The sequence below is a fragment of the Hyaena hyaena genome, unplaced genomic scaffold (assembly GCF_003009895.1).
Source record: "Hyaena hyaena isolate Hyena2069 unplaced genomic scaffold, ASM300989v1 scaffold_954, whole genome shotgun sequence".
NCBI lineage: Eukaryota > Metazoa > Chordata > Mammalia > Carnivora > Hyaenidae > Hyaena > Hyaena hyaena.
Genome location: NW_024081592.1, coordinates 306,010 through 424,981, shown reverse-complemented (window position 1 = coordinate 424,981; position 118,972 = coordinate 306,010). Strand labels below are relative to the sequence as shown.

Here is a 118,972-nt window from a genome sequence, read left to right as displayed (position 1 = left end):
GACTAGAGCCGCTATTTTCTGAGAGAATTGATACAACAAGACTGTCTACAACCAGGAGAGGGTGAGCTGCAAACATGAAGGCGGCGGCAGAGAGCAGCCAAGGCTTTCCCGGCTCAGACCTGTCTGGTCACCACCGGCGGCTGCCCTTCTGTCTCTTCCGCATACGTGAGGTTGCATCCACCTGGCAACTTGATTCTTACTACAGCTCTTCATTTAAAAAATTTTTTTTAATGTTTTATTTATATTTGAGACAGAGAGAAACAGAGCATGAGCAGGGGAGGGGCAGAGTGAGAGGGAGATGCAGAATCTGAAACAGGCTCCAGGCTCCGAGGTCAGCACAGAGCCCAACGTGGGGCTAGAACCCACAAGCAGTGAGATCATGACCGGAGCTGAAGTCAGACGCTGAACCAACTGAGCCACCCAGGCGCCCCTAAAGCTCTTCATTTTTAACTAAAGCAAAATATTAAATAAACTTAACTTAGTAAATGTAATCGCTATTATAAATATGTACTTATGCGGAAGTAATCTGATTTTGATTCATTGCTTACATACGAACTGCAAAGGGAACTTTTACATTACAAAAAAACTACTTTGTTAAATTTACTACATATACCGGCATGAATAAGACAAATCAGTTCCATTTTCAGACAGAAAGAAGAGAAATAAATGTTAATTGCTGGTGAAGTGAATTATTCTAAAAGAGGAGTGCAGAAGCTTTAAGGGGTGTACCGTGTGTGTGTGTCCTACACGTGTGTGTGCCCTACACGTGTGTGTGCATTCAGGTAAACTCCAAGGATAGACCCACTCTAAGCAGTCAGAGTCAACACAAGTATAAGGAACGTTCGTATGTTAGCTATTCAATGTCAAAGAAAAAAATGAAGCAAGTGTATACGGCAAAAAGAGAATGATTAACAGTTTATTAAGAGTTTTAAATATCTACAAAAATATAGCCATACAGTGAACTTCAACAAATCGTAAACTTTCAGTCTCCAAACTGGCTTGAACACCACACAGACACCCGTTACCCACAGGACCTCCTACGGTCTCCTGGAAGGGACAAATAAAGCAAAGATCCACTGCTTGGGAACGATTATTCATCTAGGATGTATAGAAGTCTACTCTGATTTAAAAACAACAACGGCAAGAAAACAAAAACCCGCAAAACCCACATCAGTTTACAAACAGACCAAGAGAAAGGTGTGATAAACATTAATCCAAATGGTTTTTCCTTTACATGCAATACATGCCCTTTGAAATCACAGAGAAACATGAAATTCTGTAGAGCAAAGTTCGTTTTGCATTGAGTGCAAATGAATATATCTCTCCTTTACTTATACTATTAAATTATATATATATCTTTTCATACAAAAGCACACAGTGTTAATCTATAAAATGACATCCAAGTGGATGATGATTGTTTCTGCATGTCCCCCTGCTCAGATGTCTTTAAATGCACAAAAATTAATACCCTTCTTTAAAAATACAGAAAATAGGGAAATAAAAAACATGAAACGTGGCCTCTTACGTGGTGACACATTTTACCTGATCAGAAGGCAAAGTTCCAGTGACAGCCGCAGTACGTCATTCATACTGTGCGGGCTGCACTGTTAGCTGCAGATGCACACTTACTACAACGCCGGGGAGGCCCAAGTAGCTTCTACGGGGTCTAGACAACAAGGGTCTTTTGCGAGATGCTTCAAAACGCTTTACTTTGGTTTATTAAAAACAATGGGGGCAGGCTTGATCTTTTGCCACTTCCGTACATTTTTCTGTTCCTCGCAAAGGTGCCCGACAATCATAAACACAAACTTCTAACGTGCCATTCTCAACCGTAGTTTTTAAAAAAAGAAAAAAGCAAAAGATAAAAACTGAATTATTTTTTAAGCTACAATGTTTGCTAAGTATACTGTTCTCTGTAAAAAGAAACTAAATCCAAAAAGGCAATGTAATTATAAACAGGTTACTATATAAAAATGACCTAACAGAAATTTATGAGAGTTGCAAAGAGAGTTGCTCATTTTCACTATGTGATGGAATTCACTGAAATGCACACAATTTTAAGGAAACGCTGTGGGGCTGGGAGCACGTTACGCATGTGCCCTCGATGGCCTCCATCAACAGAAGCTTACGCCGACGATCCCAGCACGCTTGCTCGCTAAAGCCATCGGCACTCTTTTCAAATGTAAGAGAACAAATCCTAAGCAGATGCATACAAGTTATAGTTCAAATCATACAAATTAAAAGTCCGTTTGGAGAATCTTTTGACCACGAAGATTTAAAACAACGCACAATATAAAAATGTAAATAATGTGCTTTTGAAAGAAATCAAAATATACACACTCTTCACAGGTGAACTAGTAGCTGTTTTAAATGTCTTTTTTTTTTTTTTTTACACTAAATACAGATCTCATTTAATTAATGGGAGCCACAGCAAAATACTACTATAATTTCAAAGTATATTCTGTAAACTAATACATCTTACGATGTAAAAAAATATTGCACAGTTCGGTACGCCAAGAGGAAGCTCTCAGCTTCTCTCAAGTGGAATGGTCAAACTCTTGGCAGGAAACACAGTATTACGAGAACTAGACACTTTTAAGTATGGCGATTTTAGGGTTGGTCATATTCTAGGAATATCATTCAAGGGGTGTCTTATTACCATAAACAAGTCGAGGAAGGCCGATCACATGTCACTACAGATCACATCTAAAACGTGGGGACACAAGCCACAGACAGTTTCGCAGCCCCAAGATTAGCAACATGTTTGTACGTATTTGCTTTTGCAGATAACCAAACACAAAAGCAATTCTATTTCTAAGCAGCTGTGTAGATGTTTAAGAAATACAGTAGACACTTCGTACATCTTCAGCCCTCTGAAGGCATAGTATCTTTTAAAATTACATGTTTGTGGAAAGTTGAAAATAGACTGTTGAACCACGGAATGGTGGGAGCCCAATACACGTCCAACTCTGAAAGCGAGAGGAACCTCAAAAGACACTAGCGAGGCAGAAACCCATCCCCCACGCACTCTCCACCATACACAGCTCCGCCGTTTCTACCGCGGTGCACGCCACGCATCTGGTTGAAGAGAAGCCTCACCGTTGTTCTTGGGAAGGATGGTAACACACAGTAAGTACACCCTGGAAACTCAGCGGGGCCTCAATTTACAGGCTTTAGATCCTGTGCTGAGGTCTTCATGAGCCCCTCAGTACACACACAGATCTGGAAACTTCATCTCATAGACTGGGACAGACTGGTACTGGGCATGCCCAGAAGTAATGGTCAGCGTTCCTGATGGGCTGGGAGGAGGGCTGTGAACAGAAGAACAAGTCACCGTCAGCAGGTACGCGGAAAAGCTGTTTGTTTCACCGAGCGTCCTGACAGCTACCCGCAAAGCGCAGGGTGAGAGTCGTCCCGCAGCACGGCCGGTCGGCTACCAGGCTAGACGGAGAAAGGCTGTGGTGCTTTCAAGGTGTTTTCAAGCCTAAAGCCAACATTTCCTCTTGAATATATGTAGGTATCATTTCTGAGAACAGGATGACACTAAGCCCATTCTGGTCCAAGCCTGCTTTGTTTCACTGGCAGAAAAATCTTTCTCGTGTACACGTGCCGTCTTTTCATCATGTGGATATACTGTAATTGATCTAGTCTAGTGGATAAATGCAAGCTCATTTCCATTTTCCATGATTATAAATAATGTTCACAGGTCTTATGCACACACAATTTTATCCTGTCTCCAGGTTTACAGATTTACAAAGAGAATTTCTTAATCAAAGTATACTCACAATTTTGACTTTGGTACGTGTGACCAGAATACCAGCCATTTATACTTTCACCTGGAGTGTTCTCTTTCCTTTTGTTGTTCTTTGTTTTAAACCTTTGCCAATCTGGCGGGCAAAGGGGAATTCATTCTTATTTTTAACTTTTGGGTTACTACCAAGTGCTAAATATCTTCGTAGAGTTAGTATCCATTTTCTGTTTCCTTTAAATAAACTTTCCATGTGAGTCCATAGCCTATACTTGTACTCAGATGTTTTTCTCTCTTTAATACAGGAAACTAATTTTATTTTTGTAGGACACAAATGCTTTTCCACAATTTATTATTTGAGTCTCAACCTTGCATTGTGGGTTCTGTTTTGCCAAAAGCTTAAAAATCTTAAGCTAGCTAGGTGACAGTCTTTATTTAGTAGGTGCCCACACAAGATTGAAAATTTTGCTCTCTTCCTGAAAATCTAAAATCTCATCTTCACCACAGGTATGTGTATTTCCAAACCCTCCTCTGTTCCAGCCACCCACACCCAAGAACACTCTGCCATCAGTACCAAAGATCTAGATCATGTTTTCCTACCCAGCAAGGCTCCCTGGTTTTTTTCCCCCACAGCATGCTCCTCACTGCTTTATACTGGATCTTTCCACACCGTCTTTAGCATCATTTGTTCAAGTATAAAAAAAGAATTCTGTGAAGATTTCTGACTAAAACTACAGGTTCATCTGCAGAGAACAAATGTCAAGATGCTAACTTTCTATTCAAAACAAGGTATGAGTTTCCATTTATAGTTCCATTCCATAGTTCAGAGATTCGTAGTTAATTCACATAAGTCATATATACTTCTATTGAGATTGTCAGTGTTACGAACATACAGAAATAAATTTTCCATTACCATTCATGTGGTAATGAATTTAATGTATGCACAGATATTAACTTCCTATAACCGTCTAACTGTAAACTGTTCTCAAGTTGTTCAGTTGGTTTTATTTTCTTGATATTTTATTTCTGGGAACTAACAATTTGCAATCACCATTCCAAAATTTGTAACATCCCTTTATTTTTTTTTTACTGAGGGTTAATTTTCAGAATGAAATGCAGATTTTGAGGCATACTGTTTGACAAGAATTGATAAATGTATACACTGATGCAATCACACCCCAATAAAGATACTGAACACCTCGGTCATTCAATAGAAAGTTCCTCAGTGTCCTAACCAGTCAGCCCTTCCCTGCTCCCACATACGCACATCCAGCAGCTATGCTCTCATCTCTGCCACTGCAGATTAGTGTTGCTGGTACCTGAACTGCAGACAGCCTATAAAAATGGTCCACACAAGCTCTACTCTTTTGTATGGTTCCTTTTGCTCATTTTTGTTTGTTGGTTTGTTTAAAACTGAATAGGAGCACATGGGTGGCTCAGTCAGTTAAGCGTTCGACTTCGACTCAGGTCATGATCTCACAGCTCGTGGGTTCGAGCCCCGCATCGGGCTCTGTGCTGACAGCTCAGAGCCTGGAGCCTGCTTCGAATTCTGTGTCTCCCTCTCTGTCTGCCCCTCCCCCACTCATGCTGTCTCTATGTCTCATAAATAAATTAACTTAAAAAAAAAAAAAACAAAAAAAAAAAAACCCCGGGGCACCTGGGTGGCTTAGTCGGTTAAGCGTCCGACTTTCGCTTAGGTCATGATCTTGCGGTTTGTGGGTTCGAGCCCCACGTCGGGCTCTGTGCTGACTGCCAGCTCAGAGCCTGGAGCCTGTTTCAGAGTCTGTGCCTCCCTCTCTCTCTGACCCTCCCCTGCTCACGCTGTCTCTCTCTCTACTAGAAATAAATAAAACATTTAAAAAAAAAAAAAAAACCAAAGAAAATGCGCTCCTTTTCATCGCTGACTAGTGTGTATACAGCATGTAGCTGCTGCTCCCGCTCACAGGACACTGGAGCCGAAGCAAAGCAGACTTAGATAATCAAACCAAACATATAAATGATGCAGCTGATGTATAAACAAACTCCAAAAGCACAGCTCTGAGCTCTGGCTCCAACGCCGTGCCACCTGTGACACAGGCCCGCCTCCACACCGAGGTCGGCAGAAGGACGTGTGCGGGCACCTGTGTCTACTCAGATGGACCTGCCGCTGCCTCTCCCTGTCTTGTGCTCCGCTGCTTATTAACCAACACAAGCAGGTAACCCGGGGACCAAGCGTCAGCTACCACGTGTTTAGGACATGAAGTAACTTACAACAGGGCTAACATGTGCAGGACTTAGGGAAACCCGAGGCAACTTTAATCAGTGCAGTGAGCCATCCGCACAGGTGCCGTCGGTCTTGCCCCGGAAAGAACTGTGAGGTTGGACAATATGAAACTGCAGTTTTTTGCAGATCAAAATGGTTAGAGATGAGAAACTACCTGGTTAAACATAGCATTAGAACGTGAGTCTCCCAAATTACCCAGATCTCCTTTTGGGACCTCGGTGAAGGAAGGAAGGATCTAAAAAGGGAAGCTGGGAGAGCTAGAAGACACTGGAAACAATGTTATCAGTCTGTCCAGGGAGCAGAACAACCACCAAGATGGAGACACCTGTCGGATCTCCTGTTTGCCCTGAGTGAAAAGCACAATGACTTAAACATAATCAGCCGGCGACTCTACAAGGGTTTAACAGTTTCTATTTTGTTGTTACTTTATTGCTCTTGTAGTAATAAAATCCTTACCGTATAGTGAGTTCCAGTATTTGAGCAAGTCTATCATGAAGCAAATTTGCCTACAAGGGAGAAAAAAAATGTTAAGAAAGGATTGTTTTATTTCCCAAATACCCACCTGTAATAATAAAAATGCAATTTAAAGGACAAAATGTATGGGACGCCTGGATGGCTCAGTTAGTGAAGCAACCAACTCTTGATCTCAGCTCAGGTCATGATCTCATGATCTGTGGGATCGAGCCCCGCATCGAGCTCTGCACTGACAGTGCGAAGCCTGGCTGGGATTTTCTCTCTCTCCCCCACTCTCTCTGACCCTCCCCCACATGTGCACACACTGTCTCTCAAAATAAACCTTTTTTTTAAAAAAAGGAGAAAGCATAAGTACAACCATGAGGCTGATGGTACAGAAGGCTTTCATATTTTGGTTTTATCTCATATGCTGGAATTTAATATAAACTTTCTCTTTCATCCATTACCTAGTTGCACTGGTAAAAACAAACCAACAGCCACCTAAGACAAAAGAGCCACAGCAATATCCCTGAGCGCCACTGCACAGCAAGCATCACAGCCACAGACCACCCACATGTAGTTCGGGATGTGCTATTTCCATCGGCTTGTGTTACACAAACACATCACCTGGGCTTCATGGCCAGGCAACCTGCTCTCAGTCCCTGTCTGACACAGCACCTTGTGTTCCGCTGATCTGCATAAAGCTCAGAACCCACTCACCAATCACCAAGAAAATGTCACGAAAGTCAAACCCCACCCCACGCCTTTTGCCAACTGTTCACTTACCTTGGATTCACACTGTGCTGCTATTTCTTCAAAAGGTGCTTTCTGAAATTTCTCTATCACGAGACGCCTCTTTTCCTTTTCCTGCTCTTCCATTCCACTGGTATCTACATAAATGTCCACAAAGACCCATGAAAGGGAATACAGATTTTCAAAGAAACTTGTCAATAACCAGAAAAGCAAATCATCTATAAATCAAAAATAAAGGTAATGTACGGGACTAATTTTAAAAGGAAATAAGCCAAAGACCTAACATCCAAGAAATGTCTGTAAGGTGAGAAAGCTTATACATAAAAAAAAAAATTTTTTTTAATCTAAGGGTTAAAGCTACCTAGTAAAAGACCCTTTGTCAAAGACTCCCTTTGTTTCTCTTACCAAAATAAGGAGTGTGTCCCTACATGTCAGACAACTTCAAGGTCCTTCCTGAAAGATGACCCCCTCGTGAATCTTCATGCCCTCCTACACGGGAGATACCAAACAGTCCGCTGTCCTTGATACTGAAGGGCACAACTGGTATACAGTCATTTGGAACCACACTCTTGTAGCCTTTTCCATTTATTTACAATTTGGAAAGACATTTTCTCTTAAAATGCTGTGTGGTCTGACCAAGGTTTGTGAGACAGTAAAATTAATAAATGCCTGTCTTGATACTGATAGTGTATATTTGCTGAAGAATATGAAAATAGGGCTAATTTATGGCTTATTTATTAGTGGTCTACTGTAGCCACCTCCCCACCCCTGCCTTAGTAATTCTTCAGGCTGTTTTCTTTTTGTTTCCCTGGTGGAGAATTTCACAGAATGAAATGCACTGTCTTCAACATTCTTCAAGCCAGTCTGCTTTTCAGGTAGACAAACTGTGAATAATAATTAGCTAGTTTTAAAAAGTGGAAACAGGGGCACCTGGGTGGCTCAGTTGGTTAAGCATCTGATATCAGCTGAGGTCATGATCTCACAGCTCGTGAATTCAAGCCCTGCAATGGGCTCTATGCTGACAGCTCAGAGCCTGGAGCCTGCTTCAGATTCTGTGTCTCCCTCTCTCTGTACCCCTCCCCTGCTCATGCTCTATCTCTGTCTCTTAAAAATAAACATTAAATATTTTTTTTAAATAAAAAGCGGAAACCATGTAAATAGCAAGTTGAAAGTAAACAGGCACTGCATATTTTCCCTTTGAAACTGTGGTGGATTAACCAAGGTGAAGAATGCATATACTTCTGAATGACTATTAAAAGAGTATTATGATCATCTCTCTCTCTGTTGTTTACTACACTGGGGTAAGCAGTTCAAATGTGCCAGAGGCCAGGCAGGAAACATAAATGTTTAAATTAGATCAGATAAAAGCAGCAGAAAATAAGGGGACTTGGGCAAGATGGGGCATATACACCCTGGTATTACATACTCAATTTCTGCAAATATTTCCACCTAAATTTGGCCTGCAGACAGCAAGTCTATTTTCCATGCATTAGGGAGTTCGCAAGCTTCTGGGCTTCAAGAGTCCTTTTTACATCTTTGAAAGTTATGAGAAAATCAAATAATTTTCTAAAAATGGGTTATATCCATTGATATTTTCCATATTATAATATAAAACTGAGAAGCTTTAAAAATTTTGATTCATTTAAAAAGAAACCATTTAAAAATAATGAAACCATTTTATGTTAACAAAAACATTTGCTTAATGAAAAAAATGACTATCCTTCCCAAAATGAAAAATTCAGTGAAGAACGTGGCATTGATAGTTTTGCAAATCTCTTTAATGTTTTGGCTTAACAGAAGGCAGGTGGATTCTATCTGCAAATGCATCCAACCCGATGCAATGTGTTGCTTTGATTGAAATGTATAAAGAAAATCCAGCCTCACAAGGATGTGTGTTGGGAAAGAATATTTTAACAGCCTTTCACAGAATTGTGAGAATTTCTTCTTGGACACTACAACAGCCCTTGAGAAGTGGTAGTTTTTTTAAAAGTTAGTTGCAATCTGGGGCATCTGGGTGGCTTAGTCAGTTAAGTGTCTGACTCTTGATTTCGGCTCAGGTCATGCTCTCACAGTTCATAGGTTCGAGCCCTTCGTCTGTGCTGACAGCAGGCAGCCCCTGCTTGGGATTCTCTCTCTCCCTCTCTCTCTGCCCCCCCCCCCCGTTTGGTCACTCACTCTCTCTAAATAAATAAGCAAATATGAAAAAAAAAAAGTTGCAACATAAAATCTGAAATCTTACTAATAAATTTTTGTAACTGGTCATAGTAAAATCTATTGATCTATTTTGCACTCTGAATAATCCTTATTTATGCAGGACTTTGTAATGTCATGCAATGCTCATTTGGAATACTGACCCAGTGATTTATGCATGTCTAAATACAGACGTGTCTCCTTATAAAAATTTTAAAATCACGTGTCTAAGTTATTACCGCTGATCTCATTAGAATGGTCTTTAAATATTGGGAAGCTGTCACTCTCCAGCAGCAGACAAAAGTTTCAAAATTTTAATTTTGTTCAAAGTGCTTATTTTATCATTAGGAGCAAACACAGTAAGGGCAGTTTTCTGTTTTCTCTTGAAGTCACAGCTTTGCCTATTTTCCAGAAAATGTCTACCAAATACCACAGGTTTTCTTTATTTTTTTAAAGTAAAAATGGTGTTCCATAAAAAATGAAGTAGCGTGAGCTTGTGATTCAAGGCAATCCAAGTGCTGTCTGTGTACTTCCAACGATTCGTACCCACGGGTTGAGATTTAATAAAATAATTTATAATTAAGAGCATTCCTAAATAAAATCTCGTTTTGAAATGACCGTATGTGTGAAGAATATGACACCGCTAGCCCAGTGTGGTGCCACTGCCGCTCTTCAGGCTGACAATGCAGCATAAAGGCTAGGGCTGCCTTAAAGTTAGGTTGAGGGCACTTTCTTACTTGAAGGATCCCCTGAAAGAGCCACCACAGGCTCCCCGGGGTCCACAGACACCACGAGAACCACTGCCCTGGACTGTTCATTTCTAACGGGGTTCAAAGTTGCTTACTGAGTTCAATTTTATTTTGGCAAATCTGACATTGTATTACAATCATAAAAAAATCCTCCAATGGATTAAGCCAGAAAAGGTCCAATTTTATTTCATGTATGATGGGTGCTAGAGCACTCCACCTTTCCTGGACACTGATTTTCTTAACCTGACATCTCCGGGAGCCAATTTCCACCCTATATTGCTTTACCAATTAGAAACGAATTGAGAAGAAGGCATCACTAGCCTAGGGCTAATTTATATTAATACTTAATTAAGGAGCGCCTGGGTGGCTCAGTCGGTTAAGTGTCTGACTTCAGCTCAGGTCATGATCTCACAGTTTGTGGGTTTAAGCCCCACGTCAGGCTCGGTGCTGACAACTCAGAGCCTGGAACCTGCTTCGGATTCTCTGTCTCCCTCTCTCTGTCTGTCCCTCCCCAGCTCGTGCTCTCTCAAAATCAAATAAACACCAGTGAGATGTGGGTGTGAAAGCTGGCATCAGTCAGCATTTACTAGCTATGTGATCTCAGGAGTTTGCTGATTTCTCTGCCCCGAAGTTCTCACCTATAAAGCTGCATGAGCTAACATGGTACTATCACGCCCGCTAACAAGCTAAGGCAGCTCCTTTTTCTTACCCTGTATGAAACATGCTTCTCTGTACACTACATGCCCGTTACAAGTTACTCTAATTTTCTTGGGTTTTTTCAGAATTTTCATCCCTCTCTCCTACAAAAAGAAATACGCTGTTTTTGTAAGTTCCCATGGCCTGCAAGTTGGTCACCAAATACGGGTGGCCTTGAAATACACTGATGTGCTTTCAGAATTCTATGAAAGTCACTCTGCAAAGGAAAAGCATAATCTATGACAAGAAAGGACAAGTTAAAAAGACTAAAAAAAATGCAGCTGAATAAGGCCATTACACATCAACACAGGACTGCCACGCGCGTGTTTACACCGGCCCCTAATCAAGTTCTGAGACAGGGTAAGCAGCCGGCACCACGTCAGGAGAATGAATGAAAATCTCACCAATTGCTTTCTTCAGTGCTTCAAAGGTGATCTCTTCCGTGTTACTGACCTGGGGAAAAGTGATTTTAGGTAAAATCGAGAGTTAAGACGGGTCAGTATAAATCATACCTTCACCTAGTTACAAATCAACTAAGAATTTTTACAGTTTTTTCTCTTCTTTGTGTTTGCTGTATTTGGGATTATACTCCGCTCTGTGCCTGGGTGACAAGGGCCTGCTGCAGTGACAGCACGGAACCCTCCAGGCAGCCGACGCACCACTGAACCACAGAACTCAATCCCCAAGCACGGCGTGGGCAGCGCCTGAGTCCCGCAGGCCGAGCCAGCCGCCAGGCTCTGCAGGCGAACGGCGCTTTGAGGTATTCAAGGCAGAGAGTGTGTGCAAATGCGGTTCAGTGAGGTAACATGTGAAAACTAAGGACTCTACACCGCCTGCATTACTGGTGCCACATACAGTTTACTAATCAAACATAAACGGAAAACTTTTGAATGGTTTAAAAGCAAGAATCACTACTTTGGCAAGTGTTCAACGGGTATAGTTAATCAACACCTTAAAATAATCACATTCTGGATCTTCTTAGGTCAACCACCAAGGCGTATTCTTCAAAAATACTCTTTATAAAGGGCATGAAATTAATTGCCTTCTGATAAAAAGTCAGTAATACTTTTTATGGCACAAGGAGATTTTCAGGAGGAGGAACATACCCAGTTTCTATAGTATCTCTGAATGTAAGAGAAGAAATGGTACCTGAGTACTTGCCTGGGCCTCTGGTCATCCCTAATTTTAGCTCATGAGCTTCCTTTGCTAAGGCTAAAGCGGCAAGACTAATGAAAGCAAGACTTCGTGCTGTGCACCTGCGCTTCTCTTAACACAAAGGCTTTAGCCGGAAATCAAGCAGCAAGGGCTCCACTATCTCCGTTTTCCTACCGAGGCCTCATCTTTCTAGTTGAAGTCAGATTAAACTCGGGAATCTTCAGTTGCTTTGTTCTAGATATTTGGAGTAGATACACAGGATTAGGCTCTGGCCTGTTCATTATTTGTACCTAGAAGCAACCTAGTATCTCAATGAAAGAAAAAAAACAAAAACAAAACCCACTGTCATTCTTACAACTGGTTAGGAGTTTTGGGCTTTTGAGAAACAGCTACAGTTCAGGGGCGGGAACACTGGAGCAGCTACCAGACCAGCATTCTGTGACACCGAATTGTTCATGATCACTTGTTTGGTCCCAGGTACATGAGAAGCTAAAGTACTTTATTCCAAGAACTCTTCTTCTCTATGGGTTCCTGTTTTCCGTGATGCGCATGATCATGATGTCCCTCTCCTTTCTTTTATCTTCCTTTCGCAGACTCCCTTTAAGTCACCTTGTGGCCCTGCCCACTCTGCTCTAGAATAGACTACCCCAGGTCCTCCTTACCCAAGTGGAGACTATTTAAAGGATGCACTAATTGGCCTCTCTGCCTCCAGTCTCTTCTTTCCAATTTAGCCTGGTCACGCTTCTGAGATTTCTTTCATGAAAGCACAGCTCCAATGACGACCCTGATCGAATTTCAGTGTTTCCCTACTTCTTCCAAATTACATACAAAGCCTCAGGCGGGTGATAAAACCTTCTATAATTTGGCTTCAATCTTGTTTCCCACCCTTCTCTTCTATGAGCCCTATTTAAAAGGGAAAGAAGACCAAGTGCTTTAAACCGGTGTTTAATGCTTCATTATTTTTCATACAATTAGTTCTAGCCTAGAAGATAATGCTATTTTGTCTTCTGGTATTTGAATAATCATTGCTAATATACAAAATCAGATTCCATAATGGAAAATGAGTGTGAAACTCGAATGTGCTCAAGGAGCTGCTAAATAGAAGCCGCCCCCGTCACTGGTGCCCAACCCCCACCATGTTCGCCTCTTCTGACATGGCTCACAGGAGTTCTGCAGAAAGGGCACAAAGGCACCAGCCTCGGGCACCTTTTACTCCTGATGATCTGAACCTTATTCATGATCTACAACTCTACCCCAGACCGTACAACGCCCTTGGGCCTGCGTGAAATCTGCTGTTTGTCTTGTCTTTTTCCAATCAGACTAGTTGCTCTGTTCCTGCCACGGACACCCTGGTACTGCTATGGCAGCAAGGAGAGCAGCTTCTGACCGATAGGAGACTAGACTTGCTTGGTCAGCACAGGTGCAAGCTCCTTTACTTGCATTTGGGAAAAGGCAAGGGTACAAATATGTAAAATAAGGGTCTGTTATTGGTCCTAGAATACACAATTCTTTGTAGCCCGCCAGTGACTTAATTTTGTACAAAGAAAAATTCAATACACACTCAAAATGTAATGTGTAAAGTCTCCCATCTATTCCTCCATATAATCAAGCACTGACTGCTACCTTTCAGAGAGAAGAACCAAGTGGTGATTTCAGGTTCTCTCATGTCCATCATGCATATCAGTCATGCCCATAATGCTCAGAGGGCACCAGAGATCAAAGAATCAGGTCATTGGTGCTTTATGCTATTAGTCACGCTGATAATTTTATCTCAGGAGACAGAGATGCTTCTCTTCCATTTTAGCCATTTATCTTCTTGAATATCTTAATTTATATCTATCTATCTGGCAATTTTTAGATAAAATTCACTAAGTGATTCACAGTGGGCAAAGGTTTGAATTGCAAACGTCAGTACTGACAAACCTCAAGTAGATCAGGTATTTCAACAGACTACAGCTAGCAATTTCAGTTCTTATCTAGGGAAACACAAGTTTGCTAGGATCTCAGCTAAACAATTTGACTTTCTGAAAAACACTACAAGCTCTAAAAGCAGACACTGGATATATCTGAGGACAAACTGGGATTATATACATAAAATTTCAAACAGTTTTTATCAAATACAAGAATGAGGTTTTTTTAAACAGTCATATAATGACTGATATGCGTGATTTTAAATGAGTGGTTTTCTTATTTGCCTGTTAGCAAATCTACTTAACCCTAGTTTGATACATTGTTACAGCAACAACTGGTGAGCACCTAACTGATGTGAATCTCTCCTGTCCATACTATGAGATTCATTAGTTCTAGCCTACAAGAGAATGCTATTTTGTCTTCAGGAATTTGAACAGTCATCCCTAGTATGCAAAATCAGATTCCGTGATGGCAAATGAGTCTGAAACTCCAATGTGCTCAGGAAAATCTTCTAATAACCTGTAACTTCTCAGCTCAGTGTGCAGCATATTTGACATGGGATGTATAGCAAAGAGAAAACAGGATCTTTAACAAGTTAACAAATGTATTAATGGACTTTTAACTGCAAAATTTATGCTTAAGAATCTTCCTGCTATAGTAACTCTTCGTACTAATGATTCTTGAGTTCATTTTATCAAAATAGATGGACTCTTTTAGAACAATCTGAAGTGCTATACACACCACACACATACACACACACACACAAAATAAAAATGGTTAAAAAGAATAGAGTATCAGTCAATAAAATTTATTGCACTCTTGATAAAATATATAAACTAAGGCTTTGGATTAATTTCTTCCCTAACAAATCCATAATCATTAAAATACAGAGCTAGCACAACTCCTTCCTGACTAGTAAAAAGTATACAAATTAGAATGGCTTTGAAGAGGTGAATTAACAAAAGGTGATTTTTCTTGAGCCTTAAGCTGGCAAGAAATTACAACCACCACATTTCAAAATGAATTCTAACTGCCTCTTTAGTCACTACTGACTTTCTGCTGATAATTTCTTAATGAAGCCGATTAATTCTACGTAATTCTACATCTAACATAAAAGACGTAAGCTAGTCAGCTGTAGCCTGGCCACTAAAAAATTTTAATTCCTGAAGACTGACAGGGATTGGAAGGGGGAGGGGAAAGAAGGCTGTGAACGCATGAATTCAGGAACTATTCCTTCCCCCTTTCTTCGATGGATGGATAATCCCTTCTTTACACTGCACCATGAGAAATCATAAACACCTAGGAAGGCAAGCAACAGACAAACCCCAGGAGAAGGCTTACTCGACAGGCTGGTATTTGGGCATTTTTATTAGACTATCAAAAAATTCTCTGGCAACTTGTGTGGAGTAAGTCCTAGGCAATCCTGGCTGCTTTTTCTTCCTAAAGGACAGGAGGGTACACTTTTGAGCTCTATTGAACAGGAGGGGGGCATCAAATCTGACATTTCAAATAAGCCACGGTCCCTAAAAAAGTACATACGGTACTGACACAGTATAGCCTACATAAAGTTCATTACAGTTACTATCAAATGATAGCAAATTTTCCCTTATAGATGAGGGTTTGAAACCTTCTAGGTACATTTGCCTTCACATGAGATTGTACAATTCCATTTATTCTCATAATTTATGTTTCATAAACCTTTAAAAATAAATAGGATCTGAAGAGTGTCCTAATTTAGTACAGGCCTTACATAACATTTCTTACTGATAAAAAAAATACCCAGTTCTGTTTCACAGCTCCTTTGATTACACTAAATTACAATGTAAAACCTAATGACATCATAACATACACTGGTAAATTTATGTATCTTTACTGACAGCTGAGTTTAATAAAATAAATAAAAAATAAGCTCAAGGCTAAATCAGATTAATGTCTACTAATAGTTCTGTTGACTTGGGGGATAATTTAGAGTTCTATTTGCTCCTGTTCGAAAGTGCGGAGGGGCACAAAACTCTTTTCAATTGGCGTCTATCTCGAGAAAGTACAATGTCACAAACTTTCAGCAACTTACCACATCATCAGAAGGGATGCTGTTGGGCAAAATATCCACCTGAATGGATACGGTGTCCACAATACTTTTTCTTCTAGAAAGTCGATCTTCATCTAAAATAAAAATTTTTCCCCCATTATTTGCTAGTGAGAAACGGTATGTCCTTTATAAACTCTATTTCAGATTTTAAAATATTTTAGAAAACTAAAGACAGTTTGTCTTTTCTTTTGCTCTTTCTAAATAAAAACACTGTTCTCAGACTTCTAAATTTCATCAAGCAGATTAAAAAAATAAAATTGATGGCAAGAACTGAAATAAGGTTAATAGTTTTATTTTTCAGTAAGGGGCATTCAGAATAGCAACAGTACTGTTACCTAATAATGTAAATAAAAACAAGTCAACACTAAAAGGAGGAATTACATAATCTAAATCGAGTATGTTCGTTTTTACTGAAAACTCCCAATACTGTCTTATAGCTAGCTCTCAAGTTTTCCTCAAAACAGTGAAAGCTGTGCACTTACTGGCTTCGGGGGCGGGGGGAGGGGGGCACTTAGGCCCACATCTGCGAGTATGTACCCCGCGCCACACCTATTGTCTGAGGGGCCTGCCGCTTCGGGTAGGAGCCCCCTGCCCACCCTTCCCAGATGCTCCGCTCCACTGGCTCCTGACCTGCTCTTGGCCGCAGGGCTCCAGCTTAGCCACCTGCCCCCCTCCCTTCTGCACATGTGCTTCCTTGCTTGGTCTGAACAACAGCTCTCATCTGCCACTACCTAGTCTTCTTAGACTGCAGTTAACATCCTGCCTCAACCACTCTTCTCAGAGGGCTTTTTTTTCCATAAAAATCCTGTGTCTTCCTAACCAGTCGATTCAACAGCTATTCCTTGGTCCCCTGCCTGTTTAATTACTTTATGGAAATTTCAGGGTTTTTTTTTAATTCTAATCTCCTTCCACACATTTTTTTTCTCTTCAATTTTCTCTTTCCACATTCAGCAAATCTATGAAGTGAGTAGGCACCTTGTCTGCTGTGAGGGGCAGGCTACTGAATGTGCTCCACACAGCAGACTCACAGAGAAGGCCGAAAATAGAGAGGGCGCTGGAGAAGCACAGGGTGCTAGAACATCTAATCATCATGGCTTCATCGGAAAGAGGGAAGCCACTTCACGTGCCCCGATACACAGAATTAGAGGTTTATTCAACCATGGCTGGAACTCTCTTCTGAGCTCTAGTTCAGTATTTCCAATTTTCTATTCATTAATTCTATTCCACATGTTCTAAACCCAATTTTAACATCTCTAATAAACCATCTTTATCTTACACTGCCCTATTTATATTCAAGAGTGCCGTCATTAAAATTCTTAATCTTTTTTGCCTCAATTCTTAGGATAGCTTCCTAAATGATCTAACTGCTCTCCCTTCTATATTGTTCTGAGTACTGATTCCAAAGTAAATCACTTTCAGTCTTAATTATAATTTTTAGACAAAGAGAGCCCGTTGACCAATGAAAGTTTCCCAAGCTTTTGAATTGGGGTTTAAAAACATGTCAGCGATAAACGAAGAGGCTGCTTACACTGTAGGCTCTGACTGCCCAGGACCCTCTCAGCTATGGGAAGAGCTAAGGAGGTCAATATCCAGACACACCTGGAATGTTCCCAACAACAGCTAGGAAGCTCAGGTCTAGAGTCCATGTCTAACAGCACGGTCACTTCATGTTCCGGCAATACCCCATCTTCCTAATCCTATTTTATACAGACTGCGATTTTCTTCTACTGACTCTATTACCGACTACTTTTCTACTCCAAGGTAGCTTTCCAGGCTAATAATTACTGCGGTTCATCACATATGGTAGCTCACCCTCCTTCTGGGCAGACAGTAGGACTGCGATTCCAGCTTCTCTGTTGCGTGGAGGGACTACGTAACTAGTTCTGGCCAAGAGAGTGCAAGCAGGGCCGAGAGAGCAGCTGCTCCGTTCAGCGTGGGTTCCAGATATGGGTGCTATGAGGTTATGCACAGCTGGTCTGAGCAACACAGCTTTACTTTAAACCACTGAGAACCTACAGTTGTTTGTTACCACAACGTCACTTAGCCAGGGTTCAACGCTGGCACTACTGACATTTTGGGCCAGATGATTCTGGTGCTGGGTTTCCGTGTACTGTACGGTGCTTAGCTTCTACCCACTAGAAGCCACCAGCAGCCCCCCACCTCCCCCCCCCCCCCCCCGTTTCCTGCCCCAGTGGCGGTAACTAAAGATGTCTCCGGGACTGGAAGCGTCCACTGGTACGGGCATGGTCAACCTCAGCTGAGAACCACTGACTCAGTCCGTCCTGATAGCAGTCCTTTCTACAATGTTCACTATATGCCACCATCACATCATGAGTTCCTTAAAACACTAACCACATCACTCCAGCAAGCTACCTACTCCCTGATGAGTTAAAAAGTCGTCTGGTCTCTCGGGTCAGATCTTACCAATAGTAACTTCCACTGCTCCCTAATTTACCTAGGGTTCGAGTAAAATGTGCTTTTCTCTCATCTCTGAGCACACTGTGGCCTATCCACCTTCCTTCCATGCTTTTCTACAAACAGAGACGCCTACTGGAAATACTTCATTACTTGCCCTTCTTTATATCCTCCCTGCTCTACAAATTCTCATCTTTCAAGGCCTCATTGAATATCCTATCACTTCCTTAAAATATTAAATATTACTCCGATTATTTTGACTTACTCTCTTTCCTCTACCCACAAAAATTTACTATCGTTTACGACTGCTCTTTCCCCAGCACCCCTCAGTCATTACTGCCCTCCTAATGTTTCCGGGCCTTCTGCTAGGACATGTAAGTGACCGTGCCTCAGCAACCACAGCGGGAATCAGGTGACAGACTCTGCTTTGCACCTACCGCGCAGGAGCCCCCAGGTTCGGCTGCAAGCCTGGAGGTGCAGGATGAAGACATGCTCCCTGAGGACCCATTCATACAGACCGCTCTGCTACAGTCTCACACTGAAAATACTTTATCTCCCGCACGCGGCTACGACTACAACCTCAACACTGTAGGTTTGTTTTCATTCTTCATGACCGTATGCTTTGATATAAACTACCAAACATGATGCATCAACGACACCGCCACAAAACAGCATGTGGGCATCACTGTTGACTTGCTTGTACCCTGGAAGCTGGCCCAGGGTCAGGTCTCACCAGAACTCAGAATGAGGAGTAACAGCCTGCTTCTCACACAGAACTCCATAAAAGGATTCCTGGGTTAATATATACAGGCTGATGGATAGTACGGAAGAGTCAGCTTTAAGCCCAAGATATAAATAAAAGGGGAAGAGAGTCATGGGGGCAGGAAAGGAATCACTGAGTGGCAAAATCTGTGAGAACAAAGACTTAAGAAGAGTAAACATTTTTTAAGGGAAGAAAATAAAACATAACGGAAAATGCTAACACTGTATATTCTTAACTTTTCTCTTTGGACCTCCACAGTCACCTGCTCACAGGTACAAGTGTAACCAGATCTCATGTGCATCTACACATAAGTTTCTAGAATGGAGCTGACAGGGATAATACCCCTCGGTCGTCCCCATGGGCCACCTGCATCTGCCCCCCACCCTTTCCCAGCCTACTGGCATGCCACCTCTCCACAGCCACTTGGACAGCCCTGTCCCGCCAGCTCTGGAGGACCGTCTGGTCACCACCTCGGGGTCTGGATTACACCCCCTCCGGAGAGGCCCTCAGCCCCAGACACTGAGCCCTCTCTGCTCTCCCAGGCCTCCTCCCACTCTGCTTCCTGGATCTGCTATTCACAGCGGTTAATCTACCATCATCTCTTCTTTCTGTTTTTAACTAGAACTTGGATTTTAGAAGCAATTCTTAGAGCTGTGCCCAACTTCCTCCAGTGCTATTTTGCTGCCACTTGCTTCATGTGTGTATAATGCATGTAGCTGCACTGCAATGGCTAAGAAACAGAAAGCAGTGTGAATGCAAGGATGCACGGAACTACACTACACTGTTCTCAATGCAATCTCCCATGGCGATATAAAAAAGTAAGATATGGGAACTGACTTCACAGTATAAAATAAGTCTTACATGTAATTAGGACTGCCGTACCACTTGGATTCAATTAAAAATCTAATTGCGGCAAAACAAAATTTCACAGGTCATTTATCTACACAAAATTCAAAATGTCATAGTTTAACACTTATACTACTCATACAAACTTTTCTGGCCCTACATAAAAAACGCAACATTCCTTCTAGAGCTGATGCATATTTACAGTATAATAACAAATGAAAAGTCATTGTCACCATGGAATAGAAAGTCAGCGTGATATAAAAGACAATCCCATTAAAAAAAAATTTTTTTTTAAACAGAACCTCTACTATTTCTCCAAAAGGAGAAAATGCTTTTATAAGCATATACTGATTGGTATGTAATGGAGGTTTGGATAAAGTAGATAAAGGTACTCTTGTGTTAAAAGTGCTTTTGATCAACAGGACAAACTAACAAAATTCAAAATCCCAACTAAAAGATGAAGGAATTGAAAAACAACTAAAGCTATTCTCATATTTATGTGGCATTTTGTTGTTTTACAAGTACTTGCATGTGTATCTATCCAATCTCAGCCAAAAGGCTCAGCTACAGTCCCTGCTTCACAGGTGGGAGATGAGCAGCCAAGCCTAAGGCCGTGTGGTGGAGGTAGAGCCCTGCAAGTCTCTTTCCTTCCTCTCTAGGCCTCACCCTGAGCAGGCCTCCTCCCTGTGGGCTTCTGCAAGTGCCCCACGCTGCCGATTTCTAACCTCGGGACTCCCCGACAAAGCCCCGCCCGGACACTGACTACAGGGCCCCCTACGTGGATGCTGTCAAAGATCCTCAACAAGAGGCCAATCCCCTAAACCAGCCACTCTTTGCTATTCATTTCTGTTAATAAAAACTCCTTCCTTCTATCATCTGAGATCCAAAACTACATATAGAGTTGCAACTGAAATGTGTGCTTTTTCTTTCTTTGCTTCAACTCAAGTCACATCGCCCAACCCTCCAATACAAAAGCAAATGACAAAAGTAAATGAAGCAGCGGATTCGCTCCACTCTTATCCTCAGCGGGTGCCACCCACCCGAGTGCCCAAGGCAGAAACTTCCACAAGATCTTTGGCTTTCTCCTCATCCCCCGTATTAATCAACTGCTTGCAAATTCTTTCTTGTAAGTTCTTCTAGAATCCACCCACTTTGCTGTGGTCTCACTGTCCTCTCTCCTGGAGATTAATAAAGAGCAATCTAAAGACAGGGTGCCCTGTGTCCCCTTCACTAAACTACAAGTGGAGTGATACTTCTACAGTGCTTAACTCTGGTCACAGTCACTCAGTGATGGCCCGCTGCTTGCAGAATAGTGCAAACTGTTCAACCTGGTTTTACAACTTCCAACCCTCTTTCTCCAATTCAATCCAAGTAGACTCATTTTATACCAATTCCCTGAAAAACCATGTTCTTGCCTACCTCCATTCTTTCATACATGCTGTCACTTCTGCAGGAAACATAGGTCTAACAGTTGCTTCCGGCTCAGCCTAGGAATTGTTCCCTCTGGAAGACATCCCTGGCCCATCAAACCAAATGCCCCCCTAGCTACTGCCTGGGACCCTTAACTTTCTCTGATCAGAGCCTTTAAGGTCTGTTGTAACTATCCAGCTATTTATCCTGTTGGGAGACAAATTGTATAATGAATTAGCTTCTTTCCAATACATGTGGCACAAAACTGGTAAAACGTGACCTTGGGAGAATGGAGAAAAAGAGTCACTCAAATCTTCTTCCGTGTTTAGGGATCTAGGTGAGGGACCCCACTGAGAAAGACTATCAGTTTTGTGAAAGTAGGAACATCTACCTATCTCGTTCATGCTTGCTTCTGTTTGCACAGAAGCCACAACTGTAAATACTCATAAGTACTTGATTACACAAGTTTACTACAGCCACTGGCACCTCTGACTGATCTAGCTGAGGGGTATTAACTACTGTACCCTCTCATGGAGGAGTATTTCACGCATGCCTAGACGTACACTATTCACTCAAATTCTGGGTTGAGATAAAAGAAAAATGCTGTAACTACCTAACATTGATTGACCACTTACTATAATGTCGATCACCAATGGTTCAACACACTTTAGGCAGAGCATTCTTCTTTCTTTAGAACCAGTTACCGTTACATTTCAATCATGTGTCTGCCTTCTCCATGAGATTTTAATCCTTAACATCTCTCTACCTTCCAAAATCACAATGTTTGATACATAGTAGGTACTCGGTCAAAGTTTGTATAATGCGTGAAAAAATCCATCTGGATCAACAGGGATGACTGACCAGTGCTAACATACACGGAAAACACTTGGCAAAATCAATGTCTTCACCACTTAACTGAAGAGGCGAGGCAGTGGGAATTCTAGTGGTGTCACCTCACCACACTTTTTCATTTCAACCTCATTATTCTCTTTTGTAAACAAAGATAATGCTATCTTCTTCATCAAACTATTTTCAGGATTAAATGAGAAAATGAAGACAAGCACTTATCTTAGTGACTGGCACGGAATTAATGCACACTAAATGGCTGCTAATATTTTAATGACCACGTATACATGCACGGTACACAAGAAACTAAATACGTTTTGCTTTTTACTGAAGCTATTATTCTTAAATCCACTACTTTTAAAATAAGTATCAGATGGTTACACAACAAAAAGAAATTTTAATAACCAACTGATTATACCATAAAGTATCACTGCATCTTCGGACCCTTTCTGCATTAAGGCGGGACATATGTACCACTGATTGGTTCTAAACTATCAACGTCTTGGGGGCGCCTGGGGGGCTCAGTCAGTTAAGCATCCAACTTCAGCTCAGGTCATGACCCTGTGGTTCATGAGTTCGAGCCCCACATCAGGCTCTGTGCTGACAGCTCCGAGCCTGGAGCCTGCTTCGGATTCTGCGCCTCCCTCTCTCTCTGCCCCTCCCCTGCTCACGCTCTGTCTCTCTCTTTCAAAAATAAGGAGAACATTTAAAAAAATTTTTAAACTTTCAAAATCTTTATAAATCAAAAAATCTTATTCATACTGAGGGATTTCTATGCAGTTACATAATTAAGTATATACTGAAATATTCAGAATTCTTCCAGTGAATGAGAGAGGGGCACTAAGAAAGAGAATATGTCTCTTGAGGGTGAGGGGGGAGAGCAAACCATCTGTTAAAAAAACAAAAAGCACCATAATTTTCATTAAAAACTGTTACTTGCTACAGAAGTAAAGGAATAGGGTAAAAGGAAACAGTAGGGTAAACATACACTACTGGCTACTGGGAGGTAAAGGGAAATAATAAGTGAACCTATACCCATATAAAGTATACAGGCCACTGGCTCCATTTCTATAAGGCAAATTTTACGAAGCTATTTTCCTAGAGGACAGGGGAGGGAAGGGTAAGCCAAACTGACACTTGGATTTACCTTCGCGCTTGTGCCTGGGTTTGTGAGGTTTTTTGTCTGAAGGAAAGAGCGCTAAATCCAAATTATAAGAATGAAATATTTTAAAAGGCTTTTTAAAAAAAAAATCTTTTAAACTACACAATTATACTAATTTTTTATTCTTAGCACTTTTATATGCCCAAGGAATTCATGAGGTATAGAATCTTTTAGAGTATAGAACATAAAAGAAAATGCAAAAGCATCCATTAATATCTCAGATGATTATGAAACATCTTTGTAATAAATGGATCTATTTTGGATCCACATTATACAAAAGACAGCTGGTTACAAAGACTGTGCCACTTTTAGCTATTAATCCAGAGAGCTACAGACATCAAACCACACAGCTCTCATATACAACGAAGGAATCCCCTGAAGCAGGAACTAGTTCTTCCAACAAACTATTTATACGATTATCAAATGAAAATGAAGTCGTAGGACAGAATTGCTTGGATTTAGTTTTTAAAGTAAAAATTAAATGCAAGGTATCGTGCAGTTCTGCTTTCCAAACAAGAGAATAGTTTTAGGCAGGAAGAACAGAAGGAAATACGCAGTGCACACAGGGAAACCTACTAACTGAAAGGGTCTGAAGGTTTCTTCCACAGCAGACGGTCTGCACTCCTTCCAGTGCCAACAGTTACCGAATTCACTCAGCTCACCAGTCACAGAGCACCACTGAACAATTTAAATACATTTCCATAAGCCAAACACAAGATGGGCTAATGACGAAAGATTTCCGTTTGCTTCTTTAAAGTACGATATTGATGTACTGAGTACAGTAACCATCATGTGAGGCCTCAAACCATTCACGATAAAATCATAGGGCTTGAAGGGATTTACCCAAGATTTTCGAGAGTAAAATTCTAAAGTGAAAGTAAAACCTCTTAAGCATCTGGTCAAGTAAATATACAAACAATGAACTTTCACTGCTAACTGGGTTCATGGAAAAATTGCCAAAACAGAATCACCAGAGTTAGGGTTCTAATTAACCTCCTCTTCTTACCTGTCACTTGGGGCACATATGGTACCGACAATCTCTCAACACTATAGCCGCTGCCACCAAGTGACTCTGCAATCTTGTTGGTCAAAAAGTATAAATTTTTGTCATGCTTCTCCAAAGATTTTGGAAGCCTGCCAGGTGGATCAAAACAAAAGTCATTCAGAATTATTTAAATTACTGAGCAAAAAATAAGTTAACATGCAAACATTCTGGATCACAGCCTAAATATAAATATAAACACAACTTAAACCATAATTAGTAATAGAAAAATCGGTGTCATTTTGTTGGTGACTAACTGGGCTATAAAAACACAGGGTCTGTGGTCCCATATGTTAAGCATTCTGCTGTGATTCCTTCTCCAGGAACATTCCAGCGGGGGAAGTCAGCCTTAATTATCCTGTGGGTCTTCACACATCAAATGATGAAAAGGAATAAATTCAGCTTTAACTTCCATGCTAATTAAAACTGAGAGAAGAAAATCTACAGTGCAGCTCACTGATGATGAGTGAAGCACGTATTACGCTACTAAATGATAGGAAGCACTTGCCCAATAGGAACATAAAGGTTCACTTTCTGTTCAGACTGCTTGATACTATCTTATGCTGATGCTTTCACTGTCACACTGCTTCTACAGCCTCAAGTCTGAATAAAGTATTGTTCACATGTATTTCTTTTCTTTGAAGAGCAAGGGAGAATGCAGAGTTTAACAGTGCTTTTCCTCAAAACAGTCTCCCTCCCACAATTTGATGAGCGCTGTTATCTATTACTGAAAGTCTCAAACAGGATACTGTCTTCTCTTAAAGGAAGGCTTATTTATCTATGAGAACATGTTATATTTTAGAGATACATCTCTGTATTTAACAAAAAGGCAATATAAACCTTTTTTCATCAAGGATGGATTCCATGGGTGCATGAGTCTATGTTTACAACGTACAAGAACTTTTTTATAGCAAAGAAGGCAGATGTATTAAATGAGAGATACAAAATTACTATTATAAAACTCCAGAAATTACTCTAGCAGCAGTTTACTCCCTTATAATCACCGCTGACTGGTTTCTAAGTCAGGAATACCCCTTTCTTATAATGTAAAGAATCAACATACATGCACTTATCTCTGAAAATATGCTCTGGTAGAAAATAAGGGGCTTCCATAGTTCGAATTTCAATAACCTGAAAAATATGCAAAAACAAAATCAAAAACCTCACCTTCATGATCTGGCTCTGACAATTTGGGAAACTAAAAACAGAGACATTAAACATTTATAAACAATACCAGCACTATATTTTGGAATTTAAGCTACACTTAGAGCCCAAATGCAGGGTTTACTTTATTTTCACATTTATTATTTCAAATATTCAGAAAGTAACAAAACCATGAGAATAAAATAATACACACAGTAAAAAAAAATACAAGAACATATTATATTTGATTAAACCTACGACAACAGGGTAAGAACACGTATTTTCTCAAATGCCACTGCCCTGGACAAAGCTCTAGGCCCGAGGCGCCCTCGCTCTCCTGGGCCACCTCGTGTGGCCTGTGCATGAGGTCTCAAGGGGCTCCTGCAGTCTGGCTCCTCCCCACTGCAGGCAACTTGGAGCGGGCTCTCTGCTTTTGTACCTCTAATGACAGGCATCAAATGTCACCTCAAACATCTGCTTAATGAATGAATGAGTTTTATTTCTTAAAATGCACTGAATACCTACATTTCAGCGTGGACTGAGAGATGTGTTTCCAATATCATAAAAATAGGCTCTCCTTGACCGATATCTTTAAAGAATAAAAATTAGAGTGGATTTTCCTTGCCAGGTAATTTAGGGGCTCTGAAACATGTATTAAATTGTGCAAGTAGCTATCTAATGAGTTACTGCTGAAAAAAAAAATTGAATATAGTTGAATGACATAAGACAAATCTCTTAACAAATGTTTTCTTCAATAATTCAACCTTTGGAGGCACCTGGGTAGCTTAGCTGGTTAAGCGTCCGACTTCTCACAGTTCATGAGTTCGAGCCCTGCACCAGGCTCTCTGCTGACAGTGTAGAGCCCGCTTAGGATCCTCTCTCTCTCTCTACCCCTTCCCTGTGCATGTGCACGTGGTCTCTCTCCCAAAAATAGACATCTAAAAAAAATTCAACCTTTGATATCTGGTTCAAATAGACTGGCTTAAAACAATAACTAAAATAGTATAAACCAGTACAATTAAAAATAACCTCGATACTAAGATTCATAATGGTTTAAAGGGAAAAAATTATATAAGAATGCATATAACTTATTCTAGAAGAAAACCAAGAATTCTACTTGACCACAACACAAAAAATTCTAATAAAATTTGCACGAAAGAAAATATAAACGCTAGCTGTAGTTTTAGTTTCAGTTAGTCACTACTATAAAAGTGATGCATATTTTTACAGCATTATCTATATAGTCTGACACACAATCACTGAAACTGAAAACAATCGTCTCTGGAAGAAACCCAGTCATTTTTGTATAGAAATCGAGTTGAAGAACTTGTGTACATACATTACCTTGCTGACATGCTGGCAAAGCGCCGGGACAGCTATCATCTGACTTACGAAGTTGAGGTATGCCGCAACCAGGGCCAGGGTTCCACAGCGATGGAACATGGGCAGATTATCCTCATTGATAATCGCACTGTCCTTTAATAAAAAAACAAACACGGCTGACAGATCGAGGTCTTAGGCTCCATTAACATTTTCCCTGTGACTATACTGAGAAACCGTAGGTCGTCTGGAGTGTAGATACAAATGTCACCTTATAAAATCACTTTTTAAAGAATTCTAAAAGGAAAGTAAATGCCCATTTACAGGGGAGTTACAACTCTCAATAGTTCTGTCTTAGGAAACTCTTTTGGGGTGGGAGGCAGGAAATACACAAATAGACACACGTGTATATATACGCACGCGTACAATACATGTATCTTATATTAAAATACACATCTGATACCTATTCCCATTACACACTGTCCTTTCCTTATGTAACATTACACTCCAGTTAAACAGCTACATATGCGGCGGCTATGGACTGAGCCTCTTCCCTGCCAGTGACAGCACAGGCAGAGGGACCATGCTGTTCTTTCATCACACTATCCCCACCGCTTTAGCACACAGCTGATGAGATTCAATCTTTTGTTAAAAGAATGAGTGTGATCATAACCTCATTTCAGACTTAAAAGTAGATACCTCCGTTTTAAACTGTATGTCCTTGGGGCGCCTGGGTGGCTCAGTCAGTTAAGTGTCCGACTCTTGATTCTGGCTCAGGTCCTGATCTCACGGTTCATGAGTCTGAACCCTGAGCTGGGATTCTCTCTCTGCCTCTCTAACCCTTCCCCTTTCCCTTGTCCCCCTCCTCAGAATAAATAAACTTAAAAAATGAAAATAAAATTAATGACGCTGGCTGGATTAGGGCAATACCACTTTAAAGATGGTATCTAGTTCATAAAGAAAAAGGTTTTCTTCAATGAGAGATTATGAAAGCATACCTGTAAAGCAATGGCTAATCGAATGAGATCAATGACCACTTCCTCATTGGCCAATTCAATAGTTATAAGAGCCAGAGAAGTGTAAAGTAGCTCATAGTTTTTCTGAACATTGTCTTCCTCTTTACAGCCCAAATATATGTGCCGATATAGTTGTTGCCCATTCTGAGAAGGGAAATGACAGAGGAAAAAGATAGTTTGGGTTAAAATGCAGCTGTCACATGCACAGATCCTCCTACAGAGTAGCTCTTATATATAACGTAATATGGGAGAGAAACCGAAGCTGAGAATCAGACGGTCAGATTGTATTGCAACTATCAATACAGCAACTATGCTGATCTACAAGCTAACATCAGAGTCGAAGAGTGAACCACAAATAAAACACAAGTAAGAAACAGTTCTAATGTAAACAACGAAAATGTTTTTGGTGACAATTTAAAAAGACAAAAGCAAATCATAGATTGATTCGGTAAAAAGGTGAAATGGCTGACAGAACGATGGGAGACACTTGTGCGACACAGCTTTGGCAACGATAAAAGAAAAGAGAACATGTGGCAAGGGGAAAGGCACCCGGGCTCCCTGGCCTTGCAGGCAACCTCCTGTGAGGCTGGGGTCCGAGGCCATCGGGGGGGGGGGGGGGGGGGGGGGGGGGGGGGGGGGGGGGGGGGGGGCCTGGGGTCCTGTAACACCTGGGCGCAGGGTGACCAAAGGCCAGCCGAGAGCCTTACACAAGGGAGACGTTATCCCGCTCCAGGGACCGCAGAAGGGCTCCCCCCATACCAAACTAATCTGAGTATGTTAACACACAATAGAAAAGCTTTCCCCAACCCCTTTCACACAAGATACAAAAGCTGACAAAAACTATACTGTATTGTTCAGGGATCTACATCTGTACATGTAGGTAGCACACCGTAAAGGGAAAAAAAGCTTTTTCATAAAAGAATGGGGATTACCCGCACCAAGGAGGACGTGGAGCCATGGGTGGGATGGGCACGTGGGCGCCTGCGCTGTTGTTTACTTCAGAGTAATTAGAGAGCGCGTGTACATGTGACACCTCAAAGTAATTGGTACTTTTCCCCTCTGCATGATGCCCTGAACTGATGAAACCGTTAACAAGAGCTCTTCCGGACGGTGATGTTCTGACAGGACCAGAACTCTGGGCACCAGATACTGAGTGGCACCAGCTCTTCCACGTACCCGGAAGTAAGCTTCATTAGAAAACGAGAGGAGCAACTTCCAATGTAGACCGTGAAGGCTTCCTGCCCTGGGACACAGTTTTCCAAACACAGACCCAGTGTCTAAGGTGTCCCTGAAAACACTCAGACGGAGCGTGCAGGCTGGGTGCTACCATCCAGTGGGTGGCCCATCACCCCCTGACTAGAAAACCCCAACTGTTTTTTTCTTTAGGTCTTCCTTGAAATTTCCACAAGGTACCAGTTAATCGCATAAGAAAACCAAGCAACATTTTGACTGACAGAATAAACTGGAAGGTAAATGAAAAAGGGTGTCCAGTTATAAAAATAAAACTTAATTTTTAAAAAAGTGAACAGGTAACACCAAAATATACTAGAAAGAAATGGTTTATACTAATAGTAACAAATGCTTCACAAGCTTTTAACATTACAAAACGAAGGATAATTAATTCAGAAAACTTTAAAAACTCAAAATTTAGCATGGAGTAATAGTCTCATCTTTCAGTTCAACTGGACCCTTTCAAAATGGTTGGCTAGCAAAATTCAGCAACAAAAAGGAGTATTCCTGTTACTGCCATACTAGATAAAATGAATCCAGTCCTCAAATTCAGGACAGCTTAATGTCATTATATAAAGTCAAAACCTAAAAGTTAATTACCAATGAGTTTTCAAAAATTCATTCATTAATCATGATTAAAAGCTCTTCAGTTATGAAAAACAACTTCTTTCATTAACTGGATAATATAAAGAAATACTGAAAAAGTAAAAGCTGGAAAGAGTTAATGCCTTTGCCTTATTTATTAACCACTTTTTTCATATACGATGTAGCCACACAAAGAATTATTCTATTCACATTTAGTGACCATGTTATTTTATTAATCATTTTTAAATTATTTCAGAGAGAAAGCGTACATGTATGTGAGTGGGGGAAAAGGAGCAGAGAGAGAGAGAAGGAATCTTAAGCAGCTCCACGCTCAACACTGAGTCTGACACAGGGCTCAATCCCATGACCTTGGGATCATGACCTGAGGGATAAAGAGTCGGATGCTCAACCGACTGAACTACCCAAGCACCTCGATAAATCATTTTTCAAATGAAGGGTTTTTAAATTTTTTAAATATTTATTTTTGAGAGAGAGAACGAGAGAGAGAGAGAGAGAGAGAGTGAGCGAGCGCCCCTCAAATGAAGTTTTAAACTGTAGGGGCATTATCTTGAAACACAGAAATCGATAGTCATAGCAAAATAAAAGATGGGGACAGGGATAAAGCATGGCCTCATAATGAACCAAAACAAGAACGTATATTATAAACGTCTGTGCTATCTTCCTACGGGGCGGTCTGTTCCCAGCACCTCTAAATTCCAACGCTCCAGGACTTATCCACCATGACTGGCATGATCTTGAAGCCAGCTGGCGTGTGTGTCATGGAGATGCTGTCTCTCTCAATGTTGAGCTCAGAATCTGGGAAATACACAAGCTTTGGATGAAGAATACACAGAAATCTTAATATGCTAAATAACTTTTAAGTGTCATGATTTTCTAACTTTAGCCACCTGTCAAGAGACCTACAAAATTTAAGTGATCAGGGGCACCTGGATGGCTCAGTAGATTAAGAGTGCAACTGTGTGTCAGATCATGATCTCCAGGTTTATGAGTTCGAGCCCCAAATCAGGTTCCGTGCTGGAGGTGCAGAGCCTCCTTGGGATTCTCTCTCTCTCTCTCTCTCTCTCTCTCTCTCTCTCTCCTTCTTGCTCTCTGCCCTTCCCCCACTTGTAAATAAATTAATAAATTGACGTAATCATAATGAAAATCTAGTTAAATATGGCTTATAAGAACAGAAATCCTGGCTACCTCATCTTCATATCCCAAACAATGCACAGAACAATGCCTAATACACAGTAAACACTCATATTTATTTCTTCAACAGTGAGAAGTATTTTCAAAAACTGAAGCCATTATAAGTGGAATCAGTGTGTGTGACTGGGGTGGAGAGGAGTGTAGGACAGAAATTACGGGGAGATATTTTACTCAAAGGAAGAAATTTAGAACTACTGCAGCATCCAACAATGCCTCCACACCGGGTAGGAGAGACATCATTAAGATCGGTGTGATAATGTGGGGAGGCTAAAGATGGCGGCTTGGGGGCACCTGGGGGTCTCAGCTGGTTAGGCGTCCAGCTTCAGCTCAGGTCATGCGCTCACAGTTCATGGGTTTGAGCCCCACAGTGGGCTCCATGCTGGCAGCTCTGAGCCTGGAATCTGCTTCGGAGTCGGGGTCTCCTTCTCTCTCTGCCCCTCCCACACACATTCTTTCTCTCAAAAATGAATAAACTTAAAAAAAAAAATAAGGTGGCAGCTTAAGATTTCCAACTCCAAAACTGAAAGGCTTCTTTTTAAGGGCACAGATAAATATAAAACTACCTAACAATTCAAACAGCTGTAACTTCTTTCATGCATAATTTTTTGAAAATAAGCTTACCTTTTTCATGAAACTTGTGTCTTGCCTACAGATTTTTTCTCTTTTTATCTTTAGGTCAGCTACATCTGGTATTATTCTAGAGACAACAGATCATTTTTAACGAATAGCACATTTAGTTAGAAAATCATGCCTTCTAAGTTACAGTTACACTCAGGAACTGGGACTATTCAACACATTTCACTGAGCATTTGAAATAAGCCTATCTGTAATGGCAGTACTGAATTACCAGCCTCAATTAAGGGGAATTTCATAAAATCATTTTGACTCCTGTCATTCCTAAGCTTAAAGCAAAGCCCAAATAAAAGTCACGTAACTAGTGCTCACTAGTAGATGGGATCTCTGAAAGTACATTAAAAGACCTTTAAAGATTTGCTCTTAATTAAATAATTAAATCGCCTCAATACCAATAAAACTTTGAATAAATCTTCAACAATCACAATATTAAATACATTAAATTTAAGAGCATTATCATTAAGCTGTTTCAAGATGGCCCAATACCTGATCCCTCGAAGTTTTGCCCTGTTGTCATGGCGATCCATGAGATTATGCATGACTTCCAGTACCAACTGTCTCAGTTCATAGTCTTCCATGAGGGACGGTGATAACAAAGGATCCAGAAAAGACCCAGGTAGTGCAGTGACAATGGTCTTTGCTTTATATCCAGAGGTTACCTGATTACAGGGAGGAAAAACAAGGATAAACAAAAAACTTTTGTCCTAAGTCCTTCTTCGATAAAATGCTCAAGCTGTTTAATAAGAACCATAAACTTAGGGAAACGGCAATTATGAACATAAGCCTGAATGAAAAACAAAAAAGACATTATAAGGTAATGAGGATTTTACTGAGTTTACAAAAATACCATAACGAAGAGAATTAACACAAGCACACGCTTGCCACGTGCCAAGCACAAACCCGAGTACTGCATGAGTATTGGCTTCAGCTTCCCCTCATCCCTACGAGGCAGGCATCAGTGTGAACCCCCATTCGGTGAAGAAAAGAGGCTCACAGAGGTTAAGGATCTATGGATTCTTATGGACTATGGAACACGCAGTCAGTACTAAATGGACACAAGGTATTGGGTGGCAAATAGTATAGGTAAGACCTCAAAATTTTAAATTTAAGTTGGCAAATTATTCTTTTAAAGTAAGCAGTTTAGGTTAACACGAATACATTTTTATTTTGGAAAGCTGTACTTTATTCATTACTTGATTTGACGTTTTGGAATATATCTCTATGTCCCAAAGTTAAAGCTTTTAAAGAGAAGATACTTAAATGCTTTAAGCATTTTAACCACACCACACAGGCATTCATTCAGGTGACTGTGGTACAACTGGGATTAGAGATAAGATGATTCACTCAGGGTATTTGTTTTCAATGAAAAGGCTTAAAAACAAAGGAAATTTCAGGTGGGGGATCTCTACATTCAGGATTACTAGCAAATATGGAACATCTAACATTTATATTAGGCACTTATTAAAAGATAGAAGTGACTTTATTTATTTCTAAATTTTTGTTTATTTAGAGAGAACATGGGCAAGCGAAAGGTAGAGAGAATCCTCGCCAGGTTCCACACTCATCTCAGAGCCCAACACAGGGCTCGATCTCACCAACCATGAGATCATGACCTGAGCCAACATCAGGAATCAGAGGCTTAAGTGATGGAGCCTCCCTGGCTCCCCTAGGATGGAGGTGGTTTTACAAGCAAGCAAGGAAGCTGGTAGGAGAACTGCTACCCACTCAGGAAAGTTAAAAATATACCCAAGTCTGACATCACAGACGAAAATCAACTTCAAATATCTAGCTACAGAAACCTGTGTTTCAGGGGCAGCTGGGGGGCTCAGTTGGTTAAGCATCTGATTCTGATTTTGGTTCAGGTCATGATCTCACAGTCTTGTGGGATCGAGCCCCGCGCTGGGCTTTGCTTTGACAGCATGAAGCCTGCTTGGAATTTTCTCATTCACTCTTTTTCTCTGCTCTTCCCGTTTGCTTTTAAGCATGCTCACTCGCTCTCTCTCTCTCTCTCTCTCAAAATAAATTTAAAAGAAGAGCCAAATCTGAAAAGCTCTGTAAGAAAATATAAACAAAATACGTTCCTATCATAAGAGGAGGTAAGGGTTCTTAACATACACATAAAAATACCACAAAACATATATGAAAGATTGATAAATGTCACCACATTTTGAAAATTTCTGTATGGCATGCACAGTAACCAGAACTAAAAATGAAACACAAAAGATATTTCTAATCCCTAGGTATGTGTACAATGATGACTTCCTAAAACAGATTTTAAAGATCTTTAAAGATAAAGATTTGGAAAGGACACACATTCCAAATAATCAGCTCCTATTTTTTTCCAGACAGTCAAATCAAAGATGAAAATAATTACTATAAAATATTCAGAGGACTCACATATGCTTTTTCTTTTTAGCTATTTATAGCTAAATTATTATCCAAATAAGTTGTCATAATTTGGTCAGTGTATGAAAGAAATGGCATGATTTGTAAAAAGAACATGGTTTCACACTCAAGTTCTCATCTTCGCTTTTTGACCTTGATGAAGCTCTTCCACTCCAAGCCTCTGAGTCCAAGCATCTTTTTATATTGTGTATAAAACGCAATACTTTCTACGTTCTGTATTTTCCCCATTGTGAAGGTCAAATAAGATGACAGAAGTGAGGAAAAAATAGTAAAAGAATAGAATGAAATATTTAAGAATATATACCATAGGAAAAAAACCTAACCATAAACAGTATCTTACACTACAAGAAAATGTTGATAACGTGAAGCTGTTCTTTTAACCTCTTCAATATTATAAGTGTATTCTTCACTTATCTCAAATGCCTTACCATAAGTAAAGATCTCAGCAACATTATCTGAATCCGCCTGGTTCCCAAATCCCTAAGATATACAAAATAGTGGTATTATCTCATTAATAGTTACTAACATTGACATTATTTCATTTATCGTTTAATTTTAAAACTCTATTTATTTTGATTACAGATTGTTCTCATACCAGCTAAAGTCATGGCTCATTTTATACTAAAGTCAATTTCATATAAATTAAAGAGTTATATGTAAAAACGAACACAAAAATTCAAACAAAAAAACTAACACAGACCAATGAATGTAATGAAGTAAAATTCCATAATTCAATCACATGAGCACTCAATGAAATAACCCTAATTAAAAGACACTTACAAATTGGAGAATATATTTATCATGAATATAACTGACAAACATAATAACTATTTAACATATATCAATAAAGAGGAATGAACAGATGACTCAAAAAAGGAGCCAACAAATGGAAAGGTTATATAATTAATGGTCAAAGAAATAGAAATCAAATTGAGACCATCATTTCTTTATTAAATTAAAAACACAAAAATATTTACAAACTAAAGCTTTAGCATGTTGCTCAATCAAATCAAACTATAAAATGAGGAAACCAAAACATTTGATCTTAAAAATCACTTTCAGTTCTAAGATTCTAGGAATAAGCCAACATTATGGTGAAAGTGACATTCATCTTTAAAATTTTAACAGGAAATTTGAAGCGTTACCCTACATTATGTAGGTATGTAGACAATGTCCAAGCTAAATAAACCTGCAACCTAGTCGATAAAAAGACATAGAAAATTTGAGAATGTATGATATATTGAAAACTGATTCTAAAATCATGCAATGTTGTGCTTAGCAATCTAGTGCCATAAAAACAATATTTTCCATAGGATTCTTATTACTAATGATTAAAAAAAAACATTTTATTACATTAAGATGAAATTTAACCCAAGATAAAATTAAAATTTATAGACTGAGAACACAGGAAAACTACATATGCATACCCTAGTTGACTGATATCCAAAGTGTGGGTAGATGTTCCAAAAACAGGTACTTTCCCCATAATGAACATCATGATTTCTGACCTCTGATAATCTGGTAGATTACTTCCAAAAAATCCTATGAAAATATTAAGATAAAGTTAAGATAAATTTTACAAATTGAAAAGGCTATTTTTCCATAATACAAAACCATAATACATTTTTAACCAAAGCTTTCAATATGTGGTAAAATGTCATTAAGTTACATATAACTCTATAGGTATTCTGTTTTGTTGTTTTTTTTAATGTTTTTATTTTTGAGAGAGAGAAAGAGAAAGAGAGAGAGAGAACGCAGTACAGGGTCAGAGAGATGGGGAGACACTGAGCTGTCAGCACAGAGCCTGACGTGCAGGCTCAAACTCCGAACCACAAATCATGACCTGAGCCAAAGTCAGATGCTTAACTGACTGAGCCACCCAGGCACCCCTAACTCTAAAGGTATTCTAATTTATTTTGTCCAAAACCATTTAATCACGTATAAGATGTGCATAGCAGACTAATACTTAGGTAAAATAGTAAATGTCTAAAAGTCTTTTGCATATAGTTTACAGTAACAAGCCATCACTGATTTGAGTTGGACCTTTAGACAAAAGAAAGAAATAAAACCCCTTTGGTAGTATTTCTGATGAAATTCTTGTTTATATATTGTACGCCTAACTTCTTTTTCTGGTAAGGAAGTCAGTAATTGGGCCAAGTTTGATAATTTTGGTGAAGTTGTCAAAAATTTGGTCACTACTTTGGCTTCCTAGGATTGCTGAGATGTTGTAGAATGCCATTACAACAAGCCAGGTTTACATTTTAACCCAGTGAGTTAATTCAATATATGTAACTCAACTAATGCAAAAAAATAGTAATAACTTATTTACTTGTCATTTTTCTCATGTCCTCTTAGGTTTTGTGGATATTTTAAATTTATCTGGTGCACCTCCTACACTGTTGGTGGGAATGAAAACTGGTACAGCCCCTCTGGAAAACAGTGTGGAGGTTCCTCAAAAAATTAACAATAGAACTCCCCTATGACCCAGCAATAGCACTGCTAGGAATTTACCCAAGGGATATAGAAATGCTGAGGCATAGGAGCACATGTACCCCAATGTTCACAGCAGCACTCTCTACAATAGCTAAAACATGGAAAGAGCCTAAGTGTCCATCAACGGACGAATGGATCAAGAAGATGTGGTTTATCTATACGATGGAATACTACATGGCCATGTGTAGCAACATGGATGGACCTTGAGGGTGTTATGCTGAGCAAAATAAGTCAGGCAGAGAAGGACAAATATCATATGTTTGCACGTATAAGAGGATTAGGAGGAACTTAACGGAGGACCATGGGGGACCATAGTGGGGGAAAGGGGGAGAGGCAAACCATGAGAGACTCTTGAATGCTGACAAAACCTGAGGACTGATAGATGCGGGGGGGAGGGGGGAGGGGCACAGAGAGGGGCACTTGTGGGGATGAGCACTGGGTGTTATATGGAAACCAACTTGACAATAAACTATTTGTAAAAAAGAAAATAAAAAAAAAAGATTCTCCTTTCAAAAAATAAAATAAATTTATCTGGTGCAGCTTTTATGGTTTACCTCCTAGTCTAGAAGGCTTAAGCCGATTATTACTTACTCAAACTTCAGAACAAGTATCAAATCATGCTAGTTTTGTTCAATTCTTAAATACAATATAATCATTACAAAAACCTTCTCATTTTAAACATTTATTTAAGAATAAATCAGTTTTTCAATCAACTCTTCAGTTCTATTACTGGAATTAATAAACTATGCCAACTCAAATTGTTCTATTTATCATCTGCTTGGATCTGGGGATAAAGTCATGTCCCATTATCATATACATAAGCAATCAAAAATCTCCCTATCCCAACACTGCTCAATCCATATAAAGTATATTAATATAATGCTTCAGGAGCACATATTTGTGGAGTATTTGGATCCTCACACAATCTTTTGAGCATAGGTACTATTATTAACCTTTATCGCCTCTCACGGAAATGAGGAAATGAAAGGTTAACCCCTCAAACAAAACAAAAATTATACACCTAACATTAAGGCCTGAGGTGAGGGCTATTCATTTCCAAAGTCTATGTTATTATTACACTCTCCTTCCTCCCTGTAAGGTCTTTTACCTTTTCAAGAGCCCAATTAGATATGTTCCTAATCACTGTATAAAACCAGACACTGCTTTTCTGTTCCAAGCAAGCCAATCATTACCACAAGGGCACGAGGTCTCCAACATAATCATCTGTGAGGCCAGTCCTGAAAGAACTCATTCTCTGTACCCACTGTTTGTATTTGAACAGAGCAGGAGCGCTGAGAAGCCCCCCGGAGGAACAAGACAGGGAGCTGGGGTCTTGATTACCTTAAAAAAAGGATCTGACCAACAGCCTCCCATTTTCAAGTGCCAAAGGCACAGCAGCCCTGCTCCCTAGTCCAACAGCATGAGCCACACGACCCGGTAAGTACCAGAGTCCTGAGAACGTCTAAAAGAAAATACTGAGGAAATCAGAAGTGCTATTAAATACAAATCTTACTCTCTGTGCTACACTGCATTTCTTTTCTCTCATGTTTTAATTTTCATGTTATTCTGAATGTGTATTATCACAGAAATATTGCTTGTGTCTGTTGTATATTAATTTTATAACAGAATACTTGAAAATAATAAATTAAATATTTTAGAGTGAAATACAACACTGAATTAATCAGAAGTCATAAACAATTTAAATTAATTCTGTGAAAACAAGAATTGATTTATTATTTTAAAATATCACAAAAAAATCCGGGGTGCCTGGGTGGCTGAGTCAGTTAAGCATCCAACTTTGGCTCAGGTCACAATCTCATGGGTCCTGAGTACGAGCCCCATGCGGGGCTCGGAGTTGACAGCCTGGAGCCTGGAGCTTTCTTCAGATTCTGTGTCTCCCTCTCTCTTTCTGCCCCTCCCCTGCTTGCATTCTGCGCCTCTCTCAAAAATAAACATTAAAAAAAAATGGATCATAAAAATCTATAAATAATTAAAGTAAATGTAAGAGTCATCCTAAAAGCTAGGTTTACCGCACACTGATCAAACTGCTTTAAGCAACACCTAGAATGTCTCTGCTATATTGAGATGCCATGGTAATACCAGCCTCCATTATATTTGGTCTTTTCACTCACTCCCCAAAATCCTAAGCACCTACTATGTGTCAGTGTGCTGACTAGGACACACACGGGCCCTTGCCTTCATGAGGACAATACCTGTGCACATGATACAACTGCAGCTAGGTGAAACAGAGATACCTCAGCAAACAGATAAAGCTCATTCACCCACAAGGGGAGAGTCACCCACATCACAAAGCCCTAGTACAGGGCCTGCTGGGTACACACGCTCAACAGTCAGGTGCTGAATACAGGCGCACAATGCATACATGCATACTCATAAAACCTTAGAAATAAAGTAAAACAAGAAAGTTTGTATTAAACATTCCAGAGGACTATCATTAAGTATAAGTAGCCTAAAGAAAATTATCCAGATAAATATGACTCTATTTTTAGCAGAAACCATTAGTAACCATTAGAAATTAGGTGCTAAGCCCCAGAAGCAAAACTCAATTTTGAAATTACAGTAGCAATCATGCCGTTTCATTAAAACATGATCTGGAAATTCTAAAGATATTAGAAAGGGAAGGTTAAAGTAGAATAGTAGGAGTTTGTTTACTTTAATTTGTATTTAAAGACAGTCAGAACATTTTATTTCTCCCCAAAAAATTCCCATGGCTTTTTAAAAAATTAATTATTTATGGGAGAGTACAAGTGGGGGAGGGGCAGAGAAAGGGGGACAGAGGATCCAAAGCAGGCTCTGTCCTGACAGCAGTGAGCCTGATGTGGGGCTTGAACTCACAAACTGTGAGATCATGAGGAGCCGAAGTCGGATGCTCAACTGACTAAGCCACCTAGGTGCAAAAACTTTTTTTTTAAAGTTAGTTCTTTATCCTTTAACCCTTTGTATTTTAACCATGTTTAACAACAACAACAACAACAACAAAAGACACAGGAAATTAAAGCCCAAGGTGCCAGTCAGTACCAGATCTTGGTTTCTAATACCATTCCCCACTACAAGAAACCACAGCCCTTTGAGAAATGACTGATTCCATGGCTGGGGTAAGAAATATAAAATGAGCCATAAACAGCTGAAACCAGTAAGGCTGTGCTCAAAAGAAATGGGACATTACAAAGACTTGGAAAGAGGGAGTCCCCACTGGCCAAATCTGGGACAATTTCAGCACTGGGATATAATAATACAGAATGAATTACACAGCATGAAAACAGGAGTCTATAAGCTCATACCAACCCAGATACAAACGCCTGCATTTCTACACACACACACACACACACACACGAGAAAGACCACTCCCGCAGAACCCAGAGTGCCACCCGACAAAACCATCTATTTGCAACATGACTACCAGCAAAGGCTGGTTCACGCAGGGATTATGAACGGCTACTGAATTCAGGGACAGGTTTGGGTGAATATCAGAGTATCTGAATGATCTAAAAGTTCATCCTCAGAGACTTCTTATTATTTGCAAGGATAAAAACTGAAACCATACATCAGAGAAACAGAACACTTTGAGTGATCAAAATTAACATCAGCAATTAACAGCAAAAGCATACTGTAAGACTCTGTTCTGTCTGTAATACTCACAGAAGATCTATCTCTATGGAGTATCCAGCCAGGAACGCACGGACTGAACGTAACCATGAGCCACCACTGGAGAAACCCATGTGAGAAAAAATTTTTTTTTTTTTTTTTTTTTTTTTACAAAGGGGGTAGTATGTACTTAAAAACTCACGTATCATAACTGAAACATTCCAGGCTAAAGGAACTAAAGAAATATTACAACTAAATGCAATTTATAATCCTAGGCTAAATCCTAGACCTAAGGAAAAACATGCTCTAAAGACCATTAGGTCAAATGACAAAACTGAAATACGGAAGTCTGATTAAGCTACTGTGCCAATGTTAATTTTATTGATGTTAATAGCTGTACTCAGGTTATATAATATGTTATTCTTTGGAAAAATACTCTGCGGTAAAAGGCCATAGTGTATATGCACTTAACATCTAGTGGTTTAGGGAAAAAATAAGGATGTACGTATCTGCCTCTCTCTACATGTATATATTTATATATGCATATACATACACACATATATGCACACATGGAGAAATGCAGGGAGGGAGGGAGAGTAAATGATAAAATAAATAGCTGAAAATATTAACAGATGAATCTGAGCAAAGGGTATACAGTGCTCTTTGTCCTATTCTTATAACGTTTGCTTCTTTTCTGAATATAAAGTCTTAAAAGTCTAAGCTCCCATTCACTCACCTTTGCCTAATGTAGTGTAAGAGACCACTTTGAGTGAGAGCTCTTTTAATCACGGTATTACAGAATAGTTTTGAGAAGTGAAACGGACTCACCTATTGTTTGGATGATAGCATTCTGCACAATCTTCTCATCACTGTCTTTGGCACTGGTGTTTAAGTTGGCACTGCCTACAGGTCCCCCTTGTAAATCATTTGCTTCAAATTCAACACTGAGACGCAGGTGCTTCAGTAGGGTGTTAAAGACTTCCAGCACCGTGGGTCCTGGAAACGAACACTAACGTGAGCTTTTCTAGTATTAGGTACTCAAAACCAATTCTCCTGGTTCTCAGGGATTTTTGGATATTTCCAGAGTAGTGAAAAAGTAAATGAGAAACACCTAAGTAAGAAAGCTTCCCAGTTATTCCAGCAAACATTTACTGGGCATCTCTGAGCAACGCACCACCTGAAGCTCTGAAACAAACCCCACAGAATGCTTATGTGCGCATCAACATTACCAAAAACTTTCCATCTATATAATCTTGTCCACTCAAAGTAATGTATGCTAGGACAATATTTACCTTGACTGTTGGGTCACAACCCACGAAATTATGATACTATGGCCCACTGTAGTGTTGGCAATTTATTTTGCAACTTTTGAGGCTCGAGATGGAATAATTTGCCTCCATTATTAGACAGAAACCTGCTGGTCCATCAGATTCAAGTAAATGAAATTTGCTCTCTGCTTTTAGTTCTATAAATACTCTGTACATGTTTGTCACTGCATCTATCACGCTACAGGTTAATCAGTCTTTTTGTTTTGTTTTGTTTTTTATGTCCACCTCCAACTCTTAATTATAATGTTCTCTAGGACACAGGGAGCCATGTTCAAATACTTCTTTGAATGTACAGAGTCTAGCACATAGTATCTCATACATAACAGACATCAGTGTGATAAATCAAAATGTTATCTGCTTCATTTAATATTTCCAATTAAGTAATTTTCCAGTGAAACTGCTTCCATCTCTGAGAGAAATTATAACACGAGCAATAAAAAGCCCATATCCAAAATGTCCACTCCCTATTCGACACTGAATGAGCATGAGAGTAGCTCATATGAGCTATTTTGTGCAGCTAATATATTTCCACTTTGATTGCGAAGCAAAGAAACCACAACCAGATTCTCATTCTAACTTCAGTAAGTCTACTGTGGACTCTTCCATTCTTCCAATGACATGACCTGTCCCTTCTGCTTGTTACCTGACTGTAGTCAGTCAGTTATTGAATCCTGTTTACATTCCCGTTCCTGTGCCATCCTCCAAGGTCAAGTTCTTTACCTCATCCCTACAATGATGACAACCACCTGTTATTTCTGAAGCGTCCGACATTTTGCAGCCTGATAAATTATCTATCCTATAGCCTGCCTTTGGTAAAGATGACAGTAACTCTCTTAAGAGTATCAATCAATTGTATAATTATGTCCACAACCCAGCCACAACTTTAAAGCAACTTCTCTGACTTCCTCCACGCCACCACACATTCTAGCCAAATATTTTGCTCTTACCAACCCATTTTCCATCCCTGGTTTGCACCCTGGTTTTCTTATGGTTAAGTAAACAAATTCTGCCTTGAATTACAGCATTAGGGATAGTTGTCTAACTCCAAGTAAACAGTAAGTTTCTTATATCTATATCTTCCCAAATGTGTAGAATATAATTGGTATTCAAAAATCTGTATTAGAAAAAAGGAAGGGAAGGAGAGCTGATATGTAGGAAAATGCTTGCACGCACACTAAAGGAGTCTGAGAATCATCATGTGACCCCAAAATTTCAAGAGAAATTATAGCATATTTAAAAACATTAAAAAAACCTGCACACCGAAAGTATTTTGAAGAGTTTCCCATGCACTGCTATAGCTACTGAACACAACTCTGGAGCAGAGCAGCACACTGACGTCTGGTTCGAGTGCTCCGCCTGCACGCACTCACCTATGGAGCCTTTAGCGGCGATGGCAACAGCCTCTAGTAGAACCTGAATGATACCTGCTCGCACCCGTGGAGAATCTTTCTTACGAGCATCAAGGTGTCCTAGAATTTCCTGAATTACGTGGTGAGAATACTGAGCCTAAAAGAAGCAAAACCGTATACAAAAATGTGTGAGCCATTATATGCACACTGGCAGAATTCTCAAGAATGAAAAACCATGTGACACTTAAACGTCCAATTGCAGGAGACTGGTGCTCGTGTTACAGAACAATATGGAGCCCTTAAAAACCATGCTTTTTCAGAATACAGATATCGGAAAATATTTATAATACCTTGGATGAAAAAAGCAAGTTGCAAAATACTATGATTAATAAAATTTAATCTGTTTCTTTAAAAAATATATAGGACCAGGGGCACCTGGGTGGCTCAGTCGGTTAAGCGTCCGACTTCGGCTCAGGTCATGATTTTATGGTCTGTTGGTTCAGGCCCCACATCGAGGTCTGTGCTGACAGCTCAGAGCCTGGAGCCTGCTTCAGATTCTGTGTGTGTCTCTCTCTCTGCCCCTCCCCTGCTCTTACTCTCTATCTCAAAAATAAATAAACATAAAAAAACTTTTTAAAATATATAGGACTAGAATTATATACACCTGAATATAAACAGTGGCCAAGCCTCATGATTAGTTTTTATTCTCTTCATACTTTTCTGTACTTTCAAAGAATATTTATACGCTCTTATAATTTGATAACAGGATATATACAGTATTTAAAAGTAAACAAGATTGACATTTATAGCACTTTTCTCTTATCCTAACTAGATAAATATTATTTCTCCTTATGGATATCTAACAATGCTAAACAGTCAAAACTTCTATCTCATCAAAAGGCAGTATCAAAATGAAAATGTTATCAATCTATGCCTGATTAAGTTTAAATCAAGGCAATATCAGAAGCTTTGCAATTTATAATTTACAAAGGCAATTTTATCATAAATTTGATTGATCACAATGAATGCTGAGACTTAAATCTAAAAGAGAATGTATAGAAAGTGTTTACAGTAAATACTCTTTCTTTTTTTTTTTTTAAACAGAGTAGTAAAGCTGTGTTTTTTAAAATTAATAACTATACCCAGGAATCATAAATGGGTCTACCACCAAGTTGTAAAAAACAAAAACAAACAAAACGGACTATGGTTCTCAATCTCCCGGTCTGTGCTGCCTTCTGGTAGGTAGGCCCCACCACTCTGTCCTCAGACGAGTCACCTTTCCCTCCTTTGGCATGGGTGGTTTTATACTAACAAGCAGTGTCCAACACATTATGACTGCTCTGCTCGAAAGTGAATAAAAAAAAAATTCCTCTTCATCTCTATCAACACAACCAATTCGTCTCCCAAGTATTTCTGGCATTTCTGTCACAACACATCTACTTTTATAACAATCCGAGGTAAACATTTTCATCTTTACTTTTTGCTATGTTAAAACAGAGTAACGCCAGACACACACACACATATGCAAAACACGAAAGTGAACTTCTCACACAGGAAGCTGTATGCTTCTGATGCACAAAGCTCACTCAAATAAGAGTCTGTTTTATAAACAGGATGGCATTTTGATTTGTCCAAACCAGCACACTTCAGCGAGTGAGTATTAATAATTACGTAAAGCAGGGCTACTCTAAGCAAAGCAAAGCACCTGCTCACCACGGCTTGAGAAAACCACCGTGGATAGCGAGTGCAAATGGCAATGATGTTGATTACACTTTGCGTTACAAGTTTCCGATGCTGGTTTACGGAACTATCATGTACCTAGCGTAAAACTCACCTCACAGTGAATTTTAAAACAATATTAATGGATGAGGAGCTTTAAGAAGCAACAGGATATAGTGGTTAAGTATGGAAGTCCTGGAGTCAGATTTGCCCAAATTCAAATTCAGGCTCCATCACTTTATGCCTTAATAGCTTGTAACATAAAATAGAACTACTTTGAGATGCCTATGTCCAGGGGCCGGAATGGCCTAGTAAGCACCCGACTCTTGATTTTGGCTCAGGTCATGACCTCACAGTTTGTGAGATTCAGCCTCTGACAGGCTGTGGACTATGCACGGACAGCGCGTAGCCTGCTTGGGATTCTCTCTCTCTCTGCCATTCCCCTGCTCTCTCTCAAATAAACAAATTTAAAAAAAATAAAAATAAAATGTTACAAGAAAGTTCTCATAAAATGGAAAAAACTTCTAACTGTGGGGCGATGGATCTTGAGTAAACTACTATGGTAATCATTTTACAATATATATGTATATCCAATCATCAAGCTGTACACCTTTAACTTACACAATGTCCTATGTCCATTACAACCCAATAAAACTAGAAAAATAAATTTTTAAAATTATCCTACCCCATCCAAACCAACTTTATAATAACTACCATTTACTGAAAACTCACATTATGGAATGCTAACTTTAACTTAATGGTTGATTTAGATCAAAACTTGTGGATGAGAACGGCCAGAATTTGAATCCTGACCTCACTTTCTACCTGTTCTCATCAGTGAGGTATCTGACCTCTCTAAAGATTAGTTTTCTGATCTGCAAAGGGGCGATGATAACAATACCTACTATATAAAGTGAGGATTAAATGAAAGCATACAGATTATCAGCACAAAGTCACAGTCCAAAGTCCAGTCAGTGCTTCATAAATGGTACTCCTATTCCAAAATATAAATGAATTATTCAGTGCATGCATTTAAGTTTTTCTTTGCTTGTTTCAGAAACAAGAAACCTAGACCTCAAAGGGACTGAATACTTTGCCCACGTTCATACAACCAGTAAAGAGCACATCTAGGATGCAAATCCTAGTATGACCTATAATAAAAGCTATGCTGCTTCTCACTACCTTATCTCCTTTGAATTAAAGATGACTTTTTAGGGCATTAAAAAAAAGTAGATTGTGTTTAAAAAAAAAAAAAAGACTTAAAATCCCCACTTGAATTAAGAGCTACCCAGATCTGTTCAGGTTTCAGGAAGAACAAGGCTCTCTGCAGCAGATAAAAGAGTGTCTCATCATCAGGTTCTAGAATGGCTGTAGAGTTGAGACTTGCACTATTCTCAGTATAAACTCAATAAATGCTAGTGGTTATTACTGGCTATATACTGCTGTACTAAATTATGATTCCAATACCAGTTTATCAGTGAAATACAAATACACAATATATTCAAACATATGCACAATAGACATCACAAAATATTTTACTTTTTATTAAATATCTTTTCATCTTGGCAAATAATAAGTGATAAATTAAAATGAGACAAAACTAAGTTAAAAACATGTTTATCAATACAAAACCAAAATTACCTGTATAAATGATAAATACTCAACCACCTCTCACCTGAATGGAATACATTATAATTTTAAAGCAGTGAGCTGCAAATTCATTGGGATCCCACAGTTTGTGATGGTCTAAATGCCTGTAATTAAAGAAAACTAGTTTAAGTTTCTTTTCTGATTCTGCTTTCTTCCTCTAGAACCTGACAACATGCAAAGCTTATCAAAAGAATATTGTCTAAAAGAAAGTTCATGTCTCCATTTTCAGAATTAGGATACATTTTCCCCAACTGCCTGATCCTTTCATAAAACGACAACAATAAAAGGCTAGAATATACAGGACTCCGAAATACCTAGAGGAGCTGGCAAGACAGAAAAGTCCCTGTTCAAACCCCACAGAAAGCAGGAATCTGGAGAGGTGAGCTACCGGGGGGCCAGCAGCTGTCCTAGAATGATCTCTGGGGGCCGACAGCTAGTGGCGTAGAGGGTTATATACACAGGACACTGGAAAGCAAGCTGAAGGCCCACTCAGGAAAGGAGGCTATTAGATCAGAAATCCTTACCCCTAAATGACGACACCCTCAGTGAATCATGGGGAACTTTCTAGCATAGAAAACTGTCAAGAAACTTGCATGTATTGGTCTTGGCTCGGACGAGAATCACAGAACTCTCTCCAAAGAATTCAGCCGTACACGCAGTACTCAGGCTTTCACTGTGGTTTGCCGGAATTCACAATATCCATGTGGCCCAGAAAACTGAACAACGTATTCAAAGTGACGCCTGGAAAACACAGTGCCTGCGCCTTCAGCAGAAGCGAAATAAAGCCCTCACGGAAGATACACCATGTATCCAGGCTTCATACAGGTCCCACAAATAAAAGTTACGCTGAATGTGAGCTCAAACTCAGATTTCACAGATGGCAAGGTTAAGAGTCACTATAAATGAGAGGCAGGGTCTCATCTTTCAGGGCTGGAGGTATCACTGGAATTAATGGATTCAAAATTCAAAATCAGTTCACTTTTTGATTTAAAGAGAGTTAAAAAAAAAAGTGTTAAAAATTTGGCAAGTGAATTAAAGTCTACCAAAGATGACAGGCAGATTGGAAAAATAACCAAATACAACGTTCACGTATAAAAGATATGCCAAACTGGAAACTAAACACCAGTTTAAACAGCAAATTAGGCAGGAAGAGAGAATTCGTGAGTGAAATGTGGAGAAGTCCTCTAGAATGCAGCACAGAGGAGGAAAGGAATGAACGATGGGTTAGAGAGCTTAAGAACCAGGAAGTAAAAAGGGAGAAGACCTAACACGACTTCAGCTGGGGATTCAGAAGAGCAAAGATGGAATGAGAGCGACTCCCATTTGAGGAGCCAATGACTGAGAAAACCACCACCCAAAGACCAAACCCCTACTCCTCAGGTGTAGGGGTCCCATCAAGGTAACGAGATGGTTAACAAGGGTCCAAGGGAACAGGAGCTCACGTCGAGGGGAAACTAGATTCACAGGTAACTCACCGACGGCAACAACGGAAGCCAAAAAGAGTAGAATAAAATCCTCAAAGTACTGATCTATTAATAAAGCTTAGAATTGTACACGAAGCACAACTTTCAATGTGGATAAAATAAAGATATGAGATCAAGCAATTTCTGGAGGACTCATTTCAGAAGAAGGAAAACAAATGATTCCAGAATAAAGAACAGAAAGGCAAAAAGGGAAGGTGAACAACGGGACAGAACCACACAGAGGTGACAATACACTGAGACCCTGACTGAATAACATAATTCCTAAGAAAAGAACAAAGAAAATTGCAGGTTTCAAGTAATCCTCCTAGGATAAGTCGTTTAACACTGAAGAGAGGCTGCAAAATTCCCTGAAGTTAAAATGTACAAAGTTCTTCCACAAAGTTCAAAATCCAGTTTGCTAAAGAGGGAGAAAACTGAACTTTTTTTTTTTTTTTTAACCTCTTCAAGCATGATACCAATTACTTCTGGTTCTTCCACCTCCTTGTCAAGAATTTTATTACAGTAACTTCCTGACATACCGGCCTGGCTCAAACCCACCCTGCATGGCTCATCTGACTGGCCTTCCCAGAAGGCAATTCTGGCCATTTCACACCCTTGGTCACCAATTCCCTACAGATTAAATATACTCTCTCTCTTAAAATAAATAAATTTTAAAAAGGCAGGGGTGGGCGGTGCAAGGTAGCACCTGGGTGGCTCAGTCAGTTAAGCATCTGACTCTTGATTCTGGCTCAGGTCATGATCCCAGGGTTGTAAGATCAATCAAGCCCGAAGTAGGACACAGTGCCAGGCATAGAACCTGTTTAAGATTCTCTCCTTTTCCAGGGGCACGTGGGTGGCTCAATTGGTTAAGTGTCCAACTCCGGCTCAGGTCATGATCTCACGGTTCGTGGGTTCAAGCCCCATGTCAGGCTCTGTGCTGACAGTTCAGAGCCTGGAGCCTGCTTCAGGTTCTGTGCCTCCTTCCCTCTCTCTGCCCCTACCCAGCGTGCGCTCTCTTACAAAAATTATAAACATTTAAAAAATTAAAAAAAAAGATTCTCTCTCCCTCTCCCCTGTGCACACACATGTGCACATAAGTGCACTCTCTCTCTCAAAATAAACTTAAAAAAAAAAAAAAAAGGCTTGCTGAAGATGAGGACAGTTTTATTTATGTATATATTCCCCAAAATACAGGGTAACTTACTTAAAGAGGCATTTACTATTTAATTAGCTAATTAACTAGCTTATAACATTTAATTAACAACTTAATTAACACATGATCAGGATTTAAGTCCATTACTACACAGTCCATTTCCACTAAGTCCACTACTGCATAGTAAAAAATATAGCTCACTTCAGGTTACCCAACGCAAGTACAGTTAATTTAGTAGTAGCTTCTTTCTTCTACAATCACTCTTAGATTTTTGAGGCCTTAGATTACTCCCACTTAATAAGAGTATTAACATAAAAACAAATTCTGATTATTAAATCAGCATGTCTGAATACTGAACAATAAATCTGCCTTTAGTCATATTTGACATAATTTTGATTATTTCCTCAGCAGCATTTCCATATACCCAGAGTCGTTAAACAGAAGATTTCAAGTTTTCTTTTTCAGGCAGTGGGGGGGGTAAATCCCAGATTCCTTTGGAAACCTAATGATTCTGATTTTTAATAGAATTTTGTAGTTTATACACCCTTATTAACTAAAGCTCAACTTTAACCTAAATATTTGCCTTTAATAAAGAATTCCATATGTTATAGTAATCTATATAATCTTTAATAATGTAGTTTAATAATGTAGTCTAATTAGTAGCCAAATAGTTCTAGAAAGACATTATTAGTTGGGAAGGGAAAAGGATGAGGCAAATGATTAACAAAAGACTGGCAAAAACGGCCAAACCTTACATAGACTATCATACAGCAGATCTATCATCTGATGACTGCACCAAGGCTTAGGAGGTAATATTTGGGTGGAGAAACTCCAAGTTCACACCCGTATTTTCCCTGGGGGGGAATCTAAGTACCAATGAGATATTGAATCCTCCTGCTCAGACCAGTCACCAACTACAAGATGGAATTTAGAGAAGTGAAAGTGCCCTAACGCAATGCAGCCAAGTGGGGGGGTGAGGGGTGGAGGGAGGAGGGAGGCAAGAAACCTAAGCCAGGGACCAGGGAGAAATGAAGTTTCTAAACAGAAGTACATCACACTTGGACACTGCTTGATATTTTACTCTGCGTATGCATCTCAAGGTCTGGGAGTAAAAATCCACAATAAATGATGCATAGGACACTGAGCACGTGACTGGATTTCGTTTCTCAGGGGAGAGGCTGGTGGGTGAAAGGTGCTCAGGCCCATACTCCACCCACCGAGCTACACTTCCCACCAGGGACACACTCCACACCGCCCAAGCCTGTCCTCTGCTTCGGGATATTAGCACACAACCAACACGGCACAGTGACAAACAAGCAGGAAGAGGCCGGCTCCTTACGCAAAGACTGGTCTAACAGCATTATTCATGTTCCCGAAAGTGGCTCGCCCCAGCAGCTCCCTGAAGCAGTTCTCAGCCAGCGCGGCAGGGTTCTCTTCCTTGTCGGCGGCGGAGGGAGAAGGAGGGGGGCCGATGCGGCTGGTGGGAAAAAACAGAAATGAAGAAAACCGTGTGCAAGGGTTCCGACACGAGTTCTCACAGCTAACAGCCCTGAGTCCTCAGCAGCGTACAAATGTTTTCTGTTAATCCCAAAATACCTTAGAAGAAAGAAAGAAACACAGACTGGCCTCCTGTTTAAAAAAGCGAACAGCGATTATTATTACCATTATTATTCTGCTTAGATCCAAGCGCCTCAGAAAGAGCACCTGGCTCTCCTCAGAATCACGCAACATGCACGCTCGGCTAGAATTTCTCCTCACGCTTGCACCTCTCAGTATGCATTCAAATAGCAACTTGGATGCTCAATAATAAACAGCAGGTGCGAACTTATTCTAAAAGAAACAGACCCTTCAGTGGATGAGTAATAATCTGTGGCCTTCTAGGCCCGATGTGATCACTAAAGACGAATAGTTTTTCAAAAAGCACGTATGTAAACCCACTCCCGCTAACACTAAAGATAACTTTATCGAGCAAGCAACTTTCTCACACGAGCACATATACAAAAGGAAGACACCCTCAACCCTATAGTCTTCATTAAATACCTGTCAGCCTCTTCTATCTTCTGCATGTTAAACAAAAGGGAAGGAACAATTTTATCCATGTGCTGCGGTTCCCAAATTGTAGCCCGAAGCTCATCGTTCACGGTTTTGCGAACCACTCCTTGAATACCCCGGATTCCAGCAATTCGGATTCTATAAAAAAGAAAGAAAATGAGTCATGAAAAAAAGTTACTTTTAATATTTTTAAAGTGTATTTATTTATTTTGAGAGAGAAAGAAAGCGTGCGCGCACGGGGAAGGGGCAGAGAGAGAGGGAGAGAGCGAGAGTGCATGCATGGGGAGGCTCCAACTCACAAACAGGGAGATCATGACCTGAGCCAAAATCAAGAGTCAGACGCTTAACTGAATCACACAAGCACCCCCCCCAAAAAGTTATTTAAACAAGCCTGCTCTGCCTGTCTAGTTAAAAGAACTGATACCATGTAAATGCTGTTATCTCAGTTAATAAAATGAAAATAATACAATAAATCTAAGAAATTAAAATCTCAAAAACCTAAGATAGAGGTGTGGCAGTTCCAAAAAAGATTTATTTTTTTTATTTTTTAATTTATTAATGTAATTTCTATCCCCGATGCAGGGCTCAAACTCACAACCCTAAGATCGAGTGTCACATGCTCTACTGACTGGGCCAGCCAGGCACCCCAAGATTTACTTTGAATACTATCTTTTTAAAATCCGCATTTAAAGTTTGAAGGGACTATAAAATATACTAACAACAAGTCTATGTATTATTTTTCAATAAAAAAGAATACAAGCAAAAAGCATTAGGGTTTCCTAAGGGGACCATAATAACCAAAACTACTGGGAACTAGATTCTCTCCTTTTTTGCCTAGAAGTCTCAGAAGCGGAGCGAAAACAGGATTTGTCTCTTCCTGAACACCCTTCAGTGCTTTTTCAGACCTGTTCAGGGCTTCCCCCAGGGCCTCTCACTTCCTGCAGTCCAGGGAGATAAGGGAACTAAGCCGGTTCCCCTAAGGGTTTTGGGACAAATGAGACCTATCAAAATGCGTGCACAAACAGCTCAGCCATTTGTAAACATACACAGACATACATACATCTGGTCCACGGTGACTGAAGATGTACCCACAGAGTGCGAGATGGCTGCCCTCCCCTCTCCTGCCCTCCCCTCCCCCCAACCCTCAACTTCAAGCTTTCTCACTCTTCTTTAAAAAAAAAAGTCTACAGGGGGCGCCTGAGTGGTTCAGTCGGTTGAGCGCCTGACTCTTGATTTGGGCTCAGGTCATGATCTCACCATTTGTGAGTCTGAGCCCCACTTCCTGCTGGGATCCTCTCTCCCTCTCTCTCCACCCCTCTCCCACTCCCACTCGGTCTCAAAATAAAAAAAAAAATGTAAAAAAAAAAAAAGCCTATAAGTTCAAGGAAGAGAAGAAAAATGACTAGAAAACAGCATAGGAAAGAAACCTCACAAACAGTGCTAACCCGGTCACCCAACTACACTCAAAACAACTTCCTTCTGGCCCAATTTGACTGTCAGTTAACTTCCTTTTTTGCAACTCCTGGAAATATTCACCAAGAGAGGTTTACTCAGCTTAGCCAGCGCGGTCTTCTAAAAACTGTAGGTTTTAAAGAATGAAAGATAGGGGGAAGGGGTGGTAGTGCTTTACAAAGCCATGGGGACCTAACACAGGCATTTAGGAATGGTAGATGGAGAAGAGGGTGCTGAACAGGTAAGAGAGTGAGCAGGAGACATAAAGACATAAATTTTGCCTATTTCAAAGCTGTACCTACACATGCCACTTTCTACACCAAAGTCTGGAGAGATTCCCGTACAGCTATGACAAGCGGGCAAGCCCAGCATCAGTACCACGGTGTCGGCTCTGTGTGCCTGCCGCTAACCCTCGGCTGCTGGGAAGAGCAAGCCCGGGGGGACAGGGCACACGAACAGACAAGATGCCAAAAGGAGGGTGGTTGATGCTCGTGATCCCGCAGTCCCCTAGATGGTGACGCCCTTATTCAGAGGAGGTGGGAACCAGCTATAGCTTCTACAGATACACAGCTGGCATCCAATCGGATCTAGATCTGGCCTAACTAATATATTCTAGCCATGACCTTAAAGGAATTTTACAGTTGCCCTAGAGGGAGTAATAGAACCTGTCCTGCCTAGGGCACAGGAATGCTAGAAGGATCTAAATGAGTTAATTCACATACGGTGTTTAGACAATAAAACGTTAAGTAAATTGGCACACAGCAGTTACTCAGTAAATGTTAGCTGCCCCTACTACCATTAATCATTTTGATGACGATGATGACGATGATGATGATGATTACCACCATAACTGAGGGTTGCTCAGGAAATGAGAGCTTATAATTAAGATGTACGACTTTACAGGTGGGAGCCATTTCCGCAAAGCAAATATTTTAAGAAAATCCTAACAGTTTTCAGCCTCGTGTTCCTCATATTCTAGCCCCCTGACTTCTTTTTGATGCAGTTTTGCTAAAAATAAATGGAAGTATAAGTAAGTTAGAAGCTAAACAGGAATATTAATATGCCTTAAAAAAAAAAAACCCAAAAGGACTTATACTGGTAACAAAAAAAAAGAGAGAAAGAGAGAGAAAGAAAAGGAAAAGAAAAATATCAAACTCTCTAAGTATCTTAGAAGCATTTTCATTTACTCATTTGTTTCAGGGACTCAAACAAAATGTCACTGTGGAATTTCAAATATCATGTAATTCTGGAAAGACCCAGAATTAGAAAAAAGTACCGCGAGGCTTTTCACTTATATTTACAAAACTTCATGTTTCCTTTTGTAAATATTAAAGAAAAACGTTAGGTGAAAATATGTTCAAAAGACAAAATCTTTCACTAGGGGGCAGTAAATACCTAAAAATAAGACACCATAATAAATTTCTGAGCTTCTTAAATATATCCTTTCATAAATGTTACGGATATCACAAACACGGTTCACCTGTACTGGTTTATATGTAAAACTCACTTCAACCAAAATTTGAGAAACGTCCGTGTATAGCTCATACCAAACCAAAAAAATTCTGCATTTTGCAAATTTATTTTACTTTAAAAGAAAATTGTCAAAATCTTGAAAAAAAACTGTCCTTTTTTTTCACTACTCTTTATACCTTTTTGCCCCATTAACAAGTTAATGTCAGCCTCTGAGAACAGGGACAAACTTTATAAAACATTTTTAAAATGTCCTTTAGGTAGAAAAAAAGATTTTAATAACTGTTGGAAGAAAGAGGAAAAAATTGAGACGGTTTCAGTTATCTCTACCTTTCTAAGGCTTTATACTCATAATAAAGGTATAGCAGGGAATCTAAACGGCCAGTACTAAACTGAGGGAAAATTATACATATGGCGTGTCAGACAGTATGTATGTATCTGAAAACTATTAAATCACCTCAGCTTTCTTTCTCCAAGTTAAAATAGCTTTTGACATTTGTTCTGGTTTGTGTAAACCAACACTACAGCTAGCACACTAAAAGCCAGTTAGTTATATTTTTGCACATTCTTGCATTTTAAAAGTAGAAATTACAAACGTCCTAAATCTTGACTGTAAAGTGCCAATAATAACTGTCGGAATTTAGGTTACTTTGTATTAGTGTAGTATGGTAAAGCTCAAACTACTTTATATATTTACCAAGGTCATTTTGATTGTAATTATTAACTTAAAGCTTCTCGTTTCCACATAAATATCAATCTATAGACTGTGTTTGTAAAGGAGTATTTGATTCCAGACTACTGGAAGTACCTAGAAGAAATGTTTAAAAATACCTGAATCAGTTGTTATGATAACTTCAGACTGACAATGATTTGGTAATAGACATTCATTCTTTCATTCAGTTTCCTTATATATTCACTCAGCAAGTACTTATTGAGAGCCTATATGTGCTCGGCACTGTTCAAAGTACTAGTGATAGAAAAGTCCTCAAAGCAAGGGCTCTGTCCTCCTGGAATTCATACTCCATGTAGGAACAAGCAGCAGAGATAAGAAGAAGATAAAAGAGGAACTGGGGATGGGATGGGATGGCTGATATTGAATCAATAAAAGGCAAGCGGGGAAGACTCCCCTGAGAAGGTGACACACGAGCAGAAAGCTGAACAAAGGGGTAAATAGCCCCAGGGGTATCCGGGCCATCATTCTAGACAGAGACCACTTAGTCCAAAGGCCTTGAAGAACTGTGCCTGATGCGTTCAGGGACAGCAAACAGACTGTGTGGTTGGATTAGACCAAAAGGAACAAGAAATAATGGGATGACAGACCCTGACACGGGGCAGGGGGAGTGGAAAGGGCACGCCAGGTGATAGGAGAGACTGCGAAGTTTATTCTAAGTTGAGAAACCACCCTCAGTCTAGCTACTCAGGCGGTCCTTCAAACAGCCAGAGAAAGTCGTACTTTAGGAATAAAGCAAACATTTTCCCATCTCCTTTGGTAATCATTATGCAATATACAAACAGAGCGCTCATCAATAAACCACTCTGCATGTCCCAGAGTAAAGCAATACATACTCTGTTCGTATTTCTGGATCACTGTGACAGGAATGACACATGGCACTGAAGCGAGATACAAAAAAGTCATAACGTCTGTGATAGGATGGTGTGTCTTCTTCAATATTTGCAAATTTGACAAACTAAAAAACAAAAAAATATAAACACGTTATCACCTTTTTGAAGGTATGGAACACATTACTTTCATCCATTATTCGTTACATTAACAAGAACTAGCCAAATAATCAGCAAATAAATATATAAAATATCATAAATGCCACGTACATACAAAAGGAATTTTTATGACTTTATTATTTATTTTGAAGGAGAAAGAGAGAGCAGGACGGGCAGGAAGGGAGGAAGAGAGACAGAACACCAAACAGGCTCTGCACGGATGGCACAAAGCCAGGTGCAGGGCTCATTCTCTCAGACTGCGAGATCATGACCTGAGCCGAAATCAAGAGCTAGATGCCTAACTGATCACCCAGGATCCCTTATTCCGGCCCAGGTCATAATCTTGCAGTTTGTGAGTTTGAGCCCCACGTTGGGATCTGTGCTGACAGCTCAGAGCCTGGAGCCTCCTTCAGACTGTGTCCCCTTCACTTTCTGCCCCTCCCCCATTCATGTGCTGTCTCTCTCTCTCTCTCTCTCTTGAAAATAAACATTAAAAAAATAAAAAACAAAAACAAAAAATTAAATTAAATTAAAATTATAATTGAAAGTTCCTTTTGGGATTTCTGGGTGGCTCAGCCAGTTAAGTCTCCAACTCTTGGTTTCGATTCAGGTCATGACCTCACCATTCGTGGGTTCAGGCCTCGTGCTGGGCTCCGCATTCACAGCACAGAGCCTGCTTGGGATTCTGTCTCTCCCCATCTCTGCCCCTCCCCTGCTCATGTTCTCTCTCTCTCTCAAATATAAACAAACTTAAAAAAAAAAAAAAAAGGATTTTTAATAAACTTTAGAAAATCAAGAAGATAGCATTATAAATACTATATTTTAATCCAGTTTCTTTTGAGTGAGGGAGCCTACTGTGAAAGAAGGAAAGGTCTTCCTCTGAAGCTCTTCTACATTTCCTAGATACAGACAGTGCTTCAATGATAACCTCAGTTGGGCCCAAACCCGCAGAAACTTTTACTCCTTAATCATGGGCAGCAAATCTTCCTTGACAGTTGTGACACAACACAGGAATGAGTAATACTTATACCAACAAGATGAGTCAAGAAAAGGGACATAAACTGATAGAAATGTACACTCAACAGAGAAGAAAAATACTGAGATGGTAAAATGTATTCTATCTCCCTTCAAGATATATTAAAAAAAAAGAAGTACCTATATATTTGGAAAGTTTTAAATATCCTACATGTGTCACAGACCTGGCCCTAAGCTTCCTTATTATGTACTTTGCTCGTTAACTTTCCGTTCACCAGTGATGCACTACTTCTGGGTACTGGACCACGTGAAGCTACACGGTGACTTTACTTACGGAGTTACATATATCAACACCTGCTGGGATACAGACTGATGGCTGGAAAGGCTGCCACCGAAAGAATTACTTAACGAGATTTACCAACACTTTCCTAAAAACTAAACTAAGGACAGAATAGATGTGAAAAAATGAAATGATGATACCAAGGCATTTTAAGTTAATTCTGCCAGAGCTAACTCACTGGTCTTAAATGATAATTTTATGAGTCATATGATCTAGGAAAGGGCCCCAAATACTACTCCCTGTTGCAGTTAAATGGACGTTCATCACCTACTCTGTGCCAGGCACCGTGCTGGGTGGCTCACACGAGTTCCTGCTCAATCATGCGAACAGCCCTGTGAGGAGGGGACCTTTCTCCCCATCTTACAGGTGGCAACACTGAGACTCAAGAGGTGAAACCATTTGTCTACAGTGATAGTTAAGTAGTGAAACGGGCACTGGCGTGCAGGGGTCAGACTCCAATTTTCAAGATTCTCATACTACATACTGGCCACGTTGTATTTCAGAAAACATTAAACCAAGTATTTGTATTTTTCATAAAAATAAACTTTTAAGTTCTATCAGGAAATGTTAAAAAAATCTAAGTGGAAAAAGAAACACACAAAGTCTATCTATAACATGTTCCCCACTTTCTAATTTATATTTAAAAAAGAAAAAGATTGAAGGATTACTTCTGGAAACTGGAATTACAAATGTCATGTTTACTCTTCCGTATTTTCTCGGTTTTCCACATTTGCTACAAGAAGCATATTACTTTTAAGTAAATCAGAACATTTTTAAATGACCTTTAAAAAGTTGAATGTTCTGGAAAATGTTTAGAAGGAGAAACTTTATTTATTCTCTCTTCATTTCCTGAAAGTCACAAGTAGGAGTACAGATCCTGGACCATTGACAGAAGCAGCTCCTGCTGCCACTGAGCATACGTAACTTGGAACTTTATGGCCGATAGATTTTCCGATGCTCTTTATGATTGGGTAGGAGCACAGATTTCATAAAGAGCAACCAAAAAAGATAGAGATGGTGTTATTCTTTTTTTTTTTTTAAGATTTTATTTTTAAAAAATCTCTATACTCCACCTGTGCTCCAACACACAACCTCGAGATGAGGAGTCACAAACTCCCCCAACGGAACCAGCCAGGTGCCCCCAGAGACAGTGTTCTAATCTGCACCTGTGCTGTCCGTCCAAGCGCCCCGCCCACAGTACACGCGTCTCTACCAGGTAACAACATTCTAAGAGTCGGGGCACCAGGAGGGGGCTCAGTCGGTTGAAAGTTCAACTATAGCTCAGGTCATTATCACACAGTTCATGGGTTCAAGCCCCATGTCAGGCTCTGTGCTGCCAGCCCAGAGCCTGGAGCTGCTTCTGATTCTGTGTCTCCCTCTCTCTCTGCCCCTCCCCCACTCATGCTCTGTCTCTCAAAAAGAAATAAAATGTTAAAAAAAATTTAAAAACATTCTAAGAGATCAATTCCCAATATGCTTATTAATCTGAAAGTTAAGAGAAGGTTTTACTCACAGAATTTGTTCCAAGCACTTGAAGCTTCGGCTCCCCTGATTCTAGCAGCTTGGCTACCATATGAAGAAAGCTTTCGACAAACGGCTTGATGCTCTGAGAATGGCAGGCCATAAGCAGCTGGTCTAGCGCTTCCATGGCAATTAAAACATACCTAAGTATAAGAGAAAAATAATGTCAAAGCACTTCTAGCTCTCCAAATTCTCATAGATGCTTTCTATTGGAATAATTAAATGTCAATGCACAGAACAGAGAAAGGTAAATTTAGTAGTTTCTAAGTGAAAACTTACTGCTCACACTAATGATCGCACTGATGATCTGAGATTATACAATAACCCTCATGCTGAGGTATATAAAGCAATGCCATTTTCTCCTCCTCTCCAAACTCTTCTAGAGCTCCAACATTAGCTTTGTAAATATTTTTCTTTGTAAACATGGACATCTACTATTTTCCAGACTTCTAACCATATATCTTTGTCTCTAACCCAAAACTGTTCCTATAAGCAATGTGTCCAAAATTTCCAATATAACCTACTTATATCTGTAAATCTAAGTATAGTAAAACATAACCAGCAACAACAGGATACCATCAATAAACAGCTCATAAATTTAACCTTATAATTCATCAGATTTTAAAGCTCATACTAAAAATTAAAATTGACTTTAGATACCTTTGCTTCAAAAACTACAGAACTTTTTGTACCAAGACTCACTGCAGTGTTCTAGGTGGTTAACAATTCTGAAGTAGAGAAAACTAGCATCACTTGAAGAATGGAGTACTCTAGGAAACTAGGATCAGAAAATGAATATGCAAAGGTATTTATAATCCAAATTATCCAAGCTACTACTGTTGAAGCATAGAGACTAGATTAAGATCGTAGATCTTTATAGGTAGGAATATAGTCAGCATGGTTCCAAATCAGCATGCTTACATTCTCTGGATCTTTAATATCTAAGCCTAATGTAGTTCTCTTTTAGTATCTCTTTTATTATTCCACTGATGGGTAAAAATCAGTCGTTTAACAAAATCTTTCTGTTTGCTTCAAATTTAGAGACTGATTTTCAAATTACAATATTGTGCTAATATATTAAGAGAGTCAAATTCTATTTCCATTAGAGAAATACTGAAATATCAAAAATTAATGGATGCTTAAGGTAAAGGGGACTCCATTAACTTACATGATTCTGTTCTTAAAACATGACCATCAGGAAGGTAATAAAAGCTGCAAGCATCTATATGTTATTACATATTTCCCTTTAAAATGTTACGAAGTTTTATCCCCCACAGAGCATCTATGCATGACCAGATGTCAAAACAATTTATAGACTGATTTAGCCGAGGAGGAATTTTCAGATACAGTATTAGCAACAATTAGTTTTCTCACCCAGAGCGATGTCTGACAACATCCCTGCTCAACCTTTCTGCTAAATAAGAACCAATTCGATCCAATTTCTCTGGAGCAGATACTGCATAAAATGTCAATTTCTCCATGTCTGCTTTAACGAGGCCATCCTAAAAGTAAGAAGAACGAGATAAGTAGGCTATCTACGTTTTCATAAATACTTTATTTCTAAGCATTGCTTGCTTCACAGGCCCCCTTCTGGATCTGTGATTAAATCCATCCTTTATGCTGAACCTTTCTGGTGATACCCTCCTTTTATGGCAAACAGTCACTGTTCTAGATATAGAATTTTCAGAAAGTTAAACAAATGCCCCATTTAGGCAGAATATTTAAATATACCTTCATAGGTGATGAATTACTGTAAAAACATCTTCCTAAATAGGGACTGCTCAACTAACCACAATATGTAGGGAATGAGATGTATTTTAAAATGTGAAAAGATTTCAAACAAGTTTGTTTCAATTTTAAAATTGTAGGAGTGCCTGGGTGGCTCAGTCAGTTAAGCATCCAACTTTGACTCAGTTTATGATCTCATAGTTTTTGAGTTCGAGCCCCGCATCGGGCTCTGTGCTGACAGCTCAGACACGAGACTGCTTCGGATTCTGTGTCTCCCTCTCTCTCTGTCCCTTACTCACTTTCACTTTGCCTCTCTCTCTCTCAATAATAAATATATATTTAAATGTTAAAAAAAATTTTACACTTACGTTAAGCCAATTTTACTCCTTTACATATACAACAGTGAACATGTTGTTAAAATGATTCAAAGTGGCTGATACCATCATAAACCTTAATTAATAAATGAGACTATATTAAGAACTGCACGTTTCTCTGCTTAGCCAACATATTAAAACAAGAGGCTCCTCATGTGGGATCAGCAAACTTGTGTTAGTCTCTGCCCTCTAATAGGAGACCCAAGCCACAGGTCTGACAGTTCTCCCTACGCTTAGACAACAAATCAATGATCAGCCTAAAGTTTTTGGAAGAAACTAAGTGTTGCTTAGGATTATCAGAGGAGGTAGAAAGGAAGACAGAAAAATTATGTTAGGGGAGCCTGGCTGGCTCAGTCTGTCTGGCTCTGTCGGAAGAGCATGTGACTCTTGATCTTGGAGTAGTGAGTTCATGAGCCACATGGGGTATGGAGATTACTTAAAAAAAAAAAAAAAGAATTCTTGGTGCACCTGGGTGGCTCAGTCGGTTAAGCATCTGACTTAAGCTCAGGTCATGATCTCACTGTTCATGGGTTCGAGCCCCGTGTCGGGCTCTGTGCTGACAGCTCAGAGCCTGGAGCCTGTTTCAGATTCTGTGTCTCCCTCTCTCTCTGACCCTCCCCTGCTCATGCTGTCTCTCTCTCTCAGAAATAAAACCATAAAAAATAAATAAATAAAAATATGTTAAATGGGGAAACTACAACCAAAAATTTTATAACTTGAGTTTTCACCTGGCCCCTCCATGTCTCTGGCTACTCTGCCGTGCCCCTGCTCCATCGCCAGTGGAGTCAACCCCTCATACTTGTTTTTCCTCAAACCTGCTCCTTTTGCCACCTCTCCTCCCTCTCTGACATCAAATGAGCTCTTCTCCTCTCCCTCAGAGAAGATGGAAGCCATCAGACTAGAATTTCCTGGCACCCCCACCCCCCGTTTTCCCAGTGTCCTCTAGACCAGGGGTCCTCAACCAGGAAGACCTCCCCCCGCAGGGCACTGTGTGGAGACATTTTGGGTCGTCACAGCTGGGTGCTGTACCAGCATCTCTGGTAGAGGCCCCGGGTGTTAATAAACACCCCGCAAGGCACAGAACAGCCCAAGAGCAAAGAATTAACTAGCCCAGAAGGCCATCAGAGCCTGCATGAAGAGAGCCTGCCCCGCGCAGAACAAAGACCCCTATTTTCAAAGGACTCATCTTAGAGAAACGTCTGCCTCACACGGCCCGGGATCTGACTCCATCAGTTAGCCTCTTTCCTGTTTTTTTTTGTTGTGGTGGTGGTGGTGGTGGTTAAAAAAAAATTTTTAATGGTTATTTATTTGAGAGAGAGAAAGAGAGTGAGCAAGCGCTCACTAGTGGGGGAAGGGCAGGGAGAAAGGGAGCCACAGAATCCCAAGCAGGCTCTGTGCTATCAGCGCAAAGCAGGATGTGGGGCCTGAATTCACCAACTGTGAGATCGTGACCTGAGCCAAAGTCAAACGCTCAACCGACTGAGCCAGCAAGGTGACCCCCTGGTTTTCTGACCTCTCCCTCTGCATTGGTTCCTCCGCATCATCAGTTAAATATGACTGCCTCTCATACATGGTTTTTTTTAATCCCTCACTAATTTTACTGAGGAATAACTTATACACAGTTAACTATACCCAAGGGGCGCCTGGGTAGCTCAATCAGTTAAGTGGGGACTCCTGGTTTTGGCTCAGGTCATGATCTCATGTTTGAGGGATCAAGTCCCCCATCAGGCTCTGCATGAGATTCTCTCTCCCTCTCTCTGTCCCTCCTCGGCGCACACTCTCTCTCGCTCTTTCATTCTCTCACAAAATAAATAAAAATAAACATTAAATTTTTTAAAAATAAAATAAAGAATTGGAGCGCCTGGGTGGCTCAGTCGGTTAAGCATCTGACTTCGGCTCAGATCATGATCTTGCGGTCCATGAGTTCAAGCCCCTCATTAGGCTCTGTGCTGATGGCTTAGAGCCTGGAGCCTGCTTTGGATTCTGTGTCCCCCTCTTGCTCTGCCCTTCCCCAGCTTGTGCTCTGTCTCTCTCTCAGAAATAAAAACATTAAAAAAAATTAAATAAACTACACCCAATATGATTTGAACTACGACAGTCATAAATTTATGAAACCACCAGTAAAAAAAACAAGACAAAAAACATCTCCATCATTTGCAAAAGACTCCTGTCCCTTGCAGCCCGTTTCTCCCTCTCCAGGCAACCAGCGCTCTGCTGTTCTGCGTTATAAAGAGCAGCAGGCATCAATGGGATCCTACCATTTGACTCTTTCTGGACTCCGGTCACTCGGCTCACCTCTGCCTAAGGATGCTTCTCTGGCTCACCTGGGTAACCCCTACTCACCCTGCAGGTCGCACTCAAGAGTCCTCCCACAGCCTTCGGTGCGCCCTCCCCCGGCCCCTCCCAAGCCTGGGTGAGAGGCTCCGGGGTATGTTCCTTCCGCTCACTGCACTTATCTCTATTGTGCTCCATCATGCTGCTTTTCACTAGGAAGCAAATGCTAACCAAGTGCTAACCATGTGCCAGGCACTGTCGTGGGCACTAGGGAAGAGAGGGTGAGCAAAGACTTATTTTAACTCATTTCATCTTCATGAGAACCTTATAGAATAGCTACTCTCTATAATTTCCATTTCATGATGAGAAACTGAGGCACTTGCCTAAGATCACATGGCTAATATAATTATAAGAAATGGTTTGGTCATTTGGCCCCCTCACTAGATCAGTCTTCGAAGGCAGGGACTGTAACATATAGACCTCTGCACTCTGGGCACCTACTGCCTCATCTATTTTAGACCCACAAGATCTTTTGGTTGTTGTTCAATTAATTAATAATAATAACAAGTAAGGTCAATGGGTTATGACTGCCACATGTATGCAAGGTTCGTGTACATTTTTTTTAAATCTCCATTTAAACAAATCTTATTTAAATATTTGGCAATCAATCAATCAGTCAGTCAATTCCTGGCAAAAATAAAGATTCTTTATATAACCATTCTCTACCTGCCATCGCTAATCTAACCTACCTATCATTACTCCTGTGATCAAGTGTTCAAAACCCCCTCGCTGCCTATGACGAATTAAAGTAGATAAAGCAGAAGCCTTGTCTGTCATTCACATTCCTCCATAATGTGGCCTCCACCTTATCTCTAGTAACGATATGTCCCAGACTCCTCAAGGAAATGATTTGAATATTCAGTCTATTAAACGACATGTCTGGAATTCCAAATCAGAAATCGTGGTCAACACGATTACCAACCATTGCCCTCTACAATGAGGCTATTTAAACCTTTGCCTCAAGGTTTTTGGTCTCAAATGTACCCCTTGCTTTCTCCTGCACCCCCTCTGCCTTTTCTCTTCAGGCCCCTCGCTTGCAACAAAGAGACTAATCTCCCTTCTCCCGATGGCATATGTCCTGGCATACATCCTTCAAAGCTTTGCAAATCTTACTTCCTCGGAGAATGCTTCTCCGAGATTGCCAATCCACAAGAAAACCTCTGCTTTAAAGGCAAAAACTTTACCACCTGTTTTACTTAACATTTTGCTTACTAATTTATGCATTATGACTTAATATTTAGTATGCTTTTGCTTTATGTCAGTTGATGGATGGAAAGCTACTAAAGGCAGGTACCATGTCATATCTTACGGCTTTTATCTGTCACAAATTACCCACGCTATCTGGCAGCCAACAGTATGTAACCTATTAATCTCTTCTAAATGACTACGTTTAAATCAGATTTCATTAAAAACAGGTATCTCATATACCATGAAATATATAAATTAATGTTAAAATAACCAAAAGGTTTCTGTAATTAGCTACATTTTATTTATTTTTTAAAGTTTTTATTTTTTAATTTTAGAGTAATCTCTACACCTAACATGGGACTCGAACCCCAAGATCAAGAGTCGCACGCTCTCCCGACTGAGCTGGTCAGGCACTCTGACTACATTTTAAAACAAATTTGGGAAATCAAACCCATGTAACATTTTTTGGTTCATATCTATTTAACTATGACTAAAGGAGATTTAGAAAATTTAGGACCGTGTCAAACAAAATCATTCAAATACAGCTTCTTTGAAAACCGTAATCTTCCACAATAAAGTTAACGGTTATAAAAAATTTTTAAGCATTTAAGTAAAAAGAGAACAAACTCTGCCTGGAATATTCTTCCTTTGCTTCTCAATTCTCTTCTGCAAACTGAGCGGTCAACCTACTTATTCTCTGGAGTGGAGCTCAGACTTCATTTCCTTAAGGCCTCTGCTCTCCAAGCCCACATTCGGTATCATCCCGACCTGCTCCAGGAGCACCCTGGGCTTCCTTTCTCTAGCACAGCATTCTTTCAGACAATACTGTAATTGCCAACTTCCTGGTCTGTGAGCTGGGCGAGAGCAGAAAGCCTTGTCTGTGCTCACAGTTGTATTCTTAGCGTTTTGTACAAATAATCTGGCACTAGCTCATAAATTCTTAAGTCTTCAATACAGGAACTATCTAGATAAGAGACTGCCATCCATCCATCATGCCACATTGAGACTAATCTATGGAAATGATCTGAAAAGTAGACAAGCAAGCATGGGTCATTTCAAAGTAGAAAAAGGTAAGTACAAAAATAGCAGTGTACATGGTGAGACTCAGGGGTAAAAGTAGAGAAATGAAGCTAGGGAAACCTTAGGGAGGTGAGCGGGGGGAAGGATGGGTCAGCAAAGAGAAGGATCAGTAGATGTAGATCAAATTACTTTTGGGTCTTCGGGAAATATGTTGTCCACCAGGCGCTTGTAGCGAGGACGCAAGGCAGAGCAGCAGCAACACACTCCTGTTCAAGAAGGAATAAAAACACAAAGTACCGAGATTATTCATACTGTAAACTGACCTGGAAATTCAGGTTTCTGAACGAGTTATTTAAAGGAAAAAGAAAAACTTCAAACTGACACCAATAAAAAAAATAAGGTATATGAATTCAATCACTAATTAAGAAATGAAAAAGTTAAATTTCCTCTCCCCTCCCCAAAGACACCAGATCAAAATGAATATATTCAAGAATTATTCCAAAGTTCCGTATCCAGTCCTTCGGGGGCAAGTGTGTGCTTCTACACACACGCCCACAAAACCTACCAGATTCAGCCTTTAAGCAAACGTATAACCCATACCCTCTTTACCTCCTTTCTGACCTCATCTCCCACCACTCTCTGCATGGCACACACCACACTGCCACTGCCTGGCCCCACCATCCACAGCCCCAGCCCATGGTCTTGAAAGACAGTCTGCTGCCAGTACGTGTATCTACGTAACGTGTCACATGAGGAACTACACTATTGAGGGCGAAAAGCTGAAGGGATGTCCAGGAATTTCAAAAATGCCCCAAGCCTGCTCTATAATAGTTTCACAGTTGGTGCTATCTTGACAAGAGCGATGGACTGGGATCCAGAACATCTGGGTACATTCCAAGTCTTACACTCACGTGCCTACATGGCCTTGGGTAAAGCACATCAGCTATCTGGAAAGAACCATGGAAGTGAGAGGGATCGGCTTTCTTGTCCTGCAAACTAATAACAGGAATGTTGGTCTGGAGCCACTATAAAATGATTCCCATGCTTTATGAAACTGAGATAGGTGTGTCTCTGTTTAAGTGTACACTTGTATGTATTTAGAAGCCAAGATATTGTATGAAAGACCGCTTGAGCCGAAGTTAAAAGAACTCAGATCTAAGCAGGCTTTTACTACCATCTCATAGAGTAAGGTTATGCAAGAGATGACTTCTCCACTTTGCTCATGCAGGAGGCATCATTCATGCATGCAGTCATATACTAAACGTCAGCGGAAGACCCAGCACTGGCCAAAACATGTAAGACTGAGTCCAGATTTGCAGAGGAACAGAGTAAATGAAGCGCTGATAAGAACAGGACGGACCTAAGCTTCGCACAGCATCGTTAGTGATCACAGAGCACCGTGTGCACATGACAAAGCACTTTGAGCAAGGTAGTGGGGCGTTACCACCATTACTTTCCAAGAGTGGGAAGTTCAGCAGAACTGACCAAGTAACTTCCTCAACAGCAGCGGCCAAGTGAGCCTCCAACGTCTATCTCCATAACCCCATGTTCCTCCCACAACATCACAGATACCAGTGGTCCAAGCACTCAACAACCAAATATTGCTTTTGTACCTACTATCTGCCTAAGACTGTGCTGGAAGCCACAGATACAGGAAAGTATAAAAGAGAAAAAAAAAAATCCCTACCCTTGAGTTTCTAAACTCATTTAAAAAATAGGGAATCAATTTCAGCAATAGACACTTAGCACTATGTGCCAGCAGTATAAAAATGCTATCCATCGTTCAGAACGTTTTCTACTTCAACAGAAGAAAAAAAAATTCTAGAGTCTGAATTTTTCAGATTAACAAACACCAAAACACCTGAACTCTTTTTAGAAACCTAAAGCAAAAACACTGGTCCTATTATTAGAGGAAAAGTAGGGAGGGGAGGAAGGGAGGTAAGAGCCAAGTAAGTAAACGTTGTATTTCTGTCTACAACAATCTAAATATACTTCAGATAAATATTAATGCACTGAAATAAATTAAAATCAAATATGTATTGAGTGCTTATTATACAGAGTAGCGAGCTAGGGAATGCAACGATGAGAAAAGCTTGTGACCTGATAAGAAGATTAGGATGAACACTCTGCTAACACTAATGCAAGGACAAATATAGTGCCCACCGACTGCGATCATGGCAAAGAGACTGGCAATGGGCAGAAGAGCAAGTCTTACTGCTTCAGGGTCCCCATCAAAATGGTAAACTGTTATTTCCCGTAAGAAAAGATTCTTAATATTATTAGGTTTCACTTACATTGACACTTTTGGATATTACACATTGCTTCTAAAGAGGTGTTAGAAAAAATGTGAACTTGGAATACACAATACCCAACTCCTACTTTCAGAAAGCTTAGGTCTACTGGAAGAAACAGGAGTAAAAAGGAAAATGCCAAACAGGCCACGTGGTGTTGAAGGGCAAGGGCTGTGGAGTCAGACAGGCCCAAGGTCTCTTCCTGTCCAGCTGGGTGGGCACGTTACTTTTTCTTACCACACCTATGTTTTTTCATCAGTTTAATGGTATAATAATGCCTTCTTCGTATTTATTGGTAACATTAAAAAATCAAAGTTTTAACATACACCAAGCATTCAATAAAATGGTAGATATTATTAGTAATGCAACAAGAGAAGTACTACAATGGGTAAGGAGAAGGTGCGCGAGGGCCCTGGAGATAATCTCAAAGACAGTATGAAAACCTTAACTTGTACACTAATTGTTTAAAAATGACACCAAATGGGTGCCTGGGTGGCTCAGTCTGTTAAGTGTCCAACTCTTGATTTTGGCTCAGGTCATGATCTCCCAGTTCCTGAGATCAAGCCCTGTTTGGGATTCTTTCTCGCTCTCTCTCTGCCCCCCTCTCCACTCACATGTGCACTCACGCACATGGTCTCTCTCAAAATTAACAAACTTTAAAAAAATTTCAGGGCACCTGGGTGGCTCAGTCAGGTAAGCACCTGATTCTGGCTCAGGTCATGAGCTCACAGTTTATGGTTTCAAGCCCCACATGGGACTCTGTGCTGACAGCTCAGAGCCTGGAGCCTGCTTCAGATTCTGTGTCTCCCTCTCTCTCTGTTCCTCCCCTGCTTGCACTCTGTCTCTCTCTCAAAAATAAAGATTAAAAATTAAAAAAAAAAAAATTTTGGAGCTCCTGGGAGTGGCTATATCAGTTAAGCATCCAACTCCAGCTCAGGTCATGATCTCACAGTTCATGGTTTCAATCCCCACATCGGGCTCTGTGCTGACAACTCAGCCTGGAGCCTGCTTCAGAATCTGTGTCTCCCTCCCTCCCTCTCTGGCCCTCCCCGACTAGCGCTCTGTCTGTCTTTCAAAAATAAAGTTAAAAAAACTTTTTTTTATGTTTTATTTATTTCTGAGAGAGAGAGAGAGACAGCGTGAGCAGGGGAGGGTCAGAGAGAGAGGGAGATACAGAATCTGAAACAGGCTCCAGGCTCTGAGCTGGCTGTCAGCACAGAGTCCGATGCGGGGGCTCAAAACCACAAACCGTGAGATCATTACTTGAGCCGAAGTCGGACGCTTAACCAACTGAGCCACCCAAGTGCCTTTCAAAAATAAAGTTAAAAAAAATTTTTTATAAAAAAAAAAAAACTCAACAAATTCTGCATATGGTTCACAATAAGCTTTCATAAGAATATCAGTACCAGTTTGGGAGGGGGGCCAGGGGGGCAGTAAAATGTCATTTTCTGTGCAGGATCATACTAAGTATTTTACAACATCCCTCACGTACTCCTACACTGCCCCTCACCTACCCCCTACACCACCTCTCTGATACAGGGTCAGGAAGGCCATCGGTCCTCGAGCCCCCGGCTGGGAAGGAGTGTGTAGCAAAGAGGAGATCCCAGCCTGGATCGGAGGACTTCAAAGGGTTACTACTGCCACACTACATTCAAGTACTAGACAGTTTCTAAACACTTAGCTCTCCAGGAACCACGACCAAGGCCAGGACTGCAGAAATGAGTGTGACCACAGACGAGGAACGCGTGGCCATCCGGGGAAAGAAAGACCACAGCGAGTTTCTCCAGAAGCTCCAAAATGAAACAAAAACGCCGTCCTGACTACTTACTATTAATGAAAAACTACCAACTATACAGACAATATATGAAACCAGGCTTAAAAATTTCAGCTTACTCGTATTTCTATATAGCATGTTGAAGATAATATAACATCAAAATGACTGTGGCAACAGCGATCACAAAAGAAGTAACATTAACTACTTTAAAGAAGAGAACACTGTACTTGTAAACATCACAAGAAACAAAGTAAAATGAAATCATTGACCTACTCAGCCACAGAAACGGGGTCGACTCCCTTGTCGAGGTCAATTCATAGGGCTTTTCGAATTCAGCGGCAGGTACCTGAACATAGTCTTTCATGTTGTAAGATCGACTATTTTCTAGTTGATCTTCCTGCTTCCAGATCCTCATACGATTGTTCAGGAAGTGCCTAGTTCACATCACTAGGAATTAATTAGCAGAGGGTACTAAAGCACTGTAACTTATCTAACTGGTTGCTGACATCAACTGTAAAGCTATCAAGAACTTGATAATATCTGTATCAAATTCTGCTGCCAATAGCAAAGAGTTTAAACAAGATGCTAACAAAAGTACGTGTTGCCGGTTCAATGAAAGCAGATTTCCATAGAGTTTAATAAACAAAAAAACAGAGATACTTACACCCTTTTTTCCTGAAAGCATTCCTTCAATCCCTCTCCATCCTCGCTTCGATACCCTTCCAATAAATTCGTCATGTGAGCCCCAAACCACCCAATTTTTGACCCTTTCCCAACGTTCTCCTCCCAAAGGGCTAAGCGTATCACAGATGCCTCAGGCAACTGGCAAAACTGAGCAACCAACAGGAATTCTTCCTTGACATTTCACTCTAGCTCATTAGGAGCAGGGGGGTCCCCTGTCCTCCTGGACCAGCTGGAATTCAGAACTCCACTTACGATGCGCAGACAGCACGTGTCAAGTGAGGTAACTATGGAAAAATGGAACATGGGCACAGCTGGAAACAGAAAAACTGACCCCAAAAAAGTGCCAAGCCGCATGAGCATACAGGCAGGCTCCTGGGGCACTCTGATTAATGGCCTGAGTACTGCCTCTCAGGCATAGGGTACTAAATTAATAAGCATAAGCAGTGCCTGCAACAGAGAAGCCACGTAAAAACATGTATTATATTTTTTAGCAAATTCTGCATACTCCTAAATTAACTAACCATTTCTTCTTTAAAGGCACCCCAAGATAATTTCTTCTCAACTCCCTACTAATATCATTCTCAAGATGACAAAGCCTGGATAATTAATAAAGACTCCTTTTCTTTTTTTAAGAGAGAAAAATAAGTATGAGCGGGGGAGAGGGGCAGAGGGAGAGAGAGAATCTCAAGCAGGCTCCACGCTCAGCATGGGACCCAAGGTGGGGCTCAATCCCACGACCTTGGTTGGGATCATGACCTGAGGCTGAAATCAAGTGTCACGCTCAACCGACTGAGCTACCCAAGCGCCCAAGACTCCTTTTAAAATAAGCTACTTACAGAGGCGCCTGGGTGGCTTAGTCGGTTAAGCGTCCGACTTTCGCTTAGGTCATGATCTCGCGGTTCGTGGGTTCGAGCCCCGCGTCGGGCTCTGTGCAGACTGCCAGCTCAGTGCCTGGAGCCTGTTTCAGTCTGTGACTCCCTCTCTCTCTGACCCTCCCCTACTCACGCTGTCTCTCTCTCTCTCTCTCTCTCCTAGAAATAAATAAAAAATATTTAAAAAAAAATAAGCTACTTACAATTTCAATAAGCTATATTACACAATGATAAGTTAAATCTAACTGGAAATATTAATATCCATTATACCATTAATGTCTCTATTATTACACATCAACACAGCCCTGGGTACTTGGGATAAAGCTATCCTCTAAAGCGAAAGCAAGTTCCTACTAATGCTGCCACTGGAGCTGAAGAATGATCAGAGCCTATACGCCATCCAACTGCATGACTTTAATTAGGTTTGTTTTGTGATGTGTAGAAGCAGAATATAATAGTATCTGCATCTTCTACACAGCAATTACATTATCTCAACTAATTCTTACAAGTAATATACTGGGAATTCAGTGCCATATGTAGGGCTTACTAAATTTCATACTTTTAAATGGGAACAGCTAGGGTCACAGGATTTTGGTTCTCTGTGTCTTCACTATATATTTCTACAACTGTAATAGTTTATTACACGTATTTATATACATGTCGGCCTTTACCACCAGAACATGAAGTCCATACATCTCACTCACTGTAGTACATGTCTGGCGTATAGCAGACATTTATTAAAATGCTCCTTCACTAAAAGAATAAGGACCCAGAGTTCACTGATGGATAAAATATATTTAATATCTACTCAGATATGTCCTGAAAGAATCAAAATTATCAAGAAATGTCCACCACAGAATGCTAAACAAATACCAGAACAATAGTATTTCTCCAACTGAGGATGATGTCAACTGAATCATTTTAAACAATTCATGTGTTATTTTTAGGCCTAGAGGAGGCCAGCCATAATCAAGGTGAAAAGGGACAGACTGTGTTTCTATTAGAAGATTCTAAAAATTCCTCACTTCTATGTACCCAGAACCCTTTAAGGGATTTTAGCAGCATCACATAAATTTTCTCCAAGGTTAAAATTAAAATTCAAGTTATATATTCACTTAGTGTCAGAACAAGATGTTTGCTTGACACAATTAAAGGGATTCAGTAACATTTACAGTCCCACTGATATGTGCCCGTCCCAAGCACTGAATACAGAAGTACACGTATACAGACACATGTACACGCTACATGTAAAGTCTACAACACAGATGCTACTCCTTTGCCTCAGTGTGTAGACAGCCACTGTGTGAACTACATGGGATGAAACATCTGACATCTACTTAACCAAGACGACGAAGGTTTAAAAACTGATTTTAAAACAAGATTTGGACAACATTAAAGGATAAGGACAGGGATCCGCAGTGTACAAGGGTCACCCACAGAGGCTGAGAGAATCTGCACGGCTGGCTCACGTGAAGAGAGGCGTTACGGAGCACATGGGCTTCAGCTGGGAGCTGCCACACTCAACCAACACACTGAATCATACGGATAAACGGGGACGGTGAAGGACAACGACCGTCCGAGGGGGCAATGCAAGCGTCACTACGGAGGATGACACAGGGAAAACCAGAATGCGTTTCCTACTGGTCCACAGCTCAGACAGGAAGGGACACGGGAGGCGGCACAAAGGAAGCATCAGAAGGGTTTGGTGACTAATTAGATACAGGGGGTCAAAGAAACGGGAACAAAATAGCCTTATCTTCAGGAAAGTGTTCCTTTTAAGAGGATTTTAATCCATTAGAGGAATATTTTATTACACGATTCTTTCCACTAGTAATTCTATACCCTCTCTCCTTTCCTTCTCCATTTCACCACCTGTCCTTTATCCCCAGGCCCGGACCCCTCGTGGAAAAGGGGACAGCAAAGGCAATATGGGGACCAGCGCTCCAATTCTGTCGCACAAGACACTCTCTCCATTACGTTGCAAACTTGCTCTGCAGCAAGCATCACACAGACAGACCTCTGATACACGTTCAAACCTGCGCAGAGACACCCGCTGTCCGCAGGAAAAAACAGCTTTTTTCTGAGTTCTCCACCCACTGCCACAACTTCTAAAGAAAAAAAAGTAAACATTCTCCTACTTAGCTGATTTACGGATTTATACTTGGGCTTAACTTTACAGTATACTACCATACTTAATTCAGAAAATATTACTCAGCAGTCACCCAAAACAGAAGCAACAAAACACAGAATCATCCTGGCTTTTAGAAAATATAACCCTGCAAGACTCCACCTGAAAACCTCCTGGAATTATATAGAAAAGAATTACCACAAACATTAAAATCAGAAAATGCAATTCTCTATTCATTTCATCTGATGTTAGCTTTAACAACAAATAAGAAAGGAGCCAATGGAAGACACAGAAACCAGAGCTGCCACCCGGTAAAAGTACCCAGACCCGTCTCCACCACAGTCAGGACGTAGCGTGTGTCTCATCCCCACTTCTAAGCCCATGTCCCTGGACCCTGCACACTTTGGACCTTCCTCAAATGTGCTCAGGTGGCCGTCTTGGAAGAAGAGTACAACATTCTGTGTCCCGATTTCCAGAGATAAGTAATCAGATGAGGCAGAACTGAAAATTGAAATAGTTTGGGATTCCCTTAATATATAAAATATTGGGGCAGCAGGGGTAGCTCAGTAGGTTGAGTGACCAACTCTGGATTTCGGCTCAGGTCATGATCCCAGAGTTGTAGGACAGGGCCCCACGTCAGTCTCGTGCTGAGGATGAAGCCTGCTTAAGATATTCATTCTCTCCCCACCCCCACCGCCCCCTTGGGGCACCTGGATGACTTAGTTGGTTGCTTAACTGTCTGACTCTTGATTTTGGCTCAGGTCAAGATCTCATGGTTGGTGAGATGGAGCCCTGCATCGGGCTCTGTGCTGACAATGCAGAGCCTGCTTGGGATTCATTCTCTCTCTCTCTCTCTCTCTCTCTTTCCTCTTTGCCCTTGCCTCACTTATGCTCATGAGCATGCTCTCTCTCACACAAAATATAAATTTTTTAAAAAAAGATCCTCTCTCTCCCTCTGCCCTTCTCCCCTGTTCATGCTCTCTCAAATAAAAAAATAAAAACAAAATACATATATAAAATATTGAGTAAATGTCTTCTATGATAATAGAGTCAGTAGTACTGTTAAGAATTACAAGAGTTGGTGGGGCGCCTGGGTGGCATAGTCGGTTAGCGTCCGACTTTCGCTTAGGTCATGATCGGTTCGTGGGTTCGGGCCCCACGTCGGGCTCTGTGCTGACTGCCAGCTCAGAGCCTGGAGTCTGTTTTAGACTGTGACTCCCTCTCTCTCTGACCCTCCCCTGCTCTCGCTGTCTCTCTCTCTCTCTCCTAGAAATAAATAAAAATATTAAAAAAAAAAAAAAAATTACAAGAGTTGGAGCCTGGGTGACTCAGCTGGTCACACGTCTGGCCAGCTCAGGGCATGATTTCACCCTGTGAGTTCGAGCCCTGCATCAGGCTCTATACTGACAGCTCAGAACCTGGAGCCTGCTTCAGCTTCTGTGTCTCCTGCTCTCTCTGCGCCTCCCCTGCTTGCACTCTGTCTCTCCCTCTCAAAAACTAAAGATTAAAAAAATAAGTTTTAGATTAAAAAATTAAAAAAAAGAAAAGGAATCATGTTTTCTCCATGTATAAATGTTTTAAATAGAACAAACCATATGTGAACAACAATCTTCCTCATGAAAACCATGGTGCTATTATATTGATATTTACTGTGCACAATTAATAAGTTTCAGGGGAGGGGAGAATTATATAGTGGTTGAAGATATATTTAAAAATCATGATTAAGAAGGGGAAAAACTGAGGAAGGGCAAAAAGGAAATGAGACTATGTACCATTTATAATGGAAGTGAGAAAGTAAAATATAGTAAGCACTGATGTGTTTTAAGAGTCTCACTTAAAACAGTCTAACAAAGACTCTAGCTGACACCGCCCCCCCCCCAAAAAAAAGTCCCCTAATCTTCAAGAGGAGGTTGAATGTGCAGCTAGGGAAACATGTGGCCAACTTATTATAGGTTGTGAGTTTTCACTTGTGGAGTACAGTTCAACACATCAATTGGTGGAGCCTTCCTACAAAATCTCATTTTCTACTTCTCAGAGTAAATCTTGGTAAATCTGTAACAAAGCTGGCCAAAAATACAGAAGCCTCTTACTTTAAGGAGAAAAGGCATTCTTCAAAGACAAACAAAAATGGAGATCAATGTATATCTAAAGGACTAGTGACTATCTTAGATCATTTTTAAAAACTAAAAAAAAAATCTCAGATCTAATGGTAATGCCAATTAAAATTTTATGATGGATTAAATATTTTGACCAAACATAAACAGCAGCAGTGGTGGTTCCGAATATACAGACTGCAAATCACTGTCCAAGAGACTCGACACTTGAGGTAGGAAAGAGGCTGAGCACATAGTTTGTGACTGTAGGTTCTTACTAAAAACAACAGATAATACAAACTATCCCTCATAAAGATCTAGTTAATCCTTCACCACTGTTTTAATCAGTTATTAGATAACATACAAATCTTTTACATAAAATATAGAACTGGATTATGTTCTGAAATTTCAAGTAAATAACGAAGGATAAAATAATTGACTAGAGGGGCACCTGGGTGGCTCAGTCGGTTAAGCGTCCGACTTTGGCCCTGGTCATTATCTCAAGGCTTCTGGGTTCGAGCCCCACGTCAGGTTCTGTGCTGACAGCTCAGAGCCTGGAGCCTGCTCCAGATTCTGTGTCTCCCTCTTCTCTGCCCTCACCCCGGCTGGTGCTCTGTCTCTCTCAAAAATAAACATTAAAATTTTTTTAAAAATAAAAATGGACTAGAATGAGCCAAATGTAAAACAGAAGTTCTACTAAAATAAAGAATAGAAGGAAATTTTACCATGCCCGCATTTACCTACCTACACTTCATTTAGTACTTAGTGTTGAACATACCATAAAAGCAGATAGTTCTTCTAATAAGGTCAAGAATTGGGCATTGGTCTTATTCTAACAGACACAGTTTAACAGAAGGCCCACATTTGAGGAGTTCTTCCAAGACAGACATTCAAAGAATATCTTAAGTATTTCATACAACTAGCCAACCAATCAAATTAGGTTTATGAAGTATCTTCTGCTTGTAAGGTACCAAAATGCAAGAAATGTGTATTCAAGTTCTTGATTGAGAAAAGTAAAATTCAAAAACTTCTAGTTGTCACACTATTTTGCATCATCAATGACAATTTTAAGACTGTGGTTACAGAACTACTGTCGGTGATGTTCAGGAAATGATGATGAACAGGAAGTCCTAAAAGGCTGGGAACTGACCAGGCTTTCACAGCTCTGTAACCTCACATCCGCGTCTGTTCTCGCACTTGTTTCTCTGTGTCGGCAGCAGTTTGGTTTCCGAAGACTAGGGGTTATATCCTACTCGTCTCCCTAACAGTGCTCACTTTTTGTTGGTTTTTTTTTTATTGAAATAATGAACAAATGAAAATTCAATTTCCAGTAAACAGAGATCGAAAGTACAAATCAATAAATATCACCCAGTAACAAATACAGAATAAATTAACTGAAGATTTGTGAGTTCTTTTGTTTCCTAGGTTTCTATTTGAGACAGCATGGTTGTGTGAGCATGAGCAGGAAGGAGTGGAGAGAGAGGGAGAGAGTGACTCTCAAGCAGGCTCCATGCTGTGAGCTCAGAGCCTCAGGTGGGGCTCGATCTCACAAACCGTGAGATCACGGCCTGAGCTGAAACCAACAGTAAGACACTTAAACCCAATGAACCACCCAGACGCCTCTGTGAGTTCTTAATAAACCTATTCTGGCTCCTAAGACTATGTCTCACCAAAAGCCATTTTATGTTATATATTAGTATACGCAGGATCACCTTATAACCAAGTAGCATCATACCGATTTTGGTGCCCATATTTACCTCTGTGTCTAAAGCCTTACAGGCACCAAGTACCCATCTAAAGTAAGAATATTAAACTTTAAATGTAATTTTTAGTACGTGGCATCATGTGCATGGCATGATACCTCTTTTTGCATAACTGGCACAATAAAGCTTTAAGGTTTTGATTTCATGATCATACAAAAAAATTAGGTACACTTTTTTTTTCTTAAATTTCATTGCCGTTGATGCAGTTGTCTTTAAAATGTGGTACTATGACATTAAAAAAGCTGTTTCACAGTCTGTTGATCTTCACTTTACAAGGAAGTTAAGTAAACTTGGAATCACAGAAGAGATAAATAATAGCCTTTTAAAATCAACATACTAGGGGCGCATGGGTGTCTCAGTCGGTTAAGGGCCCAACTCTTGCTTTCAGCTTAGGTCATGACCAAGGTTTGTGGGTTTGACTCCCACATCAGACTCTGTGCTGACAGCCAGGTGCCTGGAGCTGCCTTAGATTCTGTGTCTCCCTCTCTCTCTGCCCTTCCTCAGCTCATGCTCTGTCTCTCTTTCTCTCTAAAATATACATTAAAAAAAATTTTAATAAATAAAATCAACATAATACATTCTGAGACTCTGTGACTAATACACTATAATCTGTGATCAACCAACTAAGCCTCTGAAACAGCCATCAGAACTGGGGGCGTCCGGCTGGCTCCATCCGTGGAGCATGTGACTCTTGATCTCCAGGTCATGAATTCAAGCCCCATGTAGGGTGTAGAGGTTAGCCCCGTGCTGACTGTACAGATTACTTACAAATAAAACTTTAAAATAAAAAAGAGCCAATAGTGTTGTTTTGGAGAGCACATGTGCACGAATAGCGTGGGGAGAGGGAGGAGAGCATCTTAAGCAGGCTCCCTGCCTGCCACAGAGCACAGCAGACTCGCTCTCCTGACTTCTGAGGACCGTGAGATCGTGACCTGAGCCGGAATCAAGAGTCGGATGCTTAACTGACGGAGCTACCCAGGCGCCCTAAAAAAGAACTGATATCTGAACTAATATTCCATTCTGTACAAAGCACGCACAGGTTTAAGCCAGCTGCCTACTGACATTACCCTGGTAACGCTCACAGCACAGACACCACAGTGCACACATTACTGCCCTCTGCTCCTGCCTCAGTAGCAAAGCCTGGGGAAGGAGAGAGGCTTCAGAGGTTCTGTTTGTTTGTTTTCAGATTTCTTCTGCCACAGAAAACTACTTGTTCTTGAGAACTTTTCCATTCAGACTGCTGTAAAAGTATATTTGCAGTTTTTGTGTTTTCTACTTAATGAACCTTGAAATCAAATCAAAATTTCTTCATAATCATTTCCATAGAATTCTCTGGGTGCTCATCAGAAATGGGGTACAATGTGTTACCTGCCTGCAAGAGCTAAAACGGTCTTTTACTGATAACTGAAGAGAGCTCTGCCCTACTTCACAGACTCTGCAAACAAACGTGCTGCTGCAACGGCCGGTGGTTTGGCGAATCTGAGGGCGACTCTGCAATTCATAAATCTTAACAGAAGCCTGTTAGTTTAAAAAAAAAAAAAAATGCTTACTTAGCACAGAGTGTCGAACAGTAAAGCGTAAAAATCTCCAGTTCTGCACAAGCACTGAGGGGACGCCCGCCGAGAACAGAGCTCTGCGTGGAAGTAGCAAAGCCATTGATGTTCCCAGAGCGCTTCCAGGCAGGACAACACAGCAGCTGCTGGCCCGCCGAAGGCCACACTAAGTAATCTAACATTTCTTTACTAAGAGCACAGGACATTCTCATTTGAAGGCCAACAAACATTGATGAATACCAATTATTTGAAAGGTACTCTTAAAAGGTACTGCAGAAGGTACAGAAAAGACCAGCAATGGAAAATCTTACTTAGCAAGGACTCATACGTTTAAAAGGTAGAAGAAAGACGTACACATAAATGGTATTAATAAAATATAAGAGAAATGAGAAATTAAATTCCGACTAGAGAAGTCTAAGATTGCTTCTTAGAGAATGAGAACAGTGAGCTCAGTCAAACGTAAAATAAGTAGACAGACAATTCCTTAGAGATCAGAGGAAAAGATTTTTGTGAGCTGAAACGATTAGGTGAAAGCTTCTCACTGCAAAAGAGCTGAACTATGAGCCAGCCTTTGAACAAGAAGAAAATGAACAGAGCTAACAGAATATTCCAGAAAGGCCAGGGAAAACAAAGGCAGTCCTGAAGTAGCAGAATCACCCACCTTCCTCATTCAGCTGAGGGGCCTAGGAGAAAAAAACCCCACCAGGAAGATAAACTAGCAGCAACTGTACAAATGCACATATTAATACATAGAGTTCTCCGGGCACCTGGGTGGCTCAGTCTGTTAAGCGTCTGACTTCGGCTCAGGTCATAATCTCACAGTTTTGTGAGTTTGAGCCCCATGTCGGGCTCTGTGCTGACAGCTCAGAGCCTGGAGCTGCTTCAGATTCTGTGTCTACCTCTCTCTCTCTCTCTGAAAAATAAACAAAACACTTAAAAAAACAGAGTTCTCTCCCCCTTGAAACTGTAGATCTTGAGACACATGGACAAGAAGTTTCACTTTGTACACAATATGAACAATCCAAAATGTGTGAAGAGGGAAACGGCATTATGAAACTAATGTAATTATGAGTGTAGTCTGTTGGTTGTGCCAAAGGATTTTAAAAAAATCACTTGGATGGGGCGCCTGGGTGGCTCAGTCAGTTAAGCACCCAACTTCAGCTAAGGTCATGATCTCACAGCTCATGAGTTCAAGCCCCAACGCAGAATTAAAGACAAAGTAAGGTATGGAGAACTTTCTATTAAAAGATGATTTAAGGGGCGCCTGGGTAGCTCAGGCAGTTATGTTTCTGATTTTGGTTCAGATCATCATCTCAGGATTTGTGGGTTCGAGCCCAAACTGGACTCCCTGTTGTTCAGCAAGGAGCCTGCTTCAGATCTTCTGTCTACCGCCCCCCACCCCCAGCCCTACCTCACTCGCTTGTGTGCTCTCTCTCTCTCAAAAATAAACAAACATTGGGGGAAAATGATTTGAGACAACTGTACCTAAAAGCATTTAATGTACAAAACATAGCATAAAGAGTAATTTTAAAATATATAATCATAGGGGTGCCTGGGTGGCTTGGTTAAGCATCCAACTTGGTTTCGGCTCAAGTCATGATCTCATAGTTCATGGGGCCCTACATCAGAGTGCAGAGCCTCCTTGGGATTCTCTCTCTGCCCTCCTCGCGCACTCTCTCTCTCAAAATAAATAAACTTAAAAAAATGTATAATATAATCAGATTTTCAGATTTCTATTAAAATAACTTTAATTAGATGTAAATTAAAATCATTTCTGAGTATACAAAATTATCGACGGCAGTATCTGGAAATGATTCCTGTGGTATAAGAAGCTGATAGTCATACTTTAGTAGTACTGGTCCTTAGTTTTCATGAGAAACAATCTACTAAACATTTTTTATATGTTTGTTTATTTTTGAAAGGGATCGAGCTAAAAAGCACACATGTGGAAGGGGCAGAGAGAGGGGGACGGAGGATTCATGGCAAGCTCTGCACTGAGAGCTTCAGTACTAACAACAGCGGGCCCCATGTGTGGCTCGAACACCTGAACCGCGAGATCATGACCTGAGCTAAAGTCGGACGCTCAACCAAATGAGCCACCCAGGCGCCCCTAAACACTTTTTTTTATGACCTACCAAGGGGTATGTGAACAAGCAACTCTTAGCAGGATACACCAATCACGGGAAAGTAAGTCAACAGGGACTTAAAACACAAGCTAAATGTTCAAAGTAAACACCAAAAATGTTCACTGCATTGCAGGTTTTAGATTTTTATTTACTCAAAGAAAGAAAAAACCTACTAAATCTACCAAGGACAATTTCAAAGTTTATTTCATTCATCTGCGCTTGCTACCGTTCCCACTTCCTTGTAAGTCAAAGGGCAGGGATTTCCATGGAAAGCTGAAGATCTGGCTGGTTTATAGGACACAGTGCTTTGCTCACTGGCAAAGAAGGTTAGTTGGCTGACCTAAGTTAGCTGAAGTAGGTGGCCATTTTTCCCTCATTTTCATGTTTTAGTACTTTCCTTCTAAATTAACTTGCCAAACTTAAACCAGTTTGGTTCAAACCCAGACTCACGAAACAGCCTTTATTCCTCCTCAGAAGTTGTCTGAAAATGGCATTTCCAGTTTGTGAAAGTGGGGGGGAGGGGAGAACTGACATTTTCCATACGCCTTTGAAAAGGCTGTGAAATTACAAGGCAAAATGAACACAGGAAGAATACATGAAATATTTCACTGTACGTCAGAAATATTGAGAATATAGTGGAAAAGATGATTAATATAGTACCCACGATCAGACAATTTATAAGACAGTTTACTCAGAATATACCGAAAAAAAATCCAAATCAATCATTTTATAAAATACACATGATTGATTTCACAGCCTATTTTAGCTGTACACACACATATTTATTTAAAGATTTTTAAAATGAAGTCATTTGAACTTTGCCAAAATAAAGCTCTCTCCAATTTATTTTTAAAAAATTTTTTTAAATGTTTTATTTATTTCTGAGAGAGAGAGAGAGACAGTGTGAGCAGGGTAGGGTCAGAGAGAGAAGGAGACACAGAATCGGAACCAGGCTCCAGGCTCTGAGCTGTCAGCACAGAGCCCGACACGGGGCTCAAACCGTGAGATCATGACCTGAGCCGAAGTCTGACGCTTAACGGGCTGAGCCCCCCAGGCGCCCCTCTTCAATTTGTTTATACTTCATCACCAGGTGGGTCTTAGACAGTTTCCACCTTTTCAGCCTTACTTTCCAAATAAATCAGAACATCTTTCACAATGAAAACTGTGAGCACTCACAGCTCTCAAATCAAGCCCCAAACCTTTTCCTCCCGTGCATTTGTTTAAGCCAGTCTATCTACACAGAATACTCCACCTTAAACAATTACAGGCATTCAAGAGTTAATATGCATTCCAATTACAAAAGACTCCTGGAAGTGAAATCTACTACAGGTTATAAACTAGGAGGTTCAATAATTTCAAATAGAACTCATCACACCGAGTTGATTAAAAAAGTACAAGACATAAACTTTAAAAGGAATGTGCAACATGGGCACATGGGTAGCTCAGTCAGATCGGCTCTGGTCATGATCCCAGGGTTAGCCCTGAGTGGGGCTCCACGCTGAGCTTGGGGCTCTCCTTTTCTCCCTCTGCCCCTCTCCCGTTTGTACTCTCGCTCTTTCAAATAAAAAGAAAAAGAAAAAGAAGAAAGAAATTTAAAAAAATAAGAATTTGCAACGAACTGTTACAACAGAAAGACAATAAAAAATGAAGCCTAACTCTGACCTGGAAAACGAAGGCAATGGGTTAACAATTGGGATGGTGGAGAGTTCTGGGCTGTCAGGCTGAAGTACATCAACTTGTGGGAACACAGCTGTCCACTGACTTGTCAGGGATACTTAGAAGATTAAAAAAAGAAATTAAAAGCAAAGCTAACTTTTTAAAGCAATGAACACGTGCTGTGGGAAACACTGTGTTCCCCCAATGGATATCTTGAAGTTCTAACCCTAGGGCCTCCGAATGTGATCTTATTTGGACAGTTTTTGCACAGCTAATCAAGTTACAATGAAGTCATACAGGAGGAAGGCACGTCCGTGATCAATGAGCAGCGTCCCTCCAGAGACAGACCTGGAGGCCCACAGGGAAGGAGGCCAGGGGAAGACAGGAAGGGAGGAGTTAGGCCGCCACAAACCAGGAGCTGGGCCTGCGAGCAGCAGAGCTAGACAGAGCAAAGCCGGACTCTTCTCCAGGGCCTCAGGGGGAGCAGGGCCTCGTCCACACTTAGATTTCAAACTTCTACCTTCCGGCACAGTGAGCATACTCTGTTGTCTAAGTCATCCCGTGCATGGGACCTTGTTACAGCGGCCTTGGGAAACTATGACAAGTAAAATTTCCTATGGCCTGTACACCAGCGAGTTCTCTACTCATCAGCGATGTGCCCTTCTTGAAATCAATTCTAATGCCAAAATGACTTGAGGTCAGCCCCCAGAGAATATAATTCATTCCTTGATATTCCAATCATTCAAACTCATTCTTTCCCCCATCCCAATAGAAGCATACAAAATAACAGGTAAGAAAAGAAAGACTTGCTCAATTCTACCAATTTTCTTCCAGAGCCAAACTTATCTAAGTTTAAAAGGTAAATGAACGTCTGGTCTTGGTAAAAGAAAAAATGACTATGCCACCAGCTTACATCAAAGTTTATTAGAGACGTATGGTTTTAATCATAGAATCTTATAGCTAAGAGAGAAAAAAATTCACTTTTGTGTCTCACACATACTATTACAGGTTCAAATCCATCGACCCCCCAATTCCTATGTTGAAGCCTAACTCGCAGGGCCTCAGAATGTGCCTTTATGAGACAGGGCCTTGCAGAGGTAATTAAGTTTGGACAATATCATTGGAGCGGGCCCTAATTGGACAAGACTGGAATCTTGTAAAAGAGGTGAAATTCAGAGGCAGCCACACACAGGGAGAAGGCCCCAGGAATACGAGGGCGGCCACCTACCGGTCAGCGAGAGAGGCCTGCAATGCACACAGCCCTTATGGCCCTCACAAAGACCCTGCTAACATCCTGATTCCAGACCTCTGAACCCCCAACTGTAAGCTAATAAATTCGTTGTTTCTGCCAGCCAGGGTGTGCTCCTGTTACAGCAGCCCGAGGCAAACACAACAGCCAATGAATGCTAAGCGCAGGATTGTGGGACATGAATTCCCGAATTCCCACAAACCAGAAGACCTGACCACATGGCTCCAGGGCCCAGTCTACCCCAGGAATTCCCTGCTCTTTGTTCCTTATCTGCCAGTCTGATTCCTTCCGAATGCATTTAACAAATATGTGAGTATCTACTATATTCCTGATTGTATCTTCCTTAATGCTCACAAGCACCCTATTTGGAATCATCAACATTTACAGGTTACAAATACGGGATCACAAAGGTAAGAGTCCAGGGCACCTGGGTGGCTCAGTCGGTTAAGTGTCCATCTTTGGCTAAGGTCCTGATCTCACGGTTCGTGGGTTCGAGCCCCGTGTTGGGCTCTGTGCTGACAGCTCAGCACCTGGAGCCTGCTTCAGATTCTGGGTCTTCCTCTCTCTCTGCCCCTTCCCTGCTCCTACTCTGTCTCTCTTGGTCTCTTAAAGATAAATAAATGAAAGAAAGAAAGAGAGAAAGAGAGAAAGAAAGAAAGAGAAAGAAAGCAAGCAAGCAAGCAAGCAAGAAACGTGATCTTAACAGTTCATATACTGCACTGTCTTCCTGAGACAGGGTTGAAAAAAAATGCTGAATCATTTAGTTTGGAGACTAAAGTAACATAGTCAAAATATTATGCAGCCAACAAAAGACTATACTATTGTTACCATGGTACAAAAACCAAGTCAGATGGCACAGAATGGAGAAGTGACACCCAGCCTGAGACTGTGTCATATTACAAAACATCCCACTTCTAGAAATTATCTTCTTTTCGTACTTGTAAATTATTCTTGAGCTCTAAAATGTCCCTAAGAGGCAGCTCTTTCTGTTCATGGGTCTTGTCCCCATGTTATAGTAAAAACCAAAATAATCAAATAGAAAATAAAATGTCCCTAAGAATATAAGAATATGTATGGAAAAAAGGAGAAGCTTCTGTTACACTAATTTTAGAGAGCCTCCACAAAAAGTTACTGACAAATTCCCAGCATACCAGGGCAGACGCAGGGCTGCCTGGGGCACGCAACCACTGGGAAAGGGGGAAAGAAGCCCAGGACTGCACAAACACCGCCAAGCGAGGGCCACTGCCCAGATTCCTTAGAGCTTTCCCATTCGCTGTGCACCCTGAGTTTCTGCTTGTACCATCACCACGCTCTGGCACAAGTGTCCCAAAATCAAGAAGGAAAATAATGGAAACAATTCCATGCAACCTTTCCCAAAATCCTAGCAGCAAACCTGTACTTTAAGCAAGTTCCAGTTTGGAAGCTACAGCCCACCACTACTTTGTAATAACAACACAGGAATCCTTTGCTTTACAGACATAGCAGGCAGAGAGGAAAGTGCAGTGATCTCTCCCCTCCATAACCAGGACTATATTGTGATTATGGTAATCTAATATTGGATGCTTTCAGAGTTTTAAGCTTAAAGATATACTATGTAAGTTTAAAACTCCACAAATAAAAGTATCTTCTCTACAATGAGGAGATTAAAAAGAAGTGGAATTGCAGACCTTTAATTTTAGCAAGTCTCCTAATTATTTATCGAAATGTGAGTCCTACTGAATCAATATCTGGAGGGGAAAAAAAGTGAGGCATCCATCTAGAAATTCATATTTATAATCACTGCTCAGATAATTCCTAGGGTTTCTGGTTTATATAAAACTCGAGTCCTTTTTTTTTTTTTTTTAAAGTCTTTACACTTAAAACAGGTAAACTTTATGGGATGCAAATTACATCTCAATAAAAGTCTTTTTCAAAAATCAATCATTTCCTTCATTATACCTACTGTGGTCTTAACACGAAGGTCATGATCTGAAGCCTTACCGCTATGCCGCTACACACAATGAGAACACGGGTAACAAAGACAGGGTGACAGTTCCCGAACCTTTTAAAGTAAGCTCTTTTTCAAAAAGCACCAACAAATACCAGTTTTAAAAACTAAGGCTCTATAGTCTAGAAAAATAAACCCTTCAATCAAAAGATAATCTGTCACTCTTAAGAGCAAAATGATCTGCCACAATGACTGAAACTTTTCTCAGTCTAACTAGGTTGATATGCATTACTTTTTAATTAAAAATCCTCTGACTATTTCACAAGAAGGATGTTAAGTTATATCAAGCAAAATTCAAAACAGCTTTAGAATTCCACAACTACTTAAATTTTAATAAATTTCTATTTCATCATTAGTCATGGAGTAACAAAAGTGTTGGGGATGTTTGTAACTTCCAAAATCATTTTTAGAACAAATACATTTAATACACCGACAGTCCTGAGTCTTATAAATTTCACAACACCCACAGCATCTATGCCATATGTTAAAGATTTTCATTTAAATTGAGATGATTACATTATCTGATTAAACAGTAAAGGAAAAGACAGCACCGTTAATTATGTACCTAAGGAGAATGTGTATTTTAAGTTATTGTTTATCCTAAGTTTAAAGATAGCAAATATAACATGGACTTGTTGATAAGCCCTGCTAAGTAAAAAGTTGAATAAAAAAGCAGTAAGCTACTAATTTAAGCCTTCAAATTTCACTGTTTGATATGGTCTCCCCAACTTCTAACTAAACCAGAAAGACTCTAAACATTTTGTATTCACTCCAATCAGGAGGTTTTGGTAACACAAAGTCAAAAGCCTAAGACATCTTTCAATTTATCACACACACATTATGGTCAGAGTTAGTAGATTCAATTGATTTTTATGTCAATCAAAACGCTAAGAAGGCAATCTAATCTTTTCTAATATTTTTTAGTGAATCATAAACTAAAATCTGACGCCACCATACGATTTCGACGGGTTACCAAATTTTCCTCAAACTCGGAAGTAAGACAAGGCGGGAGCCTGGGTGGCTCAGTGGGGTTGAGCCTCAGGCTTCAGCTCCACACCAGGCTTCTTGCCGTCAGCGCAGAGCCAGCTTTGGGTCCTCTGTCCCCCTCTCTCTCTGCCCCTTTCCCACACGCACTTGCTCTCTCAAAAATAAAGAAACATCAAAAAAAAATGTTTAAGACATTATTACTAATGCATGGAAGAAAAAAATACCAGCAATTTTCTGGGATGTTATACACAAAGAACCTGTAAATCTGTATATATTTGTACTATTCATTTTATTACTGTAACTACTGAAATTTATTCCTGAGAATTAAACTAATCAATGGAAAATTATCTTTTATGGAAATTGCTTAGCAAGGTTGAAATACAATGCAATTTTAGGTTGAAAAAATGAAGGATGGTGGAATCAACTCTGACAAAAGGCCTCCGACAAAAGGCCAGCAGTCAACCCACACAAAGTTCAGTTCACCCCTTCCTCGTCCTCAGAGCCACTAGATGCAGAGCTTTTAAACTGTTCAGCCCTATGTACCTCAATGTTTACAGCAGCATTATTTACAAGAGCCAAATTATGGAAACAGCCCAAGTGTCCAGGGATAGATGAATGGATAAAGAAGATGGGCGTATGCACGTGTATACATACACACACACGGGAATATTATTTGGCCATAAAAAAGAATGAAATCTTGCCATTTGCAATGACATGGATGGAGCTACAGAGAATTATGCTAAGCAAAATAAGTCAGATAAACACAAATACACATGATTTCACTCATACATGGAATTTCAGCAACAAATAAGCAAAGGAAAAAGAGAGGGACAAACCAAGAAACATTCTCCTAACCAAAGAGAACAAAATGACGGTTACCAGAGGCGAGGTGGGTGGGGACGGAAGAAACAGGTGATGGGGAGTAAGGGTACAGTTGTCTTGACGAGCACTGGGTGCTGTAGGGATTTGCTGAATCACTCCACTGTACGCCTGAAACTAGCATCACACTGTCTGTTTACTAGAATTAAAATTTTTTTAAATTGTCCAGCCCTTAACCACATGTTGCTGGAGCCTATCAGGGCTGGCAACACCACAAGCAGCAGTATTTCTATGCTGCTGAAATAAAGAACGGAGGCTGCAAGGGGTGCTGTGTGACTCAGTCGGGTTGAGCATCCAACTCTTGACTTCTGCTCACGATGTCAAGGCTGTGGGATGGAGCCCCGTGTTGGGCCCCACACTGAGTGTGGAGACTGCTTGGCATTCTCTTTCCCTCTCCCTCTGCCTCTCTCTCAAAGGAAAAAAAAAAAAAAAGGAGGAGGAGAAGAAAGGCCGCTTACTGAGTTACAGTAAGTAAATACACAGAAAACAATAGACAGGGAGGGGAAAAAAGAGGAGTATTCGCCGTGTAAGGGGAGAAAATCGCAGAAGAGGTAAGAGAAACCCTCAGGTGACCGCTCAAGTGCAGACGCCTCTCCCCAGAGAGCAGCAAGTCTGCATGAGCACTGTACCTGCGGCCAGCAAACCATTCAGTGCTTTCATGTACACACACAATAATGAGACTCCAAAACAGACAGCAAGAGACAAGTTACTAGCAATTCAATTCTACGTGAAAAATTTTAGATGACCTATGTGGAGCTGCCTTAATTTCTACCTGCAGACTGCACGACTATACGCAGGAGTTACAGAACGACCTACAAGGACAATCCCTTCCCCCAGCCAGAGCACAGTAACAAGACAGTTAAGGCCATCGGTACGTACCATGGTACACAATCATCTTTTGCTCTCTAAGCTTTAAATTGAGATTTTTCTCCCAACGCTTCATAAATTGTCATAGCATCAGCTCAAACAGTAAGACACTGTCTAGCTTCTTCTCCCTTCTCTTGCTACACTGGAACGTAACGGACCGCCATGGGAGCCCTACACAGGTCCCGTCACGCACGGGCTGATGCCCTGCCTGCTCCCTCTTTGGTCCTTCTGCCTATTTAATCCTTAAATGGACACTCAGGGACCTGCCCTGTGCCTCTTTACTCTCTTCGGAGCCCCTCCCTCAGTAATGTCACCCGCTGCTCTGCCCACAACTACACTGGGCAGGCGCCTTCAGGCAGCACACACATCCCAGCCTAAAACGGACTCGAGTTCCACCCTAACTTCCCCGACCAGAAAGTCCCCGTATTGACCCAGAGCAGTTCACCCCGGTGATCCAGCATGAAACTTCGGATGAATTCTGACTCCTCCTTCTCCTCAACCCCCCCCATCCAACTAATTCTATCAACTGCACTTTCCCAGCAGCATACGGACCGGGCCGCTGCAACCTACCTTACTACCGTCATCCAAGCCCAAAGCCCATCACTCAGGCTACTGAACTTTAATAACCTCTAACTCTTCTCCCTCCAGCCTTGCTCATGTGTTTCCACAGCAACCGGTATTTCTCTTAGTAACTGGAGTCACTCTACAAATATACACAGAATGTGTATCTTGGGGCAAGGACTGTATCAAAAGCTATGTACAGTGGTAAAGGGCACGTGTCTAGGTGCTCGCAACGCTCCTGGCCTGGTGAGTTAATTACATGCTCTGGACTCGTCCTCCCTACAAGGCTAACTGACGAGACCAGGCGTGACATCCACGTTGACACCCATCATGCCCAGTGCCAGGATACTGCTGTGCCCTCAGTGTCTAGAAAAACTGACCCACAGTAGGGATTGAATAAATGTGTTGATTAAAAGACAAAATTACCACACACACACACACACACACACACACACACACCCTTCAAGTCTTCACTTTTCCCCAGTACCAATGACTTACATCAACTGGCTGCTAGTTCTTTCCACCCATGTGACTCACCTCAAACACTTTCCCAAATCCACCTTCTCCACGACTCCGCAGGCCTCTGAGGGCATCCTGCACTCGCCTTCCCCGTGCCGTCTCTCCTCTAACTTCCAGAGCACCGTTTCCAGGGTGCTTACCACGTCCCCTGTGTTACAGCCAGCCAGCCACACAAGGTTCTATTACCTTCTGAAAGCCAGAGGCTGCTTCATTCATCCCTAGAGCCCCCGCCTAACAGTGTCTTGCAAATGTAGGCACTAAAATAACTTGCTGAACGAATGAAACCCTACAAGAAATCCGAAGGAAAACCAGAATGGCTGAAAGAGAACCTCTGTGACTCCACTAGGACACTGATAGCACCTACGACTGGAATGAGCACAAGGAGAAAAGTAGATCCACGCCTGGAGATCAGCAGAGCAAAAGAGGTGAGACGCCATCAGCTCAATGGCTTTGGCTTTGCCTCTCAGTTCCTAAATTGTTGGTTTTTTTTTTTTTTAATTTTTAAAGTTTATTCATTTTTGAGAGAGAGGGACACAGAGCACAAGCAGGGGCGGGGCAGAGAGAGAGGCTGATGCAGAGTCCAAAGGAGGCTGCAGGCTCTGAGCTGTCAGCACAGAGCCTGACCTGGGGCTCCAACTCACGGATCAGGAGATCATGACCCGATCATGATCATACCTTCAAAGTCAGAGGCCTAACCGACTGAGCCACCCAGCCACCCTTGTTCCTAAGCTTTTAATTCTAAATCATCTTTTGTTTTTGTCAGAGGGCATACTCTACCAAGATTATAAATTTCAAATTTTTAGAAAGCAGCCAACATTATTTCCCTACAGAAATCGAATGCAGAATCCCACAATAAAAAGAGCTACTCCAGCCGAAGCTGGGTCAGGTAGAGAAGCCCACGTGCTCACACAAGACCCTATCATACATCCACGAATGACACTTAGAACATTTTGGCTCTAAAGGTAGTTCAGTCTTCCCTTGTGCGAGCCTCCTACATGGATCAAGAACACGGGATTCTTAGGAACTAACAAGAAGAATCTGTGCCAGGTACAGGAGCTTTTGCAAAGGGAACATAAACAGAACTGAGCTGAAGCAGACGTCCATCACTCTCTTCCTGCGCCTCGTGCGGTAAGACAAACCTGGGAGAGCTTCCCAAAGGCATTGCCATCCTCAGATGACCAAGCAAAGAACTAGAATGGAACCAGAGGAAAGGTGGGACCAAGGAGTGGACAAGTCGCGTGAGTCTGTTTCGAATCCGGGCTGGGACCTCGGACGTTCACACAGTATGGCCCAACTATGAGAACAAGAGCAATCCACAGGGCTTCAGACCCCAAATCCCAGCCACTACCCATCTTCCTGGAGCGCGCTCTTCTCTGCAGAAGCCCTCCTGGAATCAGACACAGCAAATGGTAACAATCCAAGAAGCAACTAGCTTGTCCTGACACTGGTTCTGATAACATGTTCGCAAAGTTATTTCCACCTCTAAAGCACAATTATGTAAGTTCTACGCATCTAAATATCCAGGAGAGGTATTATCATTTTCCACTTATTACGTCAAACAGCTAATAAAAACATTAACTAAGTTCCTAAGTCCAAGTAGGTCATATGTCATAAATGGGCCACTCCTTTCAACTTCCAGGCCAGTCCTCCAGCCGGACACAGGACCTTCTGCGAAGTTTATGAAGTCGCAGGAACTGACAATGGCAAACTTGAACATCTTGTATTTCATTTTCTCTGCCCAGCAGGAGTGAGATCCATTTAAAGTTAAGTGCAACCACAGCACAGAAAACTCTGTAGCAAATTGCCAAGACAGCTGTTCAAAAAGCCAATTAAATAGCAGGGGTGTGAAGAACACTTAGCATTACCCAGAAAACTACTGCAGCAGGAACACCCTGGAGTTCAGGTAGTGAAAAGAAAAAGGTACAGCTGAATAACCCACCAGCTAAGAATAAAAGCAAACTAAATAAATAAATTAATAAAAAGCATTAAGGAGGACAGAAGCCTTCTTGAAGACTGTAGATCAAAAGATTTAATGCCTAATTGTATTATTTTTAAAATTTTTTTATTTATTTTTGAGAGGGGGAGGGGCAGAGAGAGAGAGAGAGATTGAGAGAGGAGACAGGGAATCTGAAGCAGGTTGCAGGCTCTGAGCTGTCAGCACAGAGCCCAAGGTGGGGCTCACACTCTGGAACTGGGAGATCATGACCTGAGCTGAAGTCAGACACTTAACCAACTGAGCCACCCAGGCACCCCTTTGTCTAATTTTAGAATACAGCAAATCCTGGGGCACCTGGGTGGCTCAGCTGGTTAAGTATCTGACTTCAGCTCAGGTTATGACCTCACAGTTCATGAGTTCAAACCCCACATGGGGCTGTGCACTGACAGTGTAGAGCTTGCTTGGGATTCTTTCTCTCTCATTCCCTACTTTTCCCAACTCGTGCTTTCTCTTTAAAAATTCTTTAAAAAATTAAAAAATAGAATAGAGCAAATTCTTTATTCAGAGGTACAATGAAAACAAATCTGAGTAGTGACTCCTTCTTTAATAAAAAGAGAATCACATTATCTAATACCCGAAGTTAAAGATCAGAAAATAAATATGCAAAATGAAGGATACAATAGCCTACATAGAAAGAAAAAATAACAGTAGCTCCTGTTTGCTGTAGAGCATCTGTGAGAGAAGGCTCATTTCAAGAACTGCATGAACTCGGCAAATACAAATGATGGGAGAATTTTGACAGGTTTGACATCTTAATCATAGGAGGAATTGCCAACATTCATTTTACGATCATACTTCCGTAGAACTGTGCTCATTCTACAACACACAATCATCACCCCCCACCAAAAAAAAACCCCTACAAACTGCTAATAATTTGAACCCACACATAATGACTCATCTCAAGCTTTCAGGTTTTCATGATTGAAACCACCACTTAATAAATCAGATTAGTTCTCCCTCCTTTCAGAATAAAATACCAATGATTTTTTTAAAAAGCCCCATTATTTTACTTCCTATTAAGAATATTATTTATTCATCAACCACTGCTCAAAGTAATTCTCAGCATTCTACATCTCCCGCATGACAGCAATGGCAGTCAGACAACAAATGCAATGGTGTCCTATGCCAGATATATAGACAATCAACACCGTTTGATCAATTAATCAAAATTCTTTTCTGTGGACTAAAGGAAAAGCAAGTTCAGGGCAATAGTTTAATGTTTCATGTCAGTTTTCTGAAAAGAAATTAAAAAAATTTTTTTAAATGTTAAAGCTGTAAAAAAAAAAAAAAGCCTTAAGCATCTTTTTCTGTTGTAGAATATATGCTAACTACATAGAAAATATGAAAAACACAAATTGCAAAGAAAATAAAAATAATTCATAATCTCAGTTCTGAAGTACCATTTTTAATGGTTGCATGATTGCTCCACATTCAATTTCGCTTTCTCATTACTGACTACAGAAGTTTCTGTGTTTTCACCGTCTTACAAATATTACTGAGATAAACATCTCAGTGCAGACACCTTGATACAGTCTGTTTTCAGTAATTTCTTAGGGACATTACTGGGTCAATTAACGGAAGTGTTAGACCACTTGATAAAATATTACAAATTACTTCCAAAAAAAATTTGTACCAATTTAAACTTTTACCTTTTGTACTGTACCTCACCACCTTTGCCTATTATTAAGTCTTTGGTAATTGACAATCCAAACATGATTTCAGCTTTTAATTAGCATTTCCATATTAATGAAATGTAATCATTTCCCCCCAAATCTACATCAATGTTTATACCTAGACTTATAAGCATAGGTGTATGTTTTAACCACACAGAACTGGTATTGTTTGTGATTTGTAAAAAGCTGCAAATATTGAATTTTTTATGTTTAATATTAACTTTAAATCCTTTAAATCTTTAGCCACAGATTTTTATCACACTTCCATCCCATACCCTTCCATCTCCTATGAAAGCAGTATGCAGGGTTCGTAGTTGTGAACACCCCTCCGGTATCTGGATGACCGAGGTTCCGGTAGCACTCCACTTTTTTATAAAGTAATCAGTATATTTAAAAAAAATTTTTTTTAACGTTTTATTTATTTCTGAGAGAGAGAGAGAGAGCGTGAGGGAGACACTGAATCTGAAGCAGGCTCCAGGCTCCGAGGTAGCTGTCGGCACAGAGCCCAACGCGGGTCTCAAACCCACCAACCGTGAGATCATGACCTGAACTGAAGTCAAACGCTTAAGCGGCTGAGCCACCCAGGTACCCCTAAAGTAATCCGTATACTGTGCCTATAAAAAGGACAGTCACTTACTGTGATTGTGACAGCATGAACACAATTGTCATCAAGTTCATTGCATGGCATGTGAGACCCTTCAAATTCTGGCTCCTACTCTTCCACCCTTACCTCCCACCATCTATACCCTCTTTAATGTCCTGTGTCCCATGAGTGGGGACAGGCTGAGAGATGAGATCCAGCAGTAACCAGTCTCAGGCCAAAGGCCACTGTGAGGAAGAAAATTCTTCAGCTGTGACTCTGGCAGGATATCTGGGTGAAAGGTGGAGGAGAGGCGTACAGAACAAATGAACACAAAAAGCTCACAAGCCAGGAACAGGTCATTTGCTTGTAATACATTTCTAAATGGAAACACTTCGCCTGGCATCCATCTCTCGCTTCACAATTCCTTAGAAGAGACTGAAAAATAAGTCACATATAATCAGCCTCATCGGTGGGGGAAAACAACAAACACAGACTGACCACATTACCACAGCCTAACAAATCTGACCAGATAACAATGTCAACATCTAAGTGAGAAAAGAAAGCATTACTGAAAGTATAGTTTATAGCAACACAATTACTGAAAGTATAGTTTATAGCAAACAACACAAAATACTGAACGTATAGTCTATAGCAAACAAAGGTTAAGAATTTCAGCTCCCCCCTTAACCAACATACAATAACGTTACATAGATAGTAAAAGAGCACATTTTACTGAACCAGTTTTGAGGCAACTATCAGCTACGGAACCCCTTTCACAGAAGTGATTTACTAAAACGGTGAATTGTGTGCCTCTATAACCAAGCAGCTGCTGAGGACACCAGTGAAATCCCCGGCCTTCTTGACCCACGGTCCTGCGACAAGGTAGAAGCAAAGGCAAAAATGTTAAATTTTCTTAGAAGTTTCCATGTCTGACTGAAGTCCTGGCTAAGCTTACTTCTGTCTTCATGTAATCACAGGGAATAACGGGGAAAGGAGGGTAAACTATTATCGACTTGGTGCCAGAAGACCAAAAGTAAACCTCATCTGTACTCCTCGGAGTTAAGGGTCACAGAGACTAGGCCAGTATGTTGGAGCCTGAGCTCCATTTCAGGTGTGACCTTGGCCAAGTGACTGAAGCTCATGGGAGTCTCAGTCTCCTGATAGAAGAAAATAAAATGGCTGGATTATAAGCCGTTAATATTGCTCCCACTCAAACTGTGACTCAGAGTTTGAAAATCTTTAAGATCAAAATGTTTCTTAATATTCCTTTGAAAGGAGAAGACGAAATAAAGGCCTTTAGAGAAATGATGTATCAAACTGAAAGTCTGTAGGTTTGAAAAGACCATTTAGCAAAACATTCTTGAAATCTGTGCTTAGTAATTACTGCAAACGACCGCCTGAATATAGTGACATAAGCACAGAATTATTCCTGTCGCCGCAGCGGCTTCCCGTCAAGGAATCCTTCCAGGCAGTGGCAGAAACTCTTCTGCAGAAGAGTTTACGGCTCTTCAAAATAATTCCAACGAAGCTACTATTTAACATTCATGAGGTAATGCAATTGCTTGGCCCACAGGGGTATATATATATCGCGCTCCACCAGCTTCTGCTTATTAACACCGGTTTCAATGACTAAGGGTATCAATATTCCAATTCAGCAACCAAACAGCAAAAGCAGAATAATTCGAAGGCTGAGAGCAAGGGTCACATTCAGAGTTACAGACTGAGAGACCCTAGCATTCATCTCCAAGAGAAAGCGTTACACTTATGCACTAAAGGTTTAAGGATTAACTGGCCCAGCGTGCGACTGAGCCTCTGAACTCATTTGACATTTAAAAAAATAAAAATAAAAAAGTTCAGTTTATTTGGAGATACCTTCCTAAAAACATCCCCCAAAGAAAGGAATAGTTCTGCTATTGCGCTCATGTTGCAATTTATTCTACACGCAGGATTTCTAGGAAGTACCACGGGCCACTGAAGTAGCCCAACAATTTTGGTTCCGGCCATGAATGGAGACGAAAAGCAACAGGAATCCAACTGCTTCACCTGGGTCCTGCCAGCTGGTACTATGTTTTTACGCAATTACAGAAACTATACGATAATAAATACAACCAACAATCATGATAGGTCATTCAAACATTCGGCTTGCCTTCCAATCAGGTCATAAAATCTGCATCGTTAATTATGCAAATACACCATGGTTCATCCTTGCCTCACTTTGCATCGTAAATCATATATTTTAAAAGAAACATTTCCTAGGGCACCTGAGTGGCTCGGTCGGTTGAGCATCCGACTCTGGATTTCGGCTCAGGTCATGATCTCCTGGTTGTGAGATTGAGTCCTGCCTGGACTTCTGCTTGGGATTCTCAGGCTCCCTCTCTGCCCCTCCCCAACTCGTGTGTGCAAACACAGGCACACTGTCTCTCAAAATAAATTAACATTAGGAAAAACAAAAAAAGAAACAAGTTTCCTAAATCCACTCCATGAAACTAATCTTAGAACTAAAAATTTAACTCCACAGCATAACTTATATTGCCATTTTACCAATAACTTCCACTTGAAGCCTTAACTTTCAAAAACAGGCTTTCCTTCCGCAAAGTAAGATTAGCACAATGCTCATCTCAAATCTTCCTGGATAACAAGAACATAAATTCTGAAATAATAAACAGATAATTGTTTATTATTGTAAAATAATATTGTTTTGTAATATATTACAAATTATTACAATAATGTTATTATTTTACAATAATAAACATTAAGGATGATGATATTCCTGCAGTCTAGAAGAATACAATTAAAATATAAATTGACATATTTAATGAATACAAAATTCAAGGCCATGAGTTAAGGTCACACGTTACTGTGTTCAGAAAAACAAAGTCCACCTTACTCACATATGTCGGACGAGTTAAAAGTAATCGCTTCATCAAGATCATTTTAAAGATTTGCCACAGCATTGCATAAACCTTTGTCAATATCCGGAAAAAAAATTCCTCTTTACCCACCAGTAGACAAAACATGCCTTTGAGGCTGACCTGGAAAGCCAGTTTCCCGTCTACCGAAATAAGGACAGTTAGGAGTTACGAATCCTAAAAAAATGTGGGCTAACTGGAAGCATCTGTTCAAGTGCTTACAGATTTTACAGTATGAAACACTCAAAAGGGCCCTCATTAAAAACAATTTCAAATCAATCATCATGCTTCTTCCTCTCCGCCCAAAATTAAGGAACTTCTTTGCTTTGTACATATGGGCCACTGGGTTTAAAGTCACACTGCAATTCTCTGGGTCGTTTTAAAATGGGTCATTAGTAATACTGTCCTGCCCCGTTTGTCCAAAATGTCCCCAACATCCAATGTTTTTCAAACTTTAGGGCCCCTCAAGAACACCTAGGCCACTTACTAAACACGCAGATCCCAGGGCCCAGGCTTAGTCCATGTGCCTTGGGAGAAACCCCAAACAGCACCTTTAATCAGCAGTCAGGTGAATCGGAAGCAGGTGGTCCAACAGCCACACTTTGGGGCACGGAAGCCTAACAAGTTCCCAAAAGAGCACCTACTTCAGCCACCTCGGCGTGTTAACAACCGAGAGAATCTCGAGCTTCTGGGACTTCGCGAGCCTCGGGGACGGGCTCTGGGCCGGGTCCCCAGGAACCCGGGGTCCCACCAGGCGATGGCAGTCAGCAGGCGAGGGCGCTGCGACCGCACTTATTTCCATCAAGTCTCCCCTAGGTCCTTAGGGGACTTCGAGGTCCCACGGGTCTAGGTAACTCCAGCTCTCCCACTTACTACCCGAGCATCCTTAACGCTCGGGCCTCAGTTTCCCCATCTGTGCCACGGACTCACGCCTTCCCGCGGGAAGGCTGAGCCGAAACGAAAGTAACTCGGCGGGTCGCGGGCACTTCCTGGCTCTCCCCCTCCCGGCCCGCCTCCCCCACCGCGGTCGCAGCGGACCACCCGGCGGCTCGCGCTGCGCGGGCCGCCGCCTCCCAACGCCCCCCGCCCGGCCCGACCCTCGGCCGGCCACTCACGGGTGGGCATGGTGACCCCGAGCCGCGCTCGCCGCCGCACCGAGGCTCAGCGGGGCCGCGCAGGGCGCGCCGACGGCACCATGGCGGGCGGGCGCCGGGCCGCGGAGGCGGGAACCAGGCGAAAGGCGAAGGGCGGACGGAGCGGACGCGGACCCCGCGGCTCCCGCAACGGAGCCAGCAACAGCACCCACCGCGGGCCCAGCAGCGCGCCGGACGCCGCGCTGGGCGTCCCCGCGCGCTGACGTCAGCACGTCGCCGACGTGCCGGCCCCGCCCCTGCCCTACGGCCGAGCTCCGCCCCGGAGCGGACAGGGGCCGCAGGGCGCGGGCGGGGGCGGGGCATTTGGAGACAACTGTCGCCTAGAATAACTCAGGGCTTCATTTTGTCGTCAAACCCAGTGATTTGAGTCTTATTCGTTTCCATGAGTCCACACTCGCGGTGCATTAGCAGTATGGGTTGAACCGCTTTATAATGTTTGTGAGGGTCTGCATGATTGCATCGAGGACATGAGTAGACCTTTTTTTTTAAAAAAACAAGCTGTTGAACTTGCAGTGCGTTCTAATTCTCTGAAAGCAAGATTTGAGACGCACTGAGGTCATTCGGGGTGATGGCTGAGCATATTTGTAGAGGACATAAATGTAATTTTCTCTTGCTCCACTGGTGACTTTCAGAGACATTAGTTGCCTCAAGACGCATTACATGCCTCTTGGCTGAGCCCCTTTTCCTGACTCTGAGTGCCATCAGTAATCGTTGTATCTAATAGTCCCCAAACTGAGCAGACACTTGGAGCCTAGAACATTCGGCACAGCACGTAGATTTTGCTAGGCCCCGTGAGCAGTGGACAGTATGCATGGAGAAATAGAAGCAAGCCACAGAAGTCTAAAACTCTGCTTCTCAACGTGGTTCAGGATTTTTGATGGCTGATTCACTTGGGATCCTGTCGAAAAGCAGATTCACAGGTCCTGAACTGAATCCACTGAGTCACATGTTTCAAATAAATATTTAAATTTGATAAACTTTTTCTTTGAAGGTAGTGCCAGCATTCTAAGGTTAAGAAATGATACAGTGGAGGGGCGCCTGGGTGGCTCAGTTGGTTAAGCATCAGGCTTTGGATCAAGTCATGATCTCAGGGTTTTTGAGTTCAAGTCTTGCTTCGGGATCTGTGGTGACAGTGCAGAGGCTGCTTTGAATCTTCTGTCTCCCTCTCTCTCTCTGCCTCTCCCCTGCTTGTGTTCTCTCTCTCTCATTCGCTTTCAAAAATAAATAAATATTTTTAATTATTTAAAAAATGTTTTTTATATATTTCTGACAGAGAGAGAGAGAGAGACAGTGAGAGCAGGGGAGGGTCAGAGAGAGAGGGAGATATAGAATCTAAAGCAGGCTCCAGGCTCTGAGCTAGCTGTCAGAGCAGAGCCGGACGTGGGGCTTGAACCCACCAACCATGAGATCATGACCTGAGCCGAAGTCGGTTGCTTAACCGACTGAGCCACCCAGGCACCCCATAAATAAACATTAAAAAAAAAAGCCAGTCACAGAAGCAGGTGAGAGGAAAGTGTATAAACTGGATATACACCAGACTGTCTCTTGCTAAAAGTAAATGCCAAACTACCAAGTACTTGGCCAACACTTACTTCTCCTTCAATACACTGGTGCCTGTTTTTATCATCTGTAACATCTTTCCTGCTCCCAGTTTTTGCCCTGGGGCTTTCACCTTATCTTAACTTGCCTCTACGCTTTCCCCACTGAATCCTAGTTAAACTGTCATAAGTGCTTATATTCCACTACCGGACTTTTTAGAAAATGGCAAAAACCATAGTCCATATTTATGTATCCCCTCCCTGGCACACAATAGGTGGCTTAGAGCATTTTAATTTAATAACTATTTAACAAAGTCCATATTTATTCGGTGACCATGGCGGGGGGGGGGGCAGGTAAAATAGAACTAGTTAATGAACAACATTGCAAGCTCGGAATTTGTCCTTTAGGCAAGTGTTCTAGATTCTCTATGAGAACAGTGACATTAAATCATCAGAAGCAAGGTTCTGTGGAGTGGACACCAAGACATAAACCATGGAGGGGAGAGTCCTTAAGATTGACACTGAAGGGAGCATTGGGTGCCCAGTCTTGATGGTGGCTGTGGAAAAGGAATGAGTTGAATCTTCCTGCAGCAGAAGAATCCCTGGGATTTGTTGGCTGCTGGCTGGGGGCCAGAAGAGATGCATCTGTTGGTTATGTAACTCCAAGCCTGGAATAAGGAAACTGGAATGGAAGTGGGAGCGCAGTAGACAAGCTAGGAAGGAATGTTGTTTTAGGGAGGGGTGTGAAGAGCGGATGTGAGTTTCTCTTTGACACATTAAGCTCGATGTGACATCCAAGGGAGACATCTGAGTGAATGGTTCTGAAGGCAACTGGGCATACCAAGCTGAAGGCAGGTGGAGGGATCTCAAGGTTGGAGATTTGGGAAACCTTGGCCCACAGACAGAAGCTAAAGCCAGGAGTCAGAGAAAGCCTGCTGAGGGAGGGCGTGGAGCCAAAGAGAGAGAGAGAGAAGAGATCCAAAGGGCACAGTGCCCTGTAAGCTGAAGGAGGATATGATTCCAAAGGACAGCCATCTCTGCTTTCAAAAATGATGCAAATCCCGAAGGCCCTGAGATAGTCTGGCCCATAATGAGTTTGGTTCCCTTTTTTTTTTTTTTTTTAAATCCTCTTGGTCTTTTGGTTTGTATTGTTGCCAGAAACAAAATCAGCAGCCAAAGGATTTGGAGGAAGGACAGCTGAAAGTCAGGAAAAATCGCATCATAATTATACAACATACAGAAGTGTTTTCCTGGTTTACCCATGGGCTTCCGGTAACCCGGTTACTCTACAGACCCCCCTTTCCCTCTCAAATTCTCTGGATCACCTTCTGCCTGTGTACCCCCTCCCCTTTTTTCTGAGTGGGCTGATTCCGCCACCACCTTCTTTAGACTTGATCTAAGTGTGGTAGCCTCTCCTGGGCCACTTTTTCTGTTCCCCTCTTGCAAACACCCTTCCATCTCCTCTGCTAGTGTTCCCCTTTTGAAGCCAAATTTGGGCTGGTAGGAACTGGGCTTTATCCATCTCTATCAGTCCTCACACTGCCTAGTGCTTGTGCTTACATGTCACATCTTGCTGACACAGAGATGGGCCGCTAGATTCCTCTTCCAGAAAGAATGCCTGCCTGACAGGATGTTGGGAAGTGATGTTGGGAAGATCATCGCTGACATCCCATTGGAACATCAGCCTTTAGCCAAATTGCCCCAAATAGCTGCTTCCAGTTTAGTCTCCTATTTGTTCCGATTTCTAAATCAGGCGCAGAGACAATTCACTTTTAATTAGCACGCATTTTAGTGCTCAAAGGTAAGTGCCAGCAGATTGGCAGTTTATGGGAATTAACTGCAAGGAGATTTCTCCCAAAAGTTTATTCCCAAAAGGTCACCGTGATGCAATGTTATGCTCTCATTGCTTAGTTTTCTTTATTGTTCAGTATTTATATCAATGATGTGCCCTTTCGGCATCATTGTGTTCCATTTTATTTCTGCCCTTGCTTAATTCAGTGACTCAGGGCTTTCCAGTTCGTCTGAGGCATAAAGAAGCCCAGATGTTGGATTGAGAAAACCTGAGTTTAAATCCCACCTTCCCCCTTCCCTGGCCTTTTGACGATCCCTGACCTCTCCGTACTTAATGTTCCTCAATTTAAAAATCAAGAGACATGGGCACCTGGGTGGCTCAGTTGGTTAAGCATCTGACTTCAGCCCAGGTCATGATCTCACAGTTCGTGGGTTTGAGCCCCGTGTCGGGATCTGTGCTGACTGCCAGCTCAGAGCCTGGAGCCTGTTTCGGATTCTGTGTCTCCCTCTCTCTCTGACCCTCCCCTGCTCATGCTGTCTTTCTCTCTCAGAAATAAATAAAATATTACACAAAAAATTTTTTTTTTAAAAATCAAGAGACATTCCCTTGTGTTGTGATGTTCTGTGTATCTCCTCAAGGTGCTGGTTCTCAGACTTGACTGAACTTTGGGAATCAGGAGGGGAGCTTTTAAGAAGACCCATCCCTGGGCTCTACTCCTATGATTCTGAAGTAGTCGTTCTGTTGCATGGCCTCGGCCCAGACCTAGATTAAAAGCTCCCCGGGTATTTGGAAGCAGCCAGGTTGAGTTGTTTTCTTTTTAATGTTTTATTTATTTTTGAGATATAGAGACAACATAAGCAGGGGAGGGTCAGAGAGAGAGGAAGACACAGAATCTGAAACAGGCTCCGGGCTCTGAGCTATTCCTCAGCACAGAGCCCGACATGGGGCTTGAACCCACGAACTGTGAGATCATGACCTGAGCTAAAGTCAGACGCTTAACCGACTGAGCCACCCAGGTGACCCCTTGAGTTCTTTTGCTGTAGGAAAGAATTTAGCAAGATGAGGCTCTAATTCAGAGTCGTATACCTCACTGGGCCCTTTCTGCTGCTTGTTAAGCTCATACATTTTGAGATCATTGCCCTCTGAATTCTAGAGTAAATGTCACACTCATATGCTACCCAAACTAGTTGCAAACATGCATGAAAAGAAATCAAAAGGATAAACCTCTAATCCAGAAGGTCATTACTAACCCTTTCTGTGCCAAATGGAACACTGTGCAAGGCACAGCCTCCCGATCATCCCGTGAGCCAGACTGTCATAGTTTTCTGTGTGTTGCAAAGACAATTGAAAATTAAGGGCTCTTGATTAAATCAGCCAAAACAGCTGGAAACGCTTTCTCAGAAACACTATCATTTTAAACAATTAGAGGAAAGCACTGTCTCTTATTGTTACTGAAATGCTAGCTAGCTTTCACATTTAACACAGAGCATAGTGGAACTGCTAAAAAGGGCAAAAAAATAATCCTTTAAATTCAGTGGCATCATAGGCAGTGAGGTCCTTTACAAGACCTTTGTGACAACTGGAATCAAATCTTGTTTTTTGCTGTATCCCCTTTACATGGAATATATTAGGTGCTCGGTAAACCTTTGAGGGAGAAAAAAAGGGAAAACAGGGAGGGAATGGAGAGATAAACATAAAGGACATAGAGACAAGAAGCAAACAGGTAAATCAAAGTATTGGAAGAGGCTTTTTGTGGTACACTGGAAAAAAACACAGCCTCCACTTCTTCCCCTGGCTGGATGCACTCTTGAAATTGACGCGTCCCAGAAGAAGTATGCTCTTTTCTCCACTGAATCCGTGCCGGCTTGCAACTTTGGCCAACGAGACAATGACAAACATTGGGCAGGCGGAGACATAGAAACTGTGAAGACTGGGCTCCATTTTGGAGGAGATGCCCCACTCATCCCAACAATTCCAGATGAGGCCACCATAAATCAGCCAAACCCAGTGGCTCAGCAAAGATTCAAGAAGTGAGTTTAGCCCAGGATTCAAGAGTGAGTCTAGCCCAGACCAACATCAGACCACCCTTCTGAGAGGAGCCCTAAGTGTCAATACACAGGAGGATGAGCTAAATAAAACAGTTATGTTAAGGCTGCTTATTTTAAGTTTGGGGTGGTTAGATATGCACTCCATAATCACTATTACTAGTTATCACTACATAATCACTATTACTAATCATCACACCACAATCACTACTATTAGTTATCATTACAACTGCAGCTAACCAATCCCTGTTGTAGAAAAATCATCATGGGCGGGGTATGATTTATCAAGATAGCATGCCTAGCCCCTACGTGTGCTTTCTGACCATTATCCTCACAAAAATGGACTAGATGATTATCTCCATTGTTTTAATATGTGGAGTGGGAGAGATAAATAGGCCTAATGGCCCTGGAATTTGGGGTTTTTTTAATAGTTTATTGTCAAGTTGGTTTCCATATAACACCCAGTGCTCATCCCCACAAGTGCCCTCCTCCATGCTCATCACCCTCCTTCCCATCCCCCCACCCCCATCAGTCCTCAGTTTGTTCTCAGCATTCAAGAGTTTCTCATGGTTTGCCTCCCACCCTCTCCCTCCACTATTTTTCCCCCTTCATCTCTACCATGGTCCTCTGTTAAGTCCCTTCTAATCCTTCTATATGTGCAAACATATGGTAGCTGTCCTTCTCTGCCTGACTTATTTCGCTCAGGATAACACCCTGGCCCTGGAATTTGAACTCAGGTTCATGGGCCCCCAAGCCCAAACTCCTGACTGCAGATCATACAGAGTCAACTACAGAACAAATCAGAGGGCCCGACAGGAGAAGGTATAGATTAAGAAGAGCTAACGATAATTATTGCCTCTCTTCCAGTTTGCTTTGCTGAGAAGAACGGTGAAGCCCTTCAGAGGAGAACTTACGCTTTCCAACGGTTTCGAAGACTCTTAGGAAAGTCAACAGGTTTTGTATTGATTCTCCCTTTAGAGGCTGGACACCCAATGGCAATTGTAATTGCAGTTGTAGCCAGGCGTGGGGGTGCAAGAACAGGGTTCTGGAACAGACCAAGTTCAGCTGCTCACCACGGGAGGAATGGAGGTGGAACCTGAAAGGAATTTAGGTTGGTGCGGCCAACACCAGGAAGACAGAAGACTAACGTCGATTTCAAAGATGGTTTCTAAAGTGCCAAAAATACCTTCAGGTTTATATGGGGCGCAGGTCGGTGAGTACGTGCGGGTAGGCAGTGAAGGTCAAGTCCACGCTTGTCTTGGGGTCGCATGCGTCTGGCTGGCTCAGGGCAGTCCTTTTTGTTTGAGCGGATAGTTTCCAGTTCCCATCACAGGCAGCTTTGCCGGAAGGGTCTTTGGCCTGAGTTAAGAGATAAGCCGAAAATAATCAGTTAGGAAGTTCCACAAGCCTCTCCTTTGGTTTCACATGCTAGAGCAGTTCACAGAACTCAGAGAAGCATTTTCCTTACAGCTCACTGGTTTACTATTAAAGGATGTAACTCATGAATAGCCAGATGGAAGGGATGCATAAGGCGAAGTGTGGAGAAAGGGCTCAGAGTTTCCAGACCCTCTCCAGGCACACTTCTTCCTTCAAATTTCCACATCTTCACCAGCCCAGAAGCTCTTCAAACCCTGCCCTTTGGGCTTTACATGGAAGCTTCGTTACACAGGTATGGTTGATTAACTTATGGGCCACGTGCAATCGAACTCAGTCTGGTGGGGTGGCAGGTGAGGTCTGAAAGTCCCAACCCTCTATTCACGTGATTGGTTCTCTCAGCAACCAGTCCCCACCCTTGGGATATCTGGGGCTTTCCAAATGTCACCTTATTGGAGCGCATGGGTGGCTCACTAGGTTGAGCATCCCTCTCTCTCTGCCCCTCCCTTGCTTGTGAGCATCCATGTGCACCCCCCAATAAATAAATAAACTTTAAAAAAACCCCAGAAAAGTCACCTTGTGAACATAACAAAATGCATCTTTATCACACTCATCACAGGAATTTCTAAAGATTTTAGTAGCTGTGAGCTAGGAGCCATAGACAAACACCAAATACAGTAGGTTGGTCATGTGAATGACCAAATGCATATTTTTTATTAATCACAGTATATCACACCTGGAGAAATGAATTCCCTGTGTTTTAGGCTAGTGCATGACTCAAACTACCCTGCTACATCCAAAATGTGCACAGAAGCTAAGACAGCAGTGCTGGGAGCATCGGAGAGAACATATATATCCCACCATGGGGGTGTCGAATGCGAGAGCAGGAAACGCTCAGGGCTCAACAAGTTAAGCTGTAAAATCAGAGCACCAGATTTGCTCATTTCTAAGATGTATGCTTTTTGCTTTCGAATATTTCTGGAATCAGGATCCACCTGATGTCAGCTGAAACTGGCCAGCTTTGGAAGGAGAGGTGTCAGTTTCAGCCTTAAACAAGTCGATCCCTGTGGCCTGTTTCAGCATTGCTTTCATTAATAGGACCACATGTTTTGGAATTTTAATGGGAATATGCATTCCTAATTGTTGCTTAAATGAGCTTAGAAGGACCAGGCTAGAATGCAGCATCAAAACAGAAGTTATCAGGGTCGCTCAGTTGGTTAAGTGTCCGACTCTTGATTTCAGCTCAGGTCATGATCTTATGGTTCATGAGTTCAAACCCCTCATAAGGCTTCTTGCTGACAGTGTGGAGCCTGGTTCGGATTCTTTCTCTTTCCCTTTCTCTCTGCCCCTCCCACACATTCTCTAAATAAATAAAGAAACAAACTTTAAATAAATAAATAAAACAGAAGGTACTATGTGTGCAGGTAATAAAACTAAAAACCGTAGAAATGGCCAGTTTCCTCAAGTAGATCATACATCTATCTAGAATATTGATAACAACAGCAATAATGAGAATTTGCAAAGCTAGGAGAATTGGTGTGACTAAATCATGCAGCAAGGTGTCATTCATCATCCAGAGTTCCATCTGTAAATGCCTGTGACTGGTTCTGAGAGAAACTGTTTTACTTTCAGTAACAGTAAATTTAACTAAGCGAAAAAAATATCACACACACACACACACACACACACACACACGATGCTTTGAACTTAATCAAATGGCAAATGTAGCTAATACTCTTACGTACTTGGATCAGCCTCCAAATAATACTATCAAAGCAAAAGTTGCAATAGAGCCCAAGATCAAGTTCATGAAAGCAGCATGTCTTCGTGATTATACACACAGCTGTTGAGAGACAAATGTGATTCAGAAGAACCTTTGGGTGGTGAATGTGAAGCAGGCTTAAAGTCAAACATTGTGAAATTAATAAGAAAGCATACTATCATTATATAGGTAGATATGCTCTGTTGGTTGATTTTTTAAAAATATAGTTACATTCATTGAGTTTCTTGTTTCTCCCCAAAACACTATGATTAAATCCACAGCTTATCTTGCAATTGGTGGCATTTTACAGAGGAAGAAATGCAATGCATGAGATTATAGTGATAAAGTATATTAAAGACAAAAGTTTGGGGCACCTGGGTGGCTCAGTCTGACTTCAGCTCAGGTCATGATCCCACAGTCCGTGGGTTTGACCCCATGTTGGGCCCTCTGCTGTCAGCATGGAGCCTGACTCAGATCCTTTGTCCCCCTCCCTCTGCCCCTTCCCCTGCTCATGCTCTTTCTCTCAAAAATAAATAAACAGTAAAAAAAAAAAAAAAAAGTTTTATTGAGCCAGGGTGCCTGGCTGGCTCAGTGGATAGAGCATGTGACTCTTGATCCCAGGATCATGAGTTCAAGCCCCATATTGGGTGTAGAGTCTACTTTAAAAAAAGAAAAAAAGTTTTATTGGGCCGAATATAGGAAAAGCAAGTTTACCTATGATCTAACTGATGCAATTGTTGATCTTAGAACTACTGCTTAATTAAGTACCTGCTCAATACAAGGCAATTTGCTAGCTTAAAAAAATTCTATATCTAAACACATCTGATTTGGAAGTATCAGAAATCACTTTAATCTAGTTTAAATACACACACACACACACACACACACATACAGAAGGAATCTGTTATAAGAATACAAAGGCAGGATGAAGCAAGCTCATAATAACGTGGAATTAAAAGGAAATTCATCAGGGGGCACCTGGGTGGCTCAGTCAGTTAAATGCCCAACTTTGGCTCAGGTCATGAACTCAGGGTTGGTGGGTTCAAGCCCTGCATCAGGCTCTGTGCTGGCAATATGTAGTCTGCTTGATATTTTCCCTCTCTCTCTCTGCTCCTCCCCTCCTCAAATAAAGAAATAAACTTTAAAAGGAAAGCCATTAGGGCACCTGGGCGGCTCATCGGTTAAACATCCGACTTCGGCTCAGGTCATGATCTCACGGTTTGTGGGTTCAAGTCCCACGTCAGGCTCTGTGCTGACAGCTTAGAGCCTGGAGCCTGCTTCAGATTCTGTGTGTGTGTGTGTGTGTGTGTGTGTGTGTCTCTCTCTCTGCCCCTCCCCCACTTCTCTGGCTTTCAAAAATAAATAAACGTTAAAACAAAATAAAATAAAAATAAAAGGAAAGGCATCAGGAACATTGGATGTAATGTATCTTCCTCATGGCCATCTCTTGCCTCTCCCTCTGCAGAAGGATTATTTTGCTATTGGGTTCACGCGGCTACAGACGGGCATTCCATAGCTCTCAAATTTTATTATCTGCTGTATTCAAAATACCAGCAACCCGCGTTGAGGTCTTCTCTGTCCATTCTAGCCCCACATTCCCAGGACAATATACCTTGTGGCCTGAGTCAGGTTTACCTCTCTTTTCAATCAACCGAGGTACGCAGTGGCACACCAGTTATTTTTGCTACAGTAGTGCCACAAACACACCGCCCCAAACTTCAGGGGCTTAAAACAACCACCGTGCCTAGTTCTCATGAGTTTCTGTGTCACCTGGATGGTGGCGCTGATCTGGACCAGGCTTGACTGAATTTGACTAGATAGCACCTATGCTCATGCGGTCAGCTGGGTTGCTTGTGAACCGGCTGGTTTAGGATGGCCTGGCTTGCGACAACTTGGATCTGATCTACCTGGTCCCTCATCCTCCAAACCGGCTAGCTGAGGTTTAGTCACCTCATGGTGACAGGGGTCTAAGAGAGAAAATGCTAAGGTGCAAACACTTTCTGAAGCCTTGGCACGAGTCCTGTTTACTCCCACCCATTGGCCCAAATCAGTCATGTGATGAGCCCATCCTCAGAGTGAGGGAAACTACGATGTCGCACGGCAAAGGTGGTGGGCACAGGCAGGGCATTTATAGGGACTGTTGATGCAGTTAATTTGCCACAGGTGGACGGTACCCCCTCACTGCTGCAGACCACACCTGTGGGTGAGAGGCACAGCTAAGGTGATCTTTGTGAGCTGGGCTTCTAGTTCTCAAAACAGACTAATCTGACACCGTATGTCACTGAATTCCCATAGTCACCCTGTGAGATGGGTGTCATTTGTCTACTTGTTACAGATGAGGAAACTGAGGCACGGAAACATCAGGACCAGGATGCTACGCCAGTTCTACCTGACCACACAGCCGGTAGTCATTCCATCAGATTCAGTTACAAGGGAATTTTAGCCAACAGAGGAAACAATCAGCGATATTATGTAGAAAGAGGGGAATCAAAGAGACATGCTTGGTGGATTCATATAAAATGGAAGGGGAACCAGACTCAAAGACTCAGATACTCTTTGTGTATCCTTTTGCAGAGATGAGGAATTGCTTCCACCTGTCCATTCCCTCCCTCACCCCAAGCATTAGGGACTTCTTCTAAATAAGTCACTATCCTATACTATTACATATACACTATATAATATGAGTATTATATTATGTATAACGTAATACAATACAGTTTATAATAATAAAAATGTATCGAGTACTTACTATATGCCTGGTACAACAGATGCTGGGATAGACAAACCCAACTATATAATATGTAGACACTATATAAAATGAGTATATATAGTATATATATCATTGTATATATACTATATATACACTATATATATTATTGTATATATAGTATATATATAGTGTGTGTATATATATGTAGTTTAAGAAGTTAAACATTTGAAGCATATATTAATTCTCTTGGCCCCAGTCCTGAGGTTTACTAAACAATCTTGGTTTGGTTTCTCATTTATATTTGCCGCAAGAAAAAATGCACTGATAAGGCCGGTGCAAACCCCTGCCCTTCCTGACAGTTGTAAATCTCACCGCATGGACATTTGATTTATATACTTCAATCTCTCATGATTTTAATTAGGGTGAATATATTGGTCAGAGCACACCAAGTCATGCCATATCACTACTTCATTTTGGATAGATTAGAACCTTATGTTATTTCATCTGCCCTCCCTCCCAGCCCGCAGTCACTGCTAACTGAACAAGGCTTTAACTTATTCATTCTTGCAGGTGTTCCTTCATTTAAAAAATGTATTGAGTACTTACTATATGCCAGGTATTCAACAGATGCTGGGAGAGACACACCCAACCATCACCAATTCACAGTAATTGCAGAATAGTAGGATAGATAGTAAGAAAGTACATGGACAAATATCTAATTATGAATTATGTTAAGTGTCGCAAAGCTAAGTAATAGTGTCCTGTGATAAAAGGAAATAGGAGTAGGCAGAAGGAGATCTGCTTATCAGATAGAGGGGCTAGAGAAGTCCTCTCCATCGACTTATCAAAGACAAGGCACTGGGTGCCTGTGGTCCACTGCAGATGAAGTCTATAAAAGGAGTCATTCTTTGTAGAGGACTTGACCACAATGAAAAAAGTATTAAAAGTGTGTTTGCTTTTATTATCGCCATGTGCCAGCTATTATAAACAATGTCAGTGATAAAATGCCCTCTGGAAAAGTTTATTGTTTGTCTGAGGTCTAATCAATTTCTGTGGTTACCGTGAGTTCTAGTAATTTACAGGTAATTGTCACATTTTTATTGCTCATCCTTTAATAAACATAATATTCCATTTGTAATACTTTTAAGAACTCCCAAGTATAAAAATGGACCTCCACCCATAGGGAAATAGCTCTACACGTTCATTCTAAGAGTGGGTTCGGAGTGATTCCAAATTACTTGAGCTAGCTGCTCATTCAGTTCCCACCTCCAAATCTTGTGTTACAACACACCTCTGTAATTAAATACTAAAATTGAAATGAATGATGGCACCTCGACTGTGAAAATTAAGAAGCACAACTTGAGGGTCTTCAATATTAAGTGACAACTTGGAGCTTTTATTTGTGTCAAAATTTTAAAACAACAAATTATGAACTCTGATACATAATATTGTTTGGAAAGGCATGTTTCAGTGTATACATGAATGATTTTACTAATTTTGAATGATATTTTAATTTTAAAGATCCTTTTTAAATTAACTGCTTTATTTTTTAAATATTTTATTTTTAAATGTAATGTTTATTTTTTTTTGAGAGAGAGAGAGAGAGTCAGAGTGCAAGTTGGGGGTTAGGGGGGCAGAGAGAGAGGGAGACACAGAATCCAAAGCAGGCTCCAAGCTCTGAGCTGGCAGTGCAGAGCCAATGTGGGGTTTGAACTCATGAGCCGTGAGATCATGACCTGAGCCCAAGTCGGATGCTTAACCAACTGAGCCCCCCAGGTGTCCCAAAGATTTTATTTTTAAGTAATCTCTACATCCAGCATGGGGCTTGAACTCACGACCCCGAGATCAAGAGTTGCACGCTCTACCGACTGAGCCAGGCAGGCACTCCTTAAATTAAAAATTTTTTAAATCAATCAAGATTATATTTGATTTTATTGATTATTAGACTATAATTAAATGTATTTTTGTCATATAGAGAAAGAGATTGCTAAGAAATGATTGGCTGCAGGTGAAGACACACAGACAGCACTGGGTCTCTCTAAGATAAACATCTCTCAAAGAGGAAGGTCAAGTTCAGGAAGACAAAGGCAGAGGCTTATAGGTCCAGTTTCCCTAACCCTGTTAAGTTTTCCTCTCGAATTATCAACCTCAAGAATCTGAGATTTGGGGAGCCTGGGTGGCTCATTTGGTTAAGCATCCGAATTTGGCTCAGGTCACGATCTCACGATTCGTGAGTTTGAGCCCTGAGTTGGGCTCTGTGCTGGCAGCATGGAGTCTGTTTTGGATTCTCTGTCTCCCTCCTCGCTCTGCCCCTTCCCCTGCTCTCTCTCTCTTTCTCAAAAATAAATAAAATAAACATTAAAAAAAGTATTTGAGATTTGCTTTTTTGAGGAAGATGGCAATGTCTAATTTACAGAAGTCTGCACCAGAGAAAGGAATAGGTCCTTGAGTTTGGTGATTAATGATCATTATTAACAGTGAAGAGAGCATTTTTACCTGAGTGGTTTAGAAATGAAGAAGAAATGAAGTGGAGAGGAAAGAAGCCTACAGAAATAGACATTTAGCAGTAAAATGAAGAGGAATCTACTCTCTCTGAGAGGGGATTAGTGGGCCAAACCCACCCCGTGACTCACGAACTATGGCAAATAGAATTCCCCACTTTGCTTTAAGCTTAGTTTCAAACTAACTGTCCAAAACCCAGTGAAGTTTGTACACTTTTAAATGATACCAGAAAAAGCAAGCTTGGTGGGATGCAGAAGTGCGAGCATAAGGGATCAGGCGATGACTCAGATAAACAAACACAGCATGAAGGAGGAGCTGCGTAGGCAAAGGAGAGAGAAAAATGTCATTGATTTTGTTGATACGGTTGTTCATTCACTACGGAGGGAAAGTAACACGATTTTATATAACCAGACAGGTGCCAGGGTTGACACATTTATTAAGTTAGTTTTAATATTGCCCTATTTAAATTGCAAACCTTGGGTGGCTCAGTTGGTTAAGTGTCTGACTTCAGCTTAGGTCATGATTTTACGGTTCATGGGTTTGAGAGCCCCGCGTTGGGCTCTGTGCTGACAGCTCAGAGCCTGAAGCCTGCTTCGGATTCTGTGTCTCCCTCTCTCTCTGACCCTCCCTTGCTCTCTCTCTCTTTCTCTCTCTCTCTCTCAGAAATAAATAAAACATTAAAAATTAAAAAAAAATAAATTGCAAGTCTGTTAAGAATAGTTTCTCCTACAGTCATTTATTCTAATATTCGGTAAAATTCTTCTTCACATAATCTGACCTTCTTTACTTGTTTTGTAATTGTGCTAACAATAAAATAAAGCCCATCTTCCCTGTCATTTTAAGACATATTCTGTTAATAACTGGTATCATCTCACAGAAACCAACTACAATTTCCAAATGCTGTTATAATGATGTAGACTAGGAGAAAATAGTTTTTGATCGCATGAATCAAAAATCTTTGTAGATTCCAATGACTCCAGCTGGAGAGGAAAATACAATCTGTCTAATGGAAAAGATATGTTTTTAAAAGATATACAATCATAGAGAATCTGAAAAATGCAGATGCTAAGTGTATAAAGAAGAAAATACCAGTGATGTCTAATTTATCCCCCTCTTACTCAGAAATAACCTTTTACTTTAGTATCAGGAGAAAGTCACGCCACGGACTTCAAGGATTCTAAATGTGCAGAAGACAACAGAACATCAAAAGTGTGTTTTCATTAGTATTTGGTTGAAATCTCCTTTTCTCGACTGTACATTCTATGCAGGAAGTGACCATATCTACATTTAATATTGTGAGCATGCTGGGGCACCTGGGTGGCTCAGTCAGTTGAGCATCCAACTGTGGCTCAGGTCATGATCTCAGGGTTCGTGGGTTCGAGCCCCACGTCGGGCTCTGTGCTGACAGCTCAGAGCCTGCTTTGGATTCTGTGTCTCCCTCTCTCTCTGTCCCTCCCCTGCTCACACTCCATCTCTTTCTCTCTCTTTCTCTCTCTCTCTCAAAAATAAAGAAACATTAAAAATAATTTTAAAAATATAGTGAGCATGCTGGGCACAATATCAGCATTCAGTACGTAAATGCTGAATGCACAAGGTCTGTTTCCTTAACAGTGAAGCATTTAGGTTCTCATGACCTCCATGCTTTATACCCTCTAGGTGCGATGTCTCACTTCCTGCTCAATGCTCTTTTGACATTATGTCAAGGCCCTTCATCAGCTTGGCCACCTTCCTCTCCTTCCTCTGTCTTTTCCTTTTCCTCCTCTTCTGCTGTTTGCTCTCCTCCTCTTCCTGTCTTCTTTCTCTTCTTATTGGTCTACGTCTTATAATGTCTCTCTTAGAACACAGTGCCCCTAACTTGCTCCCGGTGTTGCCCTGGATGTGACAGTCACCAAAGGTGACGCTGATTTACTACTGTGTGAGGAACGAGACACAGCACTCAGGATACTGCCTACATGCTTGTTTTTAGGCTTTCCTGCAACCCTGGGAAGTGCTTACTAACATTTTGTCTTTTTTTTTTAAAGTTTATTTATTTATTTTGAGACAGAGGGAGCACAAATGGGGGAGAGACAGAGAGAGAGGAAGAGAGAGGATCCCAAGCAGGTTCCATGCTGTCAGCGAGGAGGCTGATGCAGGACTGGATCCTGTGAACCGTGAGATCATGACCTGAACCGAAATCAAGGGTCGGACACTTAACCAACTGAGCCACCCTGCTGGCTCCGTAACATTTTGTGTTGTTATTTTTATTTGCTTACTTATTTATTTTACAATTTATTTGTTCATTTTGAGAGAAAGCCAGCATGTGTTTGAGTCAGGGAGGGGCAGAGAGAGGGAGAGAGAATCCCAAGCAGGCTCCACACTGTCAGCACAGAGCCTGAATTGGGGCTTGAACCCGTGAACCGCGAGATCGTGACCGGAGCTGAAACCGACTTAACCCATTGAGCCACACAGACACCCCCTAACATTTGGTCTTTTTAAAGATGAACTTGCTGAGAGCGTTGGGTGCTCCGGAACTCACCCTTTCTGCAGACTTTTCCAAATTGCTTGAGAACCTTTTCACTTCCTGTATTTAGGTGGTTACCCAAGACACCATAGAAAACAGAGGTGAATCAGAGAGTTCAGCACGCCAGACGTGAGGCGTTTGCCTACAACAGACTTTTCAGTCCAGCTGTCACCACCACATCGTTCCATGATCCTTTCTCTGAAAATGGATGGTCTATTGATTCTTGCCACGAGGCTTTTAAAAACAGCCGGGAAAAAGAATGGAAAATTGATGCTTTGAACCCACCCGTGTTTCCTGAGCCTAATCACGTTAGGAAGGTCCCGATTAACCAAGGAAACCAGTTCTGAGTTTCCAAAATTCGATTTGAAATGCAATTAAAAGGCAAAGAGCAGAAGGGCAATGTCTGGATTGCTTTTACCATGGAAGTTTCGAGTCAGTATTATGTCAGGGGTGTGGGAAAGTCAAGGCTCAAGAGACAGCAAGCATCTGTAGGAACATAATCCAACCATTGTTACACGCATGGGCAGACGCACCACCGAAATGGAACAATGGGTCTCTGAAGACAGCATTTCTTGTGCCTAATCATTTGTTTTCAATCTTGACAATATTCTGTGGATGCCGGTGGAAGAGGTCCCTATGATCAGCAAATAGACAGCTTTTAATTACACCATGAACATGGGGGAAATAGGCACAGAGCCCGACGTGGTGTTCCCTGAAGTGAACAGAAGCATGAAATGGCCAGTGAACCAAGGTCAAAGCTTAGAAATGGCTTTGAATAAGTGAAAAAGTCTGGGTACTCCCTGCATGTAATTTTCCCTGTATTGCCTTTAAACTGTAGGGAAATTACCTGCGGAGTGTGTAAACAGAAGAAAATGCTTTTCAGAAGTGGTTAGATGAAAAGATTCAGTTCATTTTGACTGACGTGGATTGCATCCAATTTGTTGTTTTTACTGAATTGAAACCACAGTCCGTCCAAAAAGCGAGTGAAGAGAAATATGTATTAGTAACTCCCTCTGTGCGAAGAGTTAACACTTGTGTCAAGAGGGGGGGTTTGGAGACGGAGCCGACCCCTATCTCCCGAGATGCTCCTCACTCAGAGGAAGAGGTTGTATGTATCAGTTCTTAGTCGTAGGAACAAGAGTCATTTGTTTGGTGACCTCTGGTTGTAGAATGGACTCCCCTAAAACTTAAAACAACACTTCATTGTTTTTGCTCGTGGTTCCGTGATTGACTGGCCCAGCCAGGGGGCCTGTCCTGGTCTCTCATGTGATTATGGGCAGATATTGGCCAGGGCTACAGGCATCTGAGGGCTTACTGGGTTGGACATCCGGGATGGCTCATGTCCACGGTTGGCAGCCGGTGCTGGCTGTCATCTGGGTGCTCAGCTGGGCTGACAAACAGAGCGCACACTCCTGGGAAATACAATTAAAAACAAAACCTTCGAACCCAGAAAACCTCTCTACAGAGGTAGTAGAATACGAAAGCAGTTTCGTTATCAAATAAACACTAAACCAGAATGTGGTGCACATCGAGGCAATCTGGTAAGTGATCGCAAGGAGGGATCTCACCCTTTTACATGGCCAGGCGGACACAACCTGTCCTCCAGATAAACAGTGACTAGTCCTCAGGACAGGGGACCTGATGGCACCATTTGTCACACGTATTTCATCCTAACTTTACATGGTAATTGGAGCGACTGTCTGTGGTAACTAATTGGTTTTATGCAGAGGAATAAAACTTCTGATGTCTTTATGACAGGGGAGTATTTTGCCTCTTGGAAAAAGGCACCCACTCAAGTTATGTTTCCAGCTTCTAACAGAAATAACAGAGAGAGGGAGACAGACAGAACTGGGGTGGGAACCAGAGCTGGGGTATCCCCCTTCATTTTTACACTACAAAGAAATGGCTCCCAGGTCCTTGAGAAAGACAGTCCTAGGTCATAAAGCTGACAAAAGACCTATCTAGTTTTCAGAAGGGTTTATATACACTTCAAAGAGAGGAGCAAGTACTTACCATTCCATTTTTTCCCCTTTACAAAAACCTTTTTTAAATGTTATTTATTTTTGACACACACACACACACGCACACATGCACGCATGCATGCACACATGCACACAGAATCCAAAGCAGGCTCCAGGCTCTGAGCTGTCAGCGCAGAGCCTGATGCGGGGCTTGAACCCACAAACTGTGAGATCATGACCTAAGCTGAAGTCAGATACATAAAGGATTGAGCCACCCAGGCTCCCTGCTAACCTCTGTATTCTTAAACTTCTGCTACTTTATTCTCAAATCTCTTTGGAAAAATAAATTCCTAGTGCTGGTAGCCTCCTTCTATTACTCACTTTGTTTGTTTGTTTTGCTACGCTCCATGCCCAACATGGAGCCCAGTGTGGGGTTTGAACCCATAACCTTGAGATCAAGACCTGAGCTGAGATCAAGAGTCAGACACTTAGCCAACGGAGCTATCCGAGCACCCCTAATGCTTCCTTTTGAATAGACATCTTGTCCCAGTGCATCTGATTGGTGGAGCGTAAGTCACATGGCTGCATCTAGCTAAAAAGGAGGCTGTGAAAATGAGGTCCTGCCCTCTTTCTCGGGACGACGGAACTCATAAGGTGTTTACCCATGTCAGATCGCCCAAATAGATTTCTAGAGGCCTGCACCTTCTATCGTCCTCTGCCTCCAAATCCAATCTCATAATCAAGTCCTATTGATTTTATAATAACCATCTTTCCTATGCTGATGGCAAAAGTCTTTATGCAAGCATGGATGAAACCTGTCTCCTGAGTAGAATGGTAGGATTTGCTTTTTAAAAAAAATTTTTTTAAATGTTTACTTATTTTTGAGAGAACAGAGTGTGAACAGACGAGGGACAGAGAAAGAGGGAGGCACAGACGTTGAAGGAGGCTCCAGGGTCTGAGCTGTCAGCACAGAGACCGATGTGGGGCTTGAACTCACAAACTGCAAGATCATGACCTGAGCCAAGTTGGACGCTTAACTGAATGAGCCACCCAGGCACTCCAGGATTTGCTTTTTAAAAATTTGCTAATTTATTCCATTGTTTGAAAAGCAAATAGTAGAAACAGCTCCTTGCCATTTGTTGGGTCCATCCTGTTCGTTGAACTTGAGAAAACTGTTCTTTGCCTCAGTATCCCCACTGGTTGAAAGAAGGATGTAGACTCTATGTCCTCTTAGCTTCTCCCCCCATCCCCCCGCATCAATGAATAGATTTTTTTTTGAAACACCAGAGAAGATGGGGAGAAAACCAGAAATCTGTGTCTGAGTCCTTACAGATTAGACAGTCATGAGCTCTCGAATGCAAGGATTTGGTGTATTAGTCAAGCACTAATCCCCTTTTCACAGAGATTGGAGGTGGATGCACTTGGACCCGGCCAGCTGAGGCTGCGGCTTTTTTGTGCCTGGCAGTAAATCAGTGTTGTCAGAATTTCTGATTATCATAACCTCCCAAAATAGAAGCTCATTATTTTTGTCCCATTCCAGGCTCAACAAAATTGTGTCTGATTAAAACTTTAGAGGGAATGGGGGCGCCTGGGTGGCTTAGTCAGTTAAGCGTCCGACTTTCGCTTAGGTCATGATCTCGCGGTTCGTGGGTTCGAGCCCGGGCTCTGTGCTGACTGTCAGCTCGGAGCCTGGAGCCTGTTTCAGTCTGTGACTCCCTCTCTCTTTCTGACCCTCCCCTGCTCACGCTGTCTCTCTCTCTCTCTCCTAGAAATAAATAAAACATTTAAAAAAAAAACTTTAGAGGGAATGAAGGGAGACTTTAGCAATTTTTTTCTCCCCCTTCCATTTACTATGTTCTTCTTCTTAAAAATGTTGGTATGTATTAGAACTATTTTTTTCCGTATTCTTTTTTTTTTTTTTAATGTTTTTTTTATTTATTTCTAGGAGACAGAGACAGCGTGAGCAGGGGAGGGTCAGAGAGAGAGGGAGTCACAGACTGAAACAGGCTCCAGGCTCTGAGCTGGCAGTCAGCACAGAGCCCGACGCGGGGCTCGAACCCACGAACCGCGAGATCATGACCTAAGCGAAAGTCTGACGCTTAACCGACTAAGCCACCCAGGCGCCCCTTTTTCCGTATTCTTTAAGAGGCAGTTTGCATATGTTTAGAGAGATGGTTACAATATTGAAAAGATGTTGAAAATTCTTTATTGTGCTACAGGAAGTTCAGCAACACAATGACTTACAGTGATTCACCGAGAACTGTTAAACTTCATGGAGGCCTCTTTGTAGATGAACAAAAGCCTAAAGGCATCTTTGTCATCAGTATGTTCTCACCTTCAAGTGAATGGGAAGAAAGAATAAAGCCACAATAATGAGAGTACAGCCTCACAGCATTCTTACTCTGAATGATATCTCAGAGGATAGCCTGGAAGATCTCTCTTCAAACCATGTGCAAAGATATTTTTAGACTGTCTATGTATTTGTAAACTTGCTACAATATTACTGCACCATGAACAACAACAATGAAATCTGACCACGTTTTAATAATGGAAATCTCCAAGAACTTGGTAAAAGCATAAGGAGCTTTTGCTAAGGATACTGGGAATCAGGGACACTTTCAACGTATTTTCTTCTGTTCTCTAGAAGGAGACTTGGTGGTAGGTGATGTGAAATGTTGGGGTCAGGGAGCAAACAGGAAAGAATTCTTGGGGGGTGCCCAGTGGCTCAGTAGGTTAAATACTGACTCTTGATTTTGGCTCAGGTCAGGGCCTCAGGGTGTGGCTTTGAGCCCCGCATCAAGGGAGGATTTTCTCTGCCCATTCTCTGCTCTTTCTTTCTCTCACTCAAAATAAATAAATAGAATTTGAAGAAGAAGGGGGAGGAGGAGGAGGAGGGAGAGGAGGAGGAGGAGGAGGAGGAGGAGAAGGAGAGGAAGAAGAAGAAGAGGAAGAAGAAGAAGAAGAAGAAGAAGAAGAAGAAGAAGAAGAATTATTCTTGAGAAGTCTTTGGTACCAAAAAGGTGGTTTTATGAAAGCATGGGGACAGGACCTGTGGGCAGAAAGAGCTGCACTGGGGTTGTGAGAAGTGACTGATTATATAGTTTCAAGTTGAGAGGGGCTTAGAGATAGGATGAGGTCATTCACTACTGTCTCAGTCATGTACCTTTCAGATGTATATCAGTGGGCCATATGTTTGCAGCTTAATTGCTAACATATATCTTGTGGGGTATGTAGAGATGAAGCAAGTTTCCAAAGGGATTTTTCTATGCTGAAGAAGACTTAACAGGATCCTGGAGGTCAGCTTTATGTCAATCAAACTAAGGTTGCCTTTTGCTACTAGCAAAGTATTCACATTGAGGCAGCTGAGCTCCTGGAGGAAGGCCACTCTGTCTGTCTCAAGTATTGATCAATGAGAGGTAAGTTACAAAGAAGTTGAATATTTGTCTTTTTTTTTTTTTAATATATTTTTTAATTTATTTCTAGGAGAGAGAGAGAGAGACAGCGTGAGCAGGGG

General features: G+C 41.3%; 1 protein-coding gene across 1 annotated transcript; it reads right to left on the bottom strand.

The window, feature by feature from the left end:
• Positions 1-889: 889 nt before the first annotated feature.
• EFR3A (EFR3 homolog A) lies at positions 890-97,454 on the bottom strand. Its single transcript, XM_039221187.1, has 23 exons — positions 97,236-97,454; positions 65,160-65,236; positions 59,701-59,828; positions 58,319-58,469; positions 55,338-55,459; positions 50,838-50,987; positions 50,137-50,274; positions 46,207-46,285; positions 42,834-42,969; positions 40,964-41,131; positions 35,464-35,578; positions 34,465-34,516; positions 32,117-32,289; positions 31,619-31,694; positions 27,953-28,114; positions 26,979-27,110; positions 25,555-25,622; positions 24,456-24,583; positions 15,990-16,081; positions 11,257-11,305; positions 7,251-7,354; positions 6,468-6,517; positions 890-3,311 (listed from the first exon to the last, which is right to left on the bottom strand). Exons 1-23 carry the CDS (start codon positions 97,243-97,245, stop codon positions 3,206-3,208), a joined length of 2,466 nt encoding a protein of 821 aa, XP_039077118.1. The 5' UTR covers positions 97,246-97,454; the 3' UTR covers positions 890-3,205.
• Positions 97,455-118,972: the final 21,518 nt, after the last annotated feature.

Coding starts and splice junctions, on each gene's coding strand:
- EFR3A (XM_039221187.1), bottom strand. Junction 41,132..42,833: donor CGCCGCTAAAGGCTCCATAG/GTGAGTGCGTGC, acceptor GTTCGTTTCCAG/GACCCACGGTGCTGGAAGTC. Junction 31,695..32,116: donor GCAAAACTTCGAGGGATCAG/GTATTGGGCCAT, acceptor TGTTGTCTCTAG/AATAATACCAGATGTAGCTG.